Raw genomic sequence first — 141,646 nt, 5'->3', positions numbered from 1 at the left:
ACGGTCGTCTGGTCCACCTACGAAGACCACGCCTATGTGAAAAGTATACAAGTCGATTGTGATAGAGCTTGAGACTTTAAAGAGCCCACGATCCACAACAAGGGCGACGGAACATGGTGCTTTATTAATGATGTTATTGTTGACCATCCTCATCTTACTTTTGCACAATGACATAATGCCATTGGGATGAAATCTCTTGTGAAAAGGAACAAGAATCAAGGAAGTACTTTTGTCGAGTGCAAGCGTACACACGTTGTCGTGCATAGTTGCAGAAGGAGATATTGTAGTGAAGGGATAAACAGCAACAATGTCACAATTTCTCTGTCCAAAGTATTTGAAGGCATTAACGATATGCTCCGAAGGGTAGGAACTCGAAGAACATACCTTCGCGAGATTGTGGGAAATGAGGTGCAGTTAGCACTACCAAGAAGTTCAACAAGATGAAGCATATAGACAACAAGATGACTTCGTCTCGTTGGATTAAGGGCCTCAAGCAAGTTAATGGCATTTGGAACATCTTCTTGGTCATGAATGCAAACTAATAAACGAAAATCAGACTCTGATCTCGAGTGCATCACTGTTTTTCCCGTGTAAACTACATACCTTCTTGAAGGATCATAGAGATACCTTATCGTGGGGGTGATAACTGACATCAAAATCACCATGCATATGCACACAATTGAAAACGTTTCGTTATTTAAGATTTGCACGGATTTAGGAAACAAAATGTTGGTGAGTATTGTGAGAAATGATCAGATCTGCAATTAGAAGATGATGAATGATGATCAGATCAACAACAAATGCTTGTTCCTACCTTGTCCTTCCTCAACGTCTGAAACAAAGACAGCTCCACTACACCTTGACTATTCAGGATGAGACCGAGCAATACAGCATCTCTCACAGGCAGTTTGAAGTAGATTGAAAACATAAAGGCACCCAAGAACTTGCCCAACACAGCAACAAAGACAATGAACGACACGACCAAGAAATTTTTAAGTTGGATGATAAAGATATTGATAACCCAACCTATTTTGACAAAGAAGATGGGCATCAAAATCCAGGAGGTGGCGAGATCAAACCTCTCTACCATTACTGATCCAATGGGAGGCCCTGGAGGGATTGCAAACCCAAGCACCATGGGACCAAAATATATTTGCACACCAATGGCCTGGCAGCAGACGCCAGTCACCAACATCCCTAAAACTAAGGTAATCACATACCCCTCCTTAAATGGTTGCCCGGCCGGATTATCCTTTATCATCCGCCGAAGGACCGGCCGAGCCAAGAACACGATGATGGCTCCGACCATCACAAGAGTAGGAATTATTAAGAAGGCATATTTGTCGCTTCGAGGATTTAACATAACTCCTATGACCAAAAAGCAAACACTGCAGAAATTAGAAACCAAAGAAGATGATAAAGCAATTCTCCCAAACTCAGAGTTTATCATCTCAAGCTCCAACAGAAGGCAAGAAACCATGGTAGAATTGATCAAGGACTCTGATGGACCAACAGCGGGTAAGGCTTTGGCGATTTGGGGGTCCAGCTCATGCAGAAAATGGAGGTTAGAACCAAAGGCAGAATCACAGAACAGGACCCAATACAAAACGCCCCCCTGTCAATCTCCTTGGCTACCGAAAAATCCATGTGCACTGCTATGAGGAAGAAGTAAAACATGGACCCGAATGAAGATGCTATATCAAGGAATACGAATCCCCTCAGGGGGAACAAACTTGCTTTGAATCTATCAAAGTGCCCCAGAATCGAACAACCCAGAACTAAACCGCCCTGATAAAATCACAACCCAATACAGAGCAGAATCAGAGCAAATGCAAGCAATTAAAAGAAAGAAAGAGAGAGAGAAGAAAAAAGTTACCACGATTTGGGAGACGATGAGGGGAAGACCGAGGGGCCTCAGGAGCTTAGAACACAACAGAATGACCACAGCACAAATACCCAACTGGATTAGAAGAAGAGGGACGGAGTACTCCAGAGGATTCGACCCCGCAAAAACCCCACCGGAGCGAATCCGGTCGGTGGATGTGCAGATGGTGGTCAAGTTCTGGAACGACCGCCTTGCTCCGCCGCGCTCCGCCGCCGACGTACGCGGCGACGTCGTCTGGTTCCATTACAATACTGGAGCCCACTTTTCCGAAGCTCACGAAACGGGGAAGAGAAGAAATCAAAAGGGGAAATGGGAATGGAAAAGAAAATTGGGATTTGAAGGAGAAGCGCAGTGTTGTGAGGAATTTTATGCACTAAATCGGCGGTTATGAATGTGCTTAACTATTAACAAAATCACTTCAAATTTGGAAGAAACTTGGTTTCTATTGTGATCTGGCCTACAAACCAAAACCCCACCAATTAATGGCACTAAAACATTTTTTCTTTCCCCAAAGAAAAACATTATTGATGTATTTAAAAAACGAATACGGATATATTCGAGTTGAGGAAGAACTTTCCCAGGCAAACATAAACTTTGTTGAGTAGGTAATCTTCATACTTGTTGTACTAGAAAATGAAACTTCCAAGAGATGGTTTTTACTAATGTGAATTGCAATTTAAACGAAGTTGTTTGATTACCAGATAGATAAGGCTTTATCTGTTCAGGTGTAACCAATCTGGGTATACGATTTTTAATAAAGTCATTTTTATCCTAAAGAAAAAAAAAACTGAAAAATATTTCTATTATTAACATAAAAGTTACGATTATATATTTTCAAAATAATATTACTGAAAAACCGTTACTAATTGCTAATGTGAACCTAATGGCACGGTGGAAAAAATAGATGTTCACAAATTTGGTTGGAAGACTACGTACCATGGATTAAAGGGTGTCGTGACGTAAAAGACTCTTTCTCATTTAATTTCTTTTTGTTCTGGTTTTCTAACTTGCACTAAAAAAAATCAATATCTTTTTAGCTATTTTTGTGTCCTAATGGTGACTGAACTTTAATCGTTTAAAACATTGTTGAACTTTTAATTTTATGTCTAATTGCACTCTGACGTGTTCTTTTAAATTCATAAATCTATTTGACCAAATCTAGTCAGCAAGTTAAGTATCATATCAATTAGTCAACTTACAATCTAGGAACTATTTAGAATTCTTTTTCATACCTTAGAGCTCTCTTTTGAAATTTTAGAGATCCAATAGACACACTCTTATGAGGTTAGTTTTAATTATATCCATATCATTTAAAATGTTCACTTCAACCCTTTACCATTTAAAATTGGTTAAAAATATGCCCCTAAACAATTTTACCATAAAAGTTAGTTATTCAAACATATACGACTGCAGAGTTGTAAACAGAGTAGTGATAAACGTAGCTTCGAAAAAATGAACGAAGAATGTTAAGTAACAATAACCCTTACACACTTGCTAATGTGGGAGATACGTTGGAATATAAACATTAAACATGTCTTAGCTTGAAAAGTGATTGTCTAGTTGTTTCAGAAAAATCAATCTGAATATAAATCAACTGGATAAGACACATATTACCAACTCTAAGATAGATGGTTCGATCTCCCACCTGCCACCCCTCTTAAAGAAAAAAAGATCATGATTGTCTTATAATTATCAATATTTGTCATGTCTGTCATTATTTTTTTAAAATTCACTTCTACCATTGCTCCATTTACAATTTACTAGTGTATTACCACGTACAATGCATACATATTTTTTAATTATAAAATATCTTACCTTCTAAATGTGATAATTTGAATTTAACTTTTTTTATGGACAACATAAAGTGATTAAATTTATGAGTTAAATTAAATATGGGATCATTATACGACTTATTTAGTTAAAACATTATCAACCTTCTTTGTAGCCATAATTTATTTTACTATTTTCTAATCCCTTATTCTATATATATAAATTTAAAATAATTTGTAATTTTTGTTAAACAAATTTAAATTAGTTTGTTAGGTAAATTAATTTAATCACTTAATCGAATTTCATGGAATTTAAAAATCTAGAACTAAAATCATAGGTTTTTAAATGTTAAATTATTTTATAAATAAGCTAAATGTACATTTTGATTAATACATTCTTGGCTTTTGAATCTGATTTTAATTTTTTTCATTTGTAATAACAAATAATATATATTTTTCAATATTGTCTAAAAAACAAACTCTAATATATTTTTATTAAGAGTACTAAAATACAAAATCAAGTTGATAGCAGATATAATATTGTTATTATTTTAATTATTGAATAGATATATATATAAAATTATTTATTTTATAGGCAGTAACTTTTTCTTAGTAGGAGGCTGTAAGTCTAATAGTAACTTAAAAGAATAAAAAAGTAAAAAATAAAGTCATAGTTACTTTCCATAACATTTTCGTGAATATTGTAACTCAAGTTTTCAGAACTCCAATTGCCCGTATTCTTTCCTTCTCAAAGTTCATTTTTATCTTTACCCTCTCTTTGTTGCCATAGTGGAGAAACGCCCACTCCTTCTTCTAATATGAGTTTCATCATCTTGTTCATTTGTCAAAATATTCATATGTTATATGTTCTCTGTATTATTTAAGTTATACTGAACTTCCTATATCTACTAATCCCCCTCTCCTTGATTTGTCTCTCTACTCATTCATCATATCAGTTGTTGCTTGCTCATTGTATTGTTCAAAACCACTTCGTTCGGTCTCCCTCGCCACCAAATCAATTTGTTTTTTTTTTTTTGGTTGAGAAGTGTGAATCGTGTATCACAAAAGAAAGAGAAAAAACTATGATATAAGCACTCTCATATGAAATTAGAAAGCAAAAGAAAAAAGAGAGAGAGGGAAAAGTGCCTGCAATAGGCCTACCAATGATATTGGATATAGAGGATTTATATTTGATTTGCAAATATGTGGTATTTGTATAATAATGTAAAATCTTAACTTTTATATATATATATATATATATGACTAAATTTGTAACTGTAATTATTTAATATAATGATTTCTAATGTCAAGCTAATTAATTAGTCAGTTACAAACTTACAAATAATCTTAGGTTTTTGTTTATTTTTAGTTAAATATAAGGAATTAAAAAATAAATTCTTAATTATTTGTAATTCTAAAAAAACAAATCATGAGCAAGACACTCACACATAAAATAAAAAAATAAAAAAAGAGCAAGCAGCTTACCAGTCATATTGGATATTGAAGGTTTAAATTTGATTTGCTTCTCAAAACTATGGTATTTATAAAAATCGTAAAAGAGTTATATGTTTTATTTTAATAATAATGATAAATTTCCAACTGTAATTATTGAACATATTTATTTTTAATGTATTAGTTAGTCGATTATAAACTAACAAACAATTCAGTTCGAGGGATAAAAGATGATCTCTATGAAAATAATATATTTGTAATTATGCGAAAATAAAAAGGATAAATATGATATTAAAATAAAATATCCTTACTTTTTGATATAGTATATAAATATATAGATATATATTGGAAATTTCTATTTGGATAAAAATTTTATGAACATAAGAAATATATCTATGGTATCCATATAAATAATTTTTTTTATTTTTAACCCAAAAACATGAAAATAATTTTTTTTATATTACATTTCGCTAATACAAGTATTCAATCTATACTATATTAAAATGGAAGGATCTTGAAAAAATATTTTTAGACATTGTTATCTTTTCTTAATTTATAAATTACAAACCATGTCATTAATAATTTTTTATAAATATTAATTTAGTTATTAATTATCAATAATAATAAATGTATATGATCTAAAAAAATGCTACAGTGCAAAAGGTTTTCTACGACATAAAATTAAAATATTCTCTTTAATACAATTCATATTAGAATTCCAAAAGTTATGTAACGTTTTATCCTCTACTACTATACAAATAGATTTTCTTTCACTATTTTCTATACAAAACTTAGTTCTCTAAAAACATTGTTTTCAAAGATTATTCAATCTAAAAAACATCTCGAGATCCTATACGTGGTATATTCGTCGAGTTGCAAGAAACACATGTGCCAAATCTATATCTTAGATCCTAAGCTTGCGACGTTAACAATTTATGAGATTGAATAATAGTGATTGTCAAGCCGTTATCAAGTGAGTATATTGTAGCAGAAATTGCTTACTACAAGTGTACAGGTCAAGTTTTAATAAAGTGGTAAGTCAATACCGATATCGTCCTCTGGATTGGGTTTCTAGATCACGTACCTCAGATACAATCGCTCAATTTTATTTAGAGAATCAAAATTAAATGCTAGAATATAATCAAAGAAAATAAACATGCAATAATAAAGATAAAAACAATGGGGAGAAACGTCCTACAAAATTAATTTATGTTAGAATTCATATAATTGAATTAAATTTACCCAACTCATCAGCTTAAGCTTTTGGTTGAGTGGTGGTTTGTTCATTCTTAAGAATTTCACCTATTGAATCTATGAACCAACTACTTAATTACCCTCTCCCGAGCGCAAAGCAAGTCTTCTAACGACCTCTAAAAGAATTCTAAATCTCCCGATCTTAAAACCCCTTTAGTCATGCATCCTAATTCTAACTCTAAACCACCCCTCTCAAGCATAAGATTTCAAGTCTAAAATCAACTAATCTATGGTCAGTACTCCTCCTCTCGGCGGCTGCACAACCCTATTTTTATAAAAAGTTGTCGCAGCAACGCCATGACGCTACACATGGGGCCATGGCACTACGCTATTCACAAAACGTGAAATTTAAACTTCGGAGCGCCGCAGCACCCTAAGCCAGAGCCGTGGCGCTATCTTCTCAGATTTTTGGCTTCAAATTGTTGTTATTCCATCTCTGATTACTTTGATTCTGATTTTTCTCTCATTTTGATTCCTACAAAATATATTTAAATTTTTCATGAAAAAACAAAAACTAACAAATAGTTTCAGTATAAATCTCATGAAATGTAGGTGAGAAAGAATGCTATCATATATTTTAGTTGAGTGTATAGTTAGAGTTTGGATTTTTTTTTGTTTGTTTGTTGCCGTTGTTTTTTTCTTTTATTGTTCTTTTATAATTAGTGTATTCTTTTATTTAGAATTTATGTTTAGAAAGAAATAATCTATTGATTAATTACAAGCTCATGTTCTTTTTGTTGAAAAAAAATTCATGTAAGGAATACCTGAGAGATTAACATTATTGATCTCTACCACCGTTCATCATGGAAACATTACTGAATTACAACTCCTCCTATATTAAGAAGATTTGATCATTAGAAAATCAAAACCAGTTAAAGAAAATTGGAAAAAAAAAAGACCTATACTCGTCTTCTAACAAACGGTAGAGGCTTGACACTTTGCATCAATTATGTTCTCCTTGCATATGTCTCATTCAAAATCTCATTTAGTCAGTCTCATTCTACTTTGATGAGTGATCACTATATTTCTATTTAGCTAATGTGATATTGTTTGGGAAAATTAAAACCCAAAACTTAAAAGCTACGGATCGAGTTCCCATTTCAATTCAAGAGAATTGATGTCAAAGAAGTGGAAGCGTACCTTAATCCACAATTGAAGTTGTTGAGTGGTGGGTTCGATTTTCCAAGTCTAGAGAATCACGAATTCGTCTGATAGATTTCAACCGTAAGAAAAAGAAGGCGTTTTTCCACTTTTATGTCTCTGGTAACGACAAAATAACTACTGGTCGGTTACAAAGTTTAAAATATTTTCAATTTGGCCCCTCATCAACCTGGAAACTATTTTTGTGGTATCTAGACAATTACAGTAATTGAATCACTTCATTTGGTTTAATTTAAATAGCAAAAACACATTAAATAATTACATGTGTAGTCTATATTATTGAAAATTCCAACGACGCCATATAAAAATTTACCATAATTTGATGACATAATATCATCATAGCTTTTACATCATGGTATGACAAATAAATAACCAAATGAAAAATTGGAAGCTAAATTGACTAACTAGATGGTGGTGTTGTTTGGTTCAATGATGGATATGGTTTGAGTGGAGAATGTACATTGTTGAAGCTTAAAGAAAAAAAAATAGAGAGAGAGCAAAAATGACCTCTCCAACTTTGAATCATTGGAGTTAGTAAAATGGAGAAGAATCACAACTTTGGAATGATTTGCTATTGATGGAAATCACTTCTGCACCATCCTCTACTAAATGCCTTTCCATGGGAATGACAGTTTCCATGTGAATCTCTTGGTCTTCATTCATTGCTTTTGTGTGTTGTTGAACAACCAAGATTAAGGCATTGTCCATGAAGTCCGAGGAGGCCAATACCTCTCCAATTGCCCCAAGTTCTGTATCCTCATTCCAAAACACCAACCCTTGAACCAATGGTGAACTCAGGCAATGACGTCTTCCTACCATTACGAGGTCGAAATTGTTCTCCATCGACCGAAGTATGGAAACCGTTCCAGTGCCATCCGTCACCACCTCTTCTCTGTACATCGCTTTGTAGTCGTTGCCTATTATAATTTGTCGGAACATTCTCACTGCATCATCATCGAGCCTCCTCTCCTCTACGTTATCGCTCGAGACGTTCCTATTCTCCAATATTCTGATCATTGTCAAGTTGATATTGGGGTGTCCAGCCATTCTTGCCCCGATGAACATTGCCTCACGATCGTCCGGTCCTCCTATGAAGACCACAGCTACGTGAAAAGAATGCAAGTTGGTTGTGATAGACTTTGAGACTTTCAAGAGTCCACGGTCAACAACAAGTGCAATAGAACAGGGTGCATTGTCAAGGATGTGATTGTTAACTGTCTTCATCTTATTTTTGCACAACGATGTAATGCCATTGGAATAAAATCTCTTGTGGAAAGGAACAAGAACCAAGGAAGTACTTTTGTCTAGTGCAAGCGTACAAACATCGTCGTGCATAGTCTCAAAAGGAGATATAGCAGTGAAGGGATAAATTGAAACAATGTCACGGTTGCTCTGTCCAAAGTATTTGAAGGCATTAACGATTTGTTCAGAAGGACAGGACCTTGAAGGACGTACATTCATAAGCTTGTGGGAAATGAGTTGTGGGTTAGCTGAGCCAATAAGCTCAACAAGATGAATCATGTGGACAACAAGATGGCTTCGTCTCGTCGGATTCAAGGCCTCAAGCAGGTTAATGGCATTTGGAACATCGTCTTGGTCATAGATGCAAACTATTAAATGGAGATCAGATTCCGGTCTTGAGTGCATCATTGTTCTTCTCTTGTAAACTAGATATTTTTTTGAAGGATCATAGAGATATCTTATTATAGGAGTGATAACTAGGACCGAAATCACCATGCATATACACATAACTGAAAATGTTTCGTTGTCTAACATCTGCACAGATTTAGGAAATGAAATATCACCATTGAGTATTGTGAGAAATGAACAAATTCAATTAGATGATATGATGTTGTTCAACAATGCATTCTTATTCCTACCTTGTCCTTGTTCTTTGCCTCAAACAAACCAAGCTCTAAAGCTCCTTGACAATTCAATATGAGGCCAAGCGACACGGCATCTCTCACGGGTAGTTTGAAGTAGATTGAAACCATAAAGGCAGCCAAAAACTTCCCCAGTGCAGCAACAAAGACAATGAATGACACTACTAAGAAACTTCTGAGTTTGATGATAAAAACATTGATAACAGAACCTATTTTCACAAAGAATATTGGCATGAAAACCCAAGAGGTGATGAAATGAAGCCTCTCTACCAATGCTGATCCCATGGGAGGCCCTGGAGGTGTTGCAATCCCAAGTGCAATGGGACCAAAATATAAATGCATACCAGTGGCTTGGCAACAAAAGCCAGTCAACAACACCCCTACAAGCAAGGTAATCACATAGCCCTCCTTTAACGGCTGTCCAATTGGATTCTGCTTCATCATCCACAGAATGGCAGGTCGAACTGCAACAACAATGATGGCTATGAAAAGTACATAGGTAAAAACCATTGATAAGGCCTCATATCTGCCAACATTTTGTGCATTCAACAGAGCTCCTAGTATCATAACACAAAAGCTGCACAAAGCACAAACCATGGAAGATGACAAAGCAATCCTCCCAAACTCAGAGTTCAATCTATGAAGCTCGGAGAGAAAGCAAGCAACCGTGGGAAAGCTGACAAAGGACTCTGTTGCAGCAACCATGGGAAACGACTTGGCGATTTTGGGGTCCACCATATTCATGAAGTTTATAATGAAAATAGTGGTCAGAACCAAAGGCAAAGCCACAGTACAGGACCCAATTGCAAATGCCCTCTTGTCAATCTTCTTCAATATCGAAGTATCTATTTGCACCCCAATGAGGAAGAAGTTAAACAAATATCCAAATGAAGCTACTATATCAAGGAATACGAATCCGTTCATGGGGAAAAGGGTTTCTCTGATTCCCTCGAACTGGCCCAGAACCGAAGAACCTAGAACTAAGCCGCCCTGATAAAATCACAATCAATAAGAAACATAACAGGAACAATGGAATCGATTCAAGCAATTAACAGAGAGAGAGTTACCAAGATTTGAGAGACGATGAGGGGTTGGCCAAGGGGCTTGAGGAGCTGAGAAGACAACATAATGGCGCCGCCGCTCATAACCAACTGCATTAGAAGAAGAGGGACGGAGTAATCCAAAGGGTTTGATCCAAGGTAGACCCCGTGCGAGCGACTTCGACCGGAAGATATGCAAATGGTGGTCAAGTTCTTGAACGACTGCCTGGCGGCGATTTCGTCTGGTTCCATGGCGATAGAACTCAGTTTCCCGAGGTGGGTAGTGGGTGAAATCCCAAAAGATCCTTCACAGAGACGAGAAATCGAAAGAGGAAACAGACCCACAGAGTGGAGACAGAGAAGAAATCAAAAGGGGGAATGGGAATGGGAGGGAAATGTAATGGAAGCCATTTTAGGGGCTTGGAAGTCGAAAGAGCTGGGAAGGAAGAAGAAAACAAAAGGAAAGATTTGGAACGGGAAATGCATTGTTTTAACTGTTTGTGGAGTGATCTTACACATCTTAACAAAATCAATTAAAATTTGGAAGAAAATCAGGTTGTATTGTGAGCTGGCCAACAACCAAAAAAACTCCCACCCATTTGGCTATTCCCACCTTCTCTTTTTTTCCCATTTACATCTTTCTCTAACAAAAATTTCAAGGGTGTCATATTAATCATCCCTTAATATGTTCGTCCACATATGAATTCGATATCGACACAATGGATAAATATGAAAAATATCAACAAAATGTTACTAGTATATACATGATATTAATATTAATCATTTTCTATCTTATTTAGACATAGAAAAATATTTATTTGTTAATTTAAGTATTTTTTACTATTTTTTATTTCTCTAACTTTCATAGAAATATTCATCGACATCGACAATATATTAACATTTTTATCAATATTTCTATGAAATTGAGACATCGACATTTCCATCCGCATCGATATTCAAAACCTTGTCTCTATCAGTATTTTTTAAAAAAATATTGCAAAATGCACCCATCTTAAATAAAGTAAATATTCTGTAATATTAAAAAAATTATAGAAAAAATTTTAGTGCTGTCAAAATATAGAAATTTTCCATATCTCCTTCATTTAAAGCGTGTCACATATTTTAAGTAGAGTCTACATATTTCGAAGTAAAAATAATTTCTTGTATTCTACAATCTTCTCTCTCTTATTAATTACTATTATATTTGGTTATTTATTTTTATTATTATTATTTAAAAAATTTAGATATCTTCACTTTGCTTCTTTCATTCTTAACTTTGACGGGTGGAGGTTTTCTCTCTCTTCCAACTCAATTTCTTCCTTCTTTTTTCATGGTTGTTAATTAAAGATTAAATTATTTTATTTTAGTTTTTCTTTTACTTCAAATTATAATAGGACTTGCTTTTACTTTAGTTTTTAAATTTAGACTCTTTTAACTTTAATTTTTCAACATTTGTTGTAATTTATTTTTAAAATTTTGTTATATTCGGTAGTCTTTTTTTTTCTTTGCTAGATAATAAAATCCATCCTTAATTTATTATAAACTTTATTAGAATAATATCTAATTTTTAGATTTTAGAGATCAAAGGATGGATTTTATATTTTAATTTGAGGGCAGTTACAAATATGACAAAAAAATTTAAAGAAATAACAAATTTAGCATCTACATTTTAAATTTGCAAATATAGCAAAATTTTTAGAAAAAACGGAGGTCCAATAATAAAATGTCAAATTTACCCTCGTAGTGTTAATAAACCATTGATATAGCACTGATTGATAGATAGATATATATATACTTGATATACATCTGATTTACTACTGATATACAATTGATATATCATTGATATAACTATGATGTCTACTAATATAACTTCTTATATCATTATATTATTTACTATTTATTGATTTACCATTAATATATGCGATATATTATTGATATGCCTTTGATATACCACTGATATAATACTGATATAAAATTGATTTACTTCTGATATATTTATGATATCTACCAACATAACTTCTAATATGGTTTGCCACTGATGTACGTATGATATAACTATGATTTCTACTGATATAGATTCTTATATGGTTATATAATTTACCATTGATTTACCATGTTGATATAACACTTATATATCTGTGATATATACTTGATATGTCTTTAATTTACCACTAATATAACTGTGATATCTATTAATATAGCTTCTCATATGATTATATGATTTACCACTAATATAACTTTGATGCATCTATGATATATACTTAATATGTCTCTAATTTACCATTGATATAACTATGATATTTACTGATATCTAACATTGATGCATCTGTGATCTACTGATATCTACTGATGTGTATCAGATATTAGTTACAAATATATTTAATATTGCCACTGATATACATCAAATGTACATTAGAGATACATCAGATATATATCATATAAGATATACATAGTTATATCATTACAAATATATTGAGTATATCATAAATTAGAGATACATCATATGTATATTAGATGTATAATATGTACATCTGATGTATATCAGAGATTTATCGGATGTACATCAAACGTAGCTCGGAAGTATACCAGAGATACATCGGACGTATATCAGATATACATCTATCGGACGTATATCAGATATACATCCATCTAGCGTATATCATATATACATTAGGTGTATATCAGATATCATAAGGGTAAAATTGGAATAATAAAAATTCCGAGAATAAAAATTCAAATATTTTGTCATATTTGCAAAATACAAAAGTGGTTGACATTTTTGTAAATAGGTATAAAAGTTTAGCTACCCAATACAGTTTCCCTTTAATTTATGATTGATTTTACTGTTTTATTACTATGAATAATGAAGGTTTGAGATATTTACATTGACTTTTAAAGATTAGCTCGATAAATATCCTATTAAATAATTTGAGCATGTTTTTAATTAATTTTAACATGATTCAAGTAGTAAAAAGTTAGTGTATAACTTAGCAGATAAGAGAATAATTATTTAATTAAAAGTTAATAAAAAATTTAAATAACAATGAAAAAGAAATAAAATGACAAACGGTTTGAAGGGAAAGAAACACTCGAATGAAAATGGAGAGGAGAGAAATAAGTGAAATGTATTCATGTTTACCTCAAGAAATGTGATCAAAATGTTTATTCTCCATGGTGTTTAGTATACGGTCGAAATTACTTATTTAGGGTGTGTTTGTCAGTATTCTAGTATTAGTGATTAAAAAAAAGGTTAGTATGATTGATTTTACAAAATCACCATCAAATATTAAAAATCAATTTTAAGTGATTTTAAGTTTTTCTAAAATGAAATTTCCTAATTTGCCAAACATGATGGGGGAGTGATTTTGGGTCACTCCCAAACACACACGAAATGGTAGAAATGGAATCAATTGTGGAACCAGTTCAAACTTTGTAATCACTCCGGCTAAAAAATGGTGTAATCTCATTTTTCTCTTACAGTCTCATAAATATCATTCTCATCTTTTCTATGGGTCTCACACCTTTATAATCGTTACTTTACAACTTTTATCATTTATCTCTCATCTAGTAATGAGACTCATTACTTTTGAATTAATTGTTTTATATTTTTATTTATATTATTAATAAATTTTCTTCTAATAAAAACTATATTCTTATAAAAAAAATTATACCATTTTTATTAGTTGATGTGGATTTATTATAAAATATTACAAATTTCTATTAAAATTTTTTAATTACTTAATTTTATTTTGTTAATTAATATCAATACATAATTTCAAATACAATTCATTATTATTGAATATATAACAATAAAGTTTAATAATATTTAGGGACAGTTGTAAATATGACAAGAACATTTAGTAAAATTAGCAAAATAGTAATTAAATTTAGTTTTTTCAAATATAGCACTTAAAAAAAACGAAGGTCAAATTTTAAAATGACAACTTTACCCAAATGAAAATATATCTGTAATATATATGTAATATATCTAAATTATTGATATATGTATGTGATATATATCTGATATACTTACAATATGTATGTGATATATATACGATATACTACTAATATAGTGTTTGTGCAATATATATGTGATATTCATCTAATATACTACTAATATGAGTATCTGATATACTACTGATCATATAAGTGAAATTTTTTGCTATATTTGAAAATCTAAAAAATAGGTGACATATTTTGAAATACATAAAAAAATTTTGCTACCCACTACAATTTCCCTAATATTTATATTAAATGATGGTTGTTCTCATAAAAAATTATTTTGGTTGATGTATTTTTATTTTAATTATTTATTATTTTTTAATATTATATAATTGCTATAATAAAAAAAACATTTACTATCAATAAAATAGTAATAAAATAAATTAAAATATATTATTGTTTTAATTAAAAATTGAGTACAATAATATATTTGTAATTATTTAGAAATAAGAAACGGGTACACTATCACTAATGTGTGAGATTAAGTTAGAAAATGAACAATAAACGTGCCTTGAAAATGATTATCTAACTTTCTAGAAAAGCCAATCCAAGCATAGCTAATTGGACAAGACACATGTTACTAAATCGATCTACCATTGTTGAACTGAAAAAAAAAAAAAGAAAATAATTACCTAATGGTTAGCGGTATTTGCCACGTTTGTCCTTCATTTTTTAGAAGTCATCTTTACCATTGCTCCATTTACAACTCAGCGAACCCTTTAAAACAATAAAAGTACAATTAAAACTAACCTCAAAATTAATAATGTGACATCATACATAATTTACTTGGACAACTCAATATGTCATAATATATGATAACTCTTACCAATCAAAATATATATATATATATCTCTCGTAACTTTCACTACGTGTTATATCAACTTTTCTAGGTTTTTAAAGAGGATATAAAACTTTAATCCTAAACCAAAAGATAAAAAAACAGTTACTTTTAAACTTTAATAATTATTATGAACAAACACAAATATAAACAAATATCAATATATATTAACCAAATGAAGAATTTATTAAAATTGGAAGCTACATTGACTAACTGCATGATGTTGTTTGGTTTACACATGCATATGGTTTGAGTGGGAATGTACATTATTATTGCTGAATCTCAAAGAAAAAAGTGAGAGAGAGCAAAAATAGCCTCTCCAACTTTGAATAATTGGAGTTAGTAATTGGAGAAGAATCAAAACTTTTGAATGATTTGCTATTGAAGGAAATTTCCTCTCCATCGTCCTATACAAAATATTTTTTCTGGTGATTCTCTTGGTCTTCAATAATCTCTTTTGTGTGTTGTTGTACAACTAAGATTAAGGCATTGCCCATGAAATCTGAAGAGGCCAATACCTCCCCAATTGCCCCGAGTTCCGTAACTTCATTCCAAAGCACCAACCCTTGAACTAGCTGCGAACTTGGGCAATGGCGTCTTCCTACCATTACAAGGTCGAAATTGTTCCCCATCGAACGGAGTATGGAGACCGTTCCAATGCTGTCCATCACCACCTCTTCTATGTACATTGCTTTGTAGTTGTTGTGTACTATAACTTGTCGGAACTTGCTCACCGCCTCATCATCAAGCCTCCTCTCTTCTACGTTATCACTCGATACATTCCCATTCTCCAATATTCGGATTATTGTCAAGTTGATACTGGGGTGCCCAGCCATTCTTGCCCCGATGAACATTGCTTCACGATCGTCTGGTCCACCTATGAAAACCACGGCTATGTGAAAAGAATGCAAGTTTGTTGAGATAGAGCTTGAGACTTTCAAGAGTCCACGATCAACAATAAGGGCTATAGAGCAAGGTGCCTTGTCAATGATGTGATTGTTAACTGTCCTCATCTTACTTTTACACAATGACAACACGCTGTCGGAATGAAGTCTCTTGTGGAAAGGAATAAGAATCAAAGAAGTCCCTTTGTCAAGTGCAAGCGTACAAACATCGTGGTGAATAGTCGCAATATGTGATATAACAGTGAAGGGATAAACTGAAACCACGTCACGATTGCTTTGTCCAAAGTATTTGAAGGCATTAACGATATGCTCAGAATGGCAGGACCCTGAAGTACCTACCTTCGTAAGTTTGTGGGCAATGAATTGTGGGTTAGCTCGGCCAAGAAGCTCAACAAGATGAAGCATGTGGATAATAAGATGGCTTCGTCTCGTTGGATTCAAGGCGTCAAGAAGTTTAATTGCATTTGGAACATCATCTTGGTCATGAATGCAAACTAACACATGGAGATCACCATCCGGTCTCAAGTGCATCATTGTTCTCCTGCTGTAAACTACATACTTTCTTGAAGGATCATCGAGATATCTCATTATGGGAGTGATAACTGCAATCGAAATCACCATGCATATGCACATAACTGAAAATGTTTCATTATCTAACAACTGCACAGATTATGAAACGAAATATCATCAATGAGTACTGTGAGAAATGATCAAATGAAATTAGATAATAATGATGATCAAAATCAAATACTTGTTTTCCTACCTTATCCTTATTCCTCGCATCCAACAAACGAAGCTCCAAAGCTCCTTGACTATTCAAGATGAGGCCGAGCGATACGGCATCTCTCACAGGCAGTTTGAAGTAGATTGAAATCATAAAGGCACCCAAAAACTTCCCCAACGTAGTAACAAAAATAACGAATGACAAGACTAACAAATTTTTTAGTTTGATGATAAAGATATTGATAACCCAGCCTATTTTGACAAAGAAGATTGGCATGAAAATCCAAGAGGTGATGCAATGAAGTCTCTCTACCAATGTTGATCCAACGGGAGGCCCTGGAGGTATTGCAATCCCAAGTACAAGGGGACCAAAATGTAAGTACAAACCTGTTGCCTGGCAACAGAAGCCAGTCACCAACACCCCTAAAAGCAAGGTAATCAGATAGGCCTCTTTTAATGGCTGTCCAACTGGATTGTGCTTCATCATCCACTTAATGACTTGTCGAAATGCATAAACTATGAAGGCTATGACAATCACATAAGCAAAAGTCATTGATAAGATGTCATATCTGACAGCATTTGTTGCAGTCAATAGATGTCCTAGTACCATAACGCAATAGCTGCACAAAGCAGAAGCCATGGAAGATGCCAAAGCAATTGTCCCAAACTCAGAGTTCATTCTATGAAGCCCAGAGAGAAAGAAAGCAATGGTGGGAAAGCTAATAAAGGTCTCTGCTGCAACAACCATGGGAAAGGATTTGGCGATTTGTGGATCCACACTATTCATGAAGTTTACAATGCAAATGTTAGCAAGAACCATAGGTAAAGCCACGGTACACAATCCAACAGCAAATGCTCTCTTGTCAATCTTCTTTACTATGGAAGGATCTATTTGCACACCAATGAGGAAGAAGTAAAATATATATCCAAATGAAGATACTATATCAAGTAATATGAATCCCCTCTCGGGGAAAAAGGTTTCTTTGAATTCCTTGAACTGACCCAGAATTGAAGAACCTAGAAACAAACCGCCCTGATAAAACCACAATCAATAAGAAAGATAACAAAGAAGGGGATCGATGCAAGCAACTAAGGGCCTATTTGTTAATGTCATCGTTTCCAAGTTTCTCAAATTTGAAAAATGAGAAACGAGATTAGTTACCAAACATATTTATTTCTTGAAGAAAATGAGAAACGAGAAACGGAAAAATTAACAAACGGGTACTAAGAGTAAGAGAGAGAGTTACCAAGATTTGGGAGACGATGAGGGGTTGGCCGAGGGGCTTGAGGAGCTGAGAAAACAACATAATGACCCCTGTACATATAACCAACTGCATTAGAAGAAGAGGGACAGAGTACTCCAAAGGGTTTGATCCGAGGAAAACCCCATGAGAGCGAATTCGATTGGCAGGTATGCAGATCATGGTGGTCATGTTCTTGAACGACTGCCCAATTCCCCCACCGACATATGCGTCAATTTCATCTGCTTCCATTGCAACAAAACTCAGTTTTCCAAGCTGGGTATTGAGTGAATAGACCCTTCAAAGAGACAAAAAATCAAAGGAGGAGATGGAAATGGGAATGGAAGAAAAATGTGTGAGGGAACCCACATTCAAAACCCCAGACAGAGAAGAACTCAAAAGGGGCAATGGGAATGGAAGAAGAAATGTAATGGAAGCCATTTTTAGGGGTTGCAAGTCAAAAGTTAAGCTTCAAAGGAAGAAGAAATCAGAAGGGGATTGGAACAGAAATGGGGATTGTTTTAACTGTTTGTTTAATACTAATTGAGTCATTATGCTCAACTTGGAAGATGAACGAAACTCCATCTTAACAAAATCAATTAAAATTTGGAAGAAACTGAAGTTGTATTGTGACCTGGCCTACAACCAAAAACCCCCACTACATGGCTTTTCCAACCTTTTCTTTTTCCTATTTATATCTTTATCCTACGCAAATTCAACCGCTGTAATACTACTTTCTAAGTTTCGTTGACATTATTTAAAAGTGACGTAAGTTCTACCAATATTAAAATAATTAAATAAAGGGAGGAGTAAAAAATCATGGTGCTATCATGACATGTAAGAGTGTTCATGGATTGAGTCGAACTACTTTTTGAATCCAACTCAAATTGTTCGAAGTTTAAATTTATTAAACACTCGTTAAATAATAAAAGCCCAACCAATAATACATAGATTGAAAGTTTAGAATATTATTTTGACTTAATTACTTTTATTTTCTAATATTTTGAATGAAAGAAATTGATATAATTAAAATTACATTTAGTTGTATTTAAAATTATTGAACAGTTTTAAAATATTTTTTTTTATTATTTCGTTACAATCTATTTTAATTCTTCAATTTTAGTTGATGTATTGAGAATAGATGGTGTTTTTCTGTAAATAAATAAAATAAACGGTGGAATGTTACTTACCAAAGAATAATATTTTTAAAAAATCCTTGACAAAATATTACTGATGTGAAACTAATACAAATAATAATATTTTTAACATACGAAATAAAAAGGGCTACAATAAAAATGTGTTCATTCCATACGAAATAAAAAGGTCGCGGCGGATTTGTTCATTCCATACGAAATAAAAAGGTCGAGGCAGTCGGATGGGTTGCTTTGAAGTTGGACATGAGTAAGACATATGATAGAGTTGAATGGTGAGCGTAGGGGTCATTTCATTACGTGGCCTCAGGCAAGGTGATCCCCTTTCTCCCTACCTTTTTCTGATTTGTGCGGAGGGTTTGTCATGTCTGTTGCAGGGGCGGTTAGATTCACTTTATCTCGGGGTGGTCCATATATTTCCCACCTGTTTTTTGCCGATGACAGTCTTCTTTTCTTCAGAGTGTCGATGGTGGAGGCGGATAGAGTTAATGGTGTTCTGGAGATCTATGAGCGAGCCTCAGGTCAAACTATTAATTTTGACAAATCTGTCATCCCTTTTAGCCCTAATACCCCGCACCATACTACGGTTGCTATTGAATCCTCCATCCGTGTGCGGAGGGTTGCTTGCCATTAGCGATATTTGGAGTTGTCGGCCTTCATGCCTCGGAACAAGAGGGAGGCTCTTGGAAGGGGCATATGTTCTCGATTGGTGGTAAGGAAGTGTTGCTTAAGGCAACTATTCAAGTTATCCCCTGCTATTCCATGCACTGTTTTAAGCTCCCTTCTGGTCTCCTGCATGATATTAGTATGTCGATGACTCGTTTCTGGTGGGGTGAATTTAATGAGGACAAGCATATTCATTGGGTCAGCTGGGAGGTTATGTGTCGGCCTAAATGCTTGGGCGAAATGAGTTTTCGGGATCTTATTTCTTTCAATAAAGCTCTTCTAACTAAGTATTATTACATGAATAATCAAACTACATAAAAAAAAAGTACAAAAAACAAAAAAAATAAAAAGTACAAAAAACAAAAAAAATTATTGATGATAGGAATCAGTAGATGCACCCGATAATCCCAACTATGTTGGCACAATCTTAGCACCCTCATCATCTAGCCATCCCAATAAATCAATGACATTGAATAGTAATAAGAGTTTGTACATCGTTCAAGTTAAATATAAAAATGAAATAAACTATAACTAATTCTTCAAATATAAACCATACAAGTGCATGGTATCGAGGAATCCATCACAGGAAGGTATGGAAAATCCACAAAGGCCCTCCAAATCTTTGAACGATTTATGGCTATCTTCCACCTCCACAGTCCGTTCGATTTCCTCCAAAGCTTCTCGAGCTGCATGTCTTATTTCTTCAATCGCAGCTGGTTTCACAACTTGTTTTTCAATTGTATTTAGTTCCATAGCACATGGTTCACTATTGTCATTCTTCAAATATAAACCATAGAAGTGCATGGTGTCGAGGAATCCATCACAAGAAGGTATGGGAAATCCACAAAGGCGCTCTAAATCTTGGAGGGATTTATGGCTATCTTCCACCTCCACAGCTCGTTCCACCTCCTCCAAAGCTTCTCGCGCTGCTCGCCTCAGTTTTTCAATTGTAGATGGCTTAACAACTAATTTTTCAATCACATCCGGCTTCACAGCACATGGCACATCATTGATGCAAAGCTGCCGCTGTGCTTTCAAGATCGTATCGGCGAACCTTGCTTTCAACATTGTTACTCGAGCAGCTGTGGTTGGTGAGGGTGGAGTACTAATGTGCCGTGGTGTTGTGATTGAGGTTGGTGTTGAAGTTGTGGCTTCAGTTGGTGTTTGTGGTATCTTTGCAACCAAATCTCCACATTTCTATTTAAAAAAAAATCACATTCTCACGGTTTCGATTTATGTACAGAATTGGATATAAAAATAAAAATAAAAATAATAAAAAATTGAACTCACCACTGTATTTGCTGCCAAATCAGCATAAGAAACTAGTTGCGGTTTCACTAGCCCAGAACTCACCTAAACATGTACAAAATTGAATATATAAATAAAAGAAATAAAATCTTTTCTAACCTATAAAAGAAAAGGCACCTTGGACTATTCATCTTATTGTCCAATTATTATTATTTTATAAACTTATCTCGAGTATTTATGCAATTTTGAAGATATATATCAATTACCACTAATTATGTTCGGTTTGACATGTCATTTGTACTTTATATTAATTGTATACATTAATATCGTCAATCAATTAATCAATTAAAAGAAATAATATTTTATATACGTGTTTTTCAAATTAACAGTACTTTTTTCCTTGCCTTTTAAGATTGGAAGCCTAATAAAGACATTAAAAGAAATTATAGCAAATTTTCGTTTTTTTTTTAATAGAAATTCCAGCCAAACTGGCCCAATACAAAACAAACATTTCAAATATTTTGTAATTAAAAAAAGAAAAAGTAAACTCATTCAAGGAGATTTAGGGTTTTGACCAAACGGAATAATTTCCCTCGCATTTTGATTTATCATCATTTTTCTAATACACTTTTGTATTTTTTTTTTGTCTAATAAAGTGTGTCGAATTTAGGAACCTTGAATAAAAATGTCCCTTTGGCTAAAAATGGTTGAGATTTTAAATATGAGATCATACCCAAAAAAAAAAAAAATTACCGATATAGTCTTTGCTACCAAATCGTCGCAAAAAGCTTCTCGAGGTTTTGCCTTCATCTAAACATGTACAAAATTAAATATATTAATAAATGGAATAATATTTCAAGAATGACCATATTTCTTATCTTTTCAACCTAAAATAATCTTGATCAAAATAAAGAACTCACCATAGTCCTTTTTGTCTTTGACTTTCCGTTGCCTAGTTTCTCTGACGCGAAAATACGATTATAAGATTTCATGGAGATCCCTTTCTGGATCAACTTCTTCTTTGGTGGTTTAGCAGTCAATCTTTCGCATAGAAGAAGGCCTCTTAAATACGAAACATCTTTCTCAACACCCTTCATCTTTTTTCACACTTTGAAACGCTCTCAATTTCTCTCTACACTCCAGAAATTTTGGTATGATAAAAAGGAACACTGTCCTTTTATAATATGTAATATTTATTATTTAACTATAATTCCTGTCAGTTTGAAATTTAAATGGTAAATTTGAAATTTAAAATTTGATTTTGTTTATAAGATTAATTTTATAATATGTAATGCATAAGTATTTCACTGTAATTCCTGTCCATTTGAAATTTAAATTATCAATATGAAATATGAAATTTGATTTCCAATTTTCCACGCTAGCCCTACTTTATATATATGAGATTAAATTGGAAGGTTAAAAAGATAAAATAAAAAAAAGATTTTAATGGTTTAAAAAAAGTACTCACCAAAACAGCCGTTGGGAACTATTTTCGCTCTAAAATTTCAATTAAAATGTTAATTCTTTATGAGAATCTCAAATTTCAAATTCCCACCGAAAATTTTCATTTTAAAGGAAAAATTATTAATTTTATTAAAAAATTTATCATAATTCATGAAACAACAAATTCTAAAATTTAAATTTCACTTTCAAATTATCAATATAAATAAATACTAAAACATACCCATCATAACAACGTCTCGTAAATTTTACAAACAAATATTTAGATTTAGGAGTTTTAAAATACATCTAATAAAAACAATATAGTACTGGAATATATTCTCCGTCTCTATTGAGTCAAAGTGAAAAAACTTTGTTTTTGGTGGAGAATTCTGCGAGAGCCGTTTTCATTACTGGCCTTAGCCCTTAAGGGACGGTATTTTAACAACAGGAACTTGGATCCAACCCATCTTATATTTGGCGAAGTTTGTTATGGGGTCGTTCCCTTCTTCATACTGGTCTTCGTTGGCGAATTGGGGATGGTTTGAATATTCCCATTTATGGCTCTAACTGGCTTCCGAGAGATGGCTGTCTTCAGGTACAATCTCCTCCTCGTCTTCCTTTATCTAGCACGGTTTCTGTTCTTATGATGGGTTCGGGTGCCTAGAATGAGGGGATTGTTCGGAGTGCATTTGATAAAGATGAGGCCAATTTGATTTTACGTATCCAAGTTGGTGTTGATAGGAAGAATGATATGAGAATCTGGCACTATGATTCCAAGGGCTTGTTCTCGGTTAGAAGCGGATATCGAGTTGATCAGTCTCAAATTCTTAATCGGCTTCCTTCTCCATCCGAATCAAATTGTCGGCGATTATGGTGGTCGGGTATGTGGAAAATGAACATTCCGATTAAAATTAAAATTTTCTTGTGGCGTGCCTGTCTTGATCGTCTCCCAACAGGTGTTAATTTGGTGGATCGTGGTGTTGTTGGGTCCAATCGATGCTGTTTGTGTGGGCGGACTGGTGAAGATCTCCTTCACTCTTTCTGGCGCTGTAAAATTGCTGCTCGGGTATGGAAGGCTTCACGGTTCCGTTTCCTTTTCCCGCCAGCATCTGGATTATTTGTTATGAATACTTTGTGAGGGTGCAAGGAGCATTTGGATTAGGAGGATATGGGGGAGTTGTCCACGGTTTTGTGGGCCATTTGGAATTTGAGGATTGATTGGATTCATAACAAGGTGAGGCGGCGATCTCCGGAGGACATGGGAAGCTAGGCGGCTACTTATTTGCAAGATTTTCGAAGAACTAATGCTCGGGCCCTATCAAACGAATCTGCTAATAGCCTTTTGTCTGATCGTTGGAATCCTCCTCCTGAGGGTTGTTACAAAATTAATTATGATGCTGCTTTTGATTTGGCGTCGTCATCGGTTGGTTTGGGTGTGGTTGTTAGGGATTGCCACGATCAGATGATGCTTTCGGCTGCGACTAGAATTGAGTTTATGGCAAGTGTTGATTTGGCTAAAGCTTCGGCGGCGAAGTGGGGTGTTGAGCTTGTGAGGGATATGGGTCTCAGACCTTGCGTGTTAGAATTGGATTCCTATCGAGTTTTTCAGCTGTTTCAATCGGAGGAGGAAGTTCTGTCAGATGTCGGGTGGTTTGCTGAGAGGTTGAAGGTGGCGGCAACTAGTATCTGTTCTTCTTCCTTTAGTTTTGTGAAGAGAGCTGGAAATAAAGTGGTTCGTATTCTTGCTAGATTGGGTTTGTCTAAGGGGGTATTTCAATTTGGTTAGAAGAAGGTCCCGATGATATCCTTCCTATACTGCTCCAAGAGAGCTCTTGTGTTCCTCTTTAATCTGATTATTATAAAAATAATAATAATAACAACAATAATAATATTTTTAACATAGTAAAAACTAAAAGCGGTAAGTATTTGTTGATTAATCTTTTAATTACCATATAACTTTTAGATAAAGTTTACCATGTCAATGTAAAAAAAGATAACTAAATTTTTAGATAAAGTTTATGGACTAATTTTCATTGCAAAGTACTAATATCTAATTAAGTAAACATATAATAAGAGGAAATATTACTCTTAAATATTTCCAAATATTTATTTATTAAAATGACATTTTGAGGGGAAAAAAAACCTAGCCCACATTAATCATACTGGTGATAGAAAAGACATTTTAAGGTTTCTATAGAAGAAAGGGAAAAAAAAAGTGAGATTAGAAGTTAGAACTATAGAATAAAGGATGAAGAGTTTCCTAATGTAATTAACAAATTAACAAATCCAGATGTAATTTTTTGTGGTTCATAACAAATCCAAATATAAAATTTTAGGTTTAAATATTATTTTGTTCTTTATAGTTTTGACTTTCATTCATTTTGATCGTAGTTTCAAAATATTTATTTTGATCTATGTACCTTAAACTTTTATTTATTTTAGTCTCTATACTTTCAAAACATATGTTTACATTCCCGTTTTGTTTGTCTAGTCAGACAAAGAGATAGCTTAGCTGTTAAAGCAAAGACTCTACAAGTGCATTAATCAAGAGTTCCAAGATGGCAGGGCAGTTGTGCCCGTATCAAAGGCAGAAAAGAAGGGGTTGAAGTCGAACTCCTTAGGACTCAATAGTGTAGTCTTTGTGGACACCTGATTGAGGGGAGTTCAACCGATTTTGAAATACGGCTTGGGAATTTTTCGTCCTTATACTTTTAAAAAGTGACCAATTTGATCCTTTTAAAATTTTAACACAAATTTTATGTATATTTAAATTTCTTTAATACAAATTTATGGCTATTTAGTGACTAAATAAGTGTCATGCTAAAATTTTAACTATAATAAATGACATAAAAATAAAAATGAGCGGACTAAAATTGTATCTTTTTAATGATAAACGAAACCATTTAGAACAATTTTTTAATACTGGGGGACCAAACTATCTCTTTTGAAACTCCAATGACCAAAAATGTATTTTACCATAAAATATAATTCGTTGTCCAACGAAATTATAATTAAAAGTTTTAGGCTAAATTATTTAATATTTCCTTAAATTTTTAGATTAGTTTTAGTTATACCGTATAGTTAAAATTGCTTAACCTTTAAAATTGATTCAAATATTCCCCTTAACAATTTTGTCATTAAAATAAGTGATGGATACATGTAGGGCTACAAACTTGTAAATAGAATAGTGGCAGACATAGCTTTTGAAAAATGAACGAAAAACGAAGTACTGTTAACCACTAGGCAATCACTAAGGTGAAAAATAAGTTAGCAAATGAACAGTCAACGTAACTTGAAAAGTAATTGCTTAGTTGTTTAGAAAAGTCAATCCGAACATAGCTCAATTAGATGATACACATCTTACTTTCACTAAAGTAGATGGTTTGATCTTTCACCCCTACAATTATTAAACTCAAACAATAGAAAATAATTACCTAATGGTTATTCGTATTTGTCATGTGCTTTTCTTCACTTGTTTTCCCAATAGCATATTAAACTTTTTAAACGGTGGAAGTACAATTAAAACTAGCCTCAAAATTTACTTGAAAACTCAACCTGTCATAATATGATCGCATAATAACATCATAACTTTTACATCGTGGTATATCAACTAGTTAACAAAATGCAAACGATTTTCTAGTTTTATTTAAGAGGATATCAACTTTTCATTTCAAACTATATATATATATATATAATTTGAATCATAAATCATTATTATGAACAACCACAAATAAAAACTACTATCAATAATATATTAACCACATGAAAAATTGAGTTAAATTGAAAGAGAAATTCTAGCTCAATATGGTGTTGTTTGTTTACACATGGATATGGTTCGAGTGGAAATGTACATTGTTGAAGCTCAAAGAGAAAAGTGTCAGATTGAGCAAAAATGAGTTCTCCAACTTTGAATCATTGGAGTAGAATCAAAACTTCTATTGGAAAAATTTTCTTTCTCTATCATCCTATACTAAATACCTGTCCATGGGAACGACACTTTCTAGGTGATTCTCAGGGTCTTCATTAATCGCTTTTGTGTGTTGTTGAACAACCAAGATTAAGGTATTGCCCATGAAATCTGAAGAGGCCAATACCTCTCCAATTGCTCCAAGTTCGGTATCCTCATTCCAAAGCACCAACCCTTGAACTAGCGGTGAACTCGGACAATGGCGTCTTCCTACCACTACAAGGTCGAAATTGTTCCCCATCGAACGAAGTATGGAGACTGTTCCAGTGCCATCCATAACCACCTCTTCTATGTACGATACTTTGCAGTTGCCTACTATGATTTGTCGAAACTTGCTCACTGCCTCATTATCGAGCCTCCTCTCTTCTACATTATAGCACGGGACATTCCCATTTTCCAATAATCGGATCATTGTCAAGTTGATATTGGGGTGCCCAGCCATTCTTGCCCCGATGAACATTGCCTCTCGATCATCTGGTCCACCTATGAACACCACGACTATATGAAAAGGATGTAAGGTGTTTGTGATAGAGCTTGAGACTTCTAAGAGCCCACGGTCGACAACAAGGGCGATAGAGCAGGGTGCTTTGTCTACGATGTGATTGTTAACAGCCCTCGTATTATTTTTGCACAATGACAACACACCATTGGAATGAAATCTCTTGTGGAAAGGAACAAGAACCAAAGAAGTCTCTTTGTCGAATGCAAGCGAACAAACGTCATGGTGCATAGTTGCAAAACAAGATATAACAGTGAAGGGATAAATTTCAACTATGTCACGGTTGCTCTGTCCAAAGTATTTGAAGGCATTAACGATAGGCTCAGAAGGGCAAGACCTTGAAGTACCTACCTTCGTATGTTTGTGGGCAATGAGTTGTGGGTTAGCACGGCCAAGAAGCTCAACAAGATGAAGTATGTAGACAACAAGATGGCTTTGTCTTGTTGGATTCAAGGCCTCAAGAATTTTAATGGCATTTGGAACATCGTCTTGGTCGTGAATGCAAACTAATAAATGGAGATCAGAGTTCAGTCTCGAGTGCATCATTGTTCTTCTATCGTAAACTGCATACCTTCTCAAAGGATCATCGAGATATCTCATTATGGAAGTGATAGATATAACCAAAATCACCATGCATAGGCACATAACTGAAAATGTTTCATTATCAAACATCTACACAGATTTAGAGAACAAAATGTCAGTGAGTATATGGTAAGAAATTATCAAATGCAATTAGATGATAATGATGATCAACAACTTATTCCTACCTTGTCCTTCTTCTTCGAATAAAACAAACCAAGCTCCATAGCTCCTTGACTATTCATGATGAGGCCGAGCAATACGGCATCTCTCACACGCAGTTTGAAGTAGATTGAAATCATAAAGGCGCCAAAAAACTTTCCCAATGCAACAACAACGATAGCGAACGATAGGACTAAAAAATGTTTGAGTTTAATGATAAAGATGTTGATAAACCAGCCTATTTTGACAAAGAAGATTGGCATGAAAATCCATGAGGTGATGAAATGAAGCCTCTCTACCAATGTTGATCCAATAGGAGGCCCTGGAGGTATTGCAACCCCAAGTGCAAGGGGACCAAAATGTAAATATAAACCAGTGGCCTGGCAAAAGAAGCCAGTCACCAACGCCCCTAAAAGCAAGGTAATCACATAGCCCTCTTTTAACGGCTGCCCGATCGGATTCTGCTTCATCATCCAAAGAATGGCAGGCCGAAGCACATAAATGATGATGACTATCAGAATCACAGAAGGAAAAATTGTTGAGAAGACCTCATATCTGTCAACATTTAGTTTCAAGAGAACTCCTAGAACCATAATGCAATAGCTGCACAAAGCAGAAGCCATGGAAGATGTCAAAGCGATTCTCCCAAGCTCAGAGTTCATTCTATGAAGCTCAGAAAGAAAGTAAGCAATCGTGGGGAAGTTGATAAAGGACTCTGTTGCACCAACATAGATAAAGGTTTTTCTGATTTGGGAGTTCACATTATTCGTCCCGTTTATAGTGTAACTGCAAATGATGGTAAGAACCAGAGGTAAAACCACAGTACCGAAACCAATAGCAAATGCCTTCTTGTCAATCTTCTTTACTATCGAAGGATCTATTTGCACCCCAATGAGGAAGAAGTAAAACATGTATCCCACTGAACCTACTATATCAAGGAATATGAATCCCCTCATAGGGAAAAAGGTTTCTCTGAATCCCTCGAACTGGCCCAGAACCGAAGCTCCTAGAACTAAGCCTCCCTGATAAAATCAAATTCAATAAGAAAAGATGACAGGAATAGAAATCACTGGAAGCAATCAAAAGAGAGAGATAGAAAGAGTTACCAAGATTTGAGAGACGATGAGGAGTTGGCCGAGGGGTTTGAGGAGCTTAGAAAACATCATAATGGCCCCTCCAGAAATAACCAACTGCAATAAAAGAAAAGGCACAGAGTACTCAAAAGGGTTTGATCCGATGAAAACTCCATGGGAGCGAATTCGGTCAGCAGATATGCATCCCATGGTCAAGTTCTGGAGCGACTGTCCTAATCCACCATTGGCGTAGGCAGCAATTTCGTCTGGTTCCATTACAACAAAAACTCAGTTTTCGAATCTGGGTAATGGGTAGTGAGTGAAGACCGGAAAGATCCTTCTTCAAACACAGAAGAAATCAAAAGGGGCTATGGAGAAACGGAAGAAAAATGGAATGTAACCCACTTTCAGAACCCAGACACAGAAGAAATCGAAAGGGTCAAATAGAGAAATGGAATGGAAAGAGCTGAATGGAAAGGGAAGATTGGGAATGGATTGGAAATGGGAATTGGGGATTGTTTTCTTTTAAACCTTTTTGTAAATACTAATTGAGTGATTATGCTCAACTTGGAAGATGAACGGAAATCAATTCAAATTTGGAAGAAACTCAGCTTGTATTGTATTGTGATTTGGCCTACAACTAAACCCTCCAATTTTCAATATTAGATGCTCCAGCTTTATTTTAAAATGTTGTGAGTTCTCAATCATTTGTTAATAATTTATGTTGTATTTATTTTTTTAGAAAATTTTAGCATTTGACAACAAAAATACAACCAACAATAAATGGATAGAGATTTTAGGGCATTATGTTTTTTTTTTTTTCTTTTAAGAAAATTTTAGCATTTTAGTATTTGACAACTAAAAATCCAACCGAAATTTTAAGAGCACTAGTTGCTGCCAGTTGCACAAGCAGGAAGTATTTTCAATTCAATTTAATTTTATAATAACATAAATAAATGAGAAAAAATCAATATCGCTAATAGTAAAAAATAATGATAAACAAAAAAGAAAATTAAGATATATACATTGCAAACTTTCTCAAAATATGTATACTTCTTACTTGATAATTGAAAGATAAACACCTAACTTCAAAATCGAACGATAACATCTCAAGCCTATAATTTATCATAAGGATTCTCACATCTCATACTATCTTAATATATCACACAATAATTTGAGCTGCTTTTGAGATTTAGGAGACTCGAGAAGTGACAAAAATGAGCCAATAAAAGTAGAGGAAATAAAATAAAGTTAGTATTGCCAGTAGAAAGATGGGGAATTTCTTTTTATAATAAGAAAATGAAAGATGTGTATTCCAATCCTATAATTAAAAATGGTTAAATACAAATCTTTATATTTTTAGAAATTAAAAGGTAGAAATTTTCATATTCAAACTTTTAGTTAAATCCATACTATTTAAAGCAATAAATAAGTGAAAAGTAAATATGTATTTGTATGTCTATATATTTGAGATTTTAAGACAATTGATATTTAAGATAAATTACAATATAATTAAAGATAATAATTATTGGATTAATTTAGGTGGGTAAACTTTCTCTATTCTAACTTTTTAAATCACTCTTTATGACTCAAAATTAAATATATAAGTTATTAATAGTAATTAATTATACCTTATGTGTTTTGTGAATTTAAAATTTTACCATAGATAAAATAGTTCAAAACTATATTTTTTTAAATATTATAGCTTTTCTGTATAGTAGTTTATTAATAGGTGCATGCACATTCTATTTTAACTTTATTTTATATTATAATATATATATATATATGTTTTTGAGATAATATTATAACAATAAAATTAATATATGCTTTAATTTTATAAAAAGTTCATACAGTTTATATATTACAAATGGATAAATTTATATTATTATTTATAATTAGTATAGTTATAAAAATATATGATTCCAAATAATAATAATTATTATTAATAATAAATGTTTAAAATGAAACTCTTCTTTTTTCTTTTTTACCTCTCATAATTTTTAATATATTAATTAAAAATGATTAAGTATTTTAATATTTTTTATTTTGAAAATATTATTTTACTTAATTTTTTTAAAAGAAAATATTTTGTTTGTTTATTAAAATTTCTAAAAAAAATAAACATTTTTTAATTTGAGATAAAATTATTTTACTAATTTAATCATCTTACTCTGTAGGTATATGTCAAACCGAGCATAACTCAAATGGTTAAGGCACCTATCTAATTGTATTGGTAACAAAAATATTTAGTATATTTCAAAATATGTCATCCTTCTCGTAAATTTTCAAATATAGCAAAAATATTAGAATTCTAATTTTGGAATATTTCATTATTCCGACTTTACCCTTTTCCAGATCTCGCGCATAAATTTATTGGCTGGGTTTGGGATTGGGATTGTTGGCAGCTTTTTGATTCTCTTCCTTGGCAGCTTCAGGTACACTAAGATTCCTTCTTCACAGCTACAGTTCACGTTTTAATCTTCTTCAAATTCGTTCACTTCAGCCTCAGCTTCAGTCGAGTTCGTTCACTTTTTCTACTTCTCCAGTTTCCTCCTCCTTCAAATCTCTTCACTTTGCGTTGGGGTAAGGATAGAGTTATCAATAAACATCAACAAATTTTTAAAAAAATATCGCCTTGGATATCAACATCAACAAATTTCTGGTATAATTTTTACCAGAATTTTGACATGATTAAATTGATAGAAGAACTGACAGAAATTCCAAATGTTGTTGAAATGAATGAATATAAAGATGTTGCTTGGTTTTTTACTTTGGTTAAGGATGAAAAGAAAAGATATTCTTTATTGCTCATGCAATTATATTGTTGAGTTTTATGTCATAAACTCATGGTTTGTAAATGTAAAACAATATATTGGTTCAATAAAGTTATTTTTGAAGTTTTAGAATTGCATTGACCAAAATCCAATAAACTAACATCCGAGGTTAATTAATGTAACTAAAACAATATATAATTGATATAAATGGTATATAATTGATATACACGGTATACAGTAGATATACAATCGGATCATGTTCCAATAATAATCTAAATGATTATAGTAACCTACTCAAGAAATCCGAGACCTGTTGTAGGAGCGAAGCCGCTTTACCGAGTCGCGAACTTTTTGATCAATTAGGTGCGGGAAGTGTGGATAAAATTGAGTACCTCATCCTAGTGACACTATGGATACAGCCCACTTTGTAAAAGTTACAAATGACTTGATCTAAATCATTCATGTAGAGACACCGTTAACTAATTAGATTAATATTTCAAACCACGAAAGTATTAATCTTTAATTGTAACACCGTTAACTAATTAGATTAATATTTCACAGGATGACCATGTAACTCAATCTCAATTCTGAGTGAATTATGGACTCCTGCTTATGAGGAATTGTCTTTTAATTTGCATGGGTGGCTCAAGACATCGACTTGATATGCCTAATTTTGTGGACGAGTCCGAGTGGGAACATAACCTCGCGAGATGGAATTCATTCATTCGTAGCTTTAGGGGAGTAGATGAGTTGTCCCCTTAAGTGCTAACTTCGGGTCTTGAAGAAGGGACCCACCCTCTCACTGGCCCGAGAGGGACTTTGTTTTATGGTACGAAGAGTGCAGTTGTGAGTCTTTCGTTTGGAGTGAACCACAGTTAACAAATGTTGATTAATTTAATTAATGAGTTTAATAAATTAATCTCGTGTCATTTGAACTTCTAATCTATAGGTCTGTTAGATCCTCTTGCTAGCTCACAACGGGTAAACCGATTATCAAGAATTTGAAAAAATTTGGAAATAAGGGAATGCGTATATAACGTATACACCATTTATATAATGAATATATTGATATGTTATACAATTAATTTTGAATAAGGATTCGAAATTAATACTATATTATTATGAGAGAATTAATTGAATCTCATTATTTGAATAAGATTCAAATAAAATTTAATATGAATTGGATTCATATTAAAATTATAGGTTAAAATTGATGTGGATGAGATATACATTAAAACTATAGGTTATAAGAGAGAAGTGCATTCGAATAAAGTTCTAATTAAATATCATATATTTAATTAAAACAAAAACATAATTAATTAGTTAAATAATTCAATTATGTTTATTATTTAGTTTAATTAAATTTATTTTTAATTAACTAAATAACTCACTCCTTACCTAAGTGGGATTATGGTGAAATTTGGAGTGAACTTGCTCCCCACCCCTCACTCTTCTATAAATGCAAAGAGTTTGTAGTATGGAAGTTTTGATGCATTTTGGAAGAACTCTATCAAATTAGCTTCTCTCACAACCTCTCTAAAAAAATTATCTGTTTCAAAGACAGTTCCCACAAACCAGTTCTCGTCTAGAGAATAGCGAGGAAAACTTTTTGGTGGCGTTAGTGCTATTGTTGAAGAACAATCTTCAAAGGTAGGTTCTCCTTCTTTGTGTTGTTAATTTCTTTTCTTTGTGGTTTTTCCTAAAACAAAATCAAAGCATAAGCGTTCACGCGCTTCCACTGCGGAATTCGATATCCCATCAAATATGTCTTTGAAGGATTCATCTAGTGCTATTAATGATGGGATATGAATCCCACAGCGGAAGCAATGATCGTCGTATATCAATTTTGAGAAACAAAATTCATACCATGAAATGGAAATACAGAGCAAAAATTTGTTTACCTTTGAAGAACTTTTCTTCAACGAAAACACTAACGAACACCACCAAATGGTCTTTCGTGCTATCCTCTGGGTACCGAGATCATGCTTGTGGGAGCGTTGATTTAGAACGTAAGGGAGAGTTGAGAAACAGTACTTGAAAGAGAAAAATTGCTGGGAGTTTTTTTTTCTTCTGCTTAGTTGTTCTGTTTTTGCATAACTGTTCTACAAAAACCCAAAAAAAAAAAAAAAAAAACTCTCTGTGACGTGGGGAGTTACCCCACGTCAATTAACTGTCCACTCCCCTACAATGCAGGGGAGTTTTTATTATATATAATATTAATAAAATTAATATTAATAAAACTAATATTAATAATTAACATATATAATAGTTGATATATATATATATATATATATATATATATATATATATATATATATATCAAATAAATAATTAACACTTAATTATTTATTACAAAAATAGAATCATATTCTATAGCATTTCTCTCGTATAACCTAGAGTTGTAATGTACATCTTATGCACATTATTTTTAACATATAGTTTTAATATGAATCATATTCATATGAATCTCATTCAAATAATTTCTCTCATAATATATCGTCTCAATTAGAATTAACTATATATTATAATGTAGCACTATACATATAATCCCTTAAGCAATTTGGACATTTCAAATTTTTCCAAAAACTTGATCCCTGTTTTACCCGTTATGAGCTAGCAAGGGGACCTAATGGACCTACAGATCAGAAGCTCCAACGATACGAGATTAATTGGTCAAACTCATTGACCGAGTTAATCAACATTCGTTAACTACATGTCACTCCACTAAAGACCTGCAATTGCACTCTTCTCACTGCAAAATGTTTTCGTGTCCACGGATATATGACCATTAATGACAAGTCAATCCTTTACGAGTGTTCGTAACCACAGATGGGTCAAATTACCGTTTTACCCATGTGTTACATCTTGCTCCTTAAATACCACTACTCCTCTAATGAACAACCCGGTTATGGTCCGACTAATAATCAGAAGTCCCTCTCGAGCCAGTGAGAGGGTGGGGCCCCTTGTTCAAGTCCCAGAGTCAGCATTTAAGAGAACACTCATCTACTCCCTAAAGTCAGGGAGGAGTGAATTCCATCTTGTGAAGTTATGTTCCCATCTTCCCACTCGGTCTCGTCCCCAAAATGGTAGGAATATTGAGTTGGCGTTACGGGTCACTCTCACCCATACAGATCAAAGGACGAGCTCTCACGGGCAGGAGTTCATAACTCACTCAAGATTGAGAATGTGTTGTCTGGTCATCCTAAGAAATAGCAATCTGTTAGTTAATGGTGTTACATCTAAAGATTGGCTATTTCGCGGTCTGATCTTATACAAACTCATTGTATAGGATACCCCCACTCGTATGTCTGCACACGAACGACCTGGATCGAATCATCTGTAATATTTACAGAGTGGGTTGTATCCATAGTGTTGTCAGGATAAGGTACCCAGTCTTATCCATATACTATAGACCCTTTAGGTTATTCATGGAACATTATCCACTTGTATATCAGGGGTATATCAAATATATACCCAATAGATATACTATCCTGGTTACATGATAATAACCTTGGATGTTTAGTTTATTGGATTTTGGACAATGCAATGATATGAATTCAACAACAAATTGATTGAATAAAACTTTATTGAATATACATTTGTTTTTACATAAATACAAACTACGAGTTTAGGGCAACACACCCAACAATTAATTCTGAAAGTGAGAATTTGGTGCCTGCCACTGCTTCTCTATGGATTTTCAAGTTATAGAGATGTTAAAATTACTAGTATAGCCCAAACATATATGCTCATAAAGTTAATTTCTACGGATAACAACAAATGTATCCCTCTAAAATAGATAATTTCAAAGAATAGCCAAACAACTTTTAGGGTGTGTTTGAGAGTGATGGTAGAATGAGTGATTTTGAAAAAAGAGATTTAAGAGTAATTTATTTTTCAAAATCACCACCAAAGTGATACCTTAAAAATCATTTTTAAGTGATTTTATGTTTTCCTAAAATCAATTTTTTAATCTGCCAAACATGATCAATGGAAATGAAAGTGATTTGGGCAATGGCAAAAGTGATCTTTGTCATGCCAAAATCACTCTCAAACTGACACGACCTACCTCAAAACACCTACTAGTTCTAGAACAAGCCGCACCGACCATATACCCCAACCTACTACAGAGTCTATAATCAAATTTCTTTATAGACTCTATAGTAGGTTGGGGTCTATGGTCGGCGCGGCTTGTTCTAGAACTAGTAGGTGTTTTGGAACAGATCGTATCAGTTTGATATAAGAGCATAAAGATCCTGCATAACATAAATAGAAGATGCATTATGATTTATGTAATAATTGTGTGATATGCATATCATTTAATCTTATTGTGTGGAGGCAAAACGTATAGGCTTAAAGAATTTAAAACTCAATAGGTCCCTGGTAGGCATAATACAACGGCAGAAGACGTAGTTTGTAAGTCTAGCCACCGGCCAGTATATTCACAGGAGGATATAATTGATCAAGATGAACGTGTAATGGCAAGAATTGCTGCATTGGGAATAAGAATGTTGATGAGAGATCTCGAGAAAAACTTCAAGATTGAGCGGCTCAAAACTTTAGGGGCGACTACATTTCTGGACGGCAAATCCAGCTAATGCAGAGTCGTGGACGAAAAAGCTTGAAAAATGTTTTAATATGATGGGATGTCCAAAAGACAGGAAAGTTAGGCTGACTACATTTCTGCTAGAAGGAGGAGCTGGTGAATGGTGGGAGTCGGTTATGGTGAGAAAACCAAGATCTGAAGAATTAAGATGGGGAGAATTCAAAAACTTGTTTAATGAAGCATACTACCCACGATCCTACAAATATGTGAAAAGAAGTGAGTTCTTAAAGCTAGTATAAGGGTCGATGATAGTTGCAGAATACCAGAAAAAATATTTGGAACTTTCAAAGTATGCTACCACTATCATTGAAGATGAGATTGACCGATGTAGACGATTTGAGGATGGGTTGCGTGAGGAGATTTGAAGCTGTACTACTGCATCTGAGTGGCGAGAATTTGGGCCTTGATGGAAGCTGCTGCAAGGGTTGAGAAAAGTTTGTTAGACAAGAAAAATCATAGGGAAGTGTCAGAGAATGGCACTTTTTCTGGCTCTATCGGTTTTTCGAGTGGTAGACATTTTCGAGACAATAGCAGAGGATTTACACCTGGGGTGTCGAGTCAAGGGAGTTTTAAACCGAGATTTCGGGGATCACAAAACTTTAGAACGAATGTAAATTTTCCGCAACAGACTATGAGTGGCTCGAGTTAGTATAGAAGACTTTCTGGTAGTTAGTAGTTCGGGCAGTAAGCAGAGTCTGCTTCTAGTTAAACTAGATATCATGTATGTAAGAATTGTGGTAAGTCGCACAGGGGTGAATGCCTTTGGGGAGCGAGCATTGTTTGTTATAACTGCGAGCAAGCAGGTATATGAAAAGGGAACGTCCTCGATTGTGACAGGAAGGAAAGTGCATCCCAAGAAGTTTCTCTGAGACCAACTGTATAGGGACATTCAGATTCACAAACAAAACCTGTGAGTGAAGGGCAACCAAATATAGGAAATTCTAGTGGTTTAAAGTCGAAAGGTCAGGTAGGCAGACCTCGTGGTAAGGCCCGACAATACACGCTGTTAACAATCTTTAAGGACAAAAAGAAGGAAAGAGAGGAAAGCCAAGTAAGCCAAAAATATATATACACACACATAAAAAAAACTTTGCCACCTCATTTTTAAGAAGTATATTTTGCCCTAAAATATGATTACAAAAATGTTGTCAAGAAAGATTATAATTAAAAATTTTAGGCTAAACTATATTCATAATACCCTTCAAAAGTTTTAATTATATCAATATCCTTTAAATTGTTTCACTTATACTCTTGAAGTTTAAAATTAATCCAAAATGTGCCCTTGAAAAATTGTCATTGAAATGAGTGATGGAAACATGTAGAGTTGTCGCAAAATAGCTTTTAAAAATGAACAACAAACTTGAAGTACCCGATAATCATTAGACAAATGTGGGAGATGGGTTAGAACATGAACAGTGAACATGTCTTTGAAAAATAATTGTTTAGTTGCTTAGGAAGAAAAGAAAAAGAAAAAAAAAGTCAATCCGAGCCTAACTCAACTAAAAAAACACATGTTACTATCATTTATTTTGATGGTTTGGTCTCTCGTCCTTGTAATTCTTGAACTAAAAGAAACAGAAAATAATTGTTTGATGGTTATCCCTATTTTCCACATGGTTCATTTTCTTAGAAGCAAACTTTACCATTGCTCTGATTACAACATAGAAACCATGTCACTTTTCTTTACTTGTTTTAACAGTAAAATTATTTACGGGCATATTAAACTTTTTAAACAATGAAATTATAATTAAAATTGTCTAACATAAGTATAGTTCAACGATATTTGGCATGTAGTCCTTCCTTTGAGTTTGGAAGTTTCATCTCATATATCTTCAAATTGTTGTACTAAAAAAAAAATATAATGTAACACCATACAAAAATTTACTCGACAACTCATTATGTCATGATATAATCCCATGCATCATCATACCTTTTACATTGTGGTATGTGAACTTTTCTAACTAAACAAAATACTAACACCAATTTTCTAGTTTTCTTAAAGGGAGATCAACTTTTCACTCTAAACTAAAAGACAACTAAACTAAACTTAAATCATTATTATGAACAAACATAAATAAATATAAATATAAAAACATTAAGCAAACACAAAATTGAGTAAAATTTGGTGAGAAATTGACCAGCTCAACGGTGTTGTTTGGTTTACACATGGATATGGTTTGAGTGGAAATGTACATTGTTGAAGCTCAAAGAAAAAAAGAATGTGAGAGAGAGCAAAAATGACTTCTCCAACTTTGAATCATTAGAGTAAGTAAATTGAAAGAACAATCAAAACTTTTGTATGATATGCTATTGAAGATTCTCCATCATCCTATACTAAATACCTATCAATGGGAAAGATAGGTTCTAAGTGATTCTCTTCATCAATCTCTTTTGTGTGTTGTTGCACAACCAAGATTAAGGCATTTCTCATAAAATTTGAAGAGGCCAATACCTCTCCAATTGCCCCAAGTTCTGTATCTTCATTCCAAAGTATCAACCCTTGAACCAGCGGCGAACTCATGCAATGGCGCCTTCCTACCATTACAAGGTCGAAATTGTTCCCCAAACGGAGCATAGAGACTGTTCCTGTGCCATCCGTAACCACCTGTTCTATATACATTACTCTGCAGTTGCCTACCATGGTTTGTCGAAACTTGCTCACTGCCTCATCGTCAAGTCTCCTCTCCTCTGCATTATAGCAAGGGACATTTCCATTCTCCACTAGACGGATCATTGTCAAGTTGATATTGGGGTGCCCAGCCATTCTTGCCCAATGAACATCGCCTCTCGGTCGTCTGGTCCATCTATGAAGACCACGGCTATATGAAAAGAATGCAAGTTCGTTGTGATAGAGCTTGAGACTTTCAAGAGTCCACGGGCAACAACAAGGACGATAGAGAAAGGTGCCTTGTCAAGGATGTGATTGTTAACTGTCCTCATTTTACTTTTGCACAATGACAACACATCATTAGAATGAAATCTCTTGTGGAAAGGAACAAGAACCAAAGAAATCTCTTTTTCGAATGCGAGCAAACAAACGTCATGGTGCATAGTTGCAAAATGGGATATAACAGTAAAGGGATAATTTTCAACTATGTCACGGTTGCTCTGTCCAAAGTATTTGAATGCATTAACGATAGGCTCGAAGGGCAAGACCTTGAGGTACCTACCTTCGTAAGTTTGTGGGCAATGAGTTGTGGGTTAGCACGGCCAAGAAGCTCAACAAGATGAAGCATGTAAACAACAAGATGGCTTTGTCTCGTTAGATTCAAGGCCTCGAGAAGTTTAATGGCATTAGGAACATCATCTTCGTCATGAATGCAAACTAATAAATGTATATCAGAATTTGATCTCGAGTGCATTATCGTTCTTTTGTTGTAAACTACATACGTTCCTGAAGGATCATTGAGATATCTCATTATTGGAGTAATAACTGCAACCAAAATCACCATGCATATGCACATCACTGAAAATGTATCGTTATCAAATATCTGCACAGATTTAGAGAACAAAATTTCAGTGAGTATATTGTAAGAAATGATCAAATGCAATTAGATGATAATGATGATCAACGATATATGAATGCTTGTTCCTACCTTGTCCTTCTTCCTTGAATAAAACAAACCAAGCTCCATAGCTCCTTGACTATTCATGATGAGGCCGAGCAATACAGCATCTCTCACATGCAATTTGAAGTAGATTGAAATCATAAAGGCGCCTAAAAACTTTCCCAATGCAACAACAACGATAGTCCACGACAGGACTAAAAAAGTTTTGACTTTAATGATAAAGATATTGATGAACCAGCCTATTTTGACAAAAAAGATTGGCATGAAAACCCAGGAGGTGATGAAATGAAACCTCTCTACTAATGTTGATCCAATGGGCGGCCCCGGAGGTATTGCAATCCCAAGTGCAAGGGGACCAAAATATAAATACAAACTAGTGGCCTGGCAAAAGAAGCCAGTCACCAATGCCCCTAAAAGCAAGGTAATCACATAGCCCTCCTTCAACGGCTGCCCAACCGGATTCTGCTTCATCATCCAAAGAATGGCAGGCCGAAACACATAAATGATGATGGATATGAGAATCATAGAAGAAAAAATTATTGAGAACGTCTCATATCTGTGAACATTTGGTGCATTCAGAGAGCTCCTAGAACCATAATGCAATAGCTGCACAAAGAAGAAGTCATGGAAGATGTCAAAGTGATTCTCCCAAGCTCAGAGTTCATTCTATGAAGCTCAGAAAGAAAACAAGCAATCGTGGGAAAGTTGATAAAGGACTCTATTGCAGCAACAATGGTAAGGCTTTTGGGATTTGGGAGTCTATAGAGCAAATTGTGTTAAGAACCAAAGGTAAAGCCACAGTACAGGACCTGGTAACAAATGACCTCTTGCAATCTTCTTCACTATCGAAGGATCTATTTGCACCCCAATGAGAAAGAAGTAAAATATATATCCCGTTGAAGCCACTATGTGAAGGAATATGAATCCCCTCATGGGGAAAAAGGTTTCTTTGAATCCCTTGAACTGGCCCAGAACCGAAGAACCTAGAACTAAGCCTCCCTGATAAAATCAAATTCAATAAGAAAAGATAATAGGAATAGAAATCACCGCAAGCAATCAAGAGAGAGAGATAGAAAGGGTTACGAAGATTTGAGAGACGATGAGGGGTTGGCCGAGGGATTTGAGGAGCTTAGAAAACAACATAATGGCCCCTCCAGAAATAACCAACTGAATTAGAAGAGAAGGTATAGAGTACTCAAAAGGGTTTGATCCACCGAAAACCCCATGGGAGCGAATTCGGTCAGCATATATGCAGTTGGTGTTGGTGGTCAAGTTCTCGAGTGACTGCCCAAATTCACCACCGATGTAGGCAGCAATTTCGTCTGGTTCCATTACAAAACTCAGTTTTCCAAGCTGGGAAAATTGAGCAAAAACTGAAAAGATCCTTCAGACACAGAAGAAATCAAAAGGGACGACGGAAAAACAGAAGAAAAAGGTAATGGAACCCACTTTCAGAACTCGAACACAGAAGAAATCAAAAGGGACAATGGAGAAACGGAAGAAAAATGTAATGGAACTAACTTTCACAACTCAAGCACAGAAGAAATCAAAAGGGGGCAAAAGAGAAAAGGAAGAACAAAGTAATGGAAAGTGTTGTAATGAAAAGGGATGATTGGGAATGGAATGGAAATGAGAATTGGGGATTGTTTTCTTTCTAAACCTTTTTGTAAATACTAATTGAGTGATTATGCTTAACTTGGAAGATCAACGAAAATCAATTCAAATTTGGAAGGGCCTACAACCAAACCTTCCAATTTTCAATATTAGATGCTCCAGCTTTATTTTAAAATGTTCTGAGTTAAGAATTTTTTTTTTTTTTTTAAAGAAAATTTTAGCATTTGACAATAAAAATCCAACCGAAATTTTAAGAGCATTATTTTTACTTAATTAATATCATTATTTTGTAATATTTGGAGCGAAAGAAATTGATATAGTTATCTTTACTTACAAAGATAAATTTTATTGTATTTAAAAATTATTTCAAAAAATGTTTATATATTTCTATTTCTACCGGGAAATAGCGATAAATTTTAAAAAAAAAAAAAATCTTAACAAAATTTTACTAATGTGAAACTGATATAAATAATAATGATTTTAACATGATAAATGTTAAAAGTGGTAAGTATTTGTTTATTAATTTTTTGATTCTTATATAACTTTTAAGCTATTTTGAAGGTTTGTGTTTTTCGTAAGTACAACCGAATTTGAATTCATGATCTCTTAGTCAGAGATAGGTGTCAATTATCGTTGAGCAAAACTTATGTTGACTTTTGAGTTTCGTATTTAAATATACAAACAAAAATAAATTTTTATAGAAGTTTATGGAATAATTTTCATTGCAAATTACAACTATCTAATTAAGTAAACAATTAAAAATATAAATATTGCTCTTAAATATTTCAAACATTTATTTATTAAAATGACATTATGATAGAAAACCTCCAATTCCACGTTAATCAAATTGGTAATAGGAAATACATTTTAAGGTTTCTATAGAAGAAAAGAAAACAAGAGAAATTAGAGAATATATATATATATATATATAATTATGATATAATATGTGGGAGTGGGAATTCTAAACTCTTTTTTTTTCCAGTACAACATGTGAGGATAGAGGATCAAATCACCCACGACTTCTAGGTAGAAATATATGTCAATTATTGTTTAGCTAATGCTCGCTCTGTCTTGGCAGGTTTTATACTTCTTATTTCTTTTTCTTCTTTTTTAATACGATGAGAATGTTAATCTTGTGTTGTCAAGTTTTTGCAGCTCTTATTTTCGAGGTTGATAATAAAACTAAATAGAAAAATTTTAGTTTTAAATACTTTGATTTGATTCATTTTTATCTATATATTTTCAAAACGTCTATTTTGATTTTTATACTTTTTATTTTATGTAATTTTATTTACATTATAATTTTAGCAGGACAATTTTCATTTACTAAGTTCAATAAAAAAGTTTCTATTGCGTATAAATTTTACAAAGAGGTCAAATTGATAACTATTTCAAATTATAGAGCCGGAAATTTAAGGATTAAAACTTACCAATGTTAAAGATACAAAAACCAAAATAAACATCAATATGTTATTTATACGTTTAAATACTATTTTATTCCCTTTAAAACACCTATTTGATTCTTATACTTTTGTTCATTTTAGTCCTCCAAAACATTTATTTTGATTTGTTAACAATTCACTCACTGAATTACTCGTACTTTCTTTTTAAATATAGCAAATTTTATAAATAGGAAACAAATTGATGATTATTCTTTAAGAGTACATAAATTAAATCAAACAAACACTCCACCGTACACACAAAATAAGCAAAAATTGAAAGTACAAGTCACCTTTAAAATAGAAGAACGAAAATGAACCAAAATCAAAACGACCAAATTACTATTTAAACCAAAATTATAATACTCTGGAAAAAAATCTCAAAAAAACTAATAAGATGGTCAAGAACAGCAGATCAGAACCTCTCGTACCCTTTTTTTTTTTTCTTTTCGAAAAACTTCGGTTTCCATTTTACTAGTAAATAATTCATCTGCTGAAATCTACCTTGAAATTACAAAATAGTCTGCAACATCAAAACTACACCTGAAATAAGCATATAAGCAAATCATAAGTAAACAAAACTTCTAACTTGTCGTGTTTTGAATAAACTAAAGAGCCAGAAAAAATTTCCAAGTCTCCATAGTCTTTGTTTTCATTAAACAGAACTGAAAACTCTGAGACAATTTAGGTATCATTTTAAAAATCAAGGATAATATTGTCTAAAAAATGTTTCTTCCTCAACAGTAAAAAAAAACAAAATACAAAAGTAATTAAAAAAATAAATATAAATACATTAAAGAAAACACAAAATTGAGTAAAATTGGAAGAGAAATTAACTAGCTCTAAATGGTGTTGTTTGGTTTACACATGGATATGGTTTGAGTGAAAATGTACATCGTTGAAGTTCAAAGAAAAAAAAGTGTGAGAGAGGGCAAAAATGACTTCTCCAACTTTGAACCATTGGAGTAAGTGAATTGAGGAACAATCAAAACTTTTGAATGATCGGCTATTGAAGTAAATTTCTTCTCCATCATCCTATACTAAATATCTAATACCTGTCAATGGGAAAAATAGGTTCCAGGTTATTCTCTTGGTCTTCATCAATCTCTTCTGTGTGTTGTTGCACAACCAAGATTAAGGCATTGCCCATGAAATTTGAAGAGGCCAATACCTCCCCAATTATCCCAAGTTCTGTATCTTCATTCCAAAGTATCAATCCTTGAACCAGAGGCGAACTCAGACAATGGCGTCTTCCAACCATTACAAGGTCGAAATTGTTCCCCATCGAACGAAGTATAGAGACCGTTTCAGTGCCGTCCATAACCACATGTTCTATGTACGTTACTTTGCAGTTGCCTACCATGGTTTGTCGAAACTTGCACACTGCCTCATCGTCAAGCCTCCTTTCTTCTACATTATAGCATGGGACATTTTCATTCTCCACTAGACGGATCATTGTAAAGTTAATATTGGGGTGCCCAGCCATTCTTGCCCCAATGAACATTGCCTCTCGGTCGTCTGGTCCACCTATGAAGACCACAGCTATGTGAAAAGAATGCAAGTTCGTTGTGATAGAGCTTGAGACTTTCAAGAGTCCACGATCAACAACAAGGGCGATAGAGCAGGGTGCCTTGTCGAGGATGCAATTATTTATTGTCCTCATTTTACTTTTGCACAATGACATCACACCATTGGAATGAAATCTCTTGTGGAAAGGAACAAGAACCAAAGAAGTCTCTTTGTCGAATGCGAGCGTACAAACATCGTGGTGCATAGTCGCAAAACGAGATATAACAGTGAAGGGATAAATTTCAACTATGTCACGGTTGCTCTGTCCAAAGTATTTGAATGCATTAACGATAGGCTCAGAAGGGCAAGACCTTGAAGTACCTATCTTTGTAAGTTTGTGGGCAATGAGTTGTGGGTTAGCACGGCCAAGAAGCTCAACAAGATGAAGCATGTAAACAACAAGATGGCTTTGTCTCGTCGGATTCAAGGCCTCGAGAAGTTTAATGGCATTAGGAACATCATCTTGGTCATGAATGCAAACTAATAAATGGAGATCAGAATTTGATCTCGAGTGCATCATCGTTCTTTTGTTGTAAACTACATACGATCCTGAATAATCATTGAGATATCTTATTATAGGAGTGATAACTACAACCAAAATCACCATGCATATGCACATAACTGAAAATGTTTCATTGTCAAATATCTGCACAGATTTAGAGAACAAAATATCAGTGAATATATTGTGAGAAATGATCAAATACAATTAGATGATCAACAACAAATGTTTGTTCCTACCTTCTCCTTCTTCTTCGAATAAAACAAACCAAGCTCCATAGCTCCTTGACTATTCACGATGAGGCCAAGCAATACGGCATCTCTCACACGCAGTTTGAAGTAGATTGAAATCATAAAGGTGCCTAGAAACTTTCCCAACGCAACAACAACGATAATGCACGACAGGACTAAGAAACTTTTGAGTTTAATGATAAAGATATTGATGAACCAGCCTATTTTGACAAAGAAGAATGGCATGAAAATCCAAGAGGTGGTGAAATGAAGTCTCTCTACCATTGTTGATCCAATGGGAGGCCCCGGAGGTATCGCAATCCCAAGTACAAGGGGACCAAAATATAAATACAAACCAGTGGCCTGGCAAAAGAAGGCAGTCACCAACACCCCTAAAAGCAAGGTAATCACATAGCCCTCTTTTAACGGCTGTCCGACCGGATTCTGCTTCATCATCCGAAGAATGGCAGGTCGAAGCACATAAATGATGGCTATCAGAATCATAGAAGGAAAAAATATTGAGAACCTCTCATATCTGTGAGCATTTGGTCCATTCAAGAGAGCTCCTAGAAACAGAATGCAATAGCTGCACAAAGTAGAAGCCATTGAAGATGTCAAAGCGATTCTCCCGAGCTCAGAGTTCATTCTATGAAGCTCAGAAAGAAAGCAAGCAATCGTGGGGAAATTGATAAAGGACTCTGTTGCACAAACAATGACAAAGGTTTTGTTGAATTGGGAGTTCACATCATTCATGGAGTTTACAATGGAACTGGAAATGAGGGTAAGAATCAAAGGCAAAGCCACGGTACAGGACCCAATAGCAAATGCCCTCTTGTCAATCTTCTTTACTATGGAAGGATCTATTTGCACTCCAATGAGAAAGAAGTAAAATATATATCCCATTGAAGCTACTATGTCAAGGAATATGAATCCCCTCATGGGGAAAAAGGTTTCTCTGAAACCATCGAACCGGCCCAGAACTGAAGAACCTAGAACTAAGCCTCCCTGATAAAATGGAATTCAATAAGAAAAGAAAAGATAACAGGAATAGAAATCAAATCATGCGAGCAATTAAGAGAGAAGAGTTACCAAGATTTGAGAGACGATGAGGGGTTGGCCGAAGGGTTTGAGGAGGTGAGAAAACAACATAATGGCCCCTCCAGAAATAACCAACTGAATTAGAAGAGAAGGTATAGAGTACTCAAAAGGGTTTGATCCGGTGAAAATCCCATGGGAGCGAATCCGGTCGGCAGATGTGCAGGTTGTGGTCAAGTTATGGAGCGACTGCCCAGATTCACGGCCGATGTAGGCAGAAATTTCGTCTGGTTCCATTACAACAAACACTCAGTTTCGGGGCGATGGAGAAGCGGAAGAAAAATGTAATGGAACCCACTTTCAGAACTGAACTCAGACACAGAAGAAATCAAAAGGGACAATAGAGAAATGGAAGAGAAACGTAATGGAAAGAGCTGCTTTGAGAACTTGCATCGGTACACACAAAACCATACTTAATTGTCGACAAATTCATTCGAGCAAAGAATACCCAATAAGCAATGAACCAGATTAAATATAAAAGCAGAGTATTACTCCTTCAAGCACACCCGAAAATCAACAATTATTTCTCTAAAATTACACCAATTAAAACTCTCTCAACTCTCCCTCCCAAAAATCCCTTTCATTTGGCCAACAATAAAACATAACTTGCTAAATTTGTGCGCAAAAATTGGGAGAGGAAGAATACAGTTGAGAGAGATCCCAAAATTTGGGCACACCTTTTTCTTTTATTTTTTTTTTTTCTTTTTTTAAGCCTGCAGACGTGGCTTACGGAATAAGTCTTAGGTGGCATCACACCTAATCATATGTTGCCTTTCGAGTTTCGTATTTAAGTACACAAACAAAAATAAGTTTTTATATAAACTGTATGGACTAAGTTTCATTGCAAATTACAAATATCTAATTAAGTAAACGATTAAAAATAGAAATATTACTCTTACACATTTCAAATTTTTATTTATTAAAATGAAATTATGATAGAAAACCTCTAATTCCACGTTAATCAAATTGGTAATAGGAAATACATTTTAAGGTTTCCATAGAAGAAAAGAGAACAAGAGAAATTAGAATAAGGATGACAGACTTTCCTCAAAAAAAATATATCAGTAGAGGCAGTACATTAACTTACAGCTCCATCAAACATGGAGGTTTTGTATTTTGTACTTCTTATTTCTGACGTTGATAATAAAACTAAAATTAGTTTTAAATACTTTGGTTTGGTTCATTTTTATTACTTTTAAAACTTCTATTTACTTATTTACATAGCATGGCAATTTTCATTTACCAAATTTAACAGAAGTATAAAATTTTTTATCACTATTTCAAAAAATTACATTAAAATACTATTTTAATCTCTTTAAAATATCTATTTGGTTCTTATATACTTTTACTTTTGTTTTTTTGGTCCTGTTTGGTCCTGCAAAACATTTATCCTGATCCGTTAACAATTCACACACTGAATTACTCACAATTTTTTTTTAATTATGGCCATAGTTTAAAATTTTATAAATAGGAATCAAATTGATTAGTCTTTAAAAGTACATAAAATAAGTAAAAATTGGAAGTACAAATCACCTTTAAAAATAGATGGACTAAAATAGACCATTTTAAAAATAGAGTAACCAAATCAAAGGGACAAAATTACTATTCAGACCAAAATTTTAGTACTTGAAAGAAAATCTCAAAAATACTAATCAGATGGTCAAGAACCAGCTATTCAGAACCTCTCTTACCCTTTTTTTTTTCTTTTTGAAAAACCTCAGTTTCAATTTTACTTGTAAATAATTCATCTGCCCAAATCACCTTGAAATTACATTACTGTCTGCAATATCAAAACTTCATCTGAAATAAGCATATAAGCAAATCACAAGTAAACAAAACTTCTAACTTGTGATGTTTTGAATAAACTAAAGAGCCAGAAAAAATTGCCAAGTCTCCATAGTCTTTGTTTTTCATTAAACAGAACTGAAAACTCTGAAAGTTATAATAGAAGGGCAACTCTGTGATCCTAAGACATCCTTTGAGCAGCTTCTTTGGCAAGCAGCTTCTCCTTTGCTTTAGTTTTAGCCTGGGACTTGGAACCCATGATTCCACCACCCCATTTCTTCCTGTACTCGTCATACTTGTCGTTGAAATTAGCCTACGATAAACAGACATACAACGTTTTAAAATGAAGCTATGACCAGATGGAATACTAGTAAAGTGGGATCTGAAGCCTTATGTAACTCACCTTGATAGCTTCAAGGATCCTGCTAAACTCCAGCTTATCTTCATTCTTTACAGTTGTCAGGCACAAAACCGATGCAGTCTTTTTATGGACAATCTGTTAAAACAAGGCAAAATAACAAGCATTGGTCCGTAGGCTTTTGAAAGATTGGAAAAGACTGTGACAATGAATAAGAGGGCATGGTTACCGCTCCCAATCGTGCTTTGCCCTTCACAATGCAGTATGGAATTTCCATCTTCCTGCAAAGAGCTGGTAGCCAAACAACCAACTCGATCGGATCCACATCATGAGCAATGACAACCAACTGAGCCTTGTTCTGAAAGAAAGTACATTTCTTGAGTTAATTGGCTCCCAGGAAGTATGACAGTTGAAAAGAGTAAATTTTACACATGTATGGAATAGAATAGCACCTGCTCAATGAGGTAGGTAACATGGTTGAGACCATATTTAACAACAATAGGCTTCTTAGCATCATGTGATTTTCCTTCAGCCTCTTCCTGAGCTCTCTTTAAAAGACGCTCCCTTTTCTGGGCTTTGTCCTCGGGCCTATACTTCAAAAGCATCTTGAACAGGTTTGTCGCTACATAGCCAATACAACAAACACTTAAAAAGCAAAATCAAAAAATACACTTAAACCAAAACAGAGGCATTTGTTGGAATCAGGTCAAAAAACTAACATTTTCCCAAACAACCAAACAGCATATGCTGCAAAGGCAATGAAAGACCATAATCAAAAACAAAGGCACAGGACATGCACAGATACTACTAGTTATTCTGATAAAAACCATCATTTTATAACACTTCAATCAATCGAACTTCTAAAGTACACAACATGTGATGAGGTATGAGCATAATCAAAGAAACCAAACAAGAAAGAAGATTCTATCTGAAATCACATACTAAGAGACTGAAGGTTACAGCCTAAAGCAATCCACTATTAGAAACAGAATCAAAAGCTAGTTAAAAATATTGAAAATAATGAAGACATTGGAAATGTAATAAACCCAAGATGGTTAAAAGTTGTAATTTAGAGAACTATACAATAATAACATTCTAAAACGTAATGGTTGATTTAAGAATTTCTTGACTGATAATGTAAAAGGATTCTGAATGAGAAGATTCATATATGATTTCATTACCAAGATTTTTGTCAAGTGTCTTTGTGAACTGATTCAAAGCTGGTGGAACCTTCAACCTCTGCTTGAGAATCCTCTTCTTCCTCTGAATTTGGACAGCTTTCGGCCATTTAACAAACCGTGTCAAATCCCTCTTGGGTGGCAATGCCCCACCAATTCCAAACTGCTTTGGACGCTTCTCGAATAGTGGGTTCACCACCTTCTCCTGCTAACACCCCAAGATTGTATTAAACAAAAAGCAACCAAGAAACAGAACAATAATTAAACAAGAACTTTTAATGAATAAAAATTGTTTACCGGCTTCTTCTTTGCTGCTGCCAAGGCTTTTCCAACTGCCTTCTTTGGTGCCTTTTAAAAAAGCAATAAGATTATGTCAATAAATTTCATTCCAGGTAAAGAAGCCAAACCAAGTTATAAGAAAACCTGGAGATAACTAATAAAATATAATCACCTTTTCTGTCAAAACTGAGACGAGGGAGAGGGGGTTCAAACTTACAACTTATAAGAAAAGACTACAAGTACTAAACCTATACTCAAATAAATCTCTCTCATACAGTCATATTTGTGTGAAAAAATGGTGTAGAACAACGAGACTTTAATCAAAAAAATTTCCTCCGATATTAGGTTAAATTAGCATCGATGTTTCTTTAAGAATACTGAAATTCATACAAGGAATGCACGCAAATTCAGCCTAAAAATCAAATAATAACCATAAAAGGGGTTACAAAAATTATTACGCAACACGAATTGTATTTATTTATAAAATAATGATGATTGAACAATAGGGCCAGGAAACCAATGGCGTCCATGAAGGAAAACTAAATGAGTGAAACCCAAAACTGAATGCCTTTCGGGTTTCAACCAAGCTAACTTGACAAGCATTCTTAGAAGACGCAGTCCAATATCCAGCAGAAACACAAGGAAACACAGCTACAAGCACATCAAAAACAAAGATCCCAAAAAAATACTTCAAACTACAGGTAGCAGAAGTAGATTCAATTATCAAAACAAATATTAGTAAACATCGACAAAACAAACTTCTCTAAAAACCCGATCCCATGATGTATTCAATACTTTCAGATTTCAAATCTGGAAACCCAGAAAACGTAGTAACAATGTGTTCATGATACGAAGGTTTTGGGTAGGGTTATTCCAAGTTCCATATTCAAAAACATACTAAACAATCACGTATTCATTGGGTACATTCTACTCTTTCATCTGAAAACAGAAGATTGAATAACCGAAACGAGAGCGAGAGGAGATTGTACCATTTTACGCTGCGGGAGAGGAAGCGGCGGCCAACAGGAGGAAGAGAAGAATGAGAGGGAAAGCAGAGCAGGCGGCTAGGGCTTCTATTTATTTTCTTTTTCTTCTTTTCTTTAATGAAATGGGCTGAACTCTTGGGCCCAAATAAATTGGGCTACTGGAGGAAATTTAATAGCTGGGCCTGGGCCTGGGTCCATTTAGTAGTATTCACGAATCCATACGAAATTATAGTCGGCAAATAATTACAAAACTATACTAAATACTATCAAATAAAATATTACAAAAATTACGCCTATTGTTGACACGTACGTAAAAAGTAACTATGTAAAATGACGCATTAGACCCTGTAAAATGAAAAGAGATGTGCTTAAATTTAGAGGTTTTTACCTTTGCAAAAAAGGATAAATAAATAAAGGTTTTTAAGATATGTGCTTAAAGTTTAGCCAATTATTGGTTTCGTCCTCTTTAAAATTTGTCATTGATTTTTCTCAATTAAACGTTTAATCTTTCAAAGATGTGCATAAAAATATATCCTAAATTATACTATAAAGTTTCTAATATATTCTAGTGTTCAATATCTTATTATTTTCAATTTTATCCTCAATCTTTTGGTTGATTGACTTATAAACTATCGAAGTATAACATGTTTGTTTTGTGATTTGTTATGTTGATACTTGTGAGTTAGTTAACCATAGGATGCTCCATTAGATGGTTAGGTAGTTATGTGCTTAACTTCGTGTATGCTTCATGGAGTTGTTGTTGCAATAGGTACTATTTCACTATGTTTAGTTCCTTTTTTCGGTGCTTGACGGGACTCTACTCTTTCATTGGAATTATCGTTATATGCAGAATTCTAGTCCGCAATGTTTTGGCTTGTGACTTAAGGTGAGTCATTCCCCTGTTCATGTTGTCTCTTGGCGAGTGAGCCTTGGGTTGGAATGGTTGGATTTGGTTGTTCGTCGATTAAGTAGTGGAAGTGGAAAGGTTCTCTGTTATTCATTGAACCTATTGGAGTTTGGGATTTTTGTTTAAGATCTAAGGAAGACTTGTTGATGTTGGCTTTGGCCCTTAATCTCGGTTAATTAATTTAATTAATTAGTTTTTTGATTTCAAACACGCTTAGTATTAAATGTTTTTTGTGTATAATAATTATTGTTATAAAACATAAATTTATTATGAGCTTCAATAATATTATATGATTTACTGATAATACATATTTTGTTTTTTTGATAATTTTAGTGTTTTAAATTTTCCACAGCGTAGAGCACGATACGATGATTCCAACTAATTTTGAATTACCCAAATCGGAGCTCAAACGAAGAAATTATGATCCAACAAAGTTGGAAGAAAAATTACCCGAGATGAATGACGCTGAATCAACTAAGTGGTCCAATGAAATGTTGACATGTGGCATGATGTTAAAAAGGAAAAAAAAAAGTTACCATCCAAGGTAACTTAAAAAAAATTTGGATCTTTTTTTCCTATTTAATCAACTCTTCTTCTCTCAAAATTCTAACAACTTTCCTCTCCAACTTTCTCTCCAATCTCTTTATGTTCATCTCTTCAAAATTTCAAATGTTGTTCTAATTTCTTGTGAGATAAATTTTTTATTTGAGAGATATTAGTACTTCCAATTTTATTTCTCTTAGCCATTTGAGGGCTTTTATTTGTAAGAATTTTTCTTATAAATTTGTGAGCAAAAATTTATATATCCACTATTTGAGAGAGTTTGTAAGTTTGTTCTCAAATTTCCATATTCTTTATAAGGGTTACTCTTGAGCCCGAAAAATAGCATTTGTAACGGTTTGATACTAAACTGTGGAAAGGATCGGGTTTCTTCTTGCTCCAAAAAAAAGACTTTATATCGATTTGACTCCTACCGTGGAAAGAGTCAAAGTTTCTTAATCGAATACCCAAGAGGTGCTTGGGGAGTGGAGTAGGCCGATTGTTGCTGAACCACTATAAAATTTCTGGTGTCATTTTCTCTAACCCTACTCTATTTAATTTTTGCAATTAATTTTCTTTATTACAAATTGCATGAAATTAATTGTTCGAATTTGTTTTCATGTTTATGGTCAAATATTTATATTTGAATTATTTGGTTGGTGAAATTAATTAGGATGTTTGTATTTCTAATTTGTTATTTAATTTTGTGTTAAAATCATTTGTTCACAAAAAGTTTACATAATTGTTTAAATTGGGCACACCGTAGTAAAAAATTAAAAAAGTTTCATTTAATCCTATTCACACCCTCTAGGGTTGTTGTACCGATCCAACAATTGAGCTGCCAAAGAAATTAGATGTTGGGTCATTCCCTATTCTCCATGCCTGTATTTGGTAGGTGGGTTATCGTTGGAAGCATTAAGTTGTTAGTTGTAGGTCCTCACACCGTCAGGTTCAGTGTTAGTTGTAAGTTAAACAGTGGAAGTTAGTAAAGAAAGCTCTTTAGATAAAACTCATCAAAGGCAAAAGAGAAGTAAGGACAATGAGTTTGCTTAGGTATGTGAGGACCCTTCGACCTAGAGTAGGACATGTTAAGACCTTAGTTAGAGAAATTAAAACCTTGATAGAGTAAGAATCCCCTGCAGTAAAGATGTTCTAAGGAAGAAATTAAAAGGAGAAAGAAGATCACGATCAACTTTCGAAGACGAAAGTTTTTGAATGAGGGGAGTCTGTAACACCCCGACATTTTGAGTAGTGCGACGAGTCAACTTTCGAGGACGAAAATTTTTTTAAGGTAGGTAGTCTGTAACGCCCCACCAACAAGGTGGGGCTTCTTTTTCGATGACTCAATCATAAGAATTCCAAAATTATGTGTTAAGGTCCTAATTTATATATTTAGAAATATTCTAAATAGTCGTAGGATGTTTCAATTTGATGTCGGATAAGTACGCACTCTTTAACTTTATTTATCTACCCTCGTGACATCAAAACGCCCCAAATTCAATCCCTCACGTAGTCATTAAACAATATAGTTATCACGCACAAATGTTAATTGGACGAAATTAATAGCCTATTATATTATAAAATTTTTGAAGGTGAAACACTAAATAGACAAAAACACAGGCTGCTAATGAAAATATTAATTATGGGAGGGCCGAAGTGTAAAGAGAAGAGGGAGAGGGGTGGTTCCAAAACTGTACATTACACACAATTTTGTTGAAATTCACACAATCCAAGCCATGGATGTTCAAAGAGAAACCAGAAGAGAAGAAGCTTCGTCTTCATCATCATCATCTAGTTCGCGCACAAGGTATCATCTCTTGTCGATGGCCTGTAGTTGAGCGGGTTTAAGCTGTAGATGCAAATATTGGCCTGTCTTGATTTGATCGAAATTTCTCCCGATGTGCTTCTGTATCCAGGGACGTTGCACGAGGAGGATGCGCTACCGATCAGGCTCGCCTGGCAGAACGACACCATCGCCGAATCCTCCGCGCATCGGATTCCGTCCACCGACGGTATTTCCAACTTGTACACTCCATATTTGTTTGTTGTTCTGTTCACTGAGAATGCTATCTGCTCCGCCGTCCGCGGCGTTTCTGCTTTGAATTTGCAGTCGATTCGAACTTCTGCACCTGTTTTTTTTTTTTTTGGTGTATAACACACACAGTACACGGACGAGTGTCAAATTTTGGGTCAGTGGTTGAAGCTGAGTCGATACTCTTTTTGAAATTAGGTTTGAAAATTGTGCAAAAAACAACCAGCGTAACACCAAAATTCAATCAATCAATCAGCAAATCACTTTAAAATACTCAATCAACATCAAAATGCACAAAGAGAAAACGAAAGGTTAAAAATCAAACTTATCACATTACTATATAAGAAAACCTACTCGCGAAAATAGTCTTGTGAAGTCACAATACAAATCTTAAAAAGATATTAGTTTTGCCTTTTGAATTCGAGTTCGGGTTCAAGTTGTTGGAATTAGAACTTCTAACTTTAGGTTTGGCTAACTCAACTGACTACATAGTGTGAAGAAATGAATTTAGGCATTACCTGATAAGAAATAACTGTGTTTGGAGAAGGTGTTGTTGGAGCAGGTGTCACAATAAACAAGACCCATTACAGTAATCTGGGAGTATGTTCCTGTTGGCTGGGAACGAGCAGCCTCACTTTCCAGCAGAAGGGAACTAGGAACCAAGAAAGCAAAGACAAAGAATAGAATTAGATTCATGGCTAACTCTTGGAAGATAAGAGAGAAGCCGATGTTTCTTCTTTGAAGTGTGTTCAATGCATATTAGGATATGTAATGAAGGGTGGGGGAGAGGAGTAATGTAAGTAATGAGCTTCACTGCTTCAGTAGTTGTTGGTGGGTATGGATATAACTGAAAGCAAAGGGGAAAAGTAAAGGTCATTTAACATTTTCACAAGAAACAAAGACATGTGAAAGTCTTTTGTCAGTCTGCATGTGAACTTGCTGTGTAGGAAAGAGAAGAAGGTAGATTCTTTTTGGCAGAATTATTGCTGATACTGCTGCTTGATTCGAGGGTCTAGCCCAGTAAAACACTATTAATAGAGCTTCCCCATTTCAAATTAAGAGCCAACCAACACACACGGACTGAATTCCATTGCATTATCTTGAGAAGATCTTCACCCATCCCGTCTCCTGTTATCTTTCTTGGTGTCAATTCAAAATCTGTACATCTCAATCGCCTAAAGGAGATTCAAGTTTTAAACATCTGTATTCTCCGCCAATGTCTCTATAGAGCCAAGCAAACATAACCAGGCAATGAGCATCAAAAGATGAAATAAACAAATGACCATTGAAATGACTCGAGTTGGCCTGAACTCGAACAACTAAACTTGATCATAATTTGTTAATTCTTTGACAATTGCAGGAGTTGCCAAATCACATGAGCTCGGAAAACATGGCTAAAGGGGAAAGGAGATTTGGTGGTGGAGATTGCAAGCTGAGCCACAAAAAAAGACTATGCAGCTCGTGATACGGTGGAGTGGGGTTAGAGATGGCAATCCGATTTGGGGCCCATGGCCTCCTGCAAAAAGTGATTAAAAAAATGTGTGAATTTGAGCAATCTTCGCGGTTGAGAATGCTTTTTGGTCGACCCTGCTTAGGAAAAGGCAGGGCCCTGGGTAATACTGCTTATGCAATTTGCTCCCAGAAGTACAATTCTTTTTTCAAGTTTTTTTTTTTTTTACCCTTTGAAAATTGGTATTAGGTAGCAGAATGTGGTGGTGGCTCATCTCAGCGCTGCAGCTGCTTGATACACTCCGGTGACTCGCAATTACAGTTAGGACATACCTCCTTTCTGGCCGGGCTACAACCGAGATTTCGGGTTCATCTGGCATAGTAGATACAATGCTAGATTAAGAATTTGGGGACTCTCGCTATCCACTACTAAATTTTTGACATGTAGGAGAGTGGAAACAGGGAGATTCTTGCGATCCACCGCTAAGTTTTTGAGACGTGTGAAAGCTGAAAAGGGGGGGAGGGGAAAATGAATCTTGTAAAAAATTTGTAATATTAACAGATTGCTATTGCTATACAAGTCTTTTATTTTTCTTATGTTGAACTGCTACAAATATTATAAATAGGCTAAAATATTACTTTGGTCCGAACTGGATTCATTTCATTTTAACATACTACTCTCAAATGTCCATATTTAATTCGTATACTTTCAATAAATCTTTAAATTAGTTTTGCATCGATAGTTTGAAGTTAATTTTAATCTAACTTAGACAAAATAGTAGCATCAAGTTTGATCTAAACGAGCATAGCTCAACAATAATTGATATATATCTTCAATCAAGAGAGGTTATGAGTTCGATCTTCTATCTCACATACTGTACTTTAAAAAATAGCAATTTTGATTCAAGAAATGATAGTGTTAATATATTTTGTTTCAATAAATGACAGTGTTAATATATTTTGATTCAATATAAGAAAAAATTAACCAGGAATTAATTGTGATTACTAATTTTAAAATTTATTGAAAATACACTGAAAGGTAACTCACTAAAAAAGACATACACGAAATTAGGGATCATTTGTTTTTTTTGGAATGTAGATGTCTGGCATCTTCAGATACCTGAAATTTCAAATGTTCGGAATTATAGATGTATGTTTGTGAATGTAATAAATTTATACAATGTTCCAAAAATGTCCTTACGAACGTTTATATAATTTATACATTAATGTTCATTTTCAACTTTAATATTTTTTAAAAAATACAATTATATAATTAATGTTATATTTGGTGAAATTCATTTATTATATTATCAAATTATATTCTTTTAAGAAGAAGAATATCAAAGGTAGACCGATCGTTAAAAAAATGTTGTTTTAAAATTATGTACTTAAGATTAATTGAAGTTTATTTTATATGTACGTATAATACATAAATATACTTAATTGCTTATTAATTAATAGTATACTAATTTATTTAAATTATAAAATTACAAAAAAACTAAAGAAATTTGATAAAACAAAATATATGTAAAATAATGAAGGGATAAAAATGTCTTTCCTCAAATCATGGAAACCCATGTTTCAAAAAGGCATCTAAATGGACTTGAATACCTTTGGACATCCTAGATTACTCGGACATCTCATGATACTTGAGCATCTCGAGATGTCTGAATATCTACAAACGTGGGAATCTAGATGCCCATACCACAAGAATCTTGGATTCTCATGAAATAAACGACCCCTTATAGCTGGTTAAAAGTTTTATTCTCAGGTAAACTACAAGTACCAAATAATATGCCATTTGTCCTGCATGTTTGAAGGATATTTGTTAATAAATTTTAATTGGAAAAATTGAATCTATTAATTTGTATTTTGATGGTCCAGAAGGACTTATTATAGAATTTTGACTAATTTGATTTACGAATTTGTGATTTATAAAAACATATGACCTGAAAATTTGTTTTTAAATTTATGTATTTTGAGTTATATAGTCGTGAAATTAGTACATCCATTTTTTCTTGAGATTAAAGGAAAATAAATCTATAAAAATAAACGTAAGAATCAAAATGCACCAGATGTTTTTTTCTGCACAACCTATTGATGTTTTTTATTTCTCTTGATTTTTGTAATTATCTGCTACTGATGAAAATAAAAGTTTTTTTCCCTAGAATATAGCAAATTTAAAATAAATATTTGCAGGGAAAAAAAAAACAAAAACAAAAACAGACCAACAAAACCATTATTAGGACACCTCCTAAAGAACACTATATATATATATTTTTTTAACATACCTAAAGAGCACTATTAATTTTATTAAAATGCGGTAATTGAAAGGTAAATTCATCTATTTATTTAAATACAAGATAATATGAATTAAAATTATTAAGATTCCATTTCAACGTCATTCATTTCTATCTTAAAAAATTAAATTTCAAAATATTAGTTTCGTCATTTTTCCTTTATTTTGTTATATAAGTTTTTGTAAACATTTTTAAAATTTAAGCCAAATTTTAAAAACTAATAAAAGTAGTTTTCAAAAATTTATTTTTTCAAATTTGACTAAAAATTCAAATATACTTTCCAGAGATATGAAAAACTTATTAATGAAATCGTAAAAAACAAGCATAAATGTTTAAAAACAAAAAATTACAAATAAATAGTTATCAAATGTCATAGTTTCAACATAATCACTTTTTAATAAACAACATCGAAACCATCAACTGAATAGATAAATTGAGTATTATTTATAAAAAAAACCACTATACTTTTCAAAATATAATTTACAAATTACCATATTCTTTTTTCTCAAGCAATAAAGAAACAAAACCAAACCAAACCCTTGCCTTAGAATTGTAATTAACTGCCTTACCATTTGCCACAGCCCAATTTCTTTCCTAACTATCAATATCCAAACCCAAGTTCAAAAAGTTTAAGCAAAGCCTCAAAATTTAAGGTCACAAAATCAAACGCATCCAACAAAAGCATCAAAATCAAAGAGCAAAGATACTTAAAAATCACTTTTTTCAGAAGTCAAAACGACTGCAAACTCCCCATTGCCCTAGTCCATGCTCAAGACTCCAAATTAATTGCAGACATGGCTCAATTCGACATACAAATCTTGGGGTCAAGATGACTCCCATTTCTTTCTGTAAAAATAATTTTGAAACAATCAAAACCACCAACATACTTCAGACTACAATTGATACTATATAGATTCACGATAAATTCGTGTCACGCAGTATCGACCTGAAACAAACCTTGTAATTATGAGGGACGGGAACTTTGTTATACAGATTATTCTCTTTTGCTACACATTTCTTGACCCCATAAGGCTGCCCACGAGCCCCATTGCAAACTTCAAGCTTCCTTACAATTGATACCGACCTTCCTACAATATCGAACACGAACATACATTTTTCCTTGGGGTCTTGTCAACCTTTTTTTCTGTATAGATAAAGAAACTACATTTCAGCAGTCGCTTAGGAAGCAAAGACTGAATCAAACCACAAGGTCTTACATTATGAGCTGTAACTTGTTTGATCCATGGGGGAAGGGATCATTTAGAGAGAGAGAGAGAAAGGAAGCATGCATCTGCAAGACATCTAATTCAATGCAATGCAACCTATCATCTGGAAGATGAAACTCCAAAAAATCCACAACCAAAGTCCTATTTAGAGTAAATTACATTTTCTATCCTAAAATTTTATACGAGTTTATTTGATCCAAAAGTTTTTCAATTTTTCTTCCAATTATTTCAACCTTGAAATAGGTCTGAATATTTTGTGACAGAAAGCTGACTCCATGTATATATATTTTATAATATCAATTATATTGATGTGGCATTAAAAATTAATTATATATATTTTAAAAAATTATGCATATTCCTTTTTATCACCTCCCCTCATTCTTCCCCCATTTCCTCTATGGCTCTACATCTCCCCCTTCAATTGACCTCTCTACCCCCCAATTTGCTCTCTCCCTCAGCCACATTTCCCCTCCCCTCCTAGATCAACATACGGAGGGCAAAATCCAGACCATGGCCCCAGCAAGATCTAGTATACCATGGCATAAACAAATTTTCAGGTGCACGGCACAAAGATCCGTGGCACTTCCATTCTGTCCCATTTTTTGTTTAACTTGGATCCTCCCTTTCCCCCAACTACGAGAAGATCCACAATATCAACAAGAAAACAAAACAGGTCTAGTGGCCTTGAATGCCGACCACATTTAGTTGCAGAATCACAATGACACTGTAGGCATCAAATTCACGTCCCCACGAGTGATGATAGCAACCCCAAACAACATTGGTAATCGAAGACGTGAATGAGAAGGAAATTAGGCGAAGCGAAGAAGCCTAGAGAATAAATAGAGCGAGAAGAAAAAGGGGGAGGGGGCTAGGCAGAGAGAAAAAGAGACTAAAGAGTGGGTGAAAGGGGGTCACAGAGAGACAAACCAGGAGGGGACTGAATGAAGATAAAAAAGAGAGGAGCTTATATCTAAAAAATTGTCACATCAGCATGACAAAATTACTTGTAATATCACATCAACAAAGATAAATGGAACTTCGTTTGATATACTGACGGACCATAATTAATATTAATATTAATCTAAAATGTCTCGGCAACTTTCCATTATCGTAGCTAATGAAAAACTAATGTCAAGGTTCATATAGATCTATTAGTCCTATTTCTGAAGATTTAAAAAAATTCAAGTTTTAAGTCGAGAGATTTTAAAACCAAAACTATGAACCAAAATTTACTCACTTCTACAAGTTGATCATCCCCTATTTATAGAGGATGTTATATTAACCTAAACCAATTACCAACGAAATAACCAACTAACAAACTAACTAACAACCCAACTACTAAAACTAATTAAAAACTGAGCCCAACTAAAAAGGAGCCATTGAAAAACTCAATCTATAATAACAAAATTCCCTAAATCCTAATCATACTACACGAACATCAGAATCATCGAGTGTGTAGGCATGTTGATTTACAAGTTGAAGTTTAAGAGAAAATCACACCAACGATTATCATCACAACGCCTCTGGAAACCAGGACACCGTTGATATATGACTAAAAATATCAGGCACAACTTATTATTACGATGACATATTATCAATCTCAAATATTTTCCTTTCTGTTCATAATGATGAACCAAAATCAAAATACACGGAGCACATAAATACCACTTAACTGGCATAGCGATAGTATATGTGATGTTGACTATTTCTCAATATAATAGCTATTAAAGGTAATGCAGAAAGCACAACTAATAATTAACCGGAATGGCTACCTGTTTTCGCTTTTGCTATAGTTGGCTGCACCACAACGTGCATAGTGATAACTCCTCTAGGCAGCTCTCCGAAAGGCACTCGACATTGACCAACAGTCTTGTTGTTTTCTAAAATCTTGCCAGCATTTATCAGTTTTATGTCATTTGCTGCCTTGGGTACAACTTTCTTATCTAAAAAATTAAAACATTTACAGAAATAGTTAGGTCGCATAAAGTTGGACAGGCAAATGAAGTGAGAAAGAAATGCAAAATACTCGAACAAAGGGAAGAAACATTCTGGAGGAATGAATTTCTTTATTCCATGTTATTATTAGTTGGCACAATCCATGTCTGAAAATACTCGTCTCTAGATAGGATACCAACTAGTATTATTTTGGAACCAATCGGTCTATACCCTTCTCCTGCTACTCAAAAACGAGTAAGCATAAGATACATTCTTATCATAACTATTATCTGAAGTATGAACTTGAAAAGTGGACTGAATCTAAGAGCACTCCAACTCATTCAGCCATAAAAGGAAAACGTGAAGATAAAGTTAGAATAGATTTTCACTCTTCTGTAACAAATTACAAAACAGGCCTCCAGGCTCCAAGAAAATCTACAATGCAAAAACGTACAATATTCCTATCCAGCTTGATCAACAAAGACAGAGGTGGTAATTATTAACCTCTGGCTCTGATTATCATCCTGAGAAGGATTTACTGATTAAATAAGATTCCTGACAGAACCCATACTTATTTCTAGCAATCCTTCATTTGTTCTCTTTCACCCTATAGAGTTGAAGGAAATTGAGGGAAAGGATAAAACTATATATAATATATATATATATCAGTTATTCCTTCTTGCGAACCACGCGAGCCAGTACACTTGTCTAAGTTATCTTTATTTATCTTTCTTCTTTCCATGTATATACATGTTCTAAGTTGAGCTCCAAGCTTCCAAGTCAATAAGTCAATTGTCGACACACACAGCAGGCTTCAATTAAAAGAGAACATTAAGTTATATAAGTACAGCTGACTAGAATAAAGGGGCGAGTGTAATGACCATGCAACAGTTCACAAATTGAAAACCCAGACGAGTAAAATAAAACTCCCTGACCTTTAGGCCACTCTGCCAAGATTCTCTCCTTCACCATCGCTATTGTCGAAGTTGGTGAATAACGAAACGGACCGATATCCGATCCATCATAAAGTCGGAACTTAAGCTCGATCAGGTCCTCGTCCGGCATTTGAGCTCTACCAATAAAACACCACCTTCATCGCCAGCAGCAACTTCCCCGACAAATCCTCCCACGCAAATCCCCAACCTACACCAAGTCAAACAGCAAATACTCTAACCGACCGTCCCGAAGAAAGGGGAAACAAAGACGACACAGTAATCAACTCAGACATAGTACTGAATAAAACTATAAACAGCAAGATTGACAGCCTCCGAATCGGAACCGGAAACGTGTCTCGATTCCTCAGCAACCATATAGATTGATCAAGATGAATGATAAATAAGCTGCAATCGATTGAATCCATTTCAATTTCACAAACACCATGAAAGTAAAGATAAGGGGGAGAGGAAGGGAATACCTGAGTAAAGATGATGCGGAGAGAGAGATATAGATAGATATATATATATATATATATATATATATATATATATATAAGGAATCAGAAGGTTAATCTTTTTGTTGGAGTGATTAAGGGAGACCTTAAAGAATCGCGGGAAGAGATCTTGAAATGAGAAAGAACCCTAGATTCTGCTCCGATCATAGAAGCTTTTTCTCCGTTCTTGGTTCTTCGTTGTTCCTCTGATTTTGATTTTCTCCGCTTTAATTTAAAAATGATTCAGATGCGTGCGAGTTTTGATTTCATTGGCTCCCCTTTTTCATTATCTCTTCCATTTTTTTTTTCAGCTTCGATTTTCGGTCAGATAAATAACCATAACCATAACCATAACCATAACCTTAAACTCTCTATTTATTTACACCTTTTATTTTATACATTTTCTTATAAGTTTTGCTACTTGACAATTCCTCCTTATTTATTTATCTTAAATTATTTTTTTATGAAATATTATACTTTCAAAAATTTATCCCTAATTTTTCTCATATTATATATTTAAAAAGTTGGAAACGTAAAATTTTGTTTTTTCTTATAAAAGATTTTGGCTGTGCAGTTGATAACTACATTATTAAAAGTTACATGGTCGGTTGACTTCAAGATAATTTTAGCATCTTGTGACAAAAATATAAGTTAACAATATTATCTCATGAAATATTTTGGTCCATATATTTGTTACTTTTTTTTATTTTGATCTAATTTCAAATCATTAATTTTAGTCTATCTATTATCAAATTTTGTTTAATTTAGCTATTGTACTCTCTAAATCTTCATTCTACTTCCATCATTTTAAAAAATATAATTTTCATTCCTATTTACAGAATTTATATCCAATAAAAATATTTAAATACAAATTTATACGTATACCTTAAAAAATTTAGTGATGGTGTCACATAAAATTATGATCGAAAGAAACAAGATACAAATAATAAAATAAACAGTTCAAAAAAAATATATTTTTTAAGTACAATAACTAGAATAATCTTTATTAAGGTGAACAAAACTTGAACCAAAATATTATCTAAAAAGTATAGGATCTAATTAAAGATTTATTAAACAGTTAAATATAAAAATTAAATGAACACTATAAAATTAAAAGTCGAGAGATGAAACTTATAATTTACCCATAAATTAATAACAGTGAATTTTGGAATTTTCGATTTTGAAACTTGAAAGTTAAAAGTTAGAAGTGATTATCATTGTTGTTGTTGTTTTCTTTTATTATTTATTTTTGAAATTTGCGAGTGGAATCGTTTTGTGAGTGGGGTTTGTCGGTGAAAAAATACCGGGAGAGGTGGGGATCCGGTGTTGCGGAGTGTAGGGGAAGGAGGTGGGGAATGTTAGGTGGCGGAAAGCGATTGGTTGGTGAGAATGTATGGAATTGAAGTAGCACGGTTTGAACCGTCCACATTTCTCACGGATTTTACGACGCCCGACCGCCGGTTTTGACCGAACCTCAGCCGGAAAATTTCCCCATTGAACAAAAAAATAATAATAATAACAGAACAAAACAAAACGAAGAAGAAGTTGAATCATACTTTTTCATCTTTGATTTTGTTTGTCTTAAATTTTTTATTTTCGTCTATTTATTTCCTCTATCTATATATATAACTGTTAATGTAACACTCATGTGATATACAAAAATTAGTTTATTGAAATATTATGATATATAGTGCAATTCCAACCGTTTGATGGTTTAAAAAGGATTGAATTAACAAAGTCAACAATAATAATTTATCGATTGGAAGCTTAGAAATATGTTATAGTTATTTAAATTACACAGATTCAATAGACTACTCTTTAAATTTATTGACATATTATAAAATTTTTAATGCTACATGTTGATCACCCATGGAATACAGATGGACTTGTAGAAACATGCATAGTGAAATGGAAGAGCTTTAATGCTCAAATCAATAAGAGTTTGAGGCATTTGTCCGACAGTGAACAATCATAGTCCATATGCAGAGGTCATCTCTGCATTTGTGGCATCAATACGTGGGGCACACTCATCGAACACTTACCACTACATGCAGGATACCTGATGATCGACGAGACTTCTACATTAACGGATGGGTTAAGAGTGATTTTATTGTATACCTCGGCTAGAATTTTTACTAAGGTTGATATTTAAACGAGGATCTGAAGTAGTATTATTCATCGACTTTTAGATATGAGAAATTATACTTTAACTCTCAATAACCTCTCTTCTTCTACCACTTAGAAGTTCAAGGAATACGAATCATTGCATTTAATCATATTCAAGCTATATCAATTACTATAATTTCATGTAGCTGAACGACGCAGGATGTCTTCATCGCTAAGCTATGTTCATGTTAACAACTACCTAGCACTTAATCAGTTAGTAGGTATATTAATAATCGTTTGATGCACATTAAAAAATTTTCGTGTTTTTTAATAACCACGGGATATAGATTTGAGGTTGTTTTGCGACTTATCTCTCTGACGCTCCAATGGTTTAAACCTCCGCATCTTCCAATAATTTCTACCATAAGAGAGCAAAAAATAAATTGGGCCATTGGGCCGAACAAGGCTCTATCCAGGCTTCTCAATGCCCGAGCTACAAAAGTTGGAGGCCCGACAGAGGGCCCAAACAAAATATTTGTTAAATAAAAGGTCATTTGAATTTTTGGAAAAATAGATTTAAAAGCTTTTTTTCCTTTTTTTTTTTTTAATTTTTCTTCTCTTTTTTATGTTTTAGAACGAGATTTAAAAGAACTTGAAAGAAATATTGTGTTGGGCAAAAATAATTAGCACCTCTAGCAATGTACTGCTTTGAAGATATGATTAAATCAACATATTTATTGCAACCAAATGATGAGAACTATCTCAAATTTGTTGGTGACAACCCATCCAAAATTAAAATTTTCATGCAATTAACAAAATAATAATTAACACTCGTACCAATACGAATATGATTGATGGATTAAAGTACATATTATGTCCGATTAGAAGTTCGTGAGTTCGAATTCTCCTTCTTAAAAAAAACTAATTAGCACCTATACTTAAGAATGTAACAAATGAATTTTCTAATAGACGAATTGTATTATACGATGAACTGACATATATGAATGGTTAGTTATTAAAACCTACCTTCCATGTTTGATATAAAAAGTGGGTTGGTTTTATTGATTTACCCATACATAAAATGTTGGTTCTTAATCAAAATTTTCCATTAAAATTTTAACTTAACATCATCATAATTATTGGGGGTAAGTCCAAGCAGGACACGTGTCAGATTTAAAAAACGACAGCAAGACGCGGGAACACAAGCGGTCACCACCATACACTGCGCTAACATGCGGGTGTGTCATTGCCACCACTATATGAAGAGGACGCCGATGACTGCTGCAAATGGAGGCGCCACCCACTATCTGTCGGTGACATACACTCCATCAAAATCTCATACAGCTCAACGCGCCCCTACCACCTCAATCGTCGTCCTTGCTGGTCGGCCATCCACGCCTATAAAAGGGAAGAATTTCCAAGAAAGTAAAAAATCTATCACTAAACTGTTTACTCTATTTTCTTACTTTGATTACTAACTTAAGCATCAGAGTGTATTAAGTAGGACACCACACAGGTGTCGAGTTTTCTGGTTGTAGCCTCATTTGCTCCTGGACACGAACACTCGTACAAGGGACACGTAGACCTCTTCGAAATTCGACGTCAACAGTAATAATTACATTTTTTTTAAAGTACATAGTTTAAATTATTGCAAATAAAAATATTACTAACAATATACTTTTACATAATAATAATTCTTCATTAGGTATCAAATAAACAATATACTTTTACATAATAATAATTCTTCATTAGGTATCAAATAAACAATATACTTTTACATAATAATAATTCTTCATTAGGTATCAACCTTCATGGATTGACATTAGAAATAAATAGCAACCCCATGGGTAAAGTCAAAGATATCTTCCGTATCATCATCCTCATCAAGAATTGAATCTCGCTACATTTTATTTAAATAAAAAAATAAAATACACATTTTAAAGTTGCAATTTAAAGGAAAATAATTTACCATATTATCTATTAATTCGAATAATTAATTTATACAAATATTAAATAAATAATAGTAGTTACTAAAATTAAACCTATACTTCATTCCCATCTCTAAAATTGAATCGGAGGAATAAAGTAGAAGGAATGGACGATCATATCTAATAAAAGTGATAATTATTTTATTTAAAAGTTACTAAATTTAAAAGATTAATCTAACAATATTCCGATTTTATTAAGAGAAATCGGAATAAACTTTAATTAAAATAAAAAAAAGCTATTTTTTTATTAAGAAAAATATGATTTTAAACAAGTGTTTTTAACTTGTATGATTATTTAATCCTGATCATAAATATATCTTAATTAATATGAAAAGTCCAGTAAGTACGGCTCCATAACCATATGCACTATGCAGATTAAAAAAATTAATCTGTTATTTATAAATAGGAAAAAAAACAGTGCAGTGGGCCCCACACATCGTACGGATGTCTCCCACGACCACATAACGGAACAATTCGCCGACCAACACCAAAGACAATAAAACAGCCGCCGGCCGGAATCCGACCACCTCCGAAGCCGCGGCCGCCGCCGGATTTGCGAGTACTTCAACGCCGGCAAAACCAGAAAAATAAGAGCGAGAGAGTTCAGAACGCTGCACAGAAAACTTTGCCATTTAAAATCTTCTTTTAATCTTTTAATTTATTCAATCCACATTTTCAATCTTGACCTCCTGTAATATCATGTTAAATTGGATTAAAGTTAAAATTTTAAAGTTTATAATAAGGTAAGACCATCCTCCGCGTAGCAAGAGAGGAACAATTGAAAGAGGAAGAGAGAAAAGATTTCAAACATCATCATAACCTCTAAGTAGCGACGAAACTTGCACTATATGTTTGTATATAGCTCGTTTTGAGAATACTTTAACATACTACTTATCTCAACTTTGGGAGTTTAATTTTTCTCTTTTGCAGGTAACACCTACATCTCAAAATGCTCTACAAACACACATCTTAGAACATTAAATTTTCAAGCTACACCGTCGGGTATATATATTATCTATTGAGATTGAGAATATGTTGTTTTTTTTTATCAAATATTTCCCTTTTTGGCCATGCAACTATTTTCTCCTATAAGCATTCGAATCCAGATCATTTCCATTTTTTATGCATTGAGAATATATAATTAGCTCACTGGGTTAGAAAGAAACCCACCTCTTGAGCCACAGAGAAGGCAAATAAATTCAAAATGGAAGAAAATTACACTTTTTTTTTCCTTTTTCCAATTTCCTTTTCCAGAGGAGGGAGCTATATAGGCCACTTTCAAGTTATGTGTATTACATAAATTTCCTAGAAATCTCCTCTTCCTCCTTTTTTTTTTCTTACTTGTTTTTTTTCACTTGCATTACTATTGTCAAACTCGAACGTGTATTTCAACCGGTCAAGATATCAGTAACCTTTTAGTAACTGACAGAATTGCTCTTGGAGGTTCAGAGCCAGAGAGCGCCAGCATCTTTGAGGAGGGGGACGAGAGAGCCGTTGATATGGGAGGCCATGACTCTATCCAGGGAGCCAATGAGTTTCCCGCCGATGAAGACGGCGGGGACGGGGGAGGAGCCGCTTCCTATCAGCCTTGTCAAGGCCTTCTCGATCTCCTTCCCTCTCGGGTCCTCGTCGAGCTCGTACACAGTTGGGTTCACTCCCATTCCACAAAAGAGCCTCTTGACAGCGTGGCACATGCAACACGTGCTCACGCTGAATACGACTACCGCGTTCTCCGCCGCCATCCGCTCGATCTGCCGCAGCATGTCGTTGGCCGAAGCTCCGATACGGGAGGAGGAAGAAGATGAAGCGCCGTACTGGTGTGCTTGGTACTGCATTTTCCGGTTGTTGATTGAGAGATAGAGAGAGAGAAGAAGCAAAAAGTGAAGAAGAGGAGTAGAGCGAAAGTGAGTGAGGAGACAAGGATTTGAGGGAATTGTATTTATAGAGGAGACTTTGAGGGAAAGTCCAAACAAAGTTGTAAATTAGTGTTTAAATTCCTTTTTGGTCCCACTGGCGAGAATTTCTTTCATTTTGGTCTATAAATTTTTGTGTCCAAAATATTTAATTAATTAACCAGCAAACTTCTTTTTATTCTCTTTAGAGGCAGAGCAACAAAGGAAAGAGACGAACCATACTTATCCGTCGTACCCATTTTCACGCAATACAACTTTTTAATTAAAAAAACGAAAATAAATCTTTTTGTTTACATTTTAATTAAAATTATAAATCGATTTAATTAGTATATATTTATATTTTACAGTGAAAATTACTATATATATATATATATATATACACACACACACACACACACAACATGTCAAACATAAGCAGGTTCTCCGACACCCTCATCGAGGGTCCTTTTATACATGACACATGATAACAAACTAATATATGCAAAATGTAAAAACTTTAACTTTTCTCCCCAATTTGATGCATTTAGATTTTCATAATGGACAAAATTATATATATTAAAAGTTAGACGGTAGAATTTTGACTCTTAGGTCATTTTTGCTCACTTGTATTTTTTGATTGCAACAAATGAGTAACTTGGCTTAAAATAGGCATATTAAAGTGATGGGCAAGTAATTTTTAGTTCAAAATTATGGGAATTCGAATTTTTTTTTTTTTTTTATCAACGTTGTATGTGTTAATCCTTGAATTATGGTTAGAAAAAGTATAAAAATTAAACCGGGAAAGTGAAAATGTTTAAAAATTGAAGAACTAAAAAAAAGTTGAAAATTCATAAAACTAAAATAAATGGAATTTAAAGTCATAAATTAAGTATTAAAGGATAGTATTGGAATAAAAAAGTCAGTCCACTACACACAGTCGTCAGCCGGACACAGAATAAAATGAAGCGTTTACGTGGCATGATTAAGCTTTCTCTTCTTTTACTATAAATTTTATTTTATTTCTTTCGAATATAATTTTAATCATGATTTCATTTTACAAACTTCAACTTTTTTTTTCCTTTCGAATTATTAAGTCAACTTCTTTACTAATATTAAAAGAGAACTTACCAAAAATAAGTTTGGAATAAACTTTTTAAAATTAAATTTTTTTCTTGTAAATAAAACATCTTATTTTAAAACTATAAAAGCAGTTTAAAGATTCTTAAACGTGCTTTTTAATTATGCTTATTCAAAATATATAACTTAAAAATTGGTTCAAAATATTATGGTAATAAAAAAAGTTTAAATAATATTTTGGTTCATTTTGATCCTTGAACTTCCAAAACGTCTATTTTAATCAATGTATTTAAAAAAAAACAACCTTTTTAATCTAATTATTTTCATTTTTATCTTATTTCTTTTGATCAAGCATAACATTTCACTCCCCAAATTTGTTAAAATGTAGCCATAAATTTGTATTAAAGGATTTTCATTATATATAAAATTTACGTTAAAATTTTGTAAAAAGAGACCAAAATAGTTACTCTTCAATAGGGACTAAATTAGTCAATTTTTAAAACTATAGAACCCAAATAAACATTTTGAAAGTACAATGATGGAATGAACAATTGTTTAAACTTTTTTTATTTTATTTCAACGATCATTTAAACTACAAAAACTAAAATAAACATTTAAACCTTAAAAAAAAAAAAGAAATAACAATGAGTGGAGAATGAATTTTTATGGATCAATCATTTGGAAAAGTGTTAGAGACTGTATTTAGACATTTGTTTGAATCCTCCTTGTCTCAATTGACAAGACCACCTCCCTTTCATAACCATACATTTGAACCCTAATGAAATCCTCAAAATCATACTATAAAAGAGAATAATGAAAAGGGAAAAAACCAATGTACAATTAATTCTGAATTAGATATTTTTAATTAATTATATGATTTGGTGACATTTTGAGTTGATTGGACTTGTATATTGCATGATTTGAATCGGTTCATAGTTCTTAGCTCGTATAGAACCAAGTTGAAATTTTAACGACTTTTAAATGAAATATCACGTTAGATTTGAAAGTACTAGATGTGAAGGGTCACGACACAAAGATCACTTTAATGGATAAAAAATATAATGGGTCGGGTCGATAGGTCAAATACTACTTTATTTCAATCAACCAAACTCAAATAACGTATGACTAGATTAGCTTCATCGTCTAACTGAAGTTATTACTAATTAGGTTTGGTCAACAACATATTTAGAACTTGGAAAAAAAAAATGTGTATAGTAAAAAGTTACCCAATAGTCCTTAATGTTATAGGTAATTCTTATTTTGATTCTAATTACTATTATTATTATTTTTAATTTTCAACTCCTACCCCTAATTAGGGATGGCAACGGGGCGAGGCCATCCCATCTCCGCCCCCGTCCCTTAAATTTTGCGGGCCGGGATGGGGTGGGGATTCCCCGATTGGGAACCCGTCCCCGTTATAATTTTTTTTTAATTTTTAAATTTAATTTTTAATTGTTTTTAAATGAATTTTTGTTATTATTAGTATAAAAAGTGAAAAAAAAAATTGCTAAATGAGGTGTTAGCTTGAGTTTTTTTTAAAAATTAAACGGGATAGGGTCGGGGTCGGGGACGGGGCGGGGGAGGAACCTAATTGGGATCCCTGGCTTGACCCTGTCTCCGGTCAAACCGGGAAATCCCCGACCCGATCGGGTCGGGTACCCGCGGAGATCGGGTCCCGTGGATACTTTTGTCATCCCTATCTTAATGTAATAAAAAATTTCAGTTAGGTTATTTCGTAAAAAAAATGTCAAAATTTATTAACAAAAAGTTGATGTATCATTAAATTGTTGTTTTGTTAACATATTTAGACGACTAGACATATATGTAATACGTATGCTACTTTGACACATAAACTTCCATAAGTAAAATTCAACCTGCCTATCAACACAGTCAATTTCTTCCAACGCAATCTGAACCCAAAATATGTGTCTAAAGATGTTGGTAAAATAATTTTTTAAGGCACATTGATTTATATTAACAAATTTTAACAAATCATTTTCATGAAAGTACTTAATTGAGAATTTTTAATACATGAGGTAAAATCAAGAATTTTAAAAGATCTAAATTGAGAATTACCTAAAAGATAATGGGGAGAACATTTGATATATTTATTTATACCTAAAAAGTATATATATTATTCCAAATGATCCTCCTACGTATCTCCCACAATGGTCATTTACGGCTTCGCTTTTGGTTTCACCCAAAATGCCTCAATAAAGATAATTGTACCATGGATCATGCTCTTCCTTCACCAATGTGAGACTTTGTCTGTATTCCCTTACAAACCCAACAATTCCAATTCTATATTAGCTTCATCACTAAACGTAAGGCCCATTTGATAATGTTTCTATATTTTGGTTCTTATTCGGTCTTTTTCAACTAATGAAAAACATAAATGTGTTTGATTATTAATTTTTGTTTTTTGTTTTTTTTAATTATTGAAAAAAGAAATAGAAACATGTTGGGTAACTATTTAGCATTTCTCATTCTATAAAACTTTGGATAAAAAAAATAATAAATAAAAGTTTTAATCTAAAATTTAATTTTTAAATTAAATATTAAAAAAATTATGTTATATTTATCAGTGATATTCATTATGCAATTTACAAGTCAAGAATGATAAAATAATGTTTTAATTCACGTTTTTGCAAAAAAAAAGCTAGAAATAAAAACCAAAAACAAGAAACTTGACTTTTGAAAACCTTAAACATAAAATACAAATACGAGAAACAATAGCAGTTATCAAACGCTTACATTTCTCAAAAATATAAAACGGGAAGGTTTGGAGAAAAAATCCAAAGATACAAGGGAGAGGAGAGGATGATGAGGAATAAAAGAAGAAAGCATTGTTTTGTTGGCAATGAGGGTAGTGAAGAGATTTAGTTGCATGAATATGCACAAGATTTAGGGATTCCATGGGGTGGGAGATGCTTATATACTTTGGATTTGGGCGGTTCCTTTTCTTAAATCAACTACCGAAATATATTTTCCAAGTTCAATAGGAACGAATATATTGTATATTAAATCGAATCCTTACAATAAATAAATAAATATCCAACAACATTATAAATCAATTAAAGAAACCATTAAATTAGGGTCCGTTTGGTAATGATAACGTTTCTGTTGCATGGACTCAACACCTCATGAGATCAAGAATGATAAAACAATATTTTTATTTATATTTTGGTATAAATTGTAAACGGGAACAAGAAACAAGAAACTTGTTTTTGTTGTTCATAAAATTTCCAGATAACCTTGAGAATGTTTGTAATAAATGAAACAAGGAACATAAATAGTTGTGAAATGTTTGGCTTTATTTACCGGTCCATCCTTAAACTTTCAATTTTATTTCTATGATAAATTACATTATTTTCAAGGTTGAGGAATCAATTGGACCAAAGATTAAAAAGTTCAGGAATATATGAATTAAATTAATCCAATTCATCAGCTTAAGCTTAATTTTAGGTTGAATGATGGTTTATTGGAGATCTTGTGTTCAAATCCATGCGTTGTTGTTTCCTCTCTGTTTATGCAATTTTCCTATTTTGACATCAATTATTTAAAATGACAAGACGTGGTAATATTATTTTGCTACCAAAGCTATAAAGTTTAGGGACTAAAATAGAGACATTTTAGAAGTTCAAAGAATAAATTTAAAAGGTTGGAGACCAAAATAGAATTTAAATATTTTTAAATTAGAAAAAGAGAGAGAGATGCTAGAGAGGGACTATGTCCATCCATCCATCCACATTTGTTATATATGCTTTCTTCAATTAATTTCCACCAAAAGCTATTCCCATTTGCCAACTCTTTCACAAAAATTCTGGTTCTTTGGATATGTTTTTTTATCTGTGTTTTTTTTTTTTGGGTGGTGGGTGGGGATTATTTGGGATATTTCAAATTTTCAAAAATTAAAAAAAAAACAAATAAAGAAATTATTCACTGGGCATTTTTCACAGAGAATTTAACAATATATATATATATATATATATATATATTGAAAAGTTGGTCTTTTAAATGATAGTTTGGATTCTCTATGTTCACTTTATAGCCATTGATTTGATACCATAACTTTGGATGATTGTTATTATAATATTTCATTTTTATAAATTTATATTTTATCAATCACAACCATTTACAATTTATTTTAGCTAAGAGATAGGTTTCATCTTTACACCTAACGTGGATCTGCCAAAAAGTTAACAAAAGATAAGTTCAAAATTAACTTGGATATCTTTCAAAGTTGTTAAGAGATTAAATCAATCCATTTGTTTAAATTTTTAGTTGGATGGGTGATTTAATATAATATTAGAGAATAAAATTATGGTTCATGTATTTTTAATTTTAGTTAATTTTAGTTTCTTTAATATTAAAAAGTAACAATTTTGATTAATTCATTTTCATTTCCATCTTATTTTTTAATCAAAATTTTAGCAGGACATCCCACTAAATTTTTTCAAACGTAACCATAAATTTGTATTAAAGAGTTTACTTTTGATATAAAATTTGAGTTAAAATATTGTCAATAGAAACAAAAATAGTCCCTTTAAAGTACAAAGACTAAACAGACCTTTTGAATTTACAATGACTAATGAACAAAAAGCTAAGTTACAAAAACCATATGAACCAAGGTCGAAAATACAAAAACTATTCTTCAATATCTCAAATATATATTTATATATAATAGAATTTTTTTTTTAGTACAACATGTGGGTGAAGATCGAACTCACAACTTCTTGATTTGAGATATATGTCAATTATCGTTGAATCATGCTCGTTTTAACGTATGTAATAGAATTGATGACCAATTTTTTTTTAATTTTAGTTGACTTTTAAAACATGGAATAGAAATTTGAATTTTTTTCCTCCAAGATTTCAGCGAAATTTAGAAAGTAAACAAGCAAAATAAAAACAACAACAATAAATGGCTGAGAAAAAACTGATGAAATCATTAAAATAAAAAATTACCAAGAGGTCATCAATTAGTTTTAACTTAAATTGTAATAATGACTTTCTTTAATTTAAGTTGTACTTAAAAAAAAAAGACTTCCTTTAATTCTTCAAAAACCCTAATTCTGTTGGATTCGTTTCATAAATTAAAATCATGAATAACAATATCAATATCTCTTAGTCATAAAAATATATCAATTATCACTAAGTTAAACTCATTTTGACAATAAAATATAATTGATAATGCACTTAATATATAATAAAAGATGTGTGTATATTTTTAATTAGTTCTGTTATGTCAAATTAATTATAAATTGAATTTTATTAGTTATTTCAAATTAATTATAAACTGAAATCATAATATTTAATTCTTTCAATAAAATGGGCCCAAAAATTCTCTACTAGTTCCATTATTTATGAGTATATTGAATGTGTGAATATTAATTATTTGATTAAAAAGGAAAGAAAATAACATACATATATAATCTTCCTATTCTTAGTACTCTTCCTTGGATTAAAGGTTTTGATGTAATATATATATATATATATATATAATACCTTTTACTTATGATTGAGCATAATGTATATATATAAAAAGCAACCTTTATACAATCTCATCAATTTTTATAAGAACAGTACGTTGAATTATTATAAAAAAAAAACAAATTTGTATTACCTCCACTTGATGTACTTAAAAAAAAATAAAATCATAAATAATAATTTTTAAAAAGACAACATATCTATAGAATATTATTATGCATATATATAGATCAAGACGGATAACTTGAGAATACTCAAACTTATTAAGCTTTTTATCTGTAACGTGGGGATGAAGTGAAATATTTGTTCAACATATATTAAGATTTTTTTTATTTGTTATAAAAACTAGTTAGGAGTGAAATTAGAGCTTGCTACGTGGCTCTCTTGCCAAAGGACACATGTTCATACTTAAGTTCGAAAACGAATAGAACGAGAAGAGATTGATAAACTTGCCTCCAGATTACCCAGTGGGAGTCTAGCTAGGTACTGAGACCTCGGGATGCAAATACCACAAGCGAAAACTGTTAGGTACGGAGGGCTGAGATGACAGGACAATGTTTCCCATAGCTCTTTTACATAAAACGAGGTCACTAGCTTCCTCGCAAAGGTATGCAACCTAATCAAGTTCGCTCGACACCAACTCAAACAACTAATTGCTAACTTAAATTTCACGGTATACATGGTCGAATACCACACCGGTGCAAGGTTCTAAGGGCAGGTAATATCAGCTTAGCCACCTCGAATCTAAAACTAATTTATCACCTCGTCCAGAATCCTACATCAACAAAAACAATATCAAAATTTGCATGGTTTTAAGCTAGGACGAACTCGAATCAACTACCTTAAAACGAGTTCAAAAACTTCATATAAAAACCTTTGGGTGAAAATAATATTTTGATCAAAACTAGTATATATGAAAAATAATAATAATCTTTCTTGGTTGATTAATTATATAAACTTGTCTCTTTGGATGGAGATTCTCGTTTTACATTTTCTTTTTCCTTTTAAACGTTTAAACAGAGATGAGATGCTTGTACATGTTATAGTATTTCCTTTGAATAGTCAAATTATCTTATGATATGCATATTTACATATTTTTTTTAAAGAAATTATAAAATCATAAAAATAGGAAGAAGGAAAAAGAAAACAACCTTTCTTGTCCTTTGAAATTTGAGGGAAGTTTTTATTTCTTTTCGGGTTTCAGAATTTTACATTTTTGGTCTCTAAGATTTGATATATATTTTTTATTTAGTATTTAAAATTTAAAATTTTACATATTTTACCTAATGCTCCATTTTGATCCTTAAAATAACATGTGTGTTTACTTCAATTTAATTTCAAATATATCAAATCACCCTTTTGTTAAGTCACTTGATGTCTTTGTTACCTTTATAAAGAACAAAAATGGAGCATTATTGAAATCTTATGGACAAGAAAAAAAAATTTGTAACTTAATTATGCAGATAAAAACTTATCTCAAATCTTACCAACCAAACGAGTAAGATTTTTGAAGTTAAGGACTAATGAAAAATTTATCTCAAATTCAAGTACAAAAAAACTATTTTTCCCAAAATTTTAAAAAGGTTGGCGAGGTTAACTAAGTTCAATTAAAATTTTAATCCCTAAATTTTCAATATTATATTTAACAGGTATTTAAATTTAGAAGTGTTAGTAAATATAAATTCTTAAATTAAAGTTAATTTCAATTTTGTGTTTATCCTAAACTTCAAGGGAAAAAAAATTCAATTGCACTCTCATGAACATCATTTTAATTTTAATAAGTCTTTTGTGAGTACACAACACGTGAGGGCAGAGATTTCAACCCAACAACCTTTTGATCGGAAATTATTGAAGAATCTTCAAAGTTTTCGACTTTGAGCTTGTTGAAGAACTTCGACTAGGTGATGAAGTTCTTAGGATTGTAGCTTGATGAAGTTCTTTGACTTGTTGAAGTTTTTCAACCCTTAGCTTGTGTAGAGTTCTTTAGCTTATTGTTTGACAAAGATCGATAAGATCCAATTTTGAAGCCTCATAGCATTCAAATCTTCGAGTTTTCAAATGTTCAACTCTTCAACTCAAATCGGCTCTAGATACTCAGCCTAGCTCTGAATACTCTAATGGTTCAGAGTCCAAATCCTTCTTAATGTTGTAAATGAGATGTGGCCTTCGATCCTCAAAGTACTAGTAGGTCTTAGACTCTTATATCATATAAGTCTTTCTTCCCATAAGCTTAATGGATTTTAGTCCAATCCCTACCTAGGTTGATGTTATCATATTGTCACAAGAAAGACAACGTGGGTTTAATGGATTTTAATAACCGATGTAAATTTGCAGAAAACTATAGTTAAAACTTAAAACTTCGATAGTTAAATTTTTAAAAAATTTATCAAGTAAAATATTGTGTTGAAATGACGTATAGTAGCAGGGATTTAAATTTACAATATTTTGATCGAAGATATATACTTTAATTTTTTAAAATATGTTTAAATTAGCGATAAATTTTTTAGCCTACAAAGACCAAGCTGATTTTTAAATCGGATATCCTTGGACGATGGGGATTGAAAGTGACCGTCACGCATTGGACAGAGCGTGGGCCAAACCACGCCTTCAAACACCGATACCGCCGCTCCTTTTTGTCTGGAAATTATCCTCTGCGTCAAATTTTCGCTGCTGTTGGATACTGTCGGAGAATCATGGCCATTGGATGTTGACCAGAACAACGCCGAGTTGCCACGTGTTGTAAAAGCACATATTTTCTCGAGTTTCGCGCGCAGGTGATTACGTTCCCTCGTCTTTTTAGGCGTGACGACAGTTTTCATTGGCAATATTCAGTAAAAAAAGTTAAAAAAGAAAACGACACGTCGTCTGAAGAGAAGTTCAAAGGTATTTGCGGAGCAAATATTTGACCAGTTCAATAAACAACGTGGGGATGTAAATTTAAATTCAGTTTAAGCTCTCCCAATTTGTAAATTTTAAAATTGACTGATATTAAATTTACCTGACGTATGCTTTAAGTGAATTAGCGAAAAATTAAATGATTAAAAGAATATTTGAAGAATAAAATTTTTTAAAAATTGATGGAATTTTCAAGTTTTCTATTACGTTTTTCCTTTTCAAAATTTCTATCAATTTACTAAACATTAGACATGAATTTATCTTCAACTAATATTCATTGACAATGAGGGACTAGATTGAAAAAGATAAGAAAATAATAGTGAAACTTAAAAATATATATTAAATAATCGAAATTAAATTGAAAAAAATCACAATTATTAAGTATTAAAATATATGTTTAATGAATTTAAAATGGAGGTACTGTAAATAGAAAGGGTGGGATTCATAGAGGGTGCAGCTTTTGACACGTACGAAGCCGCCCTTTTGAGTTGTCGTCCCACGCACCCACTCCATTCACTAAAGCTGGCGACATGACGGCTTCTAAGTTTCCTTTTTTACTTTTCCAAACTTACCCTCCTCTACCATTCTTCTTTTCCATATTTTATTGTACACACGTTAAGATACGAAGATATCCCAACCGGTTAATGCACTACTTTAGGACTAAGGAATATAATAGAAATCTTCGAATACACATTTTTAATTTTATTTTGAATAGTTTAGTGAGTGAATTGTTATGTTAAAATTTTTATCGAGATAAATGAGATAAAAATAAATATGAACAAAATCAAAATGATAATTTTTTAAAAGTATATAAATTCAAATTGAAAATACATTGACAAAAATAGACACTTTAAGATTATAGGGACCAATATAGTATTTAAATATATATATTTATTTAATGTATATTTTTTTGGTTCTTATAAAGTCAAAATTGATCGGTGATTGGAACATGTATACGCCAATAACCATTAACGTTTCCACCCCTATTTTCTATTATCACACTATTATAAAACATTGATGTTTCATAAATAAGTTACAATTTGGTTGGATTATTTTGTTTTGATCTTTGAAGGTAAATGATTATTTTTCATTCTTTAAACTTTCAAATTATTTCATTTTATTATATGAATTGTTCAATTATCTAGATGAAGTTTAAAATCGCAATCATTAATGGTTCTTATTAACTATTTAACAAATTGATAATATGACTTGGAAGACGTGTATTAATGAGTTAACATAAGCGGACCACATAAGTTGACTAAGACAATTATTAGGTTGTCAGATATAAAGTGAGTGAAGGATAAAAAAAATTAAAATGATTATTATTTAAACTTTCAGGAATAAAATATACACTTTAAAATTTTAAGGTTCAATAATTATTTTTTAAAATCTCACGATTTAAAAGGTAAAATGAAATAAATTTAAAAATTGGGGGCTAAAATGAAATTAGAAAAGAAAAAAGTGAGGGCTTTAGGAGCCTACTTGAGCCCAATGAGCCCACAGTTATGGTTTGGGCTTTCATTTGGGCCTTGGCGAAATGGCGGCTTGAAATTGGAGAAAAGTCAAATTTTACCTTTGTGAAAATTCAATAATTGTGTGCATTCAACACGCTAAACTTTAATAAGTCATTTACCTTGAAAGTCAATATATTAATTGAAAACAAGGTCAACTAATAATCAATTAAAATTAAAACATACTTGAACTTGTCATTATTATGTTGTTGCTAGTCCTTTCAAAATATATATATATATGTATGGCTAGTAAATATCTTTATTTTTTGTTTTGGATCTTCCAAATCATTCACGAGGGATATCTGAATTTTTTTTTTTAAGATTTATCTTTGGAGTAACATTTCTTTTAAGATTTATCACTGAAGTTGAATATTTCATTTAAGAATTGTTTTTAATCCATTTGTAGGAATCCACAGAAGAGGTGTGGTTATCAATGATAATTTAACAAAAAAAATGGAAAAGAAATGAAAAATAAGAAATAGAGACAGTAAATAATATAAAAGGAGCCCCCGTCAAACTTGGACTTGGGCAAATTGAATAATTTGGAGTTGTTAATGATCAAGTGCTTGATCTACACATATCATATAATCATAGCCGTATTTGTTATTTTTTAGAATTAATTATTTCGTAAAATGCCACTTAGTAAACGTTAGTCAATAGTCTTAAATAATTTTTTACGTTTGTTTCATAATGCGTTTAAATTAATTAAAAGAGCAAACAAAAAAAAATTATTGATTTAGGGTAGTTGGTTTGAAATTTTAAAGGTTTAGATTTCGAGTATAATTTCAAATTTATTTTAATGGTTTAAATGTTTTAATTCAAAAATCTCACAAAGCACTCCAATTATTACCCTTTGACTTGTTTCTGTGTATGTGTTGGGTTGGGTCGAATTAGATTACGGGTGTGTACGGATTGAGTTGGGTCGAGTTAGGAGAGGTTTTGGGACTAATCTGAATTTTCGGGTTGACCATGTATAGGAACTATCGGGGTTGAATGAAATGGTCAACCCAACCAATTTTGGGTCGTCGGTTTGTGTGTGTGTTTTTAATTATCACGGCGGCGATGAGGAGTTAGGATTAAAATTTAATGGACCGTTGAGATTAAGATACAAAAGGAAGGGCAATGATTAACACTAAATGGACGGTTGACATTGAAGATAAAAGTATCATTATATATATAATTAAAAAAATAAACATATATGCATAACTTCGGGTTAGGTTGGGTTGAACCGATTTTTTAAAGGTTGAACTCGAGACCCGACCCAACCCGATCGGGGTTGGAAAATCACAACCAAACCCAACTCAATGCTTCATCGACGGTTTGAGTTGCGTTCGTCAGGTTTTTTGAACACCCTTATACACGACAATGACAAGTTTTTTTAAGTAGAATAATATGTGGGGTGAAGTTCGAACTCACAACCTTTTGATCGAAGATTTATACATTGATCGATTGAATTAGGCTTAGATTAGCACAAAATGAATTAACACTTTTTTTTAATACAATATGGGAGGTGGGGGATGAACTCATGACCATTTGGTCGATATAGATACCTTAACCTATTAAACTATACTCAAGCTGACAATATTTCTTAATAATTCTGCGCAATTGTATTTAGAAACAAATAAAATATAGGTAAAACTGTAGAGACCATATTTAACCATCTGAAACTATAATCCAAAGTCATATGGCTTAAATTGACTTCGATTAGAAAAAAAAAAGACTAAGTTGATATTTTAATTTTAAAAAAATAACCAATAAGAAGAGTGACTAGTATTTATATAATTGTTAAACATCATTTTTTGTTGTTATCTAATAGTTTCTGAAACTAATTATGATTAATTAAAATGGGATGGACATTCCTTTGAACTGTTGACCGTTGACTTTTACCAAAATGAAGCACTTGTATTCCCTCCAACTTTTTGGCTACCGTAATTAAAAAATACATATATATTAAGGTTAAGTTTCTTTACTATGAAATATATGTTACAAATAAACGTACGATCTTCTATGAGCATATTGTATGTCGGATAGCAGACTCTGATACTAGATGTTACGGATAAAATACCACCTTTCACATATCTATTGATATGATATCAATAGTTGATATAGATGTTAGAATTTCGTATCCTCTAAATGTATAATTCGTCGTCAAAATGACAAATAAAACCCTAGAAAAACAAACCAGGAGTAAAATCACGTCAATTAAATGTAATAGATGAACCTCCTTCCTAACTATGATTCAAATTTAGGCACGTCATACTAATATATTCATTCACATGACTTAAATATTCGTCACAACCATTCATAAACTACATAGACAAAAGAAAATCTACCTTAGTTAATATTTTGTCTCTAAATTAACCATCGACTTAGATAAAAAGTTACTAATACATTAACCATTATTTATGCTTCGTATATAACATTTTAGAAATAGAATCAAAATATTAATGAAAATTTAATGTTAAAAATTTAAATATATATATTTTTTTCGCTAAATTTACTATTCAGAGATTAAAACAAAATATTTGCAAGTCGAAATACTAAAACAAGACAGTTTGGAGATGTAAATTGTAACGAGTCCAAAAGGCGAAAAAGTATGAATTATTGTTGTTATTATTATTATTATTGTTGTTTGTTTTGCGAAAAAAAGATATAATAATAAAAGAAAAAAGAAAAAGTATTTTTATTAATAATTAAATATTAAATGCGGCGCAGTTGGAGAAGTTTATTAGCTGCATATGGAAAAAGGGGAAAAAAGAAATGTTATTTGAAAGCACTGACTTGTTCAATTCAAGACACCCCACATGGGTGGAATTTTAGCTCCGGCTCCGGTTCATCTCCACCCGATCCGGAACCAACCCGATTCGCCAACGCAACCGGTCTAACTTTACACTATCCAATTATAATTCGCCACGTCGCCATTTCGCACTGTAAAGTAATCACTTGGTACGATTTTCCCCCCCTCTCTCTCTCTCTCCTCCGCTTCTTCTCCCCCACCAAAAAGCAGGCCATAGCAGGAGAAAATTAGAGCGAAATAGAAACCCTTGATTTCAATCTCCAAACCCCTCCGCCGTACTCCGATTAAGCGCCTCTCAGCCCGCCGGAAACCTCACGGGTAAGGGCTTTTTCCGATTTGCTTCTGTATGTGCCGGCTTCCGGCAGCCGGAGACTTCGGGGCGGCTGCCGGACCCCCGGGAGTAGTCCAGCTCCTTATTTCTCCTTGTTTCTTTGATCTGATGCGCGGTTCGTTTTTAGTCTATTTGTAGGATCTCCATTCAGCTGAGGGAGTTGGGAGATTTCTGTAATAGAGTTCATAAGATTAACGAGAGGAAGAGAGAGAGATGTATGTGGTACCTCCACCGCAGCGATCTGATCCGCTTTCCGGATCCTCCAGCGGTTCTACTGATTTACGAGTCTACCAAGCTTGGAAAGGAAGCAATGTAAGTCCTAATTTTGTCTTTTTTTCCTTTTGATTACTCGTCAATTTCGTGGTTTTATTTCATTTTTGTGCTTTATTTTTAGCTTAATAGGTTCCTTGTTAGCGAAATTCTGAGGGATGTTCAAAGTTATACACTGAGTCTTTCTTTTGCCTTCATTAACTTTTAGAGACTTTACAGAACCACACCTAGTTACTAATTTCTTTTTTTGTTTCTTTTGGGTATGATAAATACAATTACGAAGATGAAATCTAACTGCAAATACAAAGGGAATTGAATATAAGAAATCTAGCTGCAAACAGAAGGCAATTTGAAAACACATACCATGCCCAGTTGCATAATTGCCGCTCTGGGGATTTCTTCCTCATCTAATTACATAATTCTGGTGGTTGTATGTGTGCAAGAAAGTATGCTGAGTATCAGCTCATTTCTATAAATCTAAAGTACATGTGGTGAAAAGGTAGGAGTAGTCGTCTTTCAACCTTGTAAATATGGATAGTTTGATATATATTGCAAAGTAAGCCTGTTATCGTATAAACAAAGAGACTGGAAGTCCCCTTTTTCTGTAGTCACAAAGTGCAAGTATTACTTTCCTAATTCTATGACTTGCATTCATTATTTTCACCATGAAGTAGATATCGTTCATGATAGATTAGTGATAAGATAACTCATTGACTATGCATATCTTTTCATCTTCTTTGACATTTTAATGATCAGTGTGGGTTATTGGAATTGCATTTATACTGTTCTGATTTATTTAATAGTCCATTCCTGTTTCTCCTGCAGATTTTTTTCCTCCAAGGAAGGTTCATTTTTGGACCAGATGTTAGGTCATTGGTGCTGACAATATTTCTTATTGTTGCTCCTGTTTCCATTTTCTGTGTATTTGTTGCCAAGAAACTGATGGACGACTTTTCTGGTGATTGGGGAATATCGATAATGGTTGTTGCTGTTGTATTTACAGTCTTCGTGAGTTCCATCTTTCTAACTCCATATAAAAGCGAAGCACTACGTTTCACCATAATATTAATCTCTATTCAGTCGACGTGCATCATATTGATTACATGTGAATTTAATTTTGGAATACTTTGTATGCAATATACATTTATTTGCTTAAGTAATAGCTTCGTATAAGTTGTGATACCATCTGTCTCCATATTATTGAGGATTTTACACTTATTTTGGGGCATACATCTCAATTGACTCAGACAGAGGAAGTATAACAATAGAATTTTCTGCCAATTCAAATAATCGTTTCCATGATTTAAATTCTCCTAGCAATCCTTTCAATTCTTAAAGCTTGAATGGAATGTCCAACTAAGATTGCCCATCTTGGCTGTGGTATTTGTTATTGGGATAACCATCTGTTGATCTTATGGAGCTTTTACATGTCCATTTTCTGAATAAGGAGAGGGTAGTAAGCTGGAGTATTAGAGCGGCCTATAACTCTCCTACAAGTTTGGCCACTTGAATGAAACTTTAGATTAATTTATGCTGAAAATGTGATGAATGTTAGAACTGTATAGCATGTATGATATTTGATCATTCCTTCTTACCTACTGAAGTTCAATGGTCGAGTTATTTTCTCAGTTTCTAAAGTAATTATTACAATCGACATTTTTGAACATGGTGAGTGTTGGGCACTTCAACCAAAAATAGCAAGTACTATTACTGTTGTTGGTATTTGCTCTGCTCTGGATATGTTGTTTTATTGAGGTTATGATATTATAATGATATGTTTTGTTTCAGATTTTAGTCCTACTGCTGCTTACCTCAGGAAGAGATCCTGGAATAATTCCTCGGAACGCACACCCACCCGAACCTGAAGCCTATGAAGGGAGTGTTGATACTGGGTCTGCACAAACTCCCCAATTACGATTGCCTCGTATCAAGGAAGTAGAGGTCAATGGAATCACTGTTAAAATCAAGTATTGTGACACTTGCATGCTTTATAGGCCTCCTCGCTGCTCACACTGTTCAATTTGCAATAACTGCGTGGAAAGATTTGACCATCATTGTCCTTGGGTTGGGCAGTGTATTGGTCTGGTAAGAGTTCATTTCTTCAAAACCTTATTTTTAGGTTCATCTTGTCAATGTCTTGTTGAGATCTCTATTTTTAATCTGTTACTCTCAGTCTCTCACATTTAGTTTAGCTTGTGAGTTTTTTCTTGAACTGCTTCTGCTTATTTATATGACTCAACATTTTACATTTGATGCAGAGAAACTATCGGTTCTTCTTCATGTTCGTCTTCTCAACAACACTTCTTTGCATATACGTTTTCTCATTCTGCTGGGTCTACATCAGGAGGATTATGTCAGCAGAGGATACATCCATCTGGAAAGCAATGATTAAGACTCCAGCCTCCATCGTGCTAATCATTTATACTTTCATCTCAATGTGGTTCGTAGGTGGCCTTACTGCCTTCCATTTATATCTTGTCAGCACAAACCAGGTGAGCATCATCTGCAACTTCTAAACAAACTTTCTAGAGCTCATCAATTGATTACTTTATCCGATTCTTGACCAATTTGAGCTGCTTTTGCAGACTACCTATGAGAATTTTAGATATCGTTACGATCGTAGAGCCAACCCATATAATAAGGGAGTGTTGGACAACTTTAGGGAAATCTTTTGCTCCAGCATTCCTGCATCCAAGAACAATTTCAGAGCAACTGTGCCGAAAGAGCCCGTTTTACCTCCCACTCGTCTAGGAAGTGGCGGTTTTATGAGTCCGAATGTAGGCAAAGGGGTGGAGGACATAGAAATGGGCAGGAAAACAGTATGGGGAGACATGAATTCTGGAGCGGATCCGTTTGACGGGCAACCTCAGATCAGCGAGCGGTTGAATGTAAAAGAAGGTGAACTTGGTGAAGCATCTCCAGATATAAGGACTGCAGTGGAAGAAGCTGGAGAACGCGGCGGATTACATCCTAGGCGTTCCAGTTGGGGAAGGAAAAGCGGAAGCTGGGACATGTCGCCTGAAGTCGTCGCCTTGGCAGCCAGGGCTGGCGAAAACCGCGTGGCAGGGAGCAGCGGCAGTGGCAACTTGACAGTCGACAACCGAGAAACACGTGATCATTGATAAAACTTGCAAACAGATTTAGAGGTTATAAAAAGAAAAATGCTTGAAGAGAAACGAATTTTAGAGTCTAATTTTATGGGTTTGAAGTGGGATTTGTTGAGGTTTGAGGGTTTGTGATTCGATTCAGCTTCCACATTAAAATTATGTGCAAATATGCAGGACAGGCGAGAGAGAGAGAGAGAGAGGGAGAGGGAGAGGGGGAGGGGGAACTTGATTTGGCAGATGTAAATGTTGATTTGGGTGTGTGTTATTGTACGAGTGAGTTTTTCTCCAGTTCTGATTTTTCTTCTCTACTACATTTGTGGAATCAGCTAGCCAATTGTAATGCATTTGTGAAATTAGTGTGCTAAATTAGCAGTTTCTCTTCATTACCACACTGAAATATCAAATTTTTATTTTATCTGTGAGATAGTGAGCTTGGAAGTTGGAGCAGACAACAATGGCTGGCTGGTTTGTTGCCTTCCATTCTTCAAAATTGTCTCCTCTTTCAAAAAGCCAGCCCGAATGAAGGGGACAACCCTAATGTTGTGTTGCCCTCTATTTCGTATCATACTTCTTACCTTCTTATTTAGAGGGTTGAGAAGAATGTAATTTCGTACGATTAGGGAACTGTTTTACGAAATTAGGCTTAGTGTGTGCAAGCTAATTCACTCACTCACGAATATAACTAGTTGTTTCGAGTCGAAAGTTATTCTTCCTTTTTTTCCTCTCTTTTTTTCTTTTTTTGAGATCATAAATGGTAGATAGAATAGATTCTTTTTATGGAAGCTATAAATCAAATAATAAAATTTTGTAAATGGGAACGTCACATTCTACCAGCACCATATTAATTGATGTTTTCACAAATCATATGACATGTGTCACCTATTGGTAAGAAACTTACGATATTATAAAGTAAGGTGAACGTACTAGATGTGACTAGTTTAGTGTGCCTCGAGCTACGTTGGACAACACATCATCAAGTGTATATTTTTCCTTAAAAGAGCTAGATGGAATGAGCATGTCATGTAGTTAAGGCAAGTGCCTCTCCGAGAAATAATTGGGTGGGATGAAATTATTGTTTCCCTCATATTTAAGTAGTTTACCAACAATTCTCTCGGTAGAAATAGATCAATTAGTTTTTTTTTATTAATTTTTTAAAGTCAATCATTGATCAAGATCACCGATGACATATATCACAATTATTCTAGCTCCACCCTCTATAAACTAATTCTTTTTGTATATATATATTTTTTAAATTATCGGGATGGAGATTAAAACCTTTGATCTAAACATACTTTATTACTTTAACTATTCAACTATGCTGAAGTTAATTGTAATTTTATATCTAATCACTCTATTTTCTACCTACAAAGTTTAAAATTCCTATTGTCATTACAAAAATATTATATATATTAACACATTATAAAATTCATACAAAGTAGAGAAGATAATTTAGAAAAAAAAGAAGAGCTCATTTTCTTCCGCATGTTCCCAAATCGTTTCAAAGTTGTTGAGGAAAAAATATAAGAAACCAAGGTTAAAAAATACTCTTGGTTCTATATTTTCATTGAAATAGCGGTTTAGTCTTTATACTTTCAAATTGACAATAATTTAATCCATAAACTTGAGTGGGTAATAATTTAGTCATCCTAATTCAAATTTTTTTACAATTTAATTCATACAGTAAAAAAATCTCATCATATTATAGGTAAAAATTTAGGATTTATAATTTATAAACACATTTGGTCCATTATCATTTTATCAATCTACACATAAAATAAATCCCATTAAATCTCAATACATTTTTTTTACAATAAAAACTAAATCGTTACAAATTTTAAACTACAGGGACGGAGTCGTTATATACTAAAGTCGAAGGACTAAACTGTTATGAATTTAAAAGTACATGGATTAAATCGTTATAAACTAATATTTCATGGGCTAAATTGCTATTTCAATCAAAGCATTGCCGAAAAGTGATTTTTAACCGAAAAAAACTATAAAACAAAATCCAATTGGAATCATAGAAATAAAGAGGGCAGCGACAGAATCAGAAACAGGCAGGAGGAATGATAATTGAGCAGAGGCCACGTTGGTTTTATTTAATTATGACGTGGAAAGATAATATATTGTAGAAGGAGAATAATAAGTTTCAAACAAAAAACCAAAAATGAAAAAAAAAATAGTAATAAAGAAAGTGGCCGCTGGATCCTTGCTGTACACGTTTTATTTATTTATTTATTTATTTTGTGTACTGTACACGTTTTATTATCGTTATTATTATTTCCGAATTTTTTTTTCAAATAAAAACCGTCGTTCGGTTTGGAATTCGGATCATGTCCGACGTGGCAACACCTCACCCTTTTTCTCTCTACTACCTACCTCCAATCAATGAATATCCACCACCTCAAAAATACCAAATTCTCAAAATTTATTCAAATTTTGGTTAATGTATTTTGGATATATATAAATATATATATAATAATAATAATAATAATTTGATTTTTATTATGATGGAGTTTTACGAAGTTAAAAAATTTATTAAATGCAGACTAAATTTGTAATTTAATTGAAATTAATTATGAATTTATATTCGATAATTTATATATAGTTTCAATTTGATAGTTATAATTTAATCAAATCTCGACATTGAATACGTGATTTTTGTTTTTAAGGTAAATAGTTTATATTAGTCGGAGTTTATGATGGGTTAGTAAAGAAAAAAAGAGTTATAAGGAAAGAACTATGGTTTAAGTATATTTGTGAGATTTAGTAGACCAAATTGAAATATTTAAAGTTACATGGACCAATTTGAAACAAAATCCAAATATTAAGGATTAAACTAAAATATTTAAAACTGAAATTTGAAATTTAACATTTTTTTGGTTATTAAATATTATACTTATCCTTGGTCTCTGTCATCAAGACAAACTAATCAAAATTTAACTAATCTAGTTTAGTTAGTTAGATGAGTTACAAATTTGGACAAATAAGAACCAATTACCAACAATTATACTTTTCTTTTAACAATTACAGTCTAATCATATATTATCTAAAATACTAAAATATTACGTCACAAATATAATGACAAATATTTAACAATGAAAGCAGAAATTTGAACCTCCAAATTTTACATAAGTAATGTATTGACTAATTGAACCATGTTTACATCGACAAAAGATATTCAAACTTATGACTCATTAAAGAGTACTAACATATCATCACTCGATGTTCATAAATAATAATTTTGATGCTATACTCTTAAAACTTATATGTTTAGAGGAGGAATATCCAATGAGCATATAATAATGTAATTAAAAAAAAGAGGAATATTCTTGAAGGAGATTCGTTTTCGTTGCAGCTTCCACCAACGTTCCTCTTCTTCTCCATAAATACCTCATTTCTCCATGTTCTTCCGCCATAGCCGAAATCTTCTGAAGCTCTGATCCAAGGCCTCGCGCCTAAACCCCCCAACTCGTTTTCGCCTCTCTCTCTCTCTCGCTCTCGCTTTCTCTCTCTCTTAATGGCTCTCAAGGCCGTCCATGTCTCCGACGTTCCTCACCTCGACCAGGTGCCGGAGAATGCCTCTCTGGCGCTCTACTCAAATCGCTTCTCCAAAGGTAATTTCGTCGCTCTTCGTCGAATCTTTGCTTTCTCTGGCTTGATCGTAGGGTGAATCTTGATTTTTATCGGAATGGGGTTTCGGTTGGGCCTGGCAGGTGTGGAATTGGGACGGAATGCATTTAGAGCCTCGAAGTTCTTGGTGATAGGGCATAGAGGGAGCGGGATGAATGCGTTGCAATCTTCAGATAGGAGAATGAGGGCCATTAAAGAGAATTCGATCTTGTCGTTCAACGCCGCCGCTAAATTCCCCATCGATTTCGTTGAATTCGACGTTCAGGTTGGGTTTCGATCTCTTGATTCTTGTTTCTTGTTTAGAGTTGCCATGAATCTGTACGGTAACACGCTTGCCGCTAGTCTTCGATCTTGTCGTATGCGGCGCGCTTCCGCCGGGTGGGGGCCGGGATTTGTATTTTACCTTTTTCGGACTTTGTGGGACATCCACCGATCTTCTCTTATCTTTGATTTAGGATTTTAATTTTAATAATCAACAAATTAATCCTATCCAATTACTGCTCTAATCTCTCTCTCTTTCTCTTTCTTTTTCCCCCCTAATTTTCTCGTTCTTGTTCTTATTCCGTCGAAGGAGCTGCTGTATGCCATTGGATTTCGATTATTTTTACATTTCCATAGTCAAATTACAAAGGGATACTGATCATATGCTTGCTTTTGTTTCTCTTTTTTCTTTTTTTTTTCTTAATTTCAATGGACAATTGAAGTAAGGAGAGGTTGAATCAGGAAAGTGAAAAAAAAATTGTGGTGATTTTTGTAGGTGACGAGAGACAACTGCCCAATCATATTTCACGACAACTTTATTCTCTCTGTAAACAACGTACGTAACCTCATCTTTATCCCTCTTTTTTTTTTTTTTTCATTACAAATTTGTGTTAGATGTTCTTGTGATTGTGAGTCTGTTTCTGTTCTTGCTAAGCCTTGTGGGTATGGATCTGATCTGGGATTTCAGGGCACTATCTTTGAGAAAAGAGTCACAGAGTTATCCCTGGCGGAATTCCTTGTCTATGGTCCTCAACAAGACCCTCAGAAGGAAGGAAATTGCTTGCTTAGGAAAACTAAAGATGGGAAAATTGTCCACTGGAATGTTGAAACAGACGACACCCTCTGCACTCTGGAACAAGCTTTTCAGAAAGTGGAGCCTTCTTTAGGCTTCAATATTGAGTTGAAGTTTGACGATCACATTGTGTATGATCATAGTTATCTTACCCGAGTTCTTCAGGCTATATTACAGGTGGGGATGGGGGAATTCTCTGTGTCTTCTGACCATTAATTTGATTTCTTATTTGAAACTTAGCTTTTGCCTTGTTGATGATCCATAACAGGTGGTGTTTGAGAATGCCAATGAGAGACCCATCATTTTCTCGACCTTCCAACCAGATGCAGCATTGCTTGTCCGAAAGTTGCAGGCCACATATCCGGTGAGTTCTTTAGATTTCCTTGATTTCCTGTTGAAACTAAACTAATTTGGCCATAGTTTTGGCTTTAATATTTCTTTCAGCTGCTTAATGCCCCCATAATATAGGGGATTGGTTTTGATTTAGCTTGCTAAAAACACAATTTGTGCATCTAATTGAAGGTGTTCTTCTTGACAAACGGGGGAACCGAACTGTACCATGATGTAAGGAGGAATTCTTTGGAGGAAGCTCTGAAAGTTTGCATGGAAGGAGGATTGCAAGGGATAGTATCCGAAGTCAAAGGAATTTTCAGAAATCCTGGGACTGTCAAGAAGATCAGAGACTCGGAACTCTCCCTCTTGACATATGGAAAACTAAAGTAAGTCTCTGGATTAACATGCCATTAATTCTTACGAATTGGTTCAAGTTTCTGGGAAATCTTTTGATGTTCTTGAGAACCCTTGTGGGAGATTAAAATGCCTGATGAAATGGTTCAAGTTTCCGATTAATTGTCTGATGAATGAATGTGCAGCAATGTGGCAGAGGCGGTGTATATGCAACATCTGATGGGAGTGGAGGGAGTGATAGTGGATCTTGTGGAAGAAATCACAGAGGCCATGGCGGATATGATGAAGCCGGCGGCGGCGACGGTGGCCGGCGGCGGAGAAGAAGGGAAGGGGGAGGAGGAAGGAGGAGGAAAGGGCAAAAAACAACAGCCTCAGTTCTCGGAGAGGGAGCTTTCATTTCTTTTGAAGCTCATCCCTGAACTGATAGAGCTCTGACATCACATTATTGCAAAACCAGTTTATGTTTTTTTTTTTTTTTTTTTGGTTTTCATCACTGCCATTGTTGCTGTGTAAATAGACTAAAAAATTTCTCTCATCTGTCCATTTAATATGGCCAGGCCAGAAATATTGTGACAGTCTCAGAAATGTTTGACTATCTCAGAGAAGGAAAAAAAAAAAAAAAGAAGAGAACAAAATTTGACAGTTGTTACTTGTTAAGCATCTTTCTCTCCCTCTCTCTTTTCCACTGGAAATTACCAAAATTCACACAAAAAAAAAAAAAAAAACTCCAAGACTTCTTAAATAAAGTGGTTTTAAAATATTTATTTTAGTCGTTCATTTTAACTCGTGTATTTGAGAAATGAGGTCCATTCATCTTTTTTATTTTATCTCATTTATTTCAAGTTCAAAATTTTATTTACTAATTCTTTTGAGATGTATTCATCAATTCATATCAAAGATTTTTGTATAGTATAGTTAAAGTTTTACCAATAAAGATTAAATTGGTAAAGTATAAGAATCAAAATAGATGTTTGAACTAGAACGATGAAAAAAGTAATTAATCATTGGAGGGGTAGGTGTTTCCAATTTTTTAGATAGTTTACATCAAAATATTTATTTATTGATTAAAGTTTTAGATTAAATATATGTTTCTTTTTCTTTTTAGTACCTAAATGTAGATTTACATATTTTTTTAACAGTTACAGTTGATTAGTGTTTAAAAAGTTTCACTTAATTTTTCCTTGGAATTTTCTTTAATTATCTTTCAAGTGGCTAAAAATATATCAATTATTTTTAGTACAAAAGGTGGAGTAGGAATTTGAACTCACAACTTTTGGTTGAAGATTGATGTCTTTCTTAACCAATTGAACTAAGGTCGACAAAAATATGTCAATTAATTAGTGTATAGTGTAAACTAATGAATTCACATTAGTTGTTCTATAATAATCGTTTCGTATTATACTAAACTGATTATTTGGGATTTTGGTGCAAAATAAATGAGAGCGCAAGTGCACACCCGTCACAAGTAGTGAACAGAACGAGTATTTCGAGTATTGATCCTCAGGGACAAATGAAGTATTTTTATAGGAAATGTTAATGATTGGTGACTTTGTAATTGAATTTGGGGTGACAAATAATAAGGATAATGTTGGTTTTCATATTTAAAAACTCAATGCAATAAACTCAGCCTAGTTACTTCAGATTAGCTAAAAGTACACAAACTTTTTTCAACTAGGCGCCAGAGGCCTCTCATAAATTTTATTCAATTTTACTTCGTCATCTTCTTATGTCTAAGTAATTTTGAAGGTTTAAGTCCATTTATAATATGTCTATTAAAAAAAAAAACTTAATTTAATAAAAACCAACCGTAACCTTAGGTCGAGGTCCTATGTCTAGGCTACTGAGCGAAATCTTTATGTCTAAAGTATTTCTCTCTAAAGTTAAATCAGTAAAGTTGTGAAAAAGTATCAACTCTTTCAGTATTGATGCTGGGTTAAAACATTCATTGGCCAAATTAAGTTTTAACTTATGGAAACAACTTGAAGTGATAAAAGACGAGAAAAACGCCTTTTGCCTTGTTGGATTTTAAAAACTTTAACTAACTATTCATAACCGGGTTTAGCTCATGCTAATAAAGGAAAAACAGAATTGAACGTCAATGGAAGTAAAAAACATGATTAAAAGATAGTAGAATTAAAACAAGCTGGAAATGGTGGAGTTGTAACCCGGATAACCCTAACCCGTTCTCTTTCGAGATAGCAGTACTCGGTCGATTCCTCAAGGTTGAGTGATTCCAACTTCGTAATGAGGAAGAGAGAGATATGAGTAACAAAGAACTTGCTGAAATTTTAATTAAACAAAATTAAAGCTTACAATTCAAGACTAACAAATTAGAATTAAAGGGTGAACTAGAAATAAGCAAGGTTTAAAACAATAACAACTCAAAGACTAAAAGAGAAAACGTAAATAAGCTGAGAAGGAATGTCTAAAGAAAAATGATCACTCCGCTCAATGAAAAGAATGAGCTGCTGAGTTTATAGGGACTTCAAGGTGGTTAGGAAGTTGAGAATTTTGTGGAGAGCCATCCATTTCAAACACGTTTTGGTTGGTTAGTTGTTGAATTGACAACCTTCATAGCTTCAAATCACACCAAAACGTGCGTTTGGCAATCAGAATTTTTCTGCACAAGAGTGTAATTTCCGTTAGAAATCAACCCTAAATGACGTATTAGATTGTTAATTACCACGCGGCCGACCTTTAATAGCTCAACAGAATCCTGCATCAACAATACATAATATATATTTTTACTCTATTTGGTAACGTATTCACAACAAGTCAAATAAAATAATCTTTGCTCTATCATCCTGACCCTTATTATTGAAAAAAGAGAGAAGAGAACTCATCTTCCCTAGACTCCTCTCATCTCTCTCTCCCTCTTCCAACCTAATTAAAAACACCATTTTTAAGCCCCGCAAGAAGTTCTTATTTGTCACAGTTGGAAGAAGTCTAAAATTTAAATAAAGGAAGAAAGAAAGCAGATTACTCCGATCGGGAGTTTTTACCTTCTGTATCTGTATCTGTATTAGAAAGCCTCATTGGTCATTTGGGCCGGCCCATTACACAGAACGGGTCCGTACATTTTAATATTCGATTTCAGAGGCTGTTGAGATAGGCTCGTATTGGCTTAAAATGATATTCATTTGAATATTAATGTTTTATCAAATAGAACTCAATAATTATTTTTTCTGTAGAAATTGAAATTGAACCATCGACCTTTACAATAGTAATAGGCGCTTTACTATTTATTGAGTTATTATACTTGAATTAATAGAACTCAATAATTAAAGAGCGTTGGTTATAGTGATAGAAAGCCAAAGAATTAATTCAATATTTATGTAAATATAATATTAAATTATACCATTTATCATAAATTCCTATTGATGTTAATAAAGTCATAAATGTTCTTGAAAATGAATAAACTAATTAACCATTTTTTTAGAGGAGAAGAAAGAACTTGGAAATTAAGAAATGTCTTAACATAGTAATCTAATATTAGCAATAATGGTAAAATCTACTTTGTTGCATAAAAAGGGTTTGTGAATCATATGAACAAAATCAACAACAATGTTGAGTGTTGATTAAGTGACTTGTAGTTCTAAAACATTTAAGATTATTATTACAAATAGGATTTACTTATCATTATAACCAAACTAAGGATTGCATTAAGATTCTTCCAAAGTTGAAAAACTCTTTCATTTGGAGACTTAGCCATATAGTTTAGGTTAACCTACCTTTTCCATGAATTCCAATTAAATATTTTTTAACATCATGGTTTTGATATTTATGATCTAAATTTCTCATATTGTTATCTACTTTAAGTTTTCTCTAATTTAATTTAAATCATAACCTCTTATTCCTAAAGGAATCAAATGTCGAATGTGTGAACAAACGCAAAGTTGAAAGTTTTCTTTAGGACGGTTAAACTTTTACATTTTTACTTCATGATATCCTTAAATTCTAAAAAGCTAACATATTTAACTACTCAACCTATTCTTAACTTCACTAAAATGTTGCCAACATAAGGTAATTCTTCCATTCTTAATTCTTTCGTATACGTCATTTTTAGTTTAAGAAAAATTAAAGGGGAACATGGTCTCCCTTCCTTCTTTGTTCGATTGCCCATAGATATTATTTATTTTTTGTTGGAATTAATTTAGTTAAAGCAATATCCAAAAATCATGTAAAGTACAATAATGTTAATTAATATCGTTTAAGGGACATATCAAGTGATCTAAAATTATGAGTTCATGAACAACATAAAAAAAAAATTACCGATTGAATAGATACATGCATATTATTCTTATAGGGATTATGGAAATTCTAGAATTAACCTTATAAATATAAATTTATATTATCCAATATATATTGTACATTACGTTAGTCTATTAATTTGATCAAACAGCGAAAATTACTCATTCAAAGTATGACGTTCATGTAACAAATGACAAATATTTAATTAAAAGGTAAATTCTTATTTCAAATTATATTTTGATTCTAAAAAATAGAATATACATGATCTTAGTTTTGTAGTTATTTTTTGTTTTTGGCTAAAGACAAAGAATCTATTTTTCTAACACATTTCTCAATAAGCAAAATAAACAGAAAGATGGAGAGAAAAAAAAAAAGAGATGGAAGACTTAGTTAGGGAGGAAAAATGAAAAAGACATATTTTAATAATTATACGAAGAAAATAATTATTCTATTCTTTAATATTTTAATTTTAACATATGTGAGAAAATAAGTTCACAATCCGTAGACTGCATCATGCTAGGCGTCTAGATCTAAAACTTCTTTGATAGGTGATAAGCTGGCGGAGAAAGTTCGACGCCAACTTATGTAGTAACTAGTTAGCTGATAGAAAGTCCGCTAGGCTACCTTTTTTAAAAATTGGAGATTCAATCTCCCCTCTCGCATTCTCAATTGTTGAATTTATCAAAATATTTACGATAATACTCTGTTGGTAGATGCACCTTGTTTCGTAATAGACCCATTTGATAAGCAATTTCTTATTTTTTATTTTTCCTTTCTAGCTTAATAGGCAAATTTGGATATATGTGAATTCAATAAGGTAAAATATACGAAGTAGTTTCCAATCTTTTAAATAACTCAAAATTTGATTCTTAATCTTTTAACATTTTTAATTTTATCCCATACACACCTCCACTTGGCAAGAGTATGAATAAGAATAAAATTTTTACAAGTAAAAAATTATAGGATAAGATTTTTCTTTTAATTTATCAACAATAGGTCGGATGGAGATTTGAATATCTGACCTCTATATTTTAGCCAATTAAACTATGATTAGATTGACTCTATTAACAATAAGATTTGTCAAAAAAAATTATATATTAATTTTTTTTTATAAAGGTCTGTTTGAATTCTCCCACAGTGAATAATAAAAAAAATTAGGTTATTTTTTCTGCATGTTGTACACTTTGGAATAAGAAGGAATTAGAATAAAATTTATTCCGAGTGAAAATGGAAGGATGAGAATGAATGTTCTTATGTTTTGTTCAATTTTAGAATCTTAATTGAAAAAGAAAAAGGGAAAAAAAACCTAATTGTGATGCACATTGAGATGAGAAAAAAAAAAAGGATTCTCATTCTCCATTCCCCATTCATAGTTATATAAAATTAGAGCTTAAGAAAATGAACAAGCCTCTTTGGAATAAAAGTTATTCCATTTTTCCTATATAAAAATAGTACAAATGCTGAGAATTAAGTTCACATTCAATAATTTAAACCATATTTTAACTTTATTGGTTGAATGCTTCCAAAGTTATATGGTTACTTTTTAAGACACGTGAAATCGGTTAAATTATAAATTTCGTCCTTACCGTCTAGGCACATTTTAAATTTGATTTTATAGTTTAAAAAGTTTCAATTTAGTACCTATAGTTTGAGCTTAGTTTCAATTTAATTCTTATTACTTTATAAGCATCACAAATCAACCTTACCATTGTCATACTAACGCATTTTTTCCATGACAATGAGTTAATGATTTCTATACTTTGGAAATAAGTAAGTTTTTCAAGTAGAAAAATATAGTTTATGAACAATTTGTGAGATTTAACTAAATTATAAAGACTATATCGAAACTTTTAAAATCATAAGGACCAAATTGAAATTAAGCTTAAATTATAAGAACTAAATTGAAAATTTTAAAATGGTGAGGATCAAATTGAAACTATGCCTAGATTATTGAGACCAAATTTGTAATTTAACCCATAAAACTTAAAAAAAAAAAAAGTTTAATAAAGAAAAATATTAGTTTGAATCTTTTTTTAGGATTATTTAATTTTGGTAAAAAATAACCATTCTGAGTAATTGCCTTTATTTTTCTTGTTAGTTGTTTAAGTGATGGATAACATGGTTTTGAAATACATATCTTAATATGATGACAAAGTTATGTATGGAAGACATTGGTTAAGATGAATTTTGAGTGAGTGGAAAATAGATATTTTAAAATTTTGAGAAGTAAAATAATCTTAAATTTCGAGTAAGTATATAATTTGGTCTTTAATATTTAAATGTTTTTTCAATTTCATCCCAATTTTAATTTTTAGTAAATCAATTTTCTATAGCAAGCAATTTTACATCAAATAAGTTACTAGTAAAATAAGTAGGTTTTTTTTTTTTTTTTTTTTTAGTAAGTGAATTTTAACATTGTGAAATAAGTAGGTTTTTTGTTTTACGAGTAAGTGAAATTTTAACATTGTTAGAAAGCAAGTACTTGACTGGAAAAAAAAAATTGAATACACAAAAGATGATATTAAAATTTTAGTTTAAATATTATATTTATCTCTTTAGACTTTAGTTTATTTTTGGTCCACGTATTTTCACAAATACTTATTTTGTTCATTTTAGTTTGTATTTTCAAAATGTTCTTTTTTTTTCCTATACTAATAAAAAAATTACTAATTTAATCTTTATTTACAAAATAAAAAAAAACACTACAATACAAATTTAAGACTGCATTTTAAGAAATTTTGTAAGTATTAGTATCATGTTAAAATTATGTCTAAAATAAAAATTAAAGAATCAAAATAGCCGGATTTTAAAAATATAGAGACTAAAATAGACGTTTTAAAAGTATAGAGATTAAAATGACCAAATTTAAAATCGACACGAACTTCACCATTTAAAAATATCAAAATTAAAATCAAAAGTATAGGAATTAAAACTTGAAAATTTTGAAAGATGAAGGATTAAATTAAAGAAATAAAAATAAGAAATTAATGACAATTAGGGGGGAAAAGAAACAAAGTAAAAGGCAGAACCTAGGTTAGCGTGTTGGTGTTGATCATAACAACAAAGAAAGGCCTTTTTAGGCTCTGTTCTGTTAGTCACAGTCACTGTCACGCGGTTGTGAACGCAACGACGCCGTCAAACGCAAACTCAAACACAAAGGAATTCCGTTTTCAAAAAGTCAAAAAACCAACAACAAAAATTAAAAATAAGTTTTTTTCTGATTCAGAATTCTAGTCGGACAGGACTCACTCGGCTTTCCAATTTCTTACATTCCATAAAACGCAACCAAACATCCTTCCTTCCATACCCACAACACAACCCTTCTTCATTTCTCTCTCTTCTTCTTCTTCTTCTTCTTGCTCCTCCTTCCTCCTGCAGATAACATTATATATATTATAAACCAATTCCCAGATGGGTTCTTTGGTCTCCATTTCTGCTCTTTGAGACCTTCAGACAGATCCCTGCAATGGACAACACCAATGGAGGCATCAGATTACCTGTTGGGTACCGATTTTGCCCCACCGATGAAGAACTGCTCCAACACTACTTGAAGAGGAAGGTCTTTCATCTCCCGCTGCCTGCTTCTGTCATTCCTCACTTTGATGTCTTCCTCACAGATCCATGGGCCTTGCCTGGTAACTGCTAACTTCCAAGTTTCAATTTTCTGTGGTTAAGTGTTGTATGAATTGATTGTTGGATTATGTGTTTGTTGGGTTCTAGGGGATTTGAAAGAAAAGAGATTCTTTTTTACCAAACAGAAGAGTTTCTTGAAGAGGAGTGCTGGGACTGGGATTTGGAAGTCCATTGGCAAAGAGAAGTTCATTTTGAGCCAGGGAACTAACCACTTGCTTGGGCTGAAGAAATCTCTGGTTTTTTCTGAGTCTAAAGTTTCAGAGAGAACGAGACCGGCTCGGTGGGTCATGCATGAATATCGGCTCGCTCGCTCTGGAACAACTCCCAACTCAACCCAGGTACAGACAAAATTGACCAGCAACTTGTAATAAATTACAACGACTGCCCTTTTCTTTTTTCTGTGTCTCTAGAACTGATTCGTTTTTACTGTGGGGTTTGGTTTTGGTTTTTTCTGAACCTGAAAAGCAGATTGAAAAGGGGGATTGGGCTGTGTACTGTCTGTTTCAGAAGAGGAGAAGGCCTAAAAAGCAAGGGGTGGAAGAGAAGCAGAGATTGGCAGTGGCGCAGGCAAGTGTATTGGATTTGACGGTGGAGGATGATGGGTGGGAATTTCCTCAGCCTTGTTCTTCGTGTTCAAGTGGAGTCACTGAAGTCTCTTCAAATGGTACGGAAAGTATGGATCAGGAAGAGAGCAGTGGCAGTGGCAGTGGCTATGGCTTTGGCCTTCCTTCATATTCTTCTGTAGCTCACGTGAGAGGGGTTTGACTCTGTGACCCATCTTCATTGGCTGAAATGAAGATCTTTTGCTTTTGATGCTCTGACTCTGGTTAACAAACAAAAATGAGTCAAAAAGAGAAGAAAAAGGGCAAATTTCATCTACTACTAATCTTCCTTAGAGATTAAGAAAGAAAGAGAGAAAGAAAAAAAGAAAGATGTCTTTTTAAATTTTCCACCTTTTCAATGCGATTTGAGTTTCCACTTTTTGTGTGCCCTGCTTCTGTAATTCTACCAAAACTCAAGTTTCGAGATAATCATGGGGCTGGGGGAGAAGGAAAAAGATGGCATTTGGCAACGACTGTCTTCATTATTATTGTTTTTTTGGGGGATATTTTAGCTGTCTCTATGTCAAAAGCCAGAAGAAGCTAAGGCCAAACTATGGGGCAAATGAGACAATATCGAATTCCTATATAATTATCAGAGATAATGACCAACGCAGGCATCCATTACAACAGGCAAAGTGGTTCTTTGGCGTCCAATTCAACCGGCAAATGGCAGAGAGAAGGAGAAAAATAGGGGAGAGAGAGAGAGGGGGACCTTCATGTGAGGGCATCTTTTGGGCATATGAACTCGATACCACCCCATTAGTCATTTTAATATCTTCCTAAATCCTCGAATCTCCACGACTTTCTTGGTTTCAGATTTTTATTAAATGTTATTTTGAGAGAGAGAGATTCCCTCGTCTTCTTCAATAGCCATGGCGGTATAATTAATTAGATTTTGATTGGATGTGTTTTCTCCTAAAGAATGGCGTTTGTTGTAATGGGATGGCTGACCAACATTTGAAATTTAAAAAAACGAGACAAAAAAAAAACTATGTTTTTTATGGGGGAGAGAAATAATTCCAAGATTGGCAACACAACTCATCCTCTCATGGTGAGCTACGGGTATAAGATTCTTTTTGTCTACTAGTAGAAGACCTAAGAAAACACAAATAATCCAAAAACTATTTTCCAAAGGAAAAAGATATTTAAAAAAAGAAGAAAAAGAATCCTTCTACGGGTGAGAAGTTTCCTGCCCCTTCCAACTTCCACATTCAAGTTATGTGCTGCTTCAATATTTCAAGAATTCAAAGTTTTTCCTTTTTTTTTTTTTTTGTCGCCAGAAACAAGCAAAAACGACGTCAGATTTCCTAAACAACAGAACAGTAAAGTGGAGGTCTTGAAAAAAATGGTTGAATGGGGAAACACAAGTTGGTTTGGTTTCTTGCAGCAGAGGTTTTAGAATCTTTTAAGAGATGATCTTATTAAAACGATGGTAAAATTCAAGCAGATGAAGACAGATGAAGATGTAAAGAAATACAACCTGTAAGTTCTGGTGTGAGCTTCTGAAGTGGACCTGTCATGTCAATTTCAGAAATTTATTAGCAAGTACGAGAGGGTACTGATATTTTCCATGTGTATGCATGTCTAATTAAAGCAGCAAGTAATGGAATTTGCCACAACTTTTTAGCCAATAATCTTCAACAAGATGAAAAAAGAATTTAAAATAGCAAATGGTCATAGTGGAAACAAAATTATTTTAACCCCATCGCACCAATCTATGAATAAGTCAGGACAACCACAACAAATATTTAATTAATAATTGGTCTGTCAACGTAGCAGCTAATACTACGCAATCAACAGTAAATCTCCCAGGCTGATCTCAATAGAGAGTTTTACTTCAATTTGGGTTACTTTTTTCATAAAGAGTATGTCTGAAAACCCATGCAGGAGCAGCGGCAAGTGGCACGCTGACACCAGAAATTTGGCAAGTCCGCACGTCTTCAGCATAAATTCATTATAGTTTGAAGCATTAATAAGTCCCTGAACCGAACCAAGGAAAACCTACAAGCATATGAAAGAACTTCAGGATAATAAACATCATATCTCATAACGTGATACCTCGTTTTCTTATTAAGTTGATCTGAGACAGAATCCAGATGTGCAGAAGGGGCCATGAAACAGCCTTTTTTGGCTAAACTACAGAATTGAAAGCTTATGCAGGTGATCTTAATCTCATATCTGGGTGCGCATTAGGCTTAATATCATGCATATTTTGCAAGCAGACTTTCCATTCATCAATTTCCAATTGCCAAAATAACTCCTGAGCTCAAAATTCCAAAAGTATTCCCCTTGCTCCAGCATTCTTCTGTTCTTCTATTTTTACTTTTAGCAATTGCATTGATAGATGGGATACACGGGTATAGGAGTCTTCTCCACCAAAGGGGTCCTCTGAAAAGTTGAAAACCTCACCCTGGAACCATTACCCCTTTTATATATCAGCCTCTCCTTTAACCAACTCTGTGTATTTAGCTATATTAATCCACAGGCTTTTACAGTTGCCATAATAACATTAAGACACGAACCACCTGAAGGGATCTTTGCCATAATTACTACAGATAATCTTAAGCTAAAATGTGTTGCCTTCCAATGAAAACCACTGCAATAATTTCGTCTGGCATCGACCTCCTAGCAATGTTACTGATTCCAAGACCCACCAAGAGAATAGGAAGAGTACCACCTTCCAATTCACTAAATGACAACTACCTTCCATTTAAGGACCTTCACAAAAGAAATTCCCTCAAGATCTTCTCAATGAACTTAGTCACTTCAACAGGGCTTTAAAGGCTGGAACATAACAAGTGGGAAGATTGAATAACACCACTTGAAAGAGGGAAAGTGTTCCCCTTTGGGATTCATTCCACTTTTGTAACTCATTCGGCACTCTTTCTATCTTGGGCTCCTAAAACAGTAAGCATATTGTGCTATCACAATAGACAACCAAGTACTTCACGAGCCACGAGAGATAGAAGTAACTGAAAGGACAGCAATGTAAGAAAAGGAAATGGTTAGTACCATTATCAAATGCAGTACCATCACGCAACTACACTAAGTTGAATTCTGAATACCATTATCAAGTACCACGCAAATGTGGAGGGGGAAAAAAGAAAAGATACCTAAAATTGCAAACATATTGACTTGGCTTAGTCATGCGTTTGGTATTCAATGAAGAATTGTCTGAAAAATAATGGCAGAACAAGAATTGTACTTTCCCATTTCTAATTTTCTATGCCTCAAACAAATGGATTTAAGGCACAATGTGCAAAGAATTGTCTGTAATTGATATTATATGCTTCAACTGCACAAAGAAAACTTTTCAAAACATTAAAAATACAAATATTATGATAATGGAATCCCGAAAACTCGTTAATAGTGAACCACCTTAAAAGATAAAGACATATATAGAGAAAGGAAATTGTTCCTTTTTTTCATGAAACAAGAATCAGGTTCATGGCAAGCAAGCAAAATCATATAGGTAATAAGAAGGGAAAAAAATAGAAGAATTATGTCATGCACAATGCTTCGAGTTCCTTGCTAAATTCTTATTTGGACAAGATGCAGAACAAGCTTTGAGGAAGGAGTCATGACACAGGCTATTTTGATCTGCTTTGTAGAATTGCTAGAAAAATGAAATTAACCAAAACCTTAACTTTATATGACGAATCAGTTGATTGGTATTATTTCCATCTTACAAACTTATTGCTTTCATCTCAACCAATGTCAATAACAAAGCATAAGAAAACAACACTTACCATGGACAAGCAATTCTAAGTTTATCTCGGTAATATGATTGCGTGCATTGATTGTTTTGATGACTATCTAGACTGCTCATATAGAGATTCTGTGGTTCACCAATAGTCCCCACAGGAGCAAGTGCCATCTTTAAAATGATGAAACCTACTTGAATCTCTAACAGTAATTTCCCTTCCAACAATCTTTGAGATCACCTTGATTGCAGCATGACAGTCTGTACAAGCTCTCAAGTTTTTCATTACCACTATTGGCCACCCATCTGGTGTGTTGATTAGAGCAAATGCAATTGCTAAGCGTTCACTGTGGTATTTAAGAGACTCAATCTTAACATCCTCATCCACATCGTGTAGGGCACAACTCGTGTCTGGCTTATATCCTTTCTTCTCCATCTGCTTCGCCAATGCATCAATCTTTCTCAAAATATTCTTCATCTGGGGATGGGATTTATCATTTGCCGAGAATACATGAGTCTGATGTTTGATTTCAACCCAACTGTAGGCTGGGACCTTTCTAACCCCTCGGTCCCTCATCGCCTTCTTGACCTTTGCAACATTATCCCACTGACCAGCTACAGCATAAATGTTAGACATGTTGATATAAGGACCAGCATCTCGAAGCTCTTCCATATTAAAAAGCTGATCCGCTGCTTTCTTAGCCAACTCATGATTCTTATGAATTCTGCATGAGTTTAATACTGACGACCACATAATCTCATCAGGCTCAAATGGCATTTGGGCCATCAACTTCTCAGCTTCATTAAATCTTCCACTTCGACACAATACATCAACCATCGATGCATAGTGTTCTCGCTTTGGAGTGACTTCATAAATTTGAGTCATGGAGTTGAAGTGCCAAAGAGCTTCTTCAACAAAACCACAGTGACTGCAAGCTGACAGAATGCTGAGAAAGCTAACAGAATCTGGCTTATATCCTGACTGAGTCATCTGCTGAAATGAATCAAGGGTGCCTTCAACATTCCCATTCTGAGCATAAGCTGAGATTAAAGCATTCCAAGAGACAGAATTCCTCTCAGGCATCTCCCCAAAAGATTTTATCGCATCTGTCATGCAACCACATTTTGCATATGTATCTAGCAATGCGCTTCCGGAATATACATTGGACATGAATCCCGATCGAATTAGCAATGAATGCAGTTGCTTTCCCAAACCAATTGAAGCCAGATTTGCACATGCTCTTAAGATACTAGCAAAAGTTGCCTGATCAGCAGACACACCAGTTCTACGCATATCATTGAATAACTTTATTCCTTCTTCATGTCGTCCCTTCTGAACGTAAGCTGAGATCATTGCAGTCCACGGAACGGTACTTTTGCAGGCAATATTTTCAAATATCTTCTGAGCTTTCTCATATCTCTCACATTTGGCATACATATCAACCAAAGCATTTTCCACCACAGGTTCAAAATTTGCTCCAACTGCAATTGCCTGACAATGTATTTGCTGACCCATTTTCAAATTAAGATTATTTGCAGCTATGCTTAATAGTGTTGCAAAAGGGAATTGTCTCCGGTCAAATCTTGCTAACTGTAATTGGCTGAAGAGATCAAAAGATTCTTTGAATTGCCCATTCCAAGCATAGCCTGTGATGACAACATTATACGATACTCCATCCAACTCCGGCATCTCATCAAAAAGCTTCCTTGCCTCATCCACTCGGTTGTGCTTTGAGTAGTAATCTAGTAATGCATTTCCCACAAACACGTTCCACACAAAGTTGACCTTGAGAACAAGACCATGAACTTGTTTTCCAAAACTTGTGTCATCTAGACCAACAGCAGCACAGAGGAGAGCTGCAAACGTAAATTCTGAAGGCTTAATTTCAGTATTCTGCAGCTCAACAAAGAGCTTAATCGCTTCTTCACTCAATCCCTCATTTGAGTAACCTGTCATTAATGCGTTGAAGGTCACTGTGTCTTTGTTTAACATTTGCTTGAAGAGCTGGCCAGCTAAATATAAGCAATGGGTTTTGCAATAAGCATCAACCAAGGAGTTGCAAACCGTGAGGTTGCATTCGTATCCTAGTTTAATGACATGGGTATGGATTTGAACAATTACATTCTTAGTTTCCAATTCACCACAGCCTGATAACAAGGTCACTAGAGTCACATAATCTGGTTCTGTCCCTCCCCTTCTCATATCAGCATAAAGCCTACATGCTTCTTTAGATTGGTTAGATTGTAAATATCCACCAATTAAAATTGTCCATGACACTGCCGTACGTTCAACCATGCCATCAAACAACTCTCTAGCTTTAGATAAGTTCCCAAACTTAAGGAAACCAGAAATCATCACATTCAGAGAGATCGTGTTCTTGCAAGGCATTTGATCAAATACTTGATGTGCGTGGAAAAGGTCTCCACTCTGAAGAAAGTTGTTGACCTGGAAGTTAGAGCGGCATGTATTGGCATTGAACCCAGTTTTGACGATGTGGGCATCAATAACATGATCGCCATTGATGGCTGGCTTTGGAGCTTGAGAGCTTCTCAGAACAAGGTTTCGAACTAAACTCGTTCTATATGGTTTCATAGAAATTAAATTACCATTTAGCCACAAAAGCTAATGAGTTTGTCTCAGCCTTTAACGATGCACCTCATAGAATACAACTAATTAGACCTTAAAAGGCTACATATAGAGAAACTAATGGGTATTCTTCTACGAAAATCAAAGATTGATGGGCTTACCTGCTGCAGACTACAACTCTAACGACAAGACTGCAAACTGCAAGTCAAGTCAAAATCATTCTCAGTCTGAAGATCGCTTCCAGTTAGAATTGCCCAATTGTTGAGACTGCTTTTGGTTCAAGTCTAATCTCTAATGAATGATTGATGATGGCGCCTTCTTCTCGGCTACTGCCGCCTTCGGAGCACTTTCAGAGGGAAGAACTCGATTCAAATTTAAACCTTCAGAACTGAATGAATGGAATGAGAATAAGATTGAGGTTCGTAGAAGTTTTTAGTTCAAACAAACAAACAAAAGGCGCGAAAACTCTGCTCCAAATCCAACAGAAGCGAAGCGCGGGGCGCGGTTCGTTGAGTTGCCAGATACTGATAGGGGTTTCTTCTTCCACTTTCTGGGCCGGGCCTGAACTTTACCGGTTCGGTTAATTAAATGTGGGCCTCAGTCTAGGCCCATTATGTTACATTTTCTTTTTTTTTGTGAAATTATATTAATATATAGGGATAACTGTATATCTTTATTTTATGTATTCCCATAAAATTTACATTGATTTATGGTTAAAAATTACATTTAGTCTGGTAAAGTAATAATTTAGTCACTAAACTAAGTTCAAATGATTTAGACTTTGTACTTTTAAATTGATAACAATTTAGTCATTGAAATTTAATATGTAACGATTTAATCTCTATAGTTTGAAAATTGGGACAATTTAATCCCTACTAGAAAAAAAGTATCGTCAAAATTAAGTGTTGATTCTTATTATATAACAATTTAATTTTTGTAATCTATAAACACATTTGATCCCTCATTAGTTTATCGATCTACACATATAAAGAACATTAACTAGTTTTTTTTATGATAGAGACTAAATTGTTAAAAACTGAATAATTATTTCAGTGAAAATGCAGAGAGCAAGTATTTGTCTATTTAGTCTCTAAATTTGTTTATTATTTCTCAAACTTTCAAGTGTGAGTTTATATAGTTTCTTTTATTAACACTTTAGTTAAATGATGATATGTTAAATTTACTGAACACACATGAATGACAAAAGTGAGTAATTCGATAAAACAAAGTTGTACAGAAAAGAATTTGATATTTTGGTTTTAAATAAAGATATACTGCACACATGCCCACTTTACCTTAAACCTCTAATAAAATATAATTTAAATAGTCAAGTATTACTTATATTTTTAAATTCTTGGGAGTTCCAATTCCCACCGTGTATAAATCGATACAAATATAGTTTAATTAATCAAAATATTAGTTATATTCTTAAATGTTGGAGCTTCGAATTCCTATCCTCACATATATAATTTCAAAATGCTGGATAAATTTGTAGGAGAAAAAAAAAAAAAAAAACCTTAGCTTCCACTTTATCTTCCTAAAACATTTGTCCATTTCTTTTAAGCCATGACACCCACATCATATCTGTTAGGCAAAATATACCTTTGTAATGTTTTAGGTAATTCTTATTTGATTCTTGATCTGTTAAAAATTCGAGTGGACCCTTCAGGAAAGAAAAAACAGAACTCCGAAAAAAATTTATTGAAACCAATATGTCCAATAAAATCCAACTCATCCATCAACAAAATCTTTTTTTTTTTTCAGTGAGATACCCATGTCTAAATACATTGATAGTAAAACAATAATTAAATGACCCATAAGCTTTTTGTTATCAAATTTTAACCTTTTCTAATAATTAATTGAGAATTAAACAAATTAAGACCAAAATGAGAATTGCCAAAAAAAAAAAAGGGTCATTGGGCATATTTAGTGCACCCTATATTTTATAAGAATTAAGCTATCCAGAGAATCTCAACTTTTCCCCTAAAAAGATATTTGGATCATGAGAATATTTGATGTTACAAGGGAAAATCACCTAAAATTTGAAGATGTGCAAGATAGTGAAGCCAAGTTCGCATGACTAAGTGCAGCTTGATTTGTATGAATGCAAAGACAACGTAGGCCGGATATTTAAGATTTTGTAGTTTTCCTCTAATTCAAGCTTCCCTACTGGCTCCTAGCACTAGGGTTTTTCTATTGTACACGAGCCGAGATGGTCCATGAAAACTCCACCTTTTTCAAGGCGGTTAATACTTTCAGATCACCCTACAAAAGTAGTCGGGCAGAGCTGTACAGCCAAGGGTTACACAAGGAAAGAATTCAGTATATTAGAGGCCTTCGTTTGTTCCTTTTGGAGGGACCCCAATCTCAAGCTTGGCATTGGCCTTAAATGACAACCAAAAGAAATTCCCTCAAAAAGTGTCCTTGTTGAGAGTAGAGATTCCTCCCATTTTTTCCATCACTTACAATCTAATCCCCAAGCCAGCCATCTAAAGGCCATCTTCCTGACTAGCTATTATAACTATTGTTCAAGAAAATGCATAAGCAGAAAGAGGATAACCATATTTAGATAAACTATCATTCTTAACCATACCTATAAGGATCAAGACATTTTTTATAATAGTCCTACAAAAAAAGAATTGAATGCAAATGATAGATCTTAACTGAAATAACTGTTTTTAGAAGATAATCACATATAACATATAAGGTCAACAGCCTCAATGATGTGCACACAAGAATATATTAATAATCAAAAAGGTCATTCCAACTTGAGGATGGAAACAGAAATATCAAGCTGGAATATTATTGAGATCAAAGATACTATCAAGTCGATAGGGGCACCTACCTCCCTCATAGAGCTATGAATCAAAGCAAGAACAATAGTGACTATCAGATAGAGAAAATCAAAGAATGTAATACTTATTAATGCGTGACATTTGGGAATATAATTTGCATCCAAAAACCAACTTTAGACTCATAAATTATTTCACAGAAGCACCACCATAGAGTCCAACCCAGCTCATTATGCAGCAACCTGACTGAAAAGGCTTTTCCGGATCTGCCAATAAGAAAGGCAAGCGTCAGTATGATGCTAAATCTGAACAACATTAGTGACAAAATGGCGCAACAAAATAACCATCCACGAGAGAATTGCCTAGATGAGCTGATACAGGATACGCTTAGTGAAGTGGTGAGGTACCCAAATAAAGTGTTTGTACCTTTCACCGTAAAGAACAAAAAGGTTCCTCAAATAAAGTATTTGTATCTTTCAAAAGGGTAAGAAAAGGGAGGGGAAGCATAAAAATGTACCTTTGAAAGCCAATACAAAGTAAAGGAAATATATTGTAGCTTATATTCGGATAGTAAAAAAGTTTATAGTGTGAGCATTTTATTGTTAAGCTAGGTTTAATTAACCAATTGTTTAACAGTTTGCATCTGGGGCAGTAGTTGAGTGGGCCTGTCTGTAAGTAATAACGTACTAATGAATGTACGGATGTAGTTTATGGAGCAATAGACAAAACCCTAATAACTACACACTTTCTCTTATCAAAGAAGTAAGAAACTAGCCTCACTCCAAAGTGGCAAGACGGATATCCCAAACAGTAGATGGGGGAGGGGGTTAAGTTGCTAAGAATTCTTCCTCGAGTCCATAAAATTGATTAAAAAAAACTTACCAAATATGCATGTTTATATACTCCATACATTAAAACTGACATAAAGATTGAAATGAATTCAAGTGTTCATGACGAAACATACCTAAGTAAAGCGTTGAAGTTTTAAAAAGGACATGTGGTCATGATGATTTTCCAGGTTTGACTAATCAGATAATGGAATTAGACAAAATATGCTTTATCCTATACATATGTGCCCTTGTAGTGAAAGATTCATCCATGTTGTGGAAGTAGAATAGTGCAACAAATACTATCTCAACTTAAATCTATCTACAGATTCAATACTCAACTGAGAGCAGTGAACATTTCTAAAAGTACATGAAACATAGGAAATTGCACTACCAGTGAATGCCCGGCTAATATTAGGATTACGACTTGTTTTCATTTTCAAGGAATAAAAAATCTCATAAATGTAGTTTTCTTTCCCTTTCTAAAATGTCTTCATGCATGAAAAAAGAGTATTCGAGATATCCAGTAGCATTTGGTTATGTAATAACTAATAAGCACCCACTAATAGACAATAGAGTATAGTTGAGAGGAGAAAGTACCTCCGGAAGTTTTTTACGGAATACAACATCCAACCTAGCATCAAGGGTATTCTCACAGACAATCTTCCCATCTCGAGATGCCAATACTACACCTCCAGAGCTGAATGATCAAATTTGAATATTAGAACTAGAAGTGTTCATAGATGCATCCTTGATTCTTCAAAAGAAAACGGGTGACCAAAAGGCAAAAACCTTATGATGCAAGGCTTTTGGAAAAATATAAATTATACTCTTGCCATATTTCATACATCGTATCCTTATATTTTAACAATTATTTTAAACACCCTTGTAGTTTGAAAAATCTGCAAATTGAATCTTTCTATAGAATAAGACTGTCAGTTTTTAACAGAATTAGTATACATGGGCATACATAGAATATGACAACGTGTACCTTTGCTGTTAAAAGTAATGGTAAGATTTATTAGAATGGTTTAATTCACAGATTTTGAAACGAAAACATGTGCTGTTTACATATACTGTCTAAACAAGTGTGTACAATCTGCAAATTTTAACAAACTACAGGAGTAATTGGTTATCACATTGACAAATAAAACCCCTGGCAGGAAACGCCTGCAAAAGTTACCTTGCAATCTCTAACACAATTTCGAGAATGCTGAAACAAAATCATAAAAGTGTATATAGAAAGACACCATACTAATCACTGACCAAGTTTTCAGAAGCAGGAAGTTTGTAAGAAGTAAGATCCCGAAAAAGTGAAAAGGAAAGATTACCAAGAAAGACCATGAGGATTGTGATGGCTTGGACCAGATGGAAGATGGACATGGTCAATAATAATCTCTGGTTCATGAACTTTAGCTTTCTGTGCATATTCAACTGCCGCTGATCCCAGGACAGCCTCCACCAAATGGAGGTCGCCTTTCCGGCATCGCAATAAAACAGCTGGCTCTTTCAGTCGAAGCAAGCTCTATAAATAAGAAACAAACATGAGACAGCGCATAACACAACTAGTATATCCATCAGCATATTTTATTCGTTAGTAACCGTACTAACCAAGATCTTAACAGGAAGATCAACCTCCACAATACATTCTAAGTAGCAACCCTCAACAAAGATATTGAGAAAAGAAAACTCAATCGTCATCATTAGGATTATATGTGATTCAATTTGACGTTCTAGAGATAGAAAAATTTATCCAGTCAGAGTTATGTGAAACAGAAATTTGTTTTCAATATTAAGTTTCTTATCTTCCAGCACAAATCTTCTACTCTTGTGCAAACTTATAACCTCATAAATAATAAATAATGAGTAGCTCTGACGACGAACTCTCAAGTGTAATAAACATACAACTAGAAGAACCAGCAAACATTCACACACACAGCAAATTCTATGACTCTTAAGTTAACTGAATCAAATAATGAGTAGTGCTATAACGTGGATAAGATTTGGAATTTACTAACCTGAACGATAAGATCTTTCAAAAGATTTTTGTAGACATGTTCATTTTGGCTTACATTCAAAAGTTCCTTTGATGCTGCCTCTTTCATAGAGTTCACTACATCATCCTGAGCTTGCAGAACTTTGATCCGTGAAGCATTGAGCTGCATGGAGTACTCGCTGGAACAAAGCATCAAATACATGAAGATGTCATTCCACAATTACAGCCTTTTCGGATTATGACAAAAGGCAGAAAGAGAGAAAAAAAGATCCATCCAGCAAAAAGCACGGAGAATGAAACTGTAATTAGTGAATCGGGGAGGAAAAAGCCAGATAAATACATCTTCTTCCGAATTTCAACTTGCTTCTCCTTCTTCTCGTACTCCTGCCTGATCTTCTTTTTCTCTGCCTCGACCAGCTGCAGCTTTTCAATATTGAATTCCTGCAAGAGAATAAAAAAAAATAGCCATTGGATTCCGTGCAATAGTCAATGTAGACAAACTCATATACAGCCCAGCCAGCCAGCAACCAATACATATGAACAATCAAGACATATATCCAGTAAAATCGGGCATCCAGAAGCGGAAACGAGTAGAAATCAAAGGAAATAGTGAGAAGATAGAGAGACATACTTCTTCGGCGGAGACGGAGATCTCGTTGGCCTTTTCCTCGGCTTCCTGGCGGATGAACCTCACCATCTGCTGGATCTGCTTGGAAACATCTGCGTCATTCATTTTGGCGAAGTCGGAGAAGATCCAACCGTTGCGATCCGAGCCCTAGGAGTTGAGAGTTGTTGATGATCGTCAGCGAGATACCTGGACAACAAACAAAACCGTTGGCTGCTGTGAAGAGATGGCAGTGGAGAGTAGAGCGTTAGAGAGAGAGAGATGATAGCAGAGAACTACGTACCAGAGAGAGAGAGAGGCGAAGAAACGAAGAGCGATGAAGCCAACTGCGAAGGATGAGAGCAGAAACAGAACAGAGTGAGAGAGAGAGAAAGAGGGTCAGATTTGGAAGAGGAGGGCCCCGCTGGACGCTGGCAACGTGTAAGATATTGGGACACGATGGCAGAGGAAACAGAAATATCAACACTGCCTCAACCTCAACATTGGAGTGGAGAAAAAATAATGCTTAAATATAATCTTTCAGTTTTTTTTTTTTTCGGAAGACTATAATCTTTCAGTTTGTTCAAATGCTAAAATACCATTTAGTCCTGTATTTTTACCGTGTTTGTTTACGTATTTATTTTAGATGCAGTATTTTTAACCCTTTTTTTACGGTCTATTTTAATTTACGTACTTTTTAAATATTCAATTTGATTATTCAACTTTGAAAAAGTTATCTTTTTGTTTCCTTCCTTTTATCTAATTTTTTTAATCTTAATTTTTAAACAATATTAAATTTAATATATTTATTGAAATATAATCATAATTTTATTTTAAAAGATTTTTATTGTGGGTTGGCTAATGATCGATAAAGGTCAAGTGTTTACAAAAAATAATAATAATAATAAATAAAGGTCCAAAATTCATGCTTGACTATCTACCTAGGATTTAATATGCTTCTTTGAGAAAAAAATAGTGATAATAAATAGTTTTTTATTATGTATGAAATTTGTGTTAAAATTGTGCAAACAAGTACAAAAATAGTTACTTTAGCTTTTTTATGCAATTTTAAATGTGAATTAAGACTTTCTTATTGACGTTTAAAAGTATAAGTATCGAAACGAACATTTTAAAAATACGGTTCTAAAATAAACTAAAGTTAGAATTATGTAGACTAAAATCAACCAAATTGAGAATTTTGAGAAATTAATTACCAAATTGAGAATTATTGGACTAGCTTGTATTATTTTTTTGAATGAAAAAGAAAAAAATCCGAAGTGCTGGGCGAAGAGAGGTGAACTGGACCTTTTGGGGAGGGCTAGGAGTGGTGGGCTGGGCCACTAGAGGAGGGCTTTGGGTTTGGGCTAAGAAAATGCCACCGTTTTGAGAGGTACAGGAACTATCACTATTTAGATAAAATATTGGGATTAATAGATTGATAGGATATTTAGAGCCTATAATTACATAAAAGAATTCAATGTACAAAATTTGGCGTGAAGTAACATCTTACCCACACAAATTTACTATTATATACCTACACCTAAATATTAATTATTTTTTGAAATCCAAAATTGATTATTTGGAAGGTTACATTTTAAATCCCTTAATTTTTGTCTAATTATTCTTTCCAAAAATAAAAATTACCAAATTCCAAAATACTACCCAAATCCATAAAATCTTCCATTATTTCAAATTTTTGAAAACCTCCTCCAACCTTTCTTCTTCTGTCTGGTTTCCTTCCACAAATCGTTCCTTCCACCATTGTTTCTGTCCATTCAAACTTCTTCTTCGTCGTCAGAGCACACCGTTCTAGCTTCTCCTTCGTCTTCGGTCGTCAGTCCATTGTTTCCTCCCATTTATCACGAGGTTTGGTCATCGATCGGAAGTCCATAGCAAACCGTAGCTTCTTCTTCATCGTTGGTCGCCCATCGACTGTTCGAGTTGTCCCCTAATCTCGAACATGCGGATATAATATATATCTACAACTAAGTACCATTTTGGTAGTTATAGGAACTCAATAGTCGGATATATTTTACATTTATCATATAGATTTATCTCGTTCAAATCCCCACACACAACCCACCCCATAATATACCAGTTGTTTAAGTTGTAAATTTATTCAATTCAAAATAATTTAATGAATCAAGTATCTAAAAAAAGATTTTCAAATTAATAAGAACATCAATTGGTTTAAGTTTAATTAACTCAACTTTATTCTAGCCCGCTAAACCAGATTCACAGGTTTTCATTTATTTGAACTAAATTTAAAATAATCAATCAATAAATAAAAACCGTATAGGTTGAGTTAGATTGAATTTCATCGAGTTTTTCAAACATATGACACGTCGGATTTGAAGAATGAACAGAGAGAGAGGGGGGTCAACGTCAATCTGATATCAACGGCTTTAACTAACTTAAAACGGCAAAAGTTGACGAGCTTCCATGAACCTCTCAATTTGAGTGGATCATTTTTTGACCCTTATTTCTCTCTCATTTGTTTTGTTTTGTATGTTTGATTTTTGAATCTCGAATGGACACAGACAAAACTCGGGTGCTCCATTCCATTTCTCCGTCGTCGCAACTCCGTCGTCGTCCTTCGGCTCCTCTCGATGGGTTGTGGCATCTCCAAATTGGACGACCCTAAGGAGGCAGCCGGAGCTCTCCCACGCGCTACCCCCAATCGGACCAGCATTTGCTTCACCGGTGAAACCAACAGCCCGCCACATTCCGACATCAACATCGTCACAGATAATAACAATGCCGCCAATCACAAGGAACAACAACATTCTGCAAATAATAATAACAATACCAAGTTTCATGATCATCATTATAGCGACGATGAACAAGACGACGACGACCGCGGGATTTGCCGAGGAGCATCGCCGAGTTTTCGGGAATATTGTATCGACTCTGACTCCATATCCACCAGCATCAGAAGTACCGAAGGTGTGTTTAATTTTCTAATTTAGTCTTTATGTTTTACCATCTTCATTTTAAACGACGGAATGAATGTCATTATTATCAACCCATTTTAATATTCGGTGGTAGCCAATTTTCAAAAGTTATTTCTGGTTTTTTTTTTAACTTATTCTATTTACATGTTGGGTGTTTGACAGTATACTTTCAACTTTTGTTTATTTTAGTCGATGTGTTCTCAAAACGTTCATTTTAGTTCAATAATTTTAAAAAGTGACCAGTATTTCAATATTTAAAGAAAAATCTCGGGATGAAAATAAGATAAAGATCAAAATTGACCCACCAAAATAAAATTGGAATGAATACTAAATTAAACACGAAATTTTACTGGATACAATCACATATTTTATTCTCGATTTTTTAGATATATAAGAAATGCTGTTATTTTTTAATTTAATTTTATTTTATTTATAAGCCATTGGTTTTGTCTTGCACAGATAATTGTGAGGGAGATCAGTGCAAGTGGCAGAACGATCCAGATAAGGTACTAACAAATTAAACTTCTTGATTTTATTAGTATATGAAATATTTTGGATTCTCATTTTCTTTTTCATTCTAATTTCCAAAACAACACTACTTACCTTCAAGTTTTTTTTTTAAACACCGACGTAGCTTTGTATTAAAATATTATCATCGTGTATAAATTTATTTTTTAATTATCATCATTGGAAAATTGACAGCTATTTACTCATATTCTATATTCTCACTTTTGTTATGTACTCGTGTCGATGAATGGTCGTTTTTTAATCTACTGATAATTTTGATTATATTTTTTAATGTTAATTTTAATTTGATGTTGTTGGTTGACAGGGAACAGAGAGTGAAAGGGGGAAGAAAGATCGAAGAGGAAAAAGGATAATGAAAGCATTACAGCGAGGCAAATCAGGTGGAGTGAGGAACTTTTTGAATGCTTCACGACGTCACCACTCCAATTTTTCTAATAATAATAATATTAATAATGATCTTGACGACTCTTCCCACAATCAGAAGCTCCTGGCCAAAGCCTCTTGAATTCAAACCTCACTCTCCTTTTTTTTTTTTACCGTTTTTTATTTTATTTTATGCAATTTCTTCCCTTTTATTTTATTCTTTTTTTTCAGTAATACTACGTGGACTTGTCAGTGTGAAACAATTAAATATTTGAATTAGTAAATATATTTATTATGTTCCTTTCTTCAGTCTATTGGACTATTTTAGTTATTGATTGACATGGCCGGTAAAGATGTGTTTGAAAGTAATTTCATGTGGTTAAAACCACTTTCCTTAGTTCGGCAAGAGGTGCACAATAAATCTTATCAATAATGATTGGTTGATATATTTCATTAATTAAAAAATACAGCGAGCAAGAATAAATAATTTAACACGTTTTTAGGATAGAAATGGACAAATCTTTTTTAAATTCAAAATTTTATCATATCTTTATTATTAGAAATTTGGAAGGTTATGAGTTTTAATTTAAACGACCTTATTTATCTTATTAAATTTTATGGTTTTTTTGAGTTTTTTGAAATTTAAAATTAAATTAGAAGGTAAATTTTACTTTGTTTGTTTAGAAGAAAAAGTAAAATTTACTATTAAAATAATACAGTACCCATTATTGACAATATTTAATGCTATTACTTTAATTTATAGTCTTGTTTAAAGGAACATTTTATAGTATATTTATATAGAAGGATCAAATTCAGACCATTTAGATAAATTTCACCAAGAAGAGAGAAGATTTCGTAAGTTTCTTAAAAGATCAATGTTATTTAATTTTCAAGACCATAATGTTTTGGTTTTTCCTAATGTAACATGAATAATGATGTGTTATTATAAAAAGAAAACATAAATATTCCTAAAAAAACTCACCTCCACTACTTATAGAAATAGGACAACGGTAAAGCTTCGAAATTATTGTTATTATTATTATTTTGATAAAAAGCTTCAAAATAATTTAATTAAATATAAAAATAAAAAGTAAACTGATTTTAAAATGATAAATTTTAAAATAAAATACATCAAAAATCTTTATAAACAAAATACAATATTAAAATGAATTTCAACTTTGACAAGCTGTCATCACGTATGCAATAGAATGTAAAAATTGGAATTTTGTAGCGTGAAATAACTAAGAATATCCATAAATCACGAATTTTATTATACATATTTTTGTCTATTTATTATGCCACTTAAAAAACTAAAATAACCCTAAATATAAAATGCTATCAAATACCAAGGAAAAATAAAATCATGGTCTAGACTCTAGACTCAACAACAACAACTTCAATGGACGCAGCGGTGACCTTTAACGGTGGCAAGTAAAATATCCTACAAAATCTGAAGAAAAAATTCAACCTTATTTTTTAAATAAATCAAGGACAGAAAAAAATCCCTTTTCAATTTTAATTTTATATACTTTCAATTAAATGAATCCGCAACCAATATATTTTCAATTTCTCTCTCTCCAATTACGATTTCAATAATAAAGAAATTTGAAGAAATGACAATGTAAGGTACCTCTATTTTATCCATTGGTACACATTTTGCTCCACCCACTTCTAACATTTGATAAAGATTTGAGTTTCAAACCTCCAAAGCCTAAGAGGAAGATGAAAGGATTAGAGAGAGGAGGAGAACTTGGATAATTGGACCATGATAAATAATGAGAGTGCATAAATAGATAGAGAGAATAATGGAAGAATTTAGAGGGGTGGTAAAGTGAAGAGAATAGAAGAATTTAGAGGGGTGGGTGAGAGAAGAATAATGAAGTTACATAGAAAAGACAAATCTAATTCTGTATTTTAATATATATTTTTATACTTTTTATTTTTAAAATATTATTTAACCATTAAAACATTAAAATTTTTGAAATTCCATTATTAATTATATAATTAAAGTTAAAGTCATTAATTTTGGAAATAAATTGACAAAAGTTTTATTAAAACATTTCACATTATATTCCTTATATTTTTCTTCATTCTAACTTAAATAAAGGAACTAAAAAGACAAAAAATAAATAAATAAAAATATAAAAAGTAGAAGAGAGGGAGGGGGGTGGAGTGGAGAGTGAGGGTGAGAGAAAGGAATGAGCGAATTAGTGGGAATTTGAAGAGATTTGGGAAGAGAAATAGGTGGGATTTGGGAGGGAAAGAGTTGAATGACAAAAATGCCATCAAAACAATAAAGAAAACCTTAAATTGAAGGGGCAAAATGTAAGAAAATATTTCTCAAAATTTCTCCTGTTGCCCCTTTTATATATTATAGATTCATATTAAAAATAGTATATTTGTTTTGACATGCTTTTTAAAGTTTACAAATGACTATTTTTATTTTTTCAAAATTCAAAATCAATTATAATTAAATCTATTTTTCTAAAATCACACGTACATTTACTTTTACAAAATCAATAATCTCTTTTTTAAAAACTACTCTTGCTATTACCACTTCCAAACATGCCTCCGAGTTGAGATTTTGTAAACTATACTTTAAAATTTTTCAAAAAGATATTAAAAGTTATTTTAGAAAAATTTAAAATAACTTTAAATTGATTTTTAAGATATCATTTGTACAATGATTTTGAAAAATTAATTATATTTAAATTTATTTTTTCAAAATTACTTGATTGGAAGTGACTTTAATATAATTAAAAGTAAATCACCTAAACAAAAATTACGTACCAATTAATACTTAAAAACCACTTTAAAATCATTTTGGAATTTTATAACAGCAGTGTTTCAAAAAAAAAAAAAAAAAAGAAAATTTATAATATCAGTTTTATCTCTTTGCTAAATGTCACCACTTAGGAAGGAAAAAAAAATCTGATAACACACACTGGGAATGAAGGATAAAGCGCCTACTCTGGAAGCGCTTACTCTGGAAGCGACTCCCGAGCGAGCTTTATCATGGCGATGAAAAACACCGTTTCTTCTTCTCGACCTGATCTCCAATTCAGTATCCGCTCGCCAAAAATTCATGCAATGGCTCTCAATTTGAGCTGCTCCTTGCCCCTGCCATCTTCTGTTCATCGTAAACATATTCTCCCACTTCATGTTTCTGGACGATTTCTGCACTCTTCCGCCATTCAGCGCTGGAGATCTCTGCCATCGACTTGCTTAGCATCAGACGGAGCTGCACTCAGTGAGTTCTATTTCGGAATCCATTTTTCCCCGTAGAGAAACTTCGTAATCTGTTTATGCTTCATTTTTTATTTTTTGCTGCTTTGGGTTTTCTTTCGATGCACAATGACTTCAATTTTCCCGTCGTTTTTGTACATCTTCGTTTTATTAAGTTGAATTCGTAAAAGTAGCGGTTGGTTTTTCTCTGATGAATATTGGTCCAGTTGCTTGGTTTATGGATGATGTGCAGTCCAATGGTAACTTCACTTTGAATTGGATTCAAAGGTTATGAGTACCATTTTCTTGTAAGTCACTTTGAATTGTATTGCTAGAAATCGTGATTGGCCGATGAAACAGAACATCAGGCAGTTTAATCTGGATAAGGCTCTGCAACAAATTTGTGTAATTAACTCAGTGAAACGTGTTTGCCTTTAGTTGGAGGGTGGAGTTAAATCGATATCTAATTCTAAACCTAAAGGATGAATTGTCTAGTTTCAGTTTCATCTCTCTTTACTCAGTGATTTGTCTTGGCCTTTGTTAGATGTGGAGGCGAAGGTCACTGTCGATGATCTGTCTCTTGAAGTGCAGGTTAGATGTTGTTTCTCTAGCCTCAAGTTTCCATTTTATGGTGAACTGAAAGAATAGAATTAACATAAGTTTTTATCATATAATTAGCAAGGCTCAGAGAATCCTTTTGTACTTCTTTTTTTTTGCTCTATTTTAGTCTTGTGTCGTGATGTGCATTGAGATTAGTTTTATTTGGCTTCAGTTTTCTTGTGGCTTGAAGTGTTTATTTACACTGTTCAGTTTGAATTCAGAAGAAAGCCATGGATGTAGCTCCTGAACTGAAAGGAACTTCCATCTTTCTCGTGGGTAAGAAATAATCTTCAGTTTTTGGCGCAATTTAGGTTTATATCAAATTAATGTATGATAAGTTCCCATGTGAAGGGATCAACAGCTCCCAAAAAACTAAGTTGGGAAGACTCTTGGCTGATGTATTGAGATACTACTACTTTGACAGGTACTTATCTAGATGCTTTTTCCTTTTTGGTTTCTGGTAATTTTTTCCTTACTAGCATTGCTAATTCTGAATTTCTATGTCACATACAAAATGCATATAGTGATAGTTTAGTTGTGGAAGCTAGTGGTGGTGCAGCTGCTGCCAAACTTTATAAGGAGAGTGATGAAAATGGTTTTCGGGCGTCTGAGGTAATTATCTCATGTTTATAGGTTATGTTTTGTTGCATCTTCTCGGAAGTTATGTGGTTGAAACTGGTAGTTCAGTAGCATCTTTTTGAACTCCATTTTTTAGATTTGTCATTGTCGGTTTCGGGGTGACTGAGTTTTTACTTATTAGTGATTGTGCCCGAGAAAATACTGAAGCTTTTGTACCTAAGGACTCTTACTGAATGTCCTTAACAAGATATCTCTTGTTAAATGCTCTATAAAATATAGTCACAACTACCTGACATGCCATTTTGTTGCAGACTGAAGTGTTAAAACAATTATCTTCTATGGGTCGACTAGTCGTATGTGCTGGAAATGGTGCTGTTCAGAGCTCTACTAATTTGTATGAATGTTCAATGCTTAATTTTTCCTGGTTTAGTGCCCACATTTTTCATGAAATTGTTACTTGTATTTACTTAAAGCAATTTTTGATTTTGTTATGCTCACGTTGTTCTTTGCTAAACATTTTACATGCAGGGCGCTTTTGAGGCATGGCATAACACTATGGATTGATTTACCACTACAGATGATAGCAGAGGAATTTGCAGAAGATCATAGCCAACTTCCTGCATTTGATATATCTACTTTTGGATCTTATTCTGAGGTATTAAAAGGGGTTGTTTGAACTTGAAAGTGGTTCTCAAAATAGTTTTGAACCGTTTTTTAACTCTATTCTTTTTTAACTCCACTTTTATGAACTATAGCGTTGTTGTTTTCTAAGGTCAGAGTTATTTTGCACTTGAAATTGCTATTTTCAAAATCAAAGAATAATTTTACTTTTTCTAAACATAAGGTCATCCATAAAAACAATTTTCAACAAACACGTCTTCAGAAATTAATTGTTCTAAAATCTAGAGAACTATTAGGTTAGATTATGAGTTTGGCTTTGGTCAATTTTCAAAGTTATGTTTAGTAGACTTCTAAAAAAGTACATAATAAGTTTTTAAAACAATATTGTAACTATTAGGGCTCTAAATTAAGTGTTTTTACTTGAATTTCAGTTTTATATTTAATTGGTCTATCAACTTTCAATTATATATTCATACTTATTTACACTTTTTCAAGTTCAAGGATCTATTAGGCACAAAATTAGAACTTTAGGACTCTATTAAATACGAAATTGAAAGTTTTGGGATTTATTAAATGCTTCTAATTTAACAAACTATCACGAAAACAATCTTCCAAAACAAGTCCAAAATTTTCTATTGGGTTTTAAGTCTCGCCTTTGTCGGTACAAATCCATAGATATCCTTCATTCATTTGGCTATTTTTGTGTACAATACAGGTGCTGGGTCAAATAACTTCCCTCTACCAAGAAATGAAAGATGGCTATGCCACGGCTGATGCTTCAATATCACTCCAAAGTATGTGATTCTGATCCTTACCGCACTTGGAATATTCCACACTTTCGTGCTTCTTCTGGCTTCTAACACCTCCATGCCTCACAGAGCTAGCAAGTAAATCTGGATACGACGATCTCAATGCTGTCACAACCGAAGACATGGCTTTAGAGGTGTGAATCCTTTTACCATATTTATTAGGTGTCTACACCAATAATAGGGGAGCTATAGGGAGAAAATTTTAAAATTTTACATCAATGATAGGGGAGTGGAGCTATAAATTTTCTTTAGACGATTTAGACAGAGACCTCAGTTAAGAGAACGAGTCCTCTTCTGATAGGGTCGGACTCTCGGCCCCTTCCCTTCATAGACTCAGTAAAGCAGCTTTGCTCTTTTAGACTTGTGTGTGAGCAAGTTATACTAGGCACTGGTAGAAAGAGAATTTTAAAATCTTAACTCCGCCCCTAATCGTAAGTTGCAGTGGATGAGATGATTCATTGTGTTTGGGTGTGATTTAGGCTCTCAAGGAGATAGAAAAACTGACCAGAGTGAAGAAGATGATCGAAGCAGCAGCAAAACCTTTTTAACCAAAAATGCAGTTCCTGTGGTGTTCACATTTCAAAAATTAAGGTTGCTTTTTGCCCCTCTGGGGTAAGTAATTCTGATCTGATCAGTGTAAAATACCTTTTACCTCCCTGTAATATTCACATTGCCTCTCTCAACTCCAAAGGTTTGGATTTTGTTTTATAGGTTGAAAAAGGTTCTTCTACTCCCGCTACCATAGTTCCTAAACTTTAGTTTGTAATAATTTAGTTCTTGAACTTTAGTATGTAACGATTTAGTCCTTTTTTTTTTAATTTGTAATGATTTAGTTCCTATGGTAAATGCTTTTAAGATTTAATGAGATATCTTATATATCTATATGAGAGACCGAATGTGTTTATAAACTATAAAATTTAAATGGTTACATAATAAACTTCGAGATTGGATTTTTATGAGATTTTTTATGGTAAGGACTAAGTTGTTACCTACTAAGTTCGATTATTAAATTGCTACCAATTTGAAGGTACAAGGGCTAAATAATTATATACTAAAGATCTGGACTAAAACCCGTTATTTCTTTTAAGTATTTGTAGAGGGAAAAAAAGTTGGAATAATTGGGTCATTTAAAAATTAACTACAAAAAATAGGTTAGAGTCTAGAAGAGTCCAGTTTCAAGCAAACTGTGTCGAGTACACATGATTTATTAAAGAATGGTATTTAGTACACACGATTTGATTGAAAATCATATTTATCAAGTTAATTATATTGGGTCTATTATTATAGACGTGATAGAATAAAAAATTGTGTTAAATTGTGAAGTGAATTTAGTCTCTATGATTTGAGATTTTTTCAATTTGATTTTCATAGTTTTACAATCGATGATATGATTTTTTATAATTTAGAATTAGTTTCAATTTAGTATCCAATCAAACTTGAGCGAGATGAGTGGTTTTTGAGAAGGTTAGTGGAGTTTAACAAAATTATACGGATCAAATTGAAACTTATAAACCATACAAGCTAGTGTCAAAAAAAAAAATTGAAGTTAAGTTTAAATGTTAGGGGGTAAATTTCGTAATTTAACTTAAAACTATCATAATTATAAAGTAAATTATTTAATACTTTCATCGTACCTATTTCTTCTTTGATATAATAAATAATTATTTATTAGTCATATTGATGGGGCAGGCAATTAGGTTTTGAATGAAAAGTATCAATTTGGACAGTGGGGGGTAGAGGGTGGCAGGGCAAGGGAAGTCGGCCGCAGCTTTTGTTCTCGTACACGGAAAAAGAAAGGGTAGAATGGGGATAACAGAAATAGACGACAGGCACAGCTTTTGAATTGAAACTTGTGACATATAAAATATGACAAATGGATTACTTTTTCTTACATTTACCGCCGCGCCCACGTCTTCCAAAAAAAATTTATACTATTATCAAAGTAACTATTATTTCCGTTGATAATTTAATATGTGTACTTTATTATTTTATTCTGTAGATTGTGGTAATGCGTAGATTTTGTTTACACTAAATGATTTATCCCTTTTAAAACGTGAATGCCCTGTAAAACAGAGATAATATTCTGATGCCTATGTTAGTAATGAAATTTGATGTCTGTTACACGTATTCAGAAGGAATTCTAACATACCAGAGTGTGGTGGTCTTCTGTTCGATTGTATCTAGCAATCAAACATGGGAAATGGCTCTGAGATTCTCATAGTGGAACGACCAACCTAGTGACGATGATGACTATGCTAAGTCAATCACACTATTAGGATGTGTTGATGGTGGGATGTGCTGGCATGATTGGTAGCATACAAGACCTGCCTTTTTCGAGAGGTCTGGTGAGGCTGATATGGCCCATCTCTCAAACGCTTGCCATGTGACAAGTTGGTTCTATCCCCCACAACTAATTGTATACCATTCTTAAATAAGAACGTTATTGATAAGACAAATAATGAAGGGAGATAGTAAAATTGACACGCGTTTAACTTAGATGATCAAGTTAGTAACATTTTAATTTTTATTTCTTATTTCTCATTCTCAGTTTTTAGAAACATAAGTATTTATCTTCGAGCGAGTTTAATACAAAAAATTTCTTGATATGTTCAAGTCTGCTCCTCGAGTATAAGAGAGCACTTACTTCTAATTATAAAAAAAATAAACATAAGCCTCTAATAACTATTCAAGTTCGTTATTTTTTTTATAAAGATTTCTAGAATTATGTAAAATTTTTTAAGCAACAATCTTGTTTCTTGTTCCCTTTTCTAATTCTTTACAAAAACATAAATTAAAATATTGTTTTATCACTATTATCTTATCAAATGTATAATAGAAAATGAAAAAAAATAAAATAACAATTCAATATTAATCATAAGAAAACCGTCTTTCATATAAAAGATTACTTTTTTAATTTAAAAATTTGAGACAACAGAAAAATAAAAACCAATCGTCAAATATGGTTTTCTTTATTTTTAATAAATAAATTATTTAATTCAATTTTTTTATTATTTTTTACATGTAGGATGGAAATTGAATCGAATAAATATACGTCAATTATTGAAAAATAGATATAGGTCAATTATATATTTATTGAAAAATAGAAAGCTTGATTCTTATCAGATTTCTGGATCGGTCCTTTGGTACCGGCAGTTTAATTTCCACTGCCATGTCCATTGGCCACGTCACTCTCAGTATATGGAGGTCATGGAAAAGACATGATTAACCTTTAACCCAAAAAAAGAAAATAAATAAATAAATAAAGAGGTGCGCAGTGCTCTGTGCTGATTTTGTAAGCGGTTTCCAAATACTTTTTCTTTATTTTCCCTCCCTATTTCACTGTGAGGTGAAAAAGCACTCAAATATCCCACCTTCTATTTCACTTTATTTTTTCCCTACGTTTGTTATTATTTTAAACGTTTTTTTAATCTACGTTATTTCGACACGTCTATTTTAGTTTTTATATTTTTAGACTATTTTGATAGATTAATTTTTATTTTTATCTCATTTATTTCGATTACAATTTTAACATGAAACTTCATTTCACGTCACTTTTTGAAATGTAGTCATAAATTTGTAGTAAATTTTACGTTAAATTTTAACTAAAATGATCACTAATAAAAAAATATAGAGACGAAAACAAACGTTTTGAAATTATAGAGATTAAAACGAACTAAAATTGAAAAGTACGTATATAAAAATAATATTTATTTTCGTGAGTATATAAATAGGGGATGGATGAAGCGCATGGACACATCAAATATTCAATGGTGTGTCAACTTTTTCAGTTACCTGTTCATTTGCTGTGACCATCAACCTAAATGCTCTGCCTCTGCCTCTTTTTGTTCAATTTGATTTTGATAACAATTTAGGTTTAAACATTGTATTAGTCTCGAAGTATATTTTGGTCTCTTTATTTTTAACTTATATTTGTTTTAGTTCAAATACATTCGAAACATCTATTTCGATTCAGGGTCGATTCATTTTCCTTCCTATATTTTTTATTTTGATCATAATTTTAACACGATACTTCACCTACTTAATTTATTGAATGTAGCCACTTGTGTTGAAATATAATAAATAATTACTAAATTAGTCACTATACACGGACCAAAATGGACGTTTTCAAGATACAAAGACTAAAATAACAGAAGTTGAAAGTTTAAAACCAAAATGAACGTTTTTAAAGTATAATGATTAAATTGAAGGAATGTCATAAGTATAAAGATAAAAATAGTATTTAAACCAACCAATTATTAACGAGACGAAAAAACTTTTATATTAGAAAAAAAAGGTTGAGAAAATTGTTTTATTTATTTATCAAATTATAAAGTTGGTCATTCCAAATTTAGTGTCAGTTTCAATTTGATCCATGTAGTTTGGTGAAGCTTCACATGCATATCGTCCTCAAATTGTGTATTACAATCTAATAAATTTTCCAATTTCCTTCAAAAAAAATTTTAATTCGAATTAAAGCATTATTACAATTGACTAACATAGTTAGTTAAATAGAAAACATCAATTTATTGTCACATATATTTCTTTAATCAATATGGTAAATGGTAATGACAAAGTTGTTTAAATAATTTTTTTTTAGAATCATGATGATTAAATTAAAATCTAAATAATCATGGTTTAATTAAAAATTAAAATTATAAAGAATAAATTTTTGTTATACTTAAATTACCAATTAGGAAGGTTGAAAAGGTAAAAGTAAAAAGGTGCCTATGGAATAACCTTTTTTACCAGCCCCACTAAACGAAATGAATGGCCTTCAATTTAAAAACACAATGGTTCCAAATTCTTATTTATTAAAGTTGACTAAAATGAATTCTATCTGTCAAAAATAATAATAAAAAATAAAAATAAAAAGACTAAAACCAATTCTATGGATTTGAAATTCTGTCAGACATAGAATTTCAAAAGACAACGGCACCAAAAATGGTTTTTTTTTCCTTCAATATTATATTATAAATAAAATGTGTTTAAATACTATTTTAATTTTATTTATTTTTTATTATTGTAATTTCAAAATTTCATTTGAGTGTAACTTTAACTTTTATTCATTTTAGTCGTTATACTTCCAAATCATTTTTTTAATTCTTGTACTTTTCAAAAGTAACCAATTTATTTTTTATTTGCAAAATTTTAGCACAAATTTTTATACAAACCTTTTAATTCAAATTCCGTACTTCATTTTAATAACGAGTAAAATATCATGTTAAAATTATGATTGAAATAATTGAGAGAAGATTAAAAAGGTTTAAAATATAATAATAAAATGAATATTCTAAAAGTATATTGACTCAAAGGAATAAAAATCAAAAGTATTTGAATGAAAATAGTATTTAACTTAAAATAATAGATATATTTGAATTAGAGGGAGAAATTTATATATATACATATACATATATATATAAAAAATTTTAGTACAACAAGTGGTGATGAGAGGATTCCAACTCAAATATGGATTTGAACTCAAATCTAATTAACTTTGAACTACACTTATGTTGACATTTATTTATTCTATATATATAAGAACCGTTTTTATATGCAGTTTAAATTACAAAATGGAATATAATGTTTAGGGAGGGTGTTTAAAGACTATTTCAACTTCTTAAGAATAAAATTTTTATTTTCAATATAATAAATGTAATCAAAATTTCAATTTCTTTTATTAAATTGCAACTAACTTTATAATAAACTATAAGCAAACATCTATAATGGTAGGAATAAATATATAATAACTAAAATAAAAATATTCAAATTACATTTCTTTAAAGTAGATTTATCGAAAAAAATTAAAAATATGCCAAAGCCATTGTAAATCATAATGGTGTTTTTGGGTACGAAATCATAATGGTTTTTTCTTTGAAAACGATAGTAATCTTCTCAATTAAAATAATTAAAACAATACTAATATTTTTAAAATAATTTTTTATGCAATGATTTTTGTTATGGGTGAAACATAAAGTATACACATGGCCTTGTCTAGGGACATGCTCGAACACGCTAATAACCAAGAAGAACTAATCAAATATGCATAATGCGGAGCTCAGCTCGGTTTCGACTTGGGACGAAGATTATGTAAGTAGATGATCCATGACAAGTACCAAATATCACATAATTAATCTACTGACAGTTGGTACAAGATCAATTGGATGATTCATACGAATGTCGTAATAGCATAGCGACGTTTTTCAATGCTTCATTTACGAAAGTAGAGTTCCACCTTTCCAAAGGTGTGAGATCTCTACATATTTTACTAAGCTCGACTCAACATTATTTTGAATTAAGTACTTACTTAAACATTTGATTATACGGCCGAACACCTCACCAATAGAGTTCACTTTGACTTATGCCGACGTATCACCTTGGTCGAAATACAGCATCAACAACTTCTTCATTTTTTTTAATACAATCATTTTTCTTATAAATACACAATTAATTATTCCACACTTCAACTTTGGGGTAAATTAGAGGGAAAAAAAATCAAATTATTTTCAAGTATATCCATAAATAAAATTTAAAAAATGTTTAATTACTTTTAAAACATATTAATAAAATAATTTGTAAAGATTGTTCTATGCAGAACTAAACACCAAAAAATCCATATGTTCAACCAATTTTTTTATTTCATCGTAATTAATTGTTTGTTTGCACTTGACACAACACAAATCGCGTGGGGGAAAAATATTCAAATTACTTTTAAAAATAGAATTGATTATAGAATAATTTTTAATTAATTAATTATTCGTTTGACACTTTATTATATTCAGTTTACTTTAAAATATATTCTACCCAAACTCATGTAATTAGGATTTATTTTTTACCTTTTTTTTAACTAATGTAATAAGAATTAAACTAGAGGCATTTACATGAACAACATAAAATAAATATATATTTTAAGTTATAACGTTTTAAATACATATTAAATTTATAAAGTTTTAAATAGTTGGGTGTTCATTTTTTGAAAATTTATTAATAAAATACGATACATATGATTCTTTTTAACATACAAAAATTAATATATTCATAAAAATATTTAAATTAACAAATAAATATTTTACATTTTGAAACAAATTAAAAATTTTACTATTACTAATATGTCGATGTTGTCTAAAAAAATGTGGATATTAGTTATTTATTTATTTTTTTGGATATCATGTTTATTTATTTATGATATAATTGAAATATTAATTCAAACAAATGAAGATATGAAAATGTTTAAGATTTTTTTGTTATTAAAATTAAGGGTAAAAACACTTTTAATCCTATATTTTTAGTGAAGTAATAATTTAGTCTCTAAATTTTAATTTGTAGCAATTTAATCTCTATACTTTTAAATTTGTAATAATTTAGTCTCTGAACTTCAATACGTAACAATTTAATCGATGTAGTTTTAAGTTTACAATGATTTTTTTTATTAAGTTTCTTACACACACGCGACTATCTGAAAATGTTGGGCTTCTTATTGGGTCTAGCTTCTTAAAAAGCCATAGGGAGAGACCGGACAATCTGATGATATACACTTGTGATGTCAGAGAAGAGTCCAGAAGAGAAGAGGCAGCTGTTCGAACATTTTCTGTTGGATTCTAATGGGATGAAAGATGAAAATAGGAATTCGAAAGAGCGTAGAGAGATGGTCGAGCAAGAAGCGGGCAGGCATAGGTAGTCGATAGCAGCAATCGACCATCTTGAGCAGCAAGAGAAAGCAGAACCAACTACGATCAAGGAAGAAAAAGCGGGAGTAGCAAGCAGACGCAAGAGGGACAAACCTCATTTTGATTTCATCATTGGTAGAGATGGAGAAATTTTGGGCATCTGAAATTCCAGACATCGCTAGATGCTGGGCATCTACATCCCCGAAAAATAAACGGTCCCTAAATGTATTTATAAAGTATAAAAATTAAATTATTATTTAATAAAAATAGACCCTTAATTTTTTTGAAAAATTTCACGATACACCTAAATATTTAAAATTAGGTGACTAATTTTTTTTAACCTCGAGAGAGGGAGAGAGCCTTATAAGGAAAAAAAAAAACAGAGAGAGAGAGATGGAATATGCAAAGAGGAAAAAAAAAAAAAAAAGGAAAATTACAACCTAAGGAATGGCGGTGGGAAAATTGGGATGGGGCGATGATGGTGATGAAATGACGCTTGCTGGTATTTTGGGATTATAAACAAAAACATGGTGAGAGAGAGAGAGATTATGGATTATGGATACACACCCATCAGCCATTGAGCCATTGAACCATTGAGCCATGATCCAACCCATCAAAGCTCGAACGAAGCTTCTCTTCTCTTCTCTCTAAAACTAAAACTAAACCCATCTGCCCTCTACTATACCCATTTCCCATTTCCAATTTCTTCCACACCAACCAAAACCAGGCCCCTCCCCCTTTGATTTTCCCCTTTCTGTGTTCAATCCTTCAACAATCGGGGATTCTCGATCTGGGGGTGTAGACTTTTTGTTCGGAAATGATTTTTCCGCCGGATTCTTTCACCGGACTGCTAATTGGTGCGTCCCTTAATCCGGATGATGTTTTTTCTTTTTAATTCACTCACTAAATCCTTGTCTTCTCTTCCTAATTTTGGGTGATCCAGCTGCTTCCCGTACCCTGAAATTAGTTTTTGTTCTACTTTCGTTTTGGTCGTTTCTGTGTGCTGCTGCTGCCTTCTCCGGAGGAGCTCTGGTTTTAGACTTCTTAGTTTAACGAAAATCTCTTTAATGGGGGGGTTTTTTTGGGCTATTTCTTTTTCAATTACTGAACAAAGAAACAGCTTAAGAATAACATAACAATTGAAAAATCCAGTTGCTTGCAGTGGATGATGACCCAATTGTAATGCGATTGCGTTGAATGGGTTATCTTATGGGTTTCGTACAAGCAACTTCTCTTCTTTCGAGTCCTCTTCCTATTTGACGTTCTGGAAGTTGGTTCTGCTTTTTGGTTGGTGTTGATATTCTCTTGTACATCTTTAGGCGAGAAAGGCCTTGAGGGGAGGTAGAGGGGAAAGGAATTTTAAGCCCAGATATGCTCCTCTTCGTTCCATTGTAATGGAGGAATTGTTAATTGAAAAAATCTGTACTCCTTTTTCTTTCTCTACCATTCTTGATTCTTCCATGGTTGATTCTGCATTTTGTCCCACATTAATACACTGGTTTGATTGGAATATAAGTTGCAACTCCTGTAGATCATATCATGGCGAGTAATAAACCCCATCAATGATCATCTTTAGTTATAACCACTAATTAAAGAGAAAATTTTGTGCTGTTTTGTTAAATATTGATGAAATTGGATCGATACTAGACATTTACAAATGCAAGGTAAAGTGAATACAGTAGATTTATGGGAAGGGACTAATCATTGTTCATATCATTTCAGGGGTGTTTAGTCGTTGTATTGGCGATGACGAAATGTGTGTCGTTGGCTATTCCTTTGAATGGAGGTTGGAGGAAGTTTGCTCGCTGTAATTTTTTGATATCTCACATCTGCTTGAGTTTCTCTATGAAAAACTCCATGGGCATGGAAGAGGGTATGTCTAAATCATGGATGCACTTGGAAGATACATAGCATTGGCTTATATTTAGATCTGGGAAATGCACTCTTTTGATCTTTCTTCTTTCATCAGGATACTAATGAGCATAGGTAATTAAGAATTTAAAATCATAGTGCTTAAAGGTAGAAGATCATCCAGTAGAAACATTGGTAGAAGTGTAGGCATCTGGTATCCAACAGCAACAGAAGCAAACTCTAAGCTCTCTCAACACACACTCTTAAGGAAGGACGTATATGTATTCGTTGAGAAAAGAGAAAGGAACTGGAGTAAAATCCCATTCAAAATATAATAATTAGTTTTTTGGGAAGATCGGCATTTAGCAATGGGCTTACCGCAAGTCCCCATAAGTGGAACAACTGAGGAGGTACCACCAGCTGGTTCATTGAGCATGTTTCTGCAGAGCCCTCCACGTTTTAACGATGTGAGCTCATGCAATTTGGCTGGAATCCGTAATGGAGGCTTGAGCCGGTGTACTGGGAGTTCGCCATGCTCTTCTTCTGGAGATTCTGAGAGAAACTTCTATATGGAGCTTCCAAATTTTCATGAGAACTTGTCTAAAGTTGGAGGGAGATTGGAAAACTCTTCCAATTATCATGGTCCAAAAATTGGCTCTATGGATGATGGCCGCTGGTTTAACTCTAAATGTGGACGAGATAGCCATAATCCGGTTTCTAGGATAGTTGGATTTGTGTCAGGGGAAACTAGTTCTAGAAATGATGGAAGCACGGTTGATATTAGGGTCAGTGAAACCGAGTCCAGTGGGTCAGCAGTTAGAAAGCGGCTGTTATCTCCACTGAGTAGCATGCTTTTTCCAGACCAATTTAAGGGTGATCAGTTGGACATTGGTAGCAGAAGTATCCAAACTGATGCCTCTATATCTGAAAATTTAAGAACTTCTGCAGCTCATGATTTTAAGAAAGCCAATGTTGGAAGTAAAAATGACATTACCTTGCAAACGTGGTCTCTAGCAGGTCTATTGGAACAGAAGAAAATGCTGTATGGCAGCGGCGTTGTGAAATCCATTGTTTTTCATGATGGTCCTCTGATAGAAAACAAGAAATCTCTAGTTCAGGATGAAATTTTATCTTGTCCAGGACATGATGAACTCTGTAAGTTGAGTCGAGTAAGAACCCATGTGGAGTCTGAAAGTCTGTCTCCCGAGACCGTGTCTGTGGTACCACTTTCTTTGTCACCTCTTGGTCCAAAGATTTCAGAGAGAATGAAAAATGCAGGAAGATGCAGAGACGTCAAGAAAGAAAATATTGGTTATCATTCACTTCGCGATATAGAAAAATCATTTGGTGGTTCAGACTCGCATATTTTATTTGCCTCTGACGAAGAGGAAATCAAATCATTTGAAGATGTTATTTTGGAGAAAGAGTTTCGGCCGTCCTCCTTGGAAAATTCCAAGAGCGTAAGTTGGTTTATGTCGCAGGAGCTGGTCCCTACTTCCCCGAGCATGCGGTTTGTTCGAAGTTTGAGTGGACTTCCCATTAGGAGATCGTTGGTTGGTTCATTTGAGGAGTCTTTATTATCTGGTCGATTCTTATCTGGAAAACTTTGTCAGGTTAGTATACTGCTGCATAATGCCAGTCCTGATTTAACACAGAAATATTTACTTTGCAACGTTTTTTACTTAATTACATATTATATGTGTAGAAAATTGATGGTTTTCTGGCTGTGCTAAGCATTACTGGAGGGAACTTCTCGCCACAGTCCCAGAAGCTTCCATTTTCAGTAGCAAGTGTGGATGGAGATCGCTACTTACTATATTATGCATCCATTGATCTTGCTAAAAATTCTTTACTAAACAAGTATAGGGTACAAAAATCCAAACAAGTTTCAAGCAACGATGAGTCCCAAATGGTGAAGAGCCGCCTTCGGGTTCCTATGAAAGGGCGCATACAACTGGTGGGTTGCTTGGCCACTTTTTATATGGTTACTATATTTGTGAGTGTTAATTATGTATGAGAAGGATTTATGTTCTATTATTGCATTAAATATTTGCGCGATTTTAGGTGTAACATTCTAATTTGTTCATTTCCAGGATGCATGGTTTAAGGACTAAATAGGATAACCTTTTATGTGTCAGGTTAAACTGGACGACTCATCACTGATATATTAAGTCTATTAGCTTTTTTTTTTTTTTTAAAGGTTCACACAGAAGATTTAAATCTTATAAAAGCCCATGCAGTCTTCCAAGATTTCTCTAACCCTCTAAAAACTCTGTTGTTTCTATCAATCCATATACCTCACAAAATGGGAAAAAAAACACTTTTGCAAAGAGTTTTGCCCTTTCCTGATAGCCTGTAATTGTAAAGGTTATAATGTGGAGGTTCTTTATGTTAAATTGTGAAGGCCACATATGGATTATACATCGGTGCAAGATATCTTGTGTTGTGTAGCAAGTGCTGTTTTGTGTGAATCTTTTTTCTGGTTGCATCAGAATTTACCTATTGCTGTAAGAAAGGATGAAATATTCGAAAGTTGGTGTCGAAGTACTTTGTCTGTTTAGGTACTAACCTGATTCAATATTTCATTGGTAGAATCTTTAAAAGTTATATTATCAGGGGTCATCTTCCCATCCCATCTGGAGCGATTATGAGAAACTCGATGTATTATTTTTAGATTTTTCTCATTTTCCCATTGAAGTTTTCAGGAGCTGTAGAATTATCAAGTGATAATTTCTCTCTACATTTGCTTGTCTGAGTGCTTGATTGATGTAATATGTGAAAATGTAATGCATATGTGCTGGTCGACCTGGTTCGGCACATTATGGATTCTATAGGTATGGGTAACTTCCAAGCAATTAGAAGAGCCTATGCGATCTCGTATTTATTTTTTGATGTATTTTCTTTTTCCAGGTTCTCAGCAATCCCGAGAAGACACCCCTGCACACTTTTCTCTGCAAGTATGATTTGAGTGACATGCCAGCCGGTACTAAGGTGGTGAATCTTATATCTTGATGCTACTTTTGATTCTGTTCATCATATTACCAGGATGTTTAATGTTGGACAACTTTTAGATTTTCATGGTTCATATTTTTAGCTGGCTCTTATTAGCTCTAATTTTGTTCTTGTTTTTGCGTACGAAAATTAGACCTTCTTGCGCCAGAAGGCTACTTTAGGTTCGTCCAATACACCAACTTCTTCACTGTCGAGAGAAGGGAAGTTCGATCACGACAATAAAATGGCCGACAATGTGACTTTAGCCTCCCAAAGAGGCGATGCTGAAGTGGTTAGCAATAACGGAACAGATATCAATGGAGTTAAGGCTCTGTGCAAAGGGGAGGATGTGCAAATGGGGAAAGAAAGCTCTAACGTGGTCGACTTTATTGATGATGGGGATGGATCGGAGCGAGTTTTCAATAACCGAAAGACAGATGCTGGTGCGCTCCTGGGCCTTGAGAATCAATGCCAGAGGGGGGCTGATCAGAAGGATGGTTGCTGGGTTGATACTTGCTGTGGAACTGACAGGAAGGTGTTGCATGTTTGTTCAAAGGTCAATGAGAATTCTGCAGGTGCTCTCCGCTATGCCCTTCACCTCCGATTCCTCTGTCCATTTCCCAAAAAATCTTCTCGATCGTCTCGGAAATGCAAACCCGATTCCCTCTCCATGCAAAACAAGCATAACTTAGATATAGAAGGCGAAAGGAAATTCTATCTGTACAACGACTTAAGGGTCGTCTTCCCGCAGCGCCATTCAGATGCCGATGAGGGCAAGGTAATGGTTAATCCATGGCAGTCTCTCAATATAATTTTTAACATCAGAAACCATCCTTTCTTCCCATTTCTTCTAAGATGGGCAAAGAATCACTCATTAGTATGTGCTAATCTCTTGCTAGAGCTGCTGTTATGAACTTTTTTACTGATTTTGGTGAGTTCAATATGGCATTTAACAAGTTTTTGTCTTTTTTTGTTGTGTTTTTTGGGTGTGGAATGGCAGTTGAAGGTGGAATACCATTTTCCAGAAGATCCAAGATACTTCAGCATCAGCTGACAATGGCTTCCTCCATATCTCTATCAAAAAAATGCAAAAGGCTTCTTCTTTTCTAACATATCCATGTAATGTACATATTTTTCTTCTTCTTCTGTCATTTCCCTCTCAAAAATGGCGTTAACCCAGTTCAGTTATCATCATCCTGTATAGAATCTGCCTTCATATTGAACAAAGTTTTTACCCTTCACTGCCTGCTGTGGCACTGTTCCAAAGCTCAGACAACTTTAATGTTGGAAAACAAAATAATAATGAAACTAAGTATTTCATTAATTCCTTTGTGGGTTTTGGACGATTATAAAATTAAAAGCACTCGGAATTTCAAAAAGCACTTTGTGAGTTTAGTTTATTTATTTATTTATTTTTATTTTTAAGGAACATGACATGAGAGGGGTGGTTTTGCCTACAGTTTGAAGGGGTGATAAGTAATTTTAGCATATTAAAAATATTTTTCAAAATGTTCTTTGTGTTTTGGTTGCATACTTTAAATTAGAAATTCAAAACATTATCAAGGACGGATAATTTTCTATTTTTTATTTTTACATGTAAATGGATGAAAAGAGGATTTATTTTTTTCATTATTCCAAAATCATCTCAACCTCACCATTATTCCAAAATTCAGATTAGAAAATGTGTTTTCACTAAAACGTGGAACGGTGTGGGTTCTGGTCCTTGGGCCGACTCGCTCTAATCACTACTGTCCAATAAGGCAGGCCCATTTACTCAATATATTGGCCCAATTCAAATATCAAAATTTGGGCCGAGCTTAATGAATACAGTCGTAAGGCCCACTCTTGTAATCACCCGGCTTAGCGTTGCTTGTCAGCCCACATGGGATTTTAATAATAATAATAATAATAATAATGTTAAATTACAACTTTAGTCTAAGAGTTAGTGTCTAAGAGAGAATTTAAAAAAAAAATATATCTAATGGGTTCTTAAAATTATCTAATTGGTATCTAAACTTTTAAAAGTGTCTCATATGTGTTTTGAACTTTGAATGTTGTATCGATACTAATAGGTTCTTAATATAAGGTTTATAACTTATTAGTCTTTTTTTTTATAATTCAAGACATATTAGCCACAAAATTTAAAAGTCAATGAAATATTAAACACAAAACTCAGATTATTGAATTAAAAAAACTATTTAATATGTCTAAATTAAGTGAAACTCCATAGATTTATTGAACAGTTTTTAAAGACTTACGAGATATGACTTTAAGAGTTAGTTGAGATGAAGCAAATTCGTTACTGAACATGATAATAATAATGGAAGCAAAATAGTCTAACATGAGTTTAGCTTAGCAGTAATGACACATGTCTCTAACCAATAACTCGTGAGTTTAAATCCTCATACCTTCCCTTGTTATACTAAAACAAATAGGAACAAAATAGAATAATCTTAATTAGTATTTAAAGTGGTGCTGTTTAATTTCTCATATCTTTCTTTTTTTTTATCAATAATTTTTTTAGTACAACAAATTGGGAGAACGGGAGTTTGAACTTCCAACTTTAAGGGGATGAATACATGTCAATTACCACTAAAATAGGTTCATAATGGCTTTTATTATTATTATTATTTATTTAAGAATTTTGTTTAGAGTTAGAGGGCTTAGAAATGAAATGAAGTCCATTAAAGGGAAAGTGGGAGAGAAGGAAAGGGTAAGAGTTTGGGGTTGGCGTAATAAGAGTTTGAATATGGAAAAGGAAAAGTAATATTCCATTAAACTGCAACTGGTGATCAAATCAAATCAAAATCAAAATCAAAATCAAAATCTCGAAAGGAAAAATGTTAGATTACGTACTCACTTGCTTTTGCTTATACATTAATGGTCACGTCGACACAGACCCTTCATTGTATATTCTCTCTTTTACAGAAAAATAGAAACACACCTCCACCAAAAAACAATGCCAAAAATTCACTTTTCCTCCCAACCTGGTATTAGTCAAATTCGATCAAACCAATCCAAATTATTCAAAATTTGAGTTAAATCGAACAAAACCCGACCTTACTATTAATTTCAAAACGATTTATTTTACCTGTCATAAAATAATCTTTGTATTTAGTTTTTGTTTTTATTATACAATATTTTTGATAAGTGACCCGAATAATCAAAACGAGTTAAATAAATAAATGTACCAGTCAAACATGATGGTAAGTGTTAAAATTGATGAATTGTGAGTGAAATAAAGATTGGGGGAATAGTGGAGGATGGCAACAGAAATTGAAAGGGTTGATTTTGTGAAAGAAATTAGCACCAAAGGGTTTAACCAATTATGGCATCACAACACACACACACACAGAAAAGAGAGAGCGCCGTCGTCTGCTCAGCCTTCAGAATGAGTGACCGCAACTGCTACTGCCAACGCCAAACTGCAACTGCTGCGCTGTGCGCTCTACACTCACACACACAAAATTAGTGACAACTGTCTCCTTATAGATAGTACTACAGTAGAGAGAGAGAGAGAGAGAGAGAGAGAGAGAGAGAGAGAGAGAGAGAGAGAGAGAGAGAGAGATTCTAAATTTTTAAATTAATAAAAAAAAAGGATATTCCAGAAAGAGAAAGAGAGAGAGAGGAAAAACAAAATGTTGGTACCACTCGCTGTCCTTTCCCCAACATTCACCCTCTACACAAATATTCTCTCCTTCCTTCCTTCCTTCCTAGTTTACCCTTCTTACTTTTGCAATCCAATTCCAATATACTTTCAACTCATTAAGGTATATGTAAGAACTATTTATCAATAATGTTTCAATATTACAATCCATTGGTATCGGAATTTGGTATGCTTATATGGTTGGTAGACGGTGACGTGGTTGTCTCCGTCACCTTCGCGCATGTATATCTTGCAAGAGAAACAAAGCTGCGTCACCTTCGCACATGTATATCTTGCAAGAGGAACAAAGCTGTCAAATGCTTTTAAAACCCAGTTTGGAATGATTTAGAGGATATCTGGTGTTGCAAGATATTGCGTACCTTTTGAGAATAATTTATGACTCCCATCCCTTGCTATAAGGGAGGTATTTGAGAGAACATGCTATGGAAAATTCCTGACACCGTATCGTCGGATTGAGAGTACATCGTAATTAGCCACCTCTAAAGATACTTTGATTAGCGAGGTCATACTTCCACTAAACGTAAGTAGATGTATCTCAGTGGGTGAACCCTACACAATGAAAGTAGCCAAACTAGACTGCTTGTTTTTGGAGCACGTAGACCCTTTCTCCTTAGCCTATCAGATTTGGATTGGACCCACAGCTTTTCGTGGCGCTCAAGGATTTGTCCACATGTCATGTAGAATCCTACCCCATATAACACAACCCAAATATAATGGGGTTTTCCCATTTTATCCAAAATTTTTCGTCCATCCCTTCCTGGCTATCTTGCATGCCCTTCCCAGGATTACTACTTTGGTACACACTTTCACATTGCAACCTCTTTTAAAAATTACTTTTCCTTAAACCAACTCTCTTCTTCCAGTTAAAAACACAATTTTTATGCGTTTTGGTTATATATATTTTCTTATTAAAACTGATTCTTTAGTCTGTTTAATTCAAGTAACCAATGTCAAATTGCATTAAAATTGATTTTTTTTAATTAAAAAAAAACAACTTTTAAATGTGTTTTTACCCATGTTTATAATTGGGAATAACTGTGTATAATTTTGATTATGCAAAATTGATTTAATCACCGATATAACTATAAGACATTTTCAATAAGCTAGTACTTTAAAAATCACTCATTTTAGATGAAAGTAATTTTGACAATGAAAAAAATAATTTTAACCCTTCTCGACATATCTTAAATCTCTCTAGTTAGTTTTATTTATTTTTTTAATTATAAGAGATTCTTAATCACCCTCAATTATTACTTCAAAAATCAGGATTAATTTTCTCAATTTTATCCCAAATGACTTTAACAATGGCACTCCCAAAAAAAGTTTTTCTTAATATTTAAAATATATTCTACCCAAAAAATCACTTAATTAATAAGCCACGTCATTACACACCCCACAAATGGAGGTAGGAGGGGCAATATTGTCCCAACAGAAAAGAAAGTAATATATTTAATTTAATCTTCCCTCTTTGTGTGATCACTGATCAGCAAGAGGTTAATTAAATTTTGGGACTCTTATATATATCCCCACTTTATCCATCTCTATTTTTGCTCTCTTTCTTATATCTCCACTTCTTCTTCTTCTTCTTCTTCTTCTTCTTCTTCTTCCTTGTTGTTCATTTTCTCTGGTTTTTGTTTGAGGTCTCATCAATGGCGGACCCAGCCATTTACGACTTCCTGAGCCAAACAACAACGGATCCAAAACCTTCGAGAAAGTCCCAATCCCAATACTCTTCGTCTCGCATTTTCCCATGCCTTTATTGCCCTCGCAAATTCTACACTTCCCAAGCACTAGGCGGCCACCAGAACGCCCACAAGCGCGAGAGAGCCGCCTCTCGCAAGCCCTTCCACTCCGATCTCCTCCACTTCCCTCCCCACCATATCCTCAACTCGCCGCCGCCGCCGCCGCCGTCGGCCTCGCCGGCCATGGCGGCTTCTTTTCTCGACGAGCATTGGCAGCTCGGCCACCAGAACCACCACCGCGCCGCCCTCTCCTCCGCCTCGACGCCGGAAGACGCTCTCTCCCCCAACGCCGACGCCGTCGAAAACGTCACCATCGATCTCACTCTTCGCCTATAAATCTCTCTCTTCTCTCTCGTTCTCCGGCGACTGACTTTTTTGTTTTTTGACGGTTATGGTGTTTCCACGGCGGCGGACCGGAGTTTTTTCTTTTTTGGAGGGGAGTGATGTGAATAGGAAGGCACGTGCCATTTTGTTTGGGGTTCAGGTTGAGAAATGTTAGGGCAAAATTTGTATATGAGAAATCATATATATAATATGTTATATTTCGAAGTTTCTATGACCTCTTATCCATTTCCCTCTCTCCATATGTGTAATTTTCGCCTTTATTTTGTTTGTCTTTTAGTTCTCTTTTTTTGGGTCGTGTAAATGGATGTTTTGGGATCCCCAGATAATTCCTTCACGTTGAATAAGCCAAAAACAAACAAAAAACTTGATCGGAGAAATTTATTCCGGCGAGAACTTACCTGTCCGGCGACCTAACTTTGTGATGACGTCATATGCTGCCGGCCAGGCAAATGATTTTATACATTACATCAGAGCTAAAATTTTAAACTTAATGCTATATATATATATATATATATATATATATATAAGGAAGAGAAAATAGAATAAACCAACAGTAAATTTTTTAATGCTAAATATTATTTCAAAAAGGAATTTTAATTGATATATTTTCTCTCCAATGGATGAAAGAGAGTAGAAATTGGGAAAGGGAGGGATTGTGGGTTTTGGGCTGAAAGGAGGCCCAAAATATCTCCTAGGTATCTTGTCAATCATGTGGTGTGACTTTGTACTATTCAGCTCTATCAATGGGAGATTTTTATTAAAAAACATGATAATAAAGATTCCAATTTTTTAAAATTGAATTTAACTTAGGATTCAAAGTTTTCTGATAAGTATTCATAATTATGAGATAGTAAAGAGACTACGTATGTTTATAAATGAAAAAAATAAAAAAAAATAGTAGATTTCAAATTTGACCTTACACCATAAATCTAATCTGAAACCCACTAAACGAATTTTTCAATATTTAGAAGCAATCTTTAATAGCACATGAATTTACAAAGACTTCGAATCTATATCAATTGATTTGGATATTTGTTTTCTGTTCTTCTCTTTTACCACTTAGAGCTGGGGACCTATGCGAGATAAAAGTCTCGGGCACAATTTTGAATGAGAGAAAGAAGTGACGAATGTTAT

General features: G+C 33.3%; 16 protein-coding genes, 1 long non-coding RNA gene and 2 pseudogenes across 23 annotated transcripts in view; 7 read left to right on the top strand and 12 right to left on the bottom strand.

Moving 5' to 3' along the window:
* Positions 1-2,251, bottom strand: part of LOC111023384 (cation/H(+) antiporter 15-like) — a 2,962-nt pseudogene extending 711 nt beyond the window's left edge. Inside the window, exons 1-3 of the transcript XR_015792674.1 lie at positions 1,877-2,251; positions 811-1,788; positions 1-700 (exon numbers count right to left, since the gene is read on the bottom strand). The exon at positions 1-700 is cut by the window's left edge and continues 711 nt beyond it. The product of XR_015792674.1 is annotated as a cation/H(+) antiporter 15-like (transcript). The remainder of the gene's footprint in view (positions 701-810; positions 1,789-1,876) is intronic.
* Positions 2,252-7,800: 5,549 nt separating this feature from the next.
* Positions 7,801-10,969, bottom strand: LOC111023372 (cation/H(+) antiporter 15-like). Its single transcript, XM_022300796.2, has 3 exons — positions 10,472-10,969; positions 9,402-10,394; positions 7,801-9,297 (listed from the first exon to the last, which is right to left on the bottom strand). Exons 1-3 carry the CDS (start codon positions 10,694-10,696, stop codon positions 8,053-8,055), a joined length of 2,463 nt encoding a protein of 820 aa, XP_022156488.1. The 5' UTR covers positions 10,697-10,969; the 3' UTR covers positions 7,801-8,052.
* Positions 10,970-15,447: 4,478 nt separating this feature from the next.
* LOC111023393 (cation/H(+) antiporter 15-like) lies at positions 15,448-18,734 on the bottom strand. Its single transcript, XM_022300817.2, has 3 exons — positions 18,160-18,734; positions 16,953-17,945; positions 15,448-16,849 (listed from the first exon to the last, which is right to left on the bottom strand). Exons 1-3 carry the CDS (start codon positions 18,403-18,405, stop codon positions 15,692-15,694), a joined length of 2,397 nt encoding a protein of 798 aa, XP_022156509.2. The 5' UTR covers positions 18,406-18,734; the 3' UTR covers positions 15,448-15,691.
* A 7,702-nt stretch (positions 18,735-26,436) lies between these two features.
* Positions 26,437-29,518, bottom strand: LOC111023395 (cation/H(+) antiporter 15-like). Its single transcript, XM_022300818.2, has 3 exons — positions 28,975-29,518; positions 27,895-28,890; positions 26,437-27,799 (listed from the first exon to the last, which is right to left on the bottom strand). Exons 1-3 carry the CDS (start codon positions 29,215-29,217, stop codon positions 26,627-26,629), a joined length of 2,412 nt encoding a protein of 803 aa, XP_022156510.1. The 5' UTR covers positions 29,218-29,518; the 3' UTR covers positions 26,437-26,626.
* An 8,938-nt stretch (positions 29,519-38,456) lies between these two features.
* LOC111023385 (cation/H(+) antiporter 15-like) lies at positions 38,457-41,273 on the bottom strand (annotated as a pseudogene). Its single transcript, XR_015792961.1, has 3 exons — positions 40,974-41,273; positions 39,918-40,889; positions 38,457-39,812 (listed from the first exon to the last, which is right to left on the bottom strand). The product of XR_015792961.1 is annotated as a cation/H(+) antiporter 15-like (transcript).
* Positions 41,274-43,753: 2,480 nt separating this feature from the next.
* On the bottom strand, positions 43,754-46,989 carry LOC111023377 (cation/H(+) antiporter 15). The gene is made up of 3 exons (XM_022300802.2): positions 46,331-46,989; positions 45,251-46,246; positions 43,754-45,158 (listed from the first exon to the last, which is right to left on the bottom strand). Exons 1-3 carry the CDS (start codon positions 46,571-46,573, stop codon positions 43,992-43,994), a joined length of 2,406 nt encoding a protein of 801 aa, XP_022156494.2. The 5' UTR covers positions 46,574-46,989; the 3' UTR covers positions 43,754-43,991.
* Positions 46,990-48,165: 1,176 nt separating this feature from the next.
* Positions 48,166-51,035, bottom strand: LOC111023378 (large ribosomal subunit protein eL8y). Its single transcript, XM_022300804.2, has 7 exons — positions 50,926-51,035; positions 49,955-50,005; positions 49,661-49,862; positions 48,932-49,101; positions 48,709-48,837; positions 48,525-48,617; positions 48,166-48,434 (listed from the first exon to the last, which is right to left on the bottom strand). The coding sequence occupies exons 1-7, from the start codon at positions 50,926-50,928 to the stop codon at positions 48,303-48,305; spliced, it is 780 nt and encodes a 259-aa protein (XP_022156496.1). The 5' UTR covers positions 50,929-51,035; the 3' UTR covers positions 48,166-48,302.
* Positions 51,036-53,918: 2,883 nt separating this feature from the next.
* On the bottom strand, positions 53,919-55,148 carry LOC111023412 (Pollen Ole e 1 allergen and extensin family protein). Its single transcript, XM_022300841.2, has 2 exons — positions 54,920-55,148; positions 53,919-54,498 (listed from the first exon to the last, which is right to left on the bottom strand). The coding sequence occupies exons 1-2, from the start codon at positions 55,095-55,097 to the stop codon at positions 54,161-54,163; spliced, it is 516 nt and encodes a 171-aa protein (XP_022156533.1). The 5' UTR covers positions 55,098-55,148; the 3' UTR covers positions 53,919-54,160.
* Positions 55,148-56,447, top strand: LOC111023413 (uncharacterized). The gene is made up of 2 exons (XR_015793249.1): positions 55,148-55,649; positions 55,762-56,447. It is a non-coding gene; the product is annotated as an uncharacterized LOC111023413 (long non-coding RNA).
* A 2,407-nt stretch (positions 56,448-58,854) lies between these two features.
* LOC111023404 (membrane-anchored ubiquitin-fold protein 4) lies at positions 58,855-63,048 on the bottom strand. 2 transcript variants are annotated; one of them, XM_022300830.2, is made up of 4 exons: positions 62,726-63,048; positions 62,247-62,454; positions 61,149-61,319; positions 58,855-59,294 (listed from the first exon to the last, which is right to left on the bottom strand). In XM_022300830.2, exons 2-4 carry the CDS (start codon positions 62,374-62,376, stop codon positions 59,239-59,241), a joined length of 357 nt encoding a protein of 118 aa, XP_022156522.1. In that variant the 5' UTR covers positions 62,377-62,454; positions 62,726-63,048; the 3' UTR covers positions 58,855-59,238. The 2 variants fall into 2 exon arrangements, with proteins under 2 accessions (XP_022156522.1, XP_087984130.1); XM_088128004.1 differs by having other exon boundaries at positions 62,847-63,048.
* Positions 63,049-67,923: 4,875 nt separating this feature from the next.
* Positions 67,924-68,759, bottom strand: LOC111023397 (glutaredoxin-C1-like). The gene has a single exon (XM_022300822.2). It carries the CDS (start codon positions 68,667-68,669, stop codon positions 68,280-68,282), a length of 390 nt encoding a protein of 129 aa, XP_022156514.1. The 5' UTR covers positions 68,670-68,759; the 3' UTR covers positions 67,924-68,279.
* A 13,895-nt stretch (positions 68,760-82,654) lies between these two features.
* LOC111023390 (DHHC-type zinc finger family protein) lies at positions 82,655-86,587 on the top strand. The gene is made up of 6 exons (XM_022300815.2): positions 82,655-82,814; positions 82,955-83,139; positions 83,923-84,105; positions 84,886-85,182; positions 85,356-85,589; positions 85,683-86,587. Exons 2-6 carry the CDS (start codon positions 83,041-83,043, stop codon positions 86,217-86,219), a joined length of 1,350 nt encoding a protein of 449 aa, XP_022156507.1. The 5' UTR covers positions 82,655-82,814; positions 82,955-83,040; the 3' UTR covers positions 86,220-86,587.
* Positions 86,588-89,609: 3,022 nt separating this feature from the next.
* Positions 89,610-92,220, top strand: SRG3 (senescence-related gene 3). Its single transcript, XM_088128248.1, has 7 exons — positions 89,610-89,821; positions 89,921-90,102; positions 90,595-90,654; positions 90,787-91,068; positions 91,160-91,255; positions 91,414-91,610; positions 91,764-92,220. Exons 1-7 carry the CDS (start codon positions 89,725-89,727, stop codon positions 92,011-92,013), a joined length of 1,164 nt encoding a protein of 387 aa, XP_087984374.1. The 5' UTR covers positions 89,610-89,724; the 3' UTR covers positions 92,014-92,220.
* Positions 92,221-99,005: 6,785 nt separating this feature from the next.
* On the bottom strand, positions 99,006-106,995 carry LOC111023381 (Pentatricopeptide repeat (PPR) superfamily protein). Of its 2 annotated transcripts, XM_088127820.1 has the most exons (3): positions 103,814-106,995; positions 102,123-103,036; positions 99,006-101,577 (listed from the first exon to the last, which is right to left on the bottom strand). In XM_088127820.1, exon 1 carries the CDS (start codon positions 106,358-106,360, stop codon positions 103,910-103,912), a length of 2,451 nt encoding a protein of 816 aa, XP_087983946.1. In that variant the 5' UTR covers positions 106,361-106,995; the 3' UTR covers positions 99,006-101,577; positions 102,123-103,036; positions 103,814-103,909. The 2 variants fall into 2 exon arrangements, with proteins under 2 accessions (XP_087983946.1, XP_087983945.1); XM_088127819.1 differs by having other exon boundaries at positions 99,006-103,036.
* Positions 99,296-100,440, top strand: NAC084 (NAC domain containing protein 84). 2 transcript variants are annotated; one of them, XM_022300809.2, is made up of 3 exons: positions 99,296-99,464; positions 99,550-99,800; positions 99,931-100,440. In XM_022300809.2, exons 1-3 carry the CDS (start codon positions 99,296-99,298, stop codon positions 100,225-100,227), a joined length of 717 nt encoding a protein of 238 aa, XP_022156501.1. In that variant the 3' UTR covers positions 100,228-100,440. The 2 variants fall into 2 exon arrangements, with proteins under 2 accessions (XP_022156501.1, XP_022156500.1); XM_022300808.2 differs by having other exon boundaries at positions 99,928-100,440.
* Positions 106,996-109,131: 2,136 nt separating the features above from the next.
* Positions 109,132-113,037, bottom strand: TUF (vacuolar ATP synthase subunit E1). Its single transcript, XM_022300813.2, has 7 exons — positions 112,878-113,037; positions 112,601-112,783; positions 112,310-112,410; positions 111,992-112,148; positions 111,305-111,498; positions 110,574-110,673; positions 109,132-109,412 (listed from the first exon to the last, which is right to left on the bottom strand). Exons 2-7 carry the CDS (start codon positions 112,700-112,702, stop codon positions 109,377-109,379), a joined length of 690 nt encoding a protein of 229 aa, XP_022156505.1. The 5' UTR covers positions 112,703-112,783; positions 112,878-113,037; the 3' UTR covers positions 109,132-109,376.
* A 2,059-nt stretch (positions 113,038-115,096) lies between these two features.
* LOC111023403 (uncharacterized) lies at positions 115,097-116,727 on the top strand. Its single transcript, XM_022300829.2, has 3 exons — positions 115,097-115,519; positions 115,987-116,033; positions 116,360-116,727. The coding sequence occupies exons 1-3, from the start codon at positions 115,183-115,185 to the stop codon at positions 116,558-116,560; spliced, it is 585 nt and encodes a 194-aa protein (XP_022156521.1). The 5' UTR covers positions 115,097-115,182; the 3' UTR covers positions 116,561-116,727.
* Positions 116,728-119,330: 2,603 nt separating this feature from the next.
* Positions 119,331-123,141, top strand: SKL1 (shikimate kinase like 1). Of its 2 annotated transcripts, XR_002603114.2 has the most exons (11): positions 119,331-119,668; positions 120,188-120,234; positions 120,465-120,519; positions 120,595-120,667; positions 120,768-120,855; positions 121,134-121,216; positions 121,351-121,477; positions 122,159-122,237; positions 122,322-122,386; positions 122,732-122,864; positions 122,964-123,141. XR_002603114.2 is itself a non-coding variant. In XM_022300844.2 (10 exons), exons 1-10 carry the CDS (start codon positions 119,434-119,436, stop codon positions 122,798-122,800), a joined length of 921 nt encoding a protein of 306 aa, XP_022156536.1. In that variant the 5' UTR covers positions 119,331-119,433; the 3' UTR covers positions 122,801-123,141. The 2 variants fall into 2 exon arrangements, 1 of the variants encoding a protein (XP_022156536.1); XM_022300844.2 differs by having other exon boundaries at positions 122,732-123,141.
* Positions 123,142-130,362: 7,221 nt separating this feature from the next.
* LOC111023374 (uncharacterized) lies at positions 130,363-135,999 on the top strand. The gene is made up of 6 exons (XM_022300798.2): positions 130,363-130,773; positions 131,639-133,380; positions 133,473-133,724; positions 134,678-134,758; positions 134,913-135,536; positions 135,759-135,999. Exons 2-6 carry the CDS (start codon positions 132,136-132,138, stop codon positions 135,810-135,812), a joined length of 2,256 nt encoding a protein of 751 aa, XP_022156490.1. The 5' UTR covers positions 130,363-130,773; positions 131,639-132,135; the 3' UTR covers positions 135,813-135,999.
* The last annotated feature ends 5,647 nt before the right edge of the window (positions 136,000-141,646 follow it).

This window comes from Momordica charantia (genome assembly GCF_013281855.1).
Source record: "Momordica charantia cultivar OHB3-1 chromosome 8 unlocalized genomic scaffold, Mcharantia_2.0 BLBB01000008.1, whole genome shotgun sequence".
Lineage (NCBI taxonomy): Eukaryota > Viridiplantae > Streptophyta > Magnoliopsida > Cucurbitales > Cucurbitaceae > Momordica > Momordica charantia.
This window is presented reverse-complemented; position numbering and strand designations above follow the sequence as displayed.

Bases quoted from the DNA above. Each gene is read 5' to 3' on its own strand.
- LOC111023372 (XM_022300796.2), bottom strand. From the start codon at position 10,696: ATGGAACCAGACGAAATCGCCGCCAGGCAGTCGTTCAAGAACTTGACC. The intron at 10,395-10,471 runs GTAACTCTCTCT...TGATTTTATCAG, and splicing joins TCATCGTCTCTCAAATCTTG to GGCGGCTTAGTTCTAGGTTC. The intron at 9,298-9,401 runs GTAGGAATAAGA...AAATCTGTGCAG, and splicing joins AGGCAAAGAACAAGGACAAG to ATGTTAGACAACGAAACATT.
- LOC111023393 (XM_022300817.2), bottom strand. From the start codon at position 18,405: ATGGAAGCAGATGAAATTGACGCATATGTCGGTGGGGGAATTGGGCAG. The intron at 17,946-18,159 runs GTAACTCTCTCT...TGGTTTTATCAG, and splicing joins TCATCGTCTCCCAAATCTTG to GGCGGTTTGTTTCTAGGTTC. The intron at 16,850-16,952 runs GTAGGAAAACAA...TAATCTGTGCAG, and splicing joins ATGCGAGGAATAAGGATAAG to TTGTTAGATAATGAAACATT.
- LOC111023395 (XM_022300818.2), bottom strand. From the start codon at position 29,217: ATGGAACCAGACGAAATTGCTGCCTACGCCAATGGTGGATTAGGACAG. The intron at 28,891-28,974 runs GTAACTCTTTCT...TGATTTTATCAG, and splicing joins TCATCGTCTCTCAAATCTTG to GGAGGCTTAGTTCTAGGAGC. The intron at 27,800-27,894 runs GTAGGAATAAGT...AAATCTGTGTAG, and splicing joins ATTCGAAGAAGAAGGACAAG to ATGTTTGATAATGAAACATT.
- LOC111023377 (XM_022300802.2), bottom strand. From the start codon at position 46,573: ATGGAACCAGACGAAATTTCTGCCTACATCGGCCGTGAATCTGGGCAG. The intron at 46,247-46,330 runs GTAACTCTTCTC...CCATTTTATCAG, and splicing joins TCATCGTCTCTCAAATCTTG to GGAGGCTTAGTTCTAGGTTC. The intron at 45,159-45,250 runs GTAGGAACAAAC...AAATCTGTGCAG, and splicing joins ATTCGAAGAAGAAGGAGAAG to ATATTTGACAATGAAACATT.
- LOC111023378 (XM_022300804.2), bottom strand. The intron at 49,102-49,660 runs GTAATGAAATCA...TTGGCTATGTAG, and splicing joins GACACTTGACAAAAATCTTG to CGACAAACCTGTTCAAGATG. The intron at 48,838-48,931 runs GTGCTATTCTAT...ACTTTCTTTCAG, and splicing joins TTACCTACCTCATTGAGCAG to AACAAGGCTCAGTTGGTTGT.
- LOC111023412 (XM_022300841.2), bottom strand. From the start codon at position 55,097: ATGAATCTAATTCTATTCTTTGTCTTTGCTTTCTTGGTTCCTAGTTCC. The intron at 54,499-54,919 runs GTAATGCCTAAA...AAAAAAAAACAG, and splicing joins ACACAGTTATTTCTTATCAG to GTGCAGAAGTTCGAATCGAC.
- LOC111023404 (XM_022300830.2), bottom strand. From the start codon at position 62,376: ATGCCGGACGAGGACCTGATCGAGCTTAAGTTCCGACTTTATGATGGA. The intron at 61,320-62,246 runs GTCAGGGAGTTT...TTAATTTTTTAG, and splicing joins CTTGGCAGAGTGGCCTAAAG to ATAAGAAAGTTGTACCCAAG. The intron at 59,295-61,148 runs GTAGCCATTCCG...TTATCTATACAG, and splicing joins TATAGCAAAAGCGAAAACAG to AAAAAAAGGTTGACAAGACC.
- LOC111023397 (XM_022300822.2), bottom strand. From the start codon at position 68,669: ATGCAGTACCAAGCACACCAGTACGGCGCTTCATCTTCTTCCTCCTCC.
- LOC111023390 (XM_022300815.2), top strand. From the start codon at position 83,041: ATGTATGTGGTACCTCCACCGCAGCGATCTGATCCGCTTTCCGGATCC. The intron at 84,106-84,885 runs GTGAGTTCCATC...GTTTTGTTTCAG, and splicing joins CTGTTGTATTTACAGTCTTC to ATTTTAGTCCTACTGCTGCT. The intron at 85,590-85,682 runs GTGAGCATCATC...CTGCTTTTGCAG, and splicing joins ATCTTGTCAGCACAAACCAG to ACTACCTATGAGAATTTTAG.
- SRG3 (XM_088128248.1), top strand. From the start codon at position 89,725: ATGGCTCTCAAGGCCGTCCATGTCTCCGACGTTCCTCACCTCGACCAG. The intron at 90,103-90,594 runs GTTGGGTTTCGA...TGATTTTTGTAG, and splicing joins TCGTTGAATTCGACGTTCAG to GTGACGAGAGACAACTGCCC. The intron at 91,069-91,159 runs GTGGGGATGGGG...GATCCATAACAG, and splicing joins TTCTTCAGGCTATATTACAG to GTGGTGTTTGAGAATGCCAA.
- NAC084 (XM_022300808.2), top strand. From the start codon at position 99,296: ATGGACAACACCAATGGAGGCATCAGATTACCTGTTGGGTACCGATTT. The intron at 99,465-99,549 runs GTAACTGCTAAC...GTTGGGTTCTAG, and splicing joins AGATCCATGGGCCTTGCCTG to GGGATTTGAAAGAAAAGAGA. The intron at 99,801-99,927 runs GTACAGACAAAA...GAACCTGAAAAG, and splicing joins CAACTCCCAACTCAACCCAG to CAGATTGAAAAGGGGGATTG.
- LOC111023381 (XM_088127819.1), bottom strand. From the start codon at position 106,360: ATGAAACCATATAGAACGAGTTTAGTTCGAAACCTTGTTCTGAGAAGC.
- TUF (XM_022300813.2), bottom strand. From the start codon at position 112,702: ATGAATGACGCAGATGTTTCCAAGCAGATCCAGCAGATGGTGAGGTTC. The intron at 112,149-112,309 runs GTATTTATCTGG...GCTTTGTTCCAG, and splicing joins GTTGAAATTCGGAAGAAGAT to CGAGTACTCCATGCAGCTCA. The intron at 110,674-111,304 runs GTAATCTTTCCT...TTGATCATTCAG, and splicing joins AATCCTCATGGTCTTTCTTG to CTCTGGAGGTGTAGTATTGG.
- LOC111023403 (XM_022300829.2), top strand. From the start codon at position 115,183: ATGGGTTGTGGCATCTCCAAATTGGACGACCCTAAGGAGGCAGCCGGA. The intron at 115,520-115,986 runs GTGTGTTTAATT...TGTCTTGCACAG, and splicing joins CAGCATCAGAAGTACCGAAG to ATAATTGTGAGGGAGATCAG. The intron at 116,034-116,359 runs GTACTAACAAAT...GTTGGTTGACAG, and splicing joins GGCAGAACGATCCAGATAAG to GGAACAGAGAGTGAAAGGGG.
- SKL1 (XM_022300844.2), top strand. From the start codon at position 119,434: ATGGCGATGAAAAACACCGTTTCTTCTTCTCGACCTGATCTCCAATTC. The intron at 120,520-120,594 runs GTAAGAAATAAT...TCCCATGTGAAG, and splicing joins AACTTCCATCTTTCTCGTGG to GGATCAACAGCTCCCAAAAA. The intron at 120,668-120,767 runs GTACTTATCTAG...AAATGCATATAG, and splicing joins AGATACTACTACTTTGACAG to TGATAGTTTAGTTGTGGAAG.
- LOC111023374 (XM_022300798.2), top strand. From the start codon at position 132,136: ATGGGCTTACCGCAAGTCCCCATAAGTGGAACAACTGAGGAGGTACCA. The intron at 133,725-134,677 runs GTGGGTTGCTTG...TTCTTTTTCCAG, and splicing joins TGAAAGGGCGCATACAACTG to GTTCTCAGCAATCCCGAGAA. The intron at 135,537-135,758 runs GTAATGGTTAAT...GTGGAATGGCAG, and splicing joins CAGATGCCGATGAGGGCAAG to TTGAAGGTGGAATACCATTT.